The 144,179-nt window shown below is 42.7% G+C and overlaps 1 protein-coding gene across 1 annotated transcript; it reads left to right on the top strand.

Moving 5' to 3' along the window:
- Positions 1-24,732: 24,732 nt before the first annotated feature.
- LOC126348744 (D-beta-hydroxybutyrate dehydrogenase, mitochondrial-like) lies at positions 24,733-100,014 on the top strand. The gene is made up of 5 exons (XM_050002381.1): positions 24,733-25,381; positions 56,704-56,856; positions 87,181-87,333; positions 98,098-98,216; positions 99,595-100,014. The coding sequence occupies exons 1-5, from the start codon at positions 25,003-25,005 to the stop codon at positions 99,862-99,864; spliced, it is 1,074 nt and encodes a 357-aa protein (XP_049858338.1). The 5' UTR covers positions 24,733-25,002; the 3' UTR covers positions 99,865-100,014.
- Positions 100,015-144,179: the final 44,165 nt, after the last annotated feature.

Here is a 144,179-nt window from a genome sequence, read left to right as displayed (position 1 = left end):
TTTTGGTTAACTGTAGCTCCCTATTCAGTGACTGTGCATTGTTTTTATAATTCTGTACTTTGTTCGTGTACAGAATAACAGTGTGCTCGTAACTGTTTATAAGTCATTTGCTTAAAATTTGACCAGTTGATTTTGGCTAACTATGACTGCTTATTCAGTAACTATTAATTGTTTTTTCAATTTCTGTATTTTTCTGTCTACTGAATTACAGAGGGTTCATAATTAATAACAGGTATTTAAAAACCATTTGCTAAAAATGTGATCGGGGAATTTTGGTTAACAACAGCCAATTATTCTATGACTGTTAACTGTTTTTAAAATTCTGTACCTTGCTGTCTACTGAGTGACAGTGGGTTCATAATTAATGGCAGCTGTTTAAAGGTCATTTTGTTAAAAAAACTCCTCCATGAATTTTGCTAACTGTAGTTAATTGTTTTTCAAATTCTATACTTTTGGTGTTTAGTTAATGGCTGACGGCTCGTAATTTGTGGTAGTTGCTTAAAATTCATGTCTCAATCAGTTTTATTGTTGATTGTTTTTAAAACTCGTTTGATTTTAATAAAGGCAAGTTATGTATTAAAGAGGGTGATTCCAGTCCTTCAATTGCAGTGACCCGATCCCTAATCTCCCCCCCCCCCCCCCCCAGAATTCCTAGTTATCAAAATCCTACGTTTGATAGTAGCAGATTTCTATCGATTTCTATGATCCAGGATCGCCCTTTTGCCAATGCTAATCTGCTTTTTATGTCCTCTTTTCTCCGTCAGCCATAGGTTATTTCACTGCCTAGGTAGAAGAATTCTTTAACTTCGTCTACTTCGTGATCAGCAATTATCATGTTAAATTTCTGGGTGTTCTCATTTCTGCTTCTTCTCATTACGTTCGCGCTTTCTCCGGCTTACTATAAATTCATATTCTGTACTGATTAGACTGATCATTTCAATCAAACTATCCTACAATTCTTCTTCTTTTTCACTGAGGACAGCAATGTCATCAGGGCATCTCATCATTGATATCCGTTCACCTTGATTTCAGCCACACTCTTGAACTTATCTTTTATTTCTGTCATTGCTTAATCGATTTACAGACTGAACAGTAGGGACGAAAGGCAACTACCCTGAATTACACCTTTTTTAATCCGAACACTTCGTTCTTCGACTCCCACTCTTATTGTTCCGTCTTGGTTCTTGTATACATTATATATTACCCACCATTCCCTATAGCATACCGCTATTTTTCTCAGAATTTCGAAGATCTTTCACCATTTCATGTTGTCGAACGCTTTTTCCAGATCGACAAATCCCACGAACGTGTCTCGGCTTTTCTTAAGTTTTTCTTCCATTATCAACCGCAACGTCAGAACTACTTCTCTCGTGCGATTACCTTTCCTAAAGCCAACTAAGCGCCATTTTTCTGTATATTATTCTTGTCAGCAACTTGGATGCTCGAGCAGTTAAACTGATTCACACGGTTGTCGGCTCTTGCAATCTTCGGAACTTGAAATGGGCTCTGAGCACTATGAGACTTAACATCTGAGGTCATCAGTCCCCTAGAACTTAGAACTACTTAAACCTAAATAACCTAAGGACATCACACACATCCATGCAAGAGGCATGATTCGAACCTGCGATCGTAGCGGTTGCGCGGTTCCAGACTGAAGCTCCTAGAACCGCTCGGTCACAAAAGCCGCCTCTTCGGAACTGTGTAGATCATTTTTTCCGGAAGTCTGACAGTATATAGTCAGTCTCGTGCACTCTACACACCAACGATAATAGTAGTTCTGTTGCAACTTCCCCTAATGATTTTAGGAATTCCAACAGAATGTTATCTATCCTTCCTTCCTTATTTGATCTTGTCTTCCAGAACTTCTAATACTGGATCCCCTATCTCTTCCCTGTCATATTTCTTCGTCTCTCACGTGATCAGACAACTCCTCCCCCTCATGGAGGCCTTGAATGTACTCTTTGCACCTATTCGCTCACTCCTCTGCATTTAACAGTGAAATTTATATCGCATTCTTAGCGTTACCACCCTTGATTTTAATTTCACTGAAAGTTGTTTAGACATTTTTATACGCTGAGTCTGTCATTCCGAGAACCATTTTTTTTTTTTCGATTGCTCACATTTTTCAGCCATTTAGACTCAGCTTCACTGCACCTTCTATTTATTTTATTCGTAAGTGACATTTGTCTCAGTATTCCTGAATTTCCTGGCATTTTTGTTTACCCTCCTTTCGCCCATCAGCCGAAGTATTCCTTCTGTTACCCATTGATTTTTCGCAGTTCTTTGCAACTTCTGAGATTACCCTTTTAGAGATCTCCATTCCTCTTCAACTGATCGCCTAATGAGCTGTTCTTTATCACAGTATCTATAGCCTCAGAGAACTTCAAGCGGGTCTCTTCATTCCTTAGTATTTCCGTATCCCACTTCTTTGCACATAGAGTCTTCCTGATAAGTCTCTTAAACTTCAGACTACTCTTCATCGTTACTAAATTGTGAACTGCCCCTGGATACGCCTTCTAATCCAATATCTGATTTCGGAAAATCTGCCTGGCCATTGTGTAATCTACAGCTATCATCGTCCGTTATTGGGTGATAACACGTGTTAATTTAAGCGGCACATGCAACTTGCGATACGAGCTTACGGCAACAAGGAGGATGCTAAGCACAGTTTAAGAGTCACTGCACTTTCAGAAGACATACCAGAAAGTGAACAACGGACTGTTTGCTGAAACAATGAAGAAGTCGATAACTACTATTGTATCTAAAGAAGCAAGATGTGAACATACTACTAAGGGGTAAAAAAAAGATGCTTGGAAAAAAATACGCGTCAAATACAACGCAGAATCTCTTTCACAAAGATCAGAAGAGCAGCTTAAAGCATTCTGGAAGGACATGAAAGCGAAAGCAAGAAAATGAAAGCTAAATGTAATCGAGAAAGTTCCAAACTGGTGGTGGAGTAGCTGAGATGAAGACAGAGGGTATAAGCCAAATGGTTGTTAATACGATCCCACAAGTTTTCGAGGGGTAACTTCAGTTATGGCAATGACACAACTGAAGATAACGTAGTCCTTTCAAGCTACGTCGAAGATGATAACTGCTCTAAGGCAATGAAACTACTGAAACTGTATCCCATAGTCATGATCTTCGGCTTTACTGGTGGGAGCTCATCAGAAGATGCGACTAGAGGAATATAATGCAAAAATGTTGTTAGTTGAAAGACGAAGAGAAGCCATGGAAGAAGAGCACAACCTTAAAATGGAAATTATGAATAAGACCAAGAACAAAATGGAGCAAACTTCAGGTTGAGGTCCGTCACCCAATATGCTTGAGAAATTTAGGTTTTTGTAAATGAATATGAATATGTTTTATACGTATATAACATTTTATATGCTTGATATTTTTTCCAATGATTAATATGCTTCAGTATAGTAACCTTTAATTATACTAATCACCACATTCTAATATTTATTTGTATTATCAAAATTATAACAATAGAGGTCTTGTTTTTCTTAGGAGCAATCGAAACATCTTTATTGTACAACTTTGTCTACTGAGGTAAGAAATAAAATGAAAATATTAATCCCCAACTGCAAAAAAAGAAAGAAGCAGAAGAAAGAAAACAAGAGATAGAGGAACGTAACGATAAAACAGGTCACATTTCATTGCAATAGTTACGATCTAGAGCGTTATTTATTCGTTAAGAATTTACACTAACCTGTTATTTTACTAGCAACTTAGGAACAATTTTAATTAACATAATGAAGTATAATAGACCACCTGATAGCTTAGCTCGCAGCTTCTGCTTCTGGCTGAAATGCATATTATTGATGTCATTCATCTCAGCGGCATTAGGATGAAAATCTCCAACTTCTATTCCAAAGTTGTGCAGATCTGCACTAGCCGCAATAAGATCCCCGCATTTGTTTTCTTTATATCACATTGTTTTGTTGAGAATTCGGACACATTTATTGTCAAACACAGAATTTACGCTTTATTACATGTCTGGTAGCAATATGGACTCTGTTGTAGTACCCTTCGGTTCCTGTGTTTGAAACAAGTGACTCATAAGATGTTTGGAGAGAGCATATCCACTATCTCCAACAAGAAATCCATCGTATTGCCTAATTTCAAATTCTGCAGCAACTCTGGTGTTGTCCCAAATGCTTGGAACCTAGCCAACAGCTTCCCACGTTCATAATCCTCATATCCTCAAATTGACATCATAGATGATTTGTGTACTGATAGAAAAGAAATTCTTACGGTTTCTGTAAAGTTCTGTTTGTGCTCTAGAAGACAATGTATGGGTGTATGTACGCAGTCTGTGCCCCTATGACATTCGGAAATCCACCAGTTCGGTAGAATTCCCTTTTCTTCCTTGACATATTTTCTTGATTCTGTGGCGTGGTCACATACAGTGGCTTTAAGGCAATTAAACTGTTTATAACAATGTTAATATTTCTTCCGGCAGTAGGACGACGGACGTTAATGAGATTACCGGCTACGATTTGATAAGTACCTGTGCGAAAGATTCGGAGTCCACAAAGAAGTTGCAGTCCAAGTGACAAACCACGGTTACTGTCACAATTATGGTGCAGCATACCAGGCAGTGACTCAGTAGATTTCTTACCAAATCTGAACGATTTTTTGAAATCGTCGTCGCTATACATCCCAAATGGATCTCTTCTCCCCATTAAAACCCTCATTCTTGGTACGTCTTCTCCATTTCCATATATTATTCGTAGTCCAGTTAATCCATACAATTCAGTATTTAAATGCAGAAAGCAAAAAGCAAAGAATACGCCTTACTCTCTGACTTCACTCCTACTACTCCTTTGGAGTAAGTATTGGTCTTATTTCCTCCTTACGTTACTAACATCATAGCGTACTCTTTGATTATGCTCTCCACCAGTTATGGAGTAAATAAATTTACTTCGAGAGTAAATTAAAAATTTACTGCTGTACTGGTTTCCTCCTTTAGTTCAGTACTCTTGACTGTTAAGTCGCCGACTCCCTTCTCTCCTAGTAAATTACTACTTTAGTTTCAATAATTCTTCGTTGGTACTCGCCAACCTTAAAGAAATTGCAAAATCACGCTAAACAATTAGGGACTGCTTAGTTTACAGAACACTCACGTCTTTACAGTTTTAGAACGTCGCAAAGGTTTCAGATTATCGCAAGCTCCGCTAGCAAGTAGGACGTTGCGTGTAACGTTTCAGCTGTGGACAGCATTCTTTCTCGTTAGCTGGTGTTTCTTGAGATGCATCCAGTTACCAAGCGTACTGCCGACATGCCTTTCTGGTGCTCTTTTTCTCCCTCAGCGGTCATTGTGGTTTGTGGCTTATAACGCCTTCGCCGAGCTGCTTCGTGAGTGCTGGTCTATCGTCACACGTCCACCTAAATCAAGTTATTTATGTTATCGTGCTCTGCGATTTCTGTATATTTTTGCTTCCTTTTCTCTTGTTCTCTGTCTCTTTCCTCCAGTCTTGGTCAGATGTTTGAACGGAGCGAAAACAAGACTCCATACAAATTATGCATTGAGGTTTTGCACGAATTTTCGTAGCCAAGCGAAGAGAGAGAAATCGACAAATAAGGTATCAAATAGACCAGCGTGAGATCTAGTTTCGCAAAAAAGGGCTTTTTTGTTTGAAAGTATTTAAGGGAATTAAGAAAAACGAATTAGTGGTTTGAGGAAAAATTTTATTAGAATTTTCGTAACTACATGTAGAGTGGAAAATTGACAAATATGGTACAAAATTGACCAGCGTGAGGTCTATTTTTGAAAAAAAAATTGCTTCATTGTAATCATGATAATTAAGAGAACTTAATTAGCGATTTAAAGATAAGTTACACATGATTTTATCCGAGTTTTCATAGCCAAAGGGAGATGGACAAATGGTTCTCAAGCTGACGAGCACAAGGTCTACTTTTGCAAAATAGTGTAACTGAGAAAACTTAGTTATTTAACAAAAAATTGAAATATTTCTCAAACAGCTGCTTGTAGTTACTTAACTGAAGTGTCAAAAGGTTCATCCATTCAAGGCCTAGCTATTTTGTGGTGTGATATTTTACTGTCAAAATACTTTCTTTCGAATCAGGTACTAAATTCAGGACATTTCAAAAACAGAAGATGCTCGGAAAGTGGGTGAGGTGTCAATAAGATCATACTTACTGAAGAAAACTTGAAAAAATTAAGAAATGAGTTAAAAGTTTTGTGAAATGATTGTCTTAAAGTAAGAAGTAAAATAGATTATAATAAATTTGACGTAGCTTTGAATGATAGTCGAAATCATGTACAACAAATGAGGTGCGTGAAATGCTTATTTGGTCTGTTTTCTTTCTTACTTTTAGACAAATCACTTCACAAAATATTTTATTTTGTTATATTTTTAGCTGAAATGCATTAACAACTTGTACGTTCCAGACGGCGAGTGCTTGGTGGAATATCTTGGTTGAGCAGTCACATCGCCACCTGTCGATATTCGGGTAGGCGAGGACCTGGTAGAATTCACTCCGCAGTACGGGATAGATTTGCATTATTATGTTACAGAGGGCAGCGAAGATCTCTGTGGCGGCTGAACGCTTTTTTCTTGACTTAAGCAATGAAAGGTGTAGAATGTGGCACGTTTAATACTCTATTAGCTATTAAGCTGTTAAGAACAAGTGACTTTATCATCGGAACTCGAACCTGAGACATTTTCTCTTTCCGGACACGTGTTCTATCAGCTGAAGTTCCTGGCACGGCTCATGAGCCGCCCGCACAGCTACAGAGTGAAAATTGGTGATACAATTCCACATTTTCACTTAAGTTTTGAAACTATTTAACAAGTTTTGTTACAGTACTACATTACTCAAATGACGCATACATAATCTATATTACATTGATGTGAGGGTCTGTTGGATTTACTTCTATTTCCATTTACATAATTGCCAAAATAAAATAAGAAATTTTAAAAAAACTTGAGAAGTGACAGTTAGCAGTTTTAGTTTTTACATGCTTGCATATTCAGCACGTAAACTGACATGCTTATTTACATACAAAGTGACTTAATAATACACATCTAATAAAATAAAGCATGTCCCGCCTCACAGTTGCAACAAACTTGACAAACATGAGCAACCAGGTGTCTACACGACCACATGTCCAAACTGTCCCAATTTTTACGTAGGTAGGACTGGCAGATTGATTACTATACGATGTAATGAACATATGTACATCATAAATCTGCAGTGGCATCTCATCTTTATGACAGCAGACATAGCATTCCAGACTTGAATAAAGATCCCACAACTTTTCAAAGGCAAACTTTAGGCAGATAACACAGTATAATAGAAGCACGTGAAATACGGACAATGGATCTTCCAACCGACTGAAATGCTGAATCAGTTGACAGATAGTGAATGCAACAGATTACTTTGTGTTCAGCAACGACTGTCTCTTACTTCCAGGTCCACAAGCGCTCTCTCTTTCTCTCTCTCCACTCCCCTTCCCCTTTCCTCCGACATAAACCCCAGGGTGTACTCACTGCCATTTTGTAAGTAATTTCAGTTATGGATAACTAAAATAATGTGAAGCAATCGCAAAAAGTATAAATTGCATATCTAGCAATACAACCAATAAAGTGCAATGATTATTAAGTCACTCTCTATGTAAATAAGCACGTCAGATTTTATGTTGAATATCTAAGTATGTATAACTAAAGTGGTTAACTGTCACTCCTTAAGAAATTTTTTTAATTTCTTATTTTATTTCGGGAATTATGTAAATGGAAATAGTAGTAAAGTGCAAATATGGAAGTTTTTCACCAAAACAGATGACGGAAGTCATGTGTCCAGACGCAGGTACTATGTTACTACACATTATTTCTCACATTTCTCTAGCTTCATTTCATTAATATCGTTAAATCTAATTAATGTGTCGTTCTGTCACTGTTAGGTGAAGATCTGACGTTGTTGTAACGGCCAACATATCCCTACAATCCTTGAAAATGGAGTTGTAGCTCCGAAAAACGATGGACAGCAGTTACAAAATAAAATTTGTCGTTGCTGACAAAATAATATTAATTGATAATCCATGACCTAGACGTTACAGTTACAGAGAACGCAGAACTTAATGCGTATTAATAACGTACATCATTTCAGGTTTAAACATGCACATATGTTGTTACTTATGATTGTTACCATACTTAAGATATTTCCTGGTTACTTAAGAGGGACAATGGTTGCTGGGTTGGTGTCCCGAAACTCATTGTGGTAAAAAAATGTTTCGTCATTTCGTAATTTCAAGTTGAACCTTGATTTTTGAAATGTCATTTACTGTAATAAATCTGAGTTTACAAGCGTGGAAGACTTGCCATCTCTAATAACGTGTTTCCTGATATTTGCATTGTTGTGGCATTAATTTGCATCTGGATTAATATTTAATATTTTGTATTCCTCAGGGCCTGCAGCGTAGTAGATATATTGTGAAGACATTTTAAGTATATTTTACCAGGACACAGCTATTTTTTGAAGCTTTATTCAAGAGTAGTACAGTTACTTTTTTTTTAGATTATTTCGAGTGCACCGCCGTTTTCAAACGCTATTAGCATGTACAGTTTTTACGTTATATATCTGAATGTTTTGTAACAATGGGTCAAGTATTTACTTCCATATTTCATGGTTAACACTGAAGCTGTCAAATATTTCTGTGTATTGTATTTGTAGCGCAGACTGAATTGTTTTTGTTTATATGTATTTAACAGGCATACAGGGGAGTGTTCTCTATTGATTTCTTGTAGTAAGTATATTGTATAGTCAGGCTGTAATCTGGCTACCCTCTTCGTTATATTAATGATTTAATTACCTGTGTTCCGTATTTTACAGAAAGGAGAATAATGCTAACAGAGAGGGTGCCAACAAGATTCTAGCTTGATTGTTATCGCACAGATACTTATCGTGTACGACAACTGTCCGAATGAATTTTCGTGATGATTTAAATAATTCACTGCAATTAGCTACAGTTCTGAATAAGTAACTAAAATAGAATGAAATATGACTACAGATAAAAAAATTAGGGTCGTCAGCTCAAAAGTGCGTAAAGTTAATAATTGCAAATTATTAAACAATGATCACTAGTTTGTAGTTAGACAGTAAAAGGACAAAATGCACATGCGCGAGTTTGAATGGAAAAATCACGAATGACAAAACACATTCACGTTAATTAGCAATGCATTAGCATTCTTCGTAATTAATAAAACTCATTAACGTTCACCTAATAGAAACATACGACGTGTGTTGTATTGAGAAATGTCACTCATTGTAATGCTATCCGTCGTCAGGTTTTTTAAAGCAAATACCCACGAATAATCTCTATTTTATAATCTATATTACATCAGAAAAGCTCGTACTAATTTCACTACCTAACAAACGCTTCTACAAAAGGAATTTATGAATGTCGAAATACATGAAATATTTGCAAACACACAACAAAATCTTAAGTCGCTTTAGTCAAAATTGGTTGTTTACTTTACCAACAATTTGAAGTTACCCTTACTTTGGATAGTTTTTGCTTAGTTGCTTCTAGGTCGCAGTATGAGCATTAAATGTACAATGACCTTCAGATAATTGTTACTGCACCTACTTTTATGAACTGATTGGGCTTAAATTAACAGGCTAATGCAATTAAATTTCTCTCAGTGGAATTGACATTATCTGTTTCACTTAAGATACATTCGGCAATAACGGTGAAAGGGTAGAAACCTGCTGATGGTTAGTGACGTGGGATAGTGAATACCAATCAAGACAGTTACAGTTTGAGTAAAAACACTATAAAGTTCAAAACACCTCATCTATGACGCTGGCAAGCCGTATACATTACTAAGCAGCTGAATGGCTCGATCTTAATTTGAGGCGAGTTGTAGATGGTGCGACTTAAGTATTTTGGGGGCAGTAATTAATGGCAACAGGCTCTTCTTCAAGGAAGAGCAACTTTTAATATCTTCTGCCACACAGTAGTCTTTCTCCAATGCTTCACTTATCAATTCGTCTCGCATGCTTTGTATTATGACGAATTATGTACTCTCTCGTCCATTTACAATGCCTTGCCGTATTTAAAACACCATTTCGACAATATACATTACGTTACGTGCTTGAGCGTCGCCATATTGCGTCTATACTTCAACCATCGGTAACTTGCAACTAACTCTTCCTTACGCTTCTTTTTCTGAGTGCGCCCGCGCTCAACTGTATTACTGCCACACTTCAAACGTATTCTTTGGAATTTATACAATACGAATTTCCCTGACTTTCTAGCTCTTCTACCGCAAAGTTTTACAGTATCAGTTTCACTAGCTTTTCACAAATACATTAAGGTTTTTCAAATAACAGACTTTGACAAAATTAACGAAGTAATTTATATTCGAGAAATTACCTTTAAATTACAGAATTAATTACTTGCTAATTATGAGGCAAGTAACACGACTGTACCGAAAACTGATTAGAGGACCTGCAAGATAGTTATGTTACGTGTGTTGCATAAAAATGAGGTGGAACGCCGTTCAGATCGTCCGCATACTTTTCTGTATGATACGGAGGTTTATTTTTTATTTTCAGCCTCCAATCGGTCGCTAAGTGGAAACCACTGTGAACATTAATAATGTTTTATTTGCAACATATAGCTACACCTTCAGGTACTTCTTTGTATAGTCGCCGCTCCAGCTTATTAGATATTTGTCGAAGTGTGTACAAACTTACCAACAGAAGGCAGCTGCCTGCGACTTCCGCCAATTCCCTACGCTGGTTTACAGGTCGTTGTCTGTGCCAAAGCGCTGTCCTCATAGCCAGCGGTTCACGTGAGCGAGAGCTGAAAATCAGAGGGAGTCTAGTCCGAGATATATGGTTGGTGGTGAAACATTTCCCCTAGGAAAAGCAGCAGGAGCTTCTTCGTTGCACCTACAGTATGCGGCCGAGGACTGTCATGAAGAAGGAAATGCATGACAGCATGTGGGTTGCATGAAATCAGGACAAACCCCTCAGTTGGACTTCACACTTGGCGGGAGACACTATTTTCTAGGCATCTTTACGTGCTCACTCCTTGTTCAGAACTGAAAAGTGCAATATGACACGGTGTACGGGCACACTAGAGACACTGCACAGCACATCTCCGCAAAGTTTCACCCGATTATCACTTCGATTTTAATTTCGCGACCAGTCGGAGGTCGAAAAAAGAGTAACCATTGTATGATCCTGAGCACGATGCCTATTCCTGAATATCTGAATACAGTGAACTGTAGTGCAGTATCCTCTAACACAACATATGCGCGATATTTATATCGTTTGTAGGACAAAACTTATTTTACACTCCAATGCTAACATATCGACATCTGTCCCTCTAAGCGGGAAACTGTCCTCACTCCTGGTATTTGAAATACTTACCGCCTCTGAATTAGTGCTCCTTAATTTCTTAATTTACTTATTACATTCTGTCAGATATTTAAAACTTACTGTTGGTAACGAGTTGGCTAAAACTTTGATTAAAAATCCGTAATGCTGTTGTCCTGTTGCTCCTCAATTGCTAGTAATATTATCTTTATGTTTATGATATCACATTTATGTGCAAATGAATAAATGGATTCTATATTTTGCTGTAAAGGACTTACGCATTGGTACGTAGCAGTTTATTCCCAAACTGTCCCGCACCCTGTTGTGTAATGTAATATGCAGATCGCAATAGTCAGTGAAGTCAAAACGCTAACACTGAACGAAAATTTCCAGCAGTATTCACTACTGGCAGTAAGACCATGATAATCCCGCACTCGATAATCTGACAAGTTCGATAGTCCGGCCAGGACCAGGGCATCGTACAAAATCTCAGGTGCTGGTACAGAGGAATGTTTGCTCAAAAGCTGCTACTCCCACAATTCAGCGTAAAAGGACTCGGACGCCATATCAACATCAAAGACGCTATTTTCGTAGCTGCAGTTGCTTGGACCTATATGAAAAATACAACGTTGCACAGCGCCTGGAGAAAACTATGACCTAAATTGGTCGAAGTAGCAAAGATGGAAGTCATTTAAATAATGTCCAGTTGACAGCTGCTCCCTCTTAAATTTTAAGAGTGATAAAACCAGCATCCATTGATCAACCGAGTGCGTTTTCAACAGAAGAAGATGACGAATGGGTCGATATTGACAGAAGATACGCTTACAAAGAAACGCCTTCAACTGACATTTCTTGGGCTGATGCTTCAAAAGTCTTGAAAACTTTTGTGCAATCCGCTAAGAGTAGCTAACAATACAACGCCTCTGAAGCTAAGAATCGGCACAACATACAAAATATTTTTTTTAAATGCTCAATCTGAGAAACAAATTCACATTCCCACAATGCTCCAGAGTGCTCAGAAGAAAATTTCAGGTAAACCACCATTGGTAGATAACCGTCTGACATATTCCACGCCCTAGACACAGTGAGACGTCTGTACTATTCTTAAAGACAGTGATTCAATTTAAAGTGCACCAATTACATGGCAACAATCTTTATTAATTACCTTGTTCTGGATTTTTCAAATCAGTGATGCTTATTTAATTTTATAAACGACGTACAAAAAATTATTAGTGTATATTGAACTTTTCTGAAACTTTGAGCCTTAAACTTGAGTGAAGAACAGTATTCACCTTTTCATTGAATTTTGTTTTTACAAAAAAGTAATATAAGCTTTTAGTTTTTTTATATTATATTCTCTTTGATAAATAACAATTACTTGTTTTTCTACGTTAAAACTATAGGTTTTACTAATACAGCTTTTTTTAAAAAATTAGTTTCCATTTAATGACCTCGATAATCCGGCATATTTGATACTCCGGCATTAACAGGCCCCTGAGCATGCCGGATTATCCAGGCCCTGCTGTATTTCCCTATCCCCTTTCCTCTTGGTACAGTGTTCTACAGTTAGTTTAACAGTCTAATTCTTCCCTCGCCGCGCGGGACTAGCCGAGCGGTCTGGGGCGCTGCAGTCGTGGACTGTGCGGCTGGTCCCGGCGGAGGTTCGAGTCCTCCCTCGGGCATGGGTGAGTGTGTGTTTGTCCTTAGAATAATTTAGGTTAAGTAGTGCGTAAGCTTAGAGACTAATGACCTTAGCAGTTAAGTCCCATAAGATTTCATACACATTTGAACTTTTTTTTTTCTTCCGACAGCCGTGTGTCTTTTACCTGGTTTCGAAAAGCCAAGTTTACATTTAGGGGAACGTTATAGTCGAAAATCTGTTTTCTGGTAAAAGCCATTCTCCGCGCAGGAAAGTCTGCCCTCCCAGCCCAGGAGCCAGGAGCATCGAGGAGGCTGGGCGGTGTGCCACGAAACTGTGAAAAGGAATCGTTTACAGTAAGACAAGACTCTGAAAGGCAGGATAAAACGCAAGCCTACGAACTCTGAGAGCAGACGTTAAGCCCAGGCGCGGCTCGCTGCAATGTTTGTTCAAATTTTAGTGAGAGGTTCTTTGGTTAGCTCTTGGTAATTGTTTCGGTAGGGAGGGAGAGTTCCCGCACGTGCGTATGAGCATGGCTTTTAGTTGGCCGTGACTGAATTTCTGTTATATAGTGGAAGAGATTTTCTGATTTCTTCCCTGCACCATGGGAGAAGCAGACATAATTGGTTACTCACGACATTAGTTACTCTGGCTTAAACCAGAACATTGGTGCCTGTTCATGCTTTTCTGCGACCCTTCTCAAAATCACTAACATTTTCCACCATCATTAGACGTATTCGCGACATACTTTATATTGCTTTTTTATGCACCCACCCAACAGTCTTTCCAATCCCTTGTCCACTATATAACTATCCGTATTCTTAACTCAGTAGGCAAACCATTTTTACGTCTGTTGGCAATAAATCTGGCAGCTTTGTAGCGACGGTTAGTTTCTTTTCATGGTTTGATGGATCCTCTCTTTAATATGCCCACGTGAGGTGTGGTACTCATTCTTTCATGCTTGATTGGGCGACCCGTACTAATTTTCACTTAATAAGAAGTTATCTATCTGTTTATATATATATATATATATATATATATATATATATATATATATATATATATATATATATATATATATATATATGATCTTATCAGGAGCTTCCAATCCCCATAATTCCCAGGGGATAGGATCTACAGGAACTCAGAAGTAGCATTAATTTAATTACCCTTAGGCGCAATCTCGAACTATAAATAGAGTAGTGGAAATTAGTATAAAGGCACGGCTCTACGAAAGCAATAATACAATCTCTGACTCGTACATGTTATCGAGTTTTTTATGAAAGTAAAACACATATAAGACATAAACAATGACGACGCAATTACATAGTTTCCTTTATAGCCCGAGTAACAAAATAAAGCCTTTCTATTTCCTGGATGGAAACTGGTATAAAGGTACTCTCTGTCTTATTAAGTTATTGCATTGTTAGCACTTTGTCCAACCTCCAGTCTTCCTAATTACCTCAAAAATTCTCTTCGGCATTGATTTTGGTAGGGTTAGTAGTTCTTGCAGTGAAATTGTGGCCCACTCGTCTCGTGTCGCCCTTTTCAGCTCATATACGACCTCAAACTGCCTTCCCCTGCGATAAACACGCCTTGCAAATATTCCTCGAAGGTTTACACGGAGATCAAACCAGGCTACGTGCAGGAAAGGGAAAGACATCAATATCGTTATCTGCATAGCATTTTTTTTAACGCACACAGGAGTATTATCTTGTTGAAACATTAATCTTTCGTCCCGTAGGTCCTCATACATTCTGATCAGTTGTGCCTCTAGTATTGCAGTTACATGTTAAGAGTTCATTCTAGTGTTCAGCCAAGCAATGCGTGACTTACTTTTAGCGCAAAAGGAACATAAAAATCCCACCATCAAAATTTCTGTTCATTTTTACTTGCTGCTCTGTTCTCAGATCATGTCTATAATATTGAAATGTTTCCTGACCGTCTAAATTAAACTTTTTCTCGTCGCTGATGAACACTTTGTCTATTCTGAAGTCCATGACATATGTTTCTCAGCAAACTACAATCTATCTGTCTATCCTGAAGTCACGACGTACGTTTTTCAGTAAACTCCAATCTAGCGTGTTTATGTTTGAGTATTCGAGCAGGCTTCTGCAGTCTTTTCTTTAATGCATGATGTTTTCCATGTGAGAAAATTTGTCGCACACGTCTGGCTGTTGCTAGCAACTGTAAATCAGCGACAAGTTGAGAAGAATAACCGTTTGTGGTCCTTGCTTTGCGCAGAAGTAATCCTTTCCAAGCCCATATTTTCCGCTATGTCTATATCGTGGGCCCAATCTTATGAAATTATCTACCACTGTACCTAAACAGTTCAACTTCTTGGCAATTTGACACTTATAGAGCCCCATTTCCTTGCGAGTTGCGATTTTTGCTTTTTCATCACATGGCACCTGTTTTCCGTGTGACCTGCCACAGTCGTCGTTTATGTACACTGTTACTAATGATGTCTGTTTCCTATATGTGGCAAAGGTACGTACCCACAGACTAACACCGCACATAGTCGACTCTCTTTAAACTGAGTTCCACCCGCTACCACCTGAATCGTCGATATCTTGTTAAACAATGTTTTATGTACTGTACTACCGACATCAGACGTGGAACCATTTGACTACAGTTGTTTGTATACTCGATTTCATACTATTCCGTGTACATTGTGCACAACTATTCCAACTGACAACGTTAATTTTCCTGTAAATACCGATGCCTTTATAGTGATTTCCACTGTTGAACAAGGTGAACCCGAACTCCACTGGCAAAATTTCGGAGGTCGTTCAGGCATCTTTTCTGTGTAATTTGGTGCCAGGGGCGTGTCATCCACGATGGCCAGTTACATAGAAATAACGTAATTATAATTTAGTCAGATTCTTACCCCAATTACCTTTCTTTCTGTGAAGATACTTTCACAAAAATAAAAAAGGGCCAATAAAATGCATTCCATAAACCCTAAAACAACAAAACAGAGTAACGCAACAATTCTTAGGGAAACAAGAGTACTGTGACGTGATTGCCGTCACTGCGGGAAAAACCGATGCACGAGGTGCACGTCTGCGAACACTTCAACAGTCACCTAACTAACACTACCAGAAAAACAAAACCGAGCAGTACTGAATGTAGGCTTGAGACAAAGAGTAAAGTGGACAATACTGTTGTCGACAGCAAATACAGCGAGTGAATGGAACAAGCTTGTTTCCAAATGACACAACGCACATGAGGTGTGATAAAAAAGTAGGGGGAATTTTTTGATTTCGCGGGCTTTATATACCCGGTTTTCAAATTTTTTTATCTTGTTGATACACATGTTGTGATATATGTTTGTAGTTTCAGTTGTTTTGAATATTTTGTTTAATGTTGACTGTAGAAAGTGTTATACGTGTTTTCGAGTTCTCGGAGAATTTTTACATTCTACAAAAAATGGGTCAAAGATTTTGCATTAAATTTTGCTTGAAAGATAGAATAAAGTGCAGCGCCGCATTTGAAATGTTGACTGTAGCTTATGGCGTCTCTATGAGTCAGACACAAGAGTTTACGAGTGGTATAAAAGTTTCAAAGAGGGTCGAGAGGAAGTTCAAGACGACGACCGCCCTTGACGCCCTATCATATCAATTACTGACAACACACCTCAATGTCCGTTCCTGATTTTTTGACAAAAAAAACTGTTATGTTGCCTTAGCCACCGTATTCTCACCGAGCGAGGTGGCGCAATGGTTAGCACACTGGACTTGTATTCTGGAGGACGACGGTTCAAACCTGTGTCAGGCCATCCCGATTTAGGTTTTCCGTGATTTCCCTAATTCGCTTCAGACAAATGACGGGATGGTTCCTTTGAAAGGGCACGGCCGGTTACCTTTCCTAATTAGAGCTTGTGTTCGGTCTCTAATGACCTCGCTGTCGACGGGACTAATCTCCTCGTACTACGCAGTATTCACCTGACATGGACCTTTGCGGCTTCTTTCTATTTCAGAGGCTGAAGAGTACCACGAAGAGACGTCATTTTGCTGCCATTGATGAGACAAACCAGAAAGGAGTTGAACACCATAACAAAAAGAGAGTTTCAGAAGTACTTCCAAGATTGGAAAGAGCGCTGGCGCACGTGTATTATATTTGAGGGAAATTACTTTCAAGGATAAAGTTGCTATTGATGTATAAATATAGATTCTTGAAGAAAAGCAAAAATTCCTTACCCTTTTTGATCACACCTCGTATACCGTTAACAAATGCACTATTATGCAGATATTTTCAAGCAATACAAGTACAAAGTTACTTCAGGCCAAGAAATCAGACCTAATGCAATTACTCGATAGTCTTGTTAGAAAGTCTCCCCGAAAACAAAGAGAACTTCACTACTGATTTAAATGTAGTCAAAGACTCACAGATAAACTAAAAAACGAACGAAGCAAAAATCAGCATGTGGAGAGTCAAATGTTAAGCGTTTAACGAATTCAAAAGGAAAATTCTAGAAATCGGTCTGTCAGAAAATCCTCAGAAGATTTGCTCTTACGTTTAATCAGCAACGGATCGAAGCCATCTGTCCAGCCATCCTGCGAGCATCATGACATAGTAAGGGAGGATGAGAGAGGAAAAATAGAAATAGTAACTTGATTAATTTTTTTATGGGATCCGCCTTTGAGCAAAACATAATTTTTCTTTTCTTCTGTTACCAACACGTTTCGATGAAGTTTCAGCATCATCAGTGGGGTTTTATTTTTTTCTTATTACCATGTGTTGCGTTTTGCTTTCCTTTCACAGTCTGACACTTTTTCTGGTTCCCTCATTGTCTTCAAATTCATAAAATGCACTTTTCAAACTTTCGCTATCGTAATTTTGTTTGTGAAGACTAACAGTGAAAGTTTAAATAATTTAGTATTTCACATGGAAGGTATCGGGGAAACCAGAAATATGGCAAGTGTGAAAGGAAAACAACTGTAATCCAGAAGACATACACACAAAAAAGAAACAGAAAAACCGCAGCAAGAAATAAAATAAACGCCCACTGATGATGCTGAAACTTCATCGAAACGTATGTGGGTAACAGAAGAAAAGTTATGTTTTGCTCTTCAGCGAAACACGTCTTAGTAATACAAAAAAAATAAGTGTTTTGCTCAAGACGGATCTCAACAAGAGACAAATTTAGTTTGTAAGCAAACACGGACAGAACAGTTTCAACCTCAAGATGACTAAACTCAATTTTCCGAAAAATGTTTCCCTGACGAAGGCTATATTGTTATTCTTCCTATAAATCGTTGTACTAACATCAGAATGACACATATCAAGATAAATGACTACTGGATAGAAGACGCACAAGATTCTACATAGATATTGCGAAAGAGGATGCTCCTCTTTAAGCAGCTGTTTATCGTATGCCGCTGAAAGAGCGATGAGTTCCCAGTGATTTACAAAAATATGTACGTTCTTCCCGTTTTGAAAATTGGTTGCCGAACAGCCGCACGTAACTATAGGCCTATATCACTGAAGTCATTATGTTGAGAATTTTGGAACACGTTTTATACTCGTGTATTGTGGATTTTATGGAGACCGCAAGTCCGCTGTGTAGAAATCAACTTGAATTCCGTAAACAATGATCGTGTGAAACCCGGTTGTTTCGTTCTTCCAGGAGACTCAGACGTCAGTAGATAACTGCGTCCAGGCTGTTGCCGTGTTCCTTGGCTTTCAGAACGCGAAGGATACGGTTCCGCACTACCGGGCAATGAACAAATTACGAGCGTACTGAATATAAGACCAGCTGTTTAACTGAACTGAAGATGATTCAGTAAACATAACACTGAATGGTTCAAATGGCTCTGAGCACTATGGGCCTTAACATCTGAGGTCATCAGTCTCCTAGACTTAGAACTACTTAAACCTAACTAACCTAAGGCCATCACACACATCCATGCCCGAGGCAGGATTCGGGCCTTCGACCGTAGCGGTCGCGCGGTTCCATAACACTGAAAGTCATTATCAACAGAGAGACTTATTCAGACGTAAAAGTGGCTTTGGCTGTATCCCAGGTTAGTTTTATAGGTCTGTACTTTTCACAATATGCATAAATGACCTAGTGGCCAACGTCGGGTGTTACGAGATTCTTTCACAAAAAATGTTGTCGTAGACAGAGAAGTCGTAAGGCTAGAAAACTGTTCAATAATTCAGGAACACTTACAGAGGATGGTCGCTTGGTAAACAGATTGACACTTGACTCTCAGCATAAACAAATGTAACTTATCACGAACTCATAGACAGAGAGACACGTTATTGCATGATTACACAATTGCAGAACAATCACTTCCATAAAATATCTAGGAATATGCGTGCAGAGCAATGTAAAGCGGAACTACCACATAAAACTAATGACAGACAAGGTAGATGCCAGCCTGAGAGTTGTTAAAATAATCATCAGGAAGGCAGTCTACCGACGAAGGAAGATTAGATTAGATTAGATTAGATTAATACTTGTTCCATAGATCATGAATACGACACTTCGTAATGATGTGGAACGTGTCAGGTTAATAAAAGATGTCTGTACAAGAAATTACATTACACAAAATATTGCATGACACTAATGATTAAGTTTTTTTTTTTTTTTTTTTTACTTACTTTATATCTAAAAATTCAGCCAATGAGTAGAAGGAGTTGTCATCTAGAAATTCTTTTAATTTATTTTTAAATGTTAGTTGGCTATCTGTCAGGCTTTTGATGCTGTTTGGTAGGTGCCCAAAGACTTTTGTGGCAGCATAATTTACCCCTTTCTGTGCCAAAGTCAGATTTAACCCTGCATAGTGAAGATCATCCTTTCTCCTGGTGTTATAGGTATGCACACTGCTATTACTTTTGAATTGGGTTGGATTATTATCAACAAATTTCATAAGGGAATATATATACTGTGAGGTTACTGTGAGGATCCCTAGATCCTTAAATAGATGTCTGCAGGATGACCGTGGGTGGGCTCCAGCAATTATTCTGATTACACGTTTTTGTGCAATGAATACTTTTCTACTCAACGATGAATTACCCCAGAATATGATGCCATACGAAAGCAGTGAATGAAAGTAGGCATAGTAAGCTAATTTACTGAGATTCTTATCACCAAAATTTGCAATAACCCTAATAGCATACGTAGCTGAACTCAGACGTTTCAGCAGACCATCAATGTGTTGCTTCCAGTTTAACCTCTCATCAATGGACACACCTAAAAATTTTGAAAATTCTACCTTAGCTACAGACTTCTGTTCAAATTCTATATTTATTACTGGAGTTTTGCCATTTACTGTACGGAACTGTATATACTGTGTTTTATCAAAATTTAAAGAGAGTCCGTTTGCTGAGAACCACTTAATAATTTTGTGAAAAACATCATTTACAATTACATCACTTAGTTCTTGGTTTTTGGATGTTATTACTATACTTGTATCATCAGCAAAAAGAACTAACTTTGCATCTTCATCAATGTGGAATGGTAAGTCATTAATGTATATCAAGAACAGTAAAGGACCTAAGACCGAACCCTGTGGGACCCCGTGCTTGATAGCACCCCAGTTTGAGGAATCAGCTGTTTTAACATTACACGAACCACTTAATTCAACTTTCTGCATTCTTCCAGTTAAGTATGAATTAAACCATTTGTGCACTGCCCCACTCAAACCATAATGATTTAGCTTATCTAAAAGAATTCCATGATTTACACAATCAAAGGCCTTCTGAGATCACAAAAAATACCAATGGGTGATGTCCGGTTATTCAGAGCATTTAATATTTGATCAGTGAAAGCATATATAGCATTTTCTGTTGAAAAGCCTTTCTGAAAACCAAACTGACATTTTGTTAGTACTTTATTTTTACAAATATGGGAGGCTACTCTTGAATACATTACTTTCTCAAAAATTTTTGATAGAGCTGTCAGAAGAGAGATTGGGCGGTAGTTGTTGACATCCGACATATCCCCCTTTTTATGCAATGGTTTTACAATGGCATATTTCAGTCTATCAGGGAAAACACCCTGCTCCAAAGAGCTATTACATACGTGGCTGAGAATTCTACTTATCTGTGGGGAACAAGCTTTAAGTACTTTGCTGGAAATGCCATCAATTCCGTAAGAGCTTTTACTTTTCAGTGAGTTTATTATTTTACTGATTTCAGAGGGAGAGGTTGGTGGAATTACAGCTGTTTCAAACTGTGCAGGTATGGCCTCTTCTATTAATAGCCTTGCCTCTTCTAGTGAAGATCTAGATCCTATTTTCTCCACAACATTTAGAAAATGATTATTCAAAATATTTTCAATTTCTGATTGTTTGTTAGTGCACTTGTCATTCAATTTTATTGCACTAAAGTCTTCCTGTGCTCTTGGTTGCCCTGTTTCCCTTTCAATAATATTCCAAATTGCTTTAATTTTATTATCAGAGTTACCGATCTCAGACATGATACACATGCTTCTGGACTTTTTAATAACTTTTCTTAGTACCGCACAATAGTTTTTATAATATTGAACAATTTCGGGGTCAGTACTCCATCTTGCTGTTAGATACAGTTCTCTTTTGCGGTTGCAAGATATTCTTATTCCTTTAGTTAGCCAAGGTTTTTTATATGTTTTCTTGGAATTATGTTTAACTATTTTCTTGGGAAAACAATTTTCAAATACCCTTAAAAATGTATTGTGAAATAAGTTATATTTCAAGTTTGCATCGGGTTCCTTATACACTTCATCCCAGTCTAGCTGCTGTAGGCTTTCCCTAAAGTTTGCAATATTTATATTGTTAAATGAACGCACTGCTTTGAAAGTCTGATTTATTATACTGCATGGAGCTATGTCATGTACTGTAACAAGCTGTGCACTATGATCTGAAAGACCATTCTCAACAGGATAAGCATTTATGTCCTTAAACTTATCTTGGTCTATAAAAAAGTTATCTATCAATGTACTGCTGTTCTTTGTTATCCGAGTAGGAAAATCAATGACGGAGCTCAAATTGAAAGAACTGAGTAATACTAAAAGGTCATTCTTCCTATTACACTCTTTCAGGGAATCAACATTGAAATCCCCACAAATGATAATTTGCTTCCCCCTGTCTGACAGATAGCACAACAAAGCATCCAAGTTTTCCAGAAATAGCTGGAAATTCCCTGAGGGGGACCTATACACTGTTACAATTATGAAAGTGCCATCCTTTAGTTTAAGTTCAGTGGCACATGCTCCCATATGTTGCTCTACACAAAATTTTTTAGTTTCTAAATTTTTTGCACTGTGGAAGCTTTTGACATATATGGCAACTCCTCCTCTCATCATATTATCTCTACTTACATGTGCAGCTAATTTGTACCCATTGATGCTAACCTTTTGCATATCAGTGACAATGTGATGCTCAGACAGGCATAGTACATCTATTACATTCACAGTTTCTATATCTTCTAAACAAAGCAGAAGCTCATCAATTTTATTGTTCAATCCCCCAATATTTTGATGAAATATACTAACATTTTTCATTTTACTTTTGCAACTATCTTGAACTTTTTTGACATCTTTAGTACTTGCATGGCTGAGTTTCCCACTGGACACTGATCTTACACTAAAAAAGAGTTTCCACCATGAGATGTAGTTCCACCCCCCTTTAAATTTCCTGCTATCAGCCCAGCCAGTTTACCCTTCCCTTTCCTGTTGAGGTGTAGGCCATGTCTAGTATAGTCCCACCTACAGAGTGAATCAACACGAACCACACCAATGTGTGACCCCGCATCAGATCCAAGTAGCCGTTCCAACTCCAAATTAACTCTCCTGACAGAAGAGGTCAAATGAGGTCGGTCGTGGCGCTCCAGAACCGACACAAACCCAACACTGGTATGATTCGATGCCGATGCAATATTTGCCAGGTCACACTCTATGCTGTACCCCGGATCTCTGTCAATACTGTTGCCCGGCCCACCCACAATAACCACGGTGTCTTCCTTAGTAAAACCTTTACATAGTGAACCTAAATCCTCTGTAACCTGCCCAAGTTCAGCACTAGGTTTGAAAAAGTTTGTGACCTGGTGTTCTGACCCTAATTCATCCTGCAGAAGTTGGCCCACACCCCTAGCATGCGAACTACCTAGCAACAAGACTTTCTTCTCTTTGCAGACTTCCCTACATTCTTAATCAATTTGCTGCTGAAAGCTTGTTGAGCCCTGTGTACATCTACTTCTGTGAGAGGCTCATCAGTTTCTGACTGAGGCAACAGGTCAAACCTATTTTGTACATTAATAACAAAGTGGTCAGAAGAATTTCTTGGCCTGTTCCTCATGCCTGTTGCCACTTCCCACCCCTGTTTACCCTTCTCCCCCCTTAACCTGCCCAGTTCTCGCCTAGCCTCATCTAACTCAGCCTGAAGGGCAGCAATTTTCCCCTCCTGTTCCACAATCTTCCTATCTCTACTGCATAGCCTACAGAACCACTGATGAGTCTCGCTCATTTTCCCAATTCCCACACCACTACAGTCGCCCCAATGAAAAAAGTTACTACATCCATCACACCAGACTCCGGAGCTAACGATCCTACGGCACGTCAGGCACTTTACACTCATGGTACAAATCTATTTTAGTGACAGAAAGACAATTAAGTTACCGGAAAACAATGAAAATACGTGTACGAAAAATTAGGCCTACTCGCGACTATGTAAACAGTGGTTCAGAAGTTTTTTACTGGAAATTACTTAAGAGATGACGATACTCTACAGATATAAAGGGGCAGCAAACGTATTTAGCACACTAAACTATCAGTAAATGCACTTAAGATTGCGGTATGAAGTTTAATCTGAAAACTCAAAAGTTCGGCCTGGCCGCGATATGTAAACAAAATGAACTTTACGTGATTACTGTGAAAATACGCGAGTAAGACAAAAACCTTTAATGGTATGCTTGCAGAGCACTATAATTAACGTAATAAATTAGTTTAAAGTGTTAAAAAACAGTTTATTACTACTTAAATTACTTATCTTGTACAAGAAGCACCTTACAAAACCGTCAGTCGACCAATAATTCAATGTTCTTCGTCACTGTGGGATCCATACTAGACAGGATTGATAGAGGAGATAGAGAAGATCCAAAGAAGAGCAGCACGTTTCGTTACATGTGCATATAGTAAGGATGAAGGCGTTACGGAAATGGTCAGCACTCTCTGGCAGACGCTGCATGATAAACTTTTTGCCTCAGTGTGTGGCTTACTTTTAAAATTTCGGCAGCGTACGTTGCTAGAACCGTCAACCGTTAGATTGCTCCCTCACATGTATGTCTCTCGAAAAGACTGGAAAGATCAAAATAGAGAGATCCGAGTTCGCGCTGTGGCTTACCAGCAGTCGTTCTTATTGGTGACTGGAATAGGACAGGAGTGGTACAGAAAGTATGCTCCACCACACATCGTTAAGATGGCTTGAGGAGCACAGACATAAGTTACATGTAGAACGCAATATTAATAACACTGCGATTTTTACAGTTCGCTTAAATTTAAAATAATATTACGAAGCTCCATCAGTGAATGATACATGGAAAAACTTTAATGTACGGCACAATGAAACATGCTCTCTATTACGCACTTTAAAGCAATATGTAGGAGTATACGTAGGTGTAGTATCGCAATGCTTGGGAAGGGCGCATAGGTAATGGATTCCGCGGTATATACCGTCAGTGAATGTGGGAAGATGAATTCGTATTTAAATAGGGAAAGAGAGAAAGAGAGAGAGAGAGAGACAGAGAGAGAGATCACCAGAGATGAATAATTTATTAAGCGCAGAGTATACAGTTTGTTATCTAGCATAGCGACTCACATTCCTCGGCATTGTATTCGCCCTCCCCCTCATGGTCAAGGCCACAGCCGGAGGTGGTGGGTGCGAGTCAATGCGCTTGCGCGGACGTGCTCGGAATTGTTCGGCTGTGCCCGGCCCGGAACCCGACGGCGAGGCGAGGGCGGGGCGGCAGCGCGCGCGCCGTGCCTAGCGCTCCAGTAGCAGACGAGACAGCCTCCGGCGATGTGGGTCCAGTGGAAGGCGTGGACTGCGGACTGCAGCCACTTGGCGCTGGCTGCATGCTCGGCGGCGGCGGTGGTGGCGGTGGCGGCCTGCCGGCGCCTGTTCCGGGCGCGGGCGCGGGTGCGGCCCGCGGGCGGCGTCGTGGTCATCACGGGCTGCGACTCGGGCCTGGGCTTCTCCCTGGCGCTGCACGCCCAGCGGCAGGGCTTCACGGTGTTCGCGGGCGTGCTGCAGCCGCAGGGGACCGGCGCCGGCCGCCTGGCCGAGCAGCGGGGCGGCCCGCCGGTGCGCCTGCTGCCTCTCGACGTCACCGACCGGGACAGCGTGCGAGCCGCCGTCGCCGCCGTCGAGCGTGCCCTGTCTGAGGAACCCGGCCTCTGTGAGTACCCCGGCCCGAGCACGATACCACACTGTGTGCATAGAGCAGTGGTTGCCAACTTTCCTGAGACCCTTACCCCTCACAAGGGAATGAGCTCGGACACAGCCAGGTCGTTTGTGTGTAAACTAAAACGAAAAACTAATTTTGGCTCATCACCGACTTTATTTTTTTATTTTTATTATTATTATTTTTTTTTTTACCGGGCGTAAAGTTCGTGACGCTCAGTCGACTCAGAATTGACGGGATCGATAGGTAATTGAAAATTTAGCATTTTTCGTCAAATATGCGGTCCACAAACGCGTCGTTTCCTAGAAATCGAAGCTAGAAACTCTTACATACCCAAAAGATAGCCGGCCAAGCGGTTCTAGGCGCTAGTCTGGAACCGCGCGACCGCTACGGTCGCAGGTTCGAATCCTGCTTCGGGCATGGATGTGTATGATGTCCTTAGGTTAGTTAGGTTTAAGTAGTTCTAAATTCTAGGTGATTGATGACCTCAGAAGTTAAGCCCCATTGTGCTCAGAACCATTTGAGGAATATCCAAAAGATAAAAAGTTATTTAACGGGGGTAGGAGATCAAACGGGCCGACTTGGAGCAGGAGAGGCAGCACAGGACATTTTAATTTCCACTGACTATACTTTTACAAATAAATTCATAAAACTTTGTCAGCATGACCAGGAAGGATTCAGAATTCACACTCTTAGCAGTGTAACTTCGAAAATAATAACGAAATATATTTTTTTTACATGTGAAATTTCATTTTTTCACTAACTAATGGCAGCATTTGTTGCTATAGGTACACTTTCCTTCATAAGTAAGAGAGATCCTTCGATGAATTTTGCACAGCATACAAACCATACTTAAAGGTGTATGAAACGCTGGAATTTTCTAAATCTATTAAAAACTGTGTTAAAAATTGAGGTAAATAACTATAAAATTTGCGTTTTTTCTAATCATGAAGTTTAAAATATAACAGCTCATTCGTTTGTTTCATAAATTAAATAAATTCTAGAGTTTCATACACCTGTAAGTATGGTATGTATGCTGTGCATAATTCATCGAAGAATCTCTTGTGAAGAAAAGTGTACCTATAGCAACAAATGCTGCCATTAGTAAGTGAGAAAAATGATGAAATTTCACACGTAAAGAAATTTATTTTGTTATGTTTTCGATCTTCCACTGCAATGAGTGTGAATCCGGGATCCTTCCTGGGGATGCTGACAAAGTTTTATGAATTTATTTGTAAAAGTATAGACACTGGTTATTGAAATGTTCTGTGATGCCTCTCCTGCTCCAAGTCGCCCGTTTGACGTCCTACCCCCCTTTATGACAGCGCCGTTGGCGGACCGAGCAAAGGATCTGGTTGGAGAACAAATATGCGCTTACGGATTCCTTATATGTAATTATGGGAAATACTCAGTTTTCTATTATTTACCGATCCTTCAATTCTAAGTCGATTGCACGTCATGAACAATAAGGGTGGTTTTCTCAGAAACGGTGCGGTGTTGAGCCAAACTGTCTTACAGTGCGCCTTCTTAGGTCCTGCACAAGCGACCTGTCAGATATGATCCGAATGGGTTGCCCGACTCTAAGGCCATCCCCTTGTGAGTGCAGAATACACATTAGCATGTAATAACATTTTAGAATGAAAAATAATGTTCCTTGAAAACTCTCATTTTCAAAATGGCGGAAGATAAATCCTATTAAGTTTTTGTAGGTTAAAGAACGAACTGATAAGTCAGTAAGATAATTATTTCTGTTTATTTCTAGCAATCTTATTTTAGAGAATGATTAACCAGTTCTCAGTGCACAGCGAGTGCTTTCTAAAAGTTCTACTCAGAAATGAAGGCTATCTTCATTAAGCGTAGACGCTTTAAACATGTTTCCTCTGCGCCAAGCGACACTTGCTTCACACACACTCTGCACCCTAATTCAAAATCAACCAAATTAAAATGTGTGCATTATACTTAGGCCTGATGCTTGTAAGACCCTTGATTGCTGGACTCTTACTTCTGAACTGGCAGAAACAGGAAGACTTCAGGTTGCCACTAATAAAATTAATAGTAATGATAGTGTGTAGGTCCTACAGAAATGTAGTAGCCATTATATAGTTACTGTTTTTCGTGCGGTCAGTTCGTTTATCGACACCTACTATATCACTGCCCTGCAGTTCACTATTAAGTGCCTGGCAGAGGGTTATCGAACCACCTTCAAGATATTTCTTTACCGTTCCATTCTCGAAAAGCGTGCGGGAAAACGAACACTTAAACTTTTCTGTGTGAGCTCTGATTTCTCTTATTTCATAATGATTTTTTCTCCCTATATAGATCAGCACCAACAACATTTTCGCAGGAGAAAGCTGGTAATTGAAATTTTGACGAGAATATCTCGCCGCAACGAAAAACGCCTTTGTTTTAATGATTGCCATTCCAACTCGCGTATCATACCCGTGCCATTCTGTCCCCTCTTTCGCGATAGTACAAAACGAGCTGTCCTTCTTTGAACTTTTCGACGTTCTCCGTCAATCCTGTCTGATACTGATCCCATACTGCGCAGCAAAACTCCAGAAGAGGACTGACAAGCGCAGCATAGCAGTCTGTACCCCACAGCGTTATCTACGTAATCCTTACAATTTAAGTTATTGGTAATTGCAATCGCTAAGTATTTACTTGTATTACAGACTTTAGATATCTGTAAATTAGTCTGTAACCGAAATTTAATACATTCTTTTCGGAATTCGTGTGGATGACCTCACATTTTTGTGCAGTGAATAATTAAGGAATTTCTGGTCAATTGCGGGAACTGCCTATAGCTCTGAGAAAGGGTTTTCATAATATATTTAAGCATATGTGATATATGAGCCCCAGTTCTCAATTTTAATGTCATAGTTGCACGGTACAGAGTACAAAGTATGTATGTAGTGGGTGGACTATGTGAGGAAGATGATGTTCGTATTTTCGTTTCAAAAGTTGCAGCCTCCATCATATTGTCACGTGTTAATGGCAGTGGTTCAAATGGCTCTGAGCACTATGCGACTTAACTTCTGAGGTCACCAGTCGCCTAGAACTTAGAACTAATTAAACCTAACTAACCTAAGGACATCACACACATCCATGTCCGAGGCAGGATTCGAACCTGCGACCGTAGCGGCCGCTCGGTTCCAGACTGCAGCGCCTAGAACCGCACGGGCACTCCGGCCGGCCCTAATGGCAGTGCTTAAAAGTAATGTAATTATTGGTAACTTATGTAATCAGTGCTACACTATTTGGAAATTGTGATATTAGAAACGATTTTTCATAAATAATGTTCTTTAGTCATCGAAACAAAATTGAACTCTTTCCTTTTTGCTCGTCAGAAAATTACATTTTACCCTTCAGAGCGTAATTACCCCATGTTTGAAACAACTAGTATAGAGGGACCACCATTGTCTCTGACCTGCCTGTACCGGTGCATTTCAACTCATACTGCGTGTGGTTGTTGTGGATTTCCTTCCGACCGCAGTTCTCGTCCGCAGGCAGAGAAATCTAAGGATTTGTTTGAAATCTTCAGCGGTTGTCGTGATCTTCAGTCCGAAGACTGGGCTCTTGGGGCTTTTTACGCTAACACTATCCTGTGCTAGCCTCTTCATCGCCAAATAACCACTACAACCTGCATTCATTTGAACCTACTTACTTACTTCATTCATGTCTTGGTCTGCCTTTACAATTTTTGCCTCCCCCCCCCCCACTCCACAATCCCATTCCACCACCCCTCCTCCGCTCCCCCTCCCCCCCCCCCCCCCTTGTCCCCAATCCGCACACCTTCCTCCATTACCAAACTGACGAGTCATCCGTGCTTCTGCGTGTGTCCTACCGAATAATCTCTTCTTACAGTCGTCGTGAACCACCCCCCCCCCTCCCCCCCTCCAGTTCGTTTCAGTACTTCCTCACTAGTTACTCTCTCTCTAACCATTGTAAGGTCTATGTAAAACTTTTGGTTTGTCTTTAAGTAATGGTCAATAAGCTCCACATAAAACTGCCATGATTAAAGATGCCCACTTCACTAAATGAATAAACCCCAGATAGGTAACACTATTACGGGATATGACTGCCCTTCCAATATGATTAGGCACAGACACGCACGCTTAGCACCACAGATATTGTTTGACATCAGAAATAGTGTAATATAGTTAACTGAAAAATTTCCCGTCACTGAATCTAACGTTGGATCGCATACACAGCACCTAGATTACATCTAGTAGGAAAGACATATAACATAATCGTAAATTCACTTATGGCTTATGACACTTGGCTGTTTGTATGTAGTAATATATCGATCACTCTAAATGTTGTATAAAAACAGCGGAACACTGTTGGTTTAGAATTCTCGAGGGATACTTATCTTGTACAAAGTGGAAATTGGTCGTTAAAGTAATACAAATCCTTCGGAGTGGTCATCATCGAACTAGTGATTGATGTGAAGAAGCAAGATCATTTCTCTTATCATTCCTGTGCAACGCATTAGTGCTAGACCTCGCTGTTACTACCGCCACCGCCATAAAAAGTGTATTTCATTTACTGAAACTGATGAAATGAAGGACATGTAAATACAGAAATGAGATTTTGTTTTGACTTATGATTATTACATCCCAAAGCATACAAGCCTGAAAATAATAAGATTAATACTACACAAGGCACGTGTTACACACGCTACCATCATACACATGCTGTTAATGATAGGCACGGAAAACGCGAAGTGTGAAAATCCTTTTGTGAATTAAATACTGACTTGCTGAACTCGATTACGGCTAAATACCGCATGTAAACAGAACGAAAACTGGCCCATATTAATCGTAACGACGAATACCACTTCGCTATTCATTTTGATTTTGTAATCGTGGGCTATTATTTCGCCATGTCCTTATTCACAAGGTTACTATTCAAGGACAATGAAGTCTCGTACGTTAATCTGGGGAACTTAGTACTGGAGCCTGGTTATGTGACATTTGTTGGCACTGCAAGGAGTGAGGCATAAGTTGCGTAAGCGTAATAGGGCAGACCTTAGCACTCCTAAATTTTATCTCACACTAGACAAACAACGCCAGATTTCACTGGTTCATCATTTGCACTCTGTACAGCAGAGAGAACTTTCACTGCCTAAAACTGAGCTTAATAAGAAAACTGCCGAACGAACCCTCATTTACTAAAACCCTGCAAAGGTTCTGACTACAGCCTTCTACAATTGGACATATGTAGCAGCAGAATAACAATTTCGACGTAAAATGTCTTGTCAGTTTTTTATGTTCCATATCGCTCCGACAAACTTACTAACTTTCCTGGAAACTGGACAACGTCCGATAACAAATAACAGGGTCACTGCTTCCGTGAACCAAACTGACAGTGTTAGTTGAGAGAAGAACATAATTTAAAGGAGTAACAGGCTAAGAGACTAATTATTTGTTAAACAGAAGAGCGCAATCAACAGTTGACAAAAACATGTGATGGGCAAATTAAAAGTTCTACAAAAAGGATCGAATACTTAACATTACAGCAGTTACCCTTCGCAGTAAAGATGACAAAAGCAACTGCACCATGAAAAGTAATGAAGTCTGGTCGTGAAACAATGTTTGAGATCGCCTTGACGGAAACTGTATAAGCGACAACTCTTCCCTCGCTCTCTCAGTGACGCTCGCGAAGTGAGTCCACTAGTAACGCGATCTCTTGTAGACTGCAGTACAAGGTACCATTATTATAGTGCGATTTAAAGTAGTTGGCGTTTGACGGCTGGAGGTTTGGACTGCACGCCAGTGGGAGCCTGCCACTGTCGGCTCGCACGGTGTTGCGCTTCCGCTATAGAAAGCAGTGCGCAAACGCATTTCTGTGCGTTTCACAGTTTTCGGGGATACAAAACTGTAAGGGGCAATCAAAATGTTTCCATTTGAGGTCTTTGCTGCAGCCCATATGCAACGTAGCGGGACTCCGATGCGGGAATGTAAGCACTGGCCAGTAGGGAAAGGATTAGTATGACGAGGCGCATGCGTTGAACGCCGAACCGTGAACTTGGGCGACATCATTAACAAACGCGTCCAAACAGGACTAACCTGCTGTTGCTCTTTTCTTGACTATTGAAGGAGAAACACCAGTAGATATCCATCGAAAAATGTGTATGAGGCAGCATGCCTGTTGAAAACCACCGTTGTGGAATGGTGTACCGAGGGGTGCAGCTGCTCCGTAATAATCCACGTCCCCATATCGCAAAGTGAAGTGGGATGCACTCGAGCACCCGTGCTATAGCCCTTGTAATGTTATGTGAGCCTCACTGCCCTTTTTTGTAAAACTAATTTGTGCCTGATTTTATTCTGAGAAGCTCAGTAATGTATGTAAATACCGTAAATGTAAATGTGATTCAAAAAGTACTTCAAGTGAAGTAAAGCGCAGCTGGACAGCAATAAACTCTTTAGCGCGCAATCCCCGCAACAATAGCAATTGTGAATCTTTGAGTATGGACTCTAAAAAAAATGATTTATTAAAAAAAGAGGACAATCTGTGTCGTGTGGGAAGAGGACGTGTTGCTAGGCCGTCGCTCAGAACGTATTGTTGCATTTAATGAAAATTGATATTTTAGTGATAAAAGCGAGTAAAGTATGTGTAAGAGTTGCCAAACATTTATGTATACATTTTTTCTGGAAGGGAAGAACAGAAATATCTTGTTTTTGGAAACGGGTGTGAACTTCATTGTCGCCGCCGTCTATCAATCGACAGAGTTGTAAGTGTACAAAGTTCACTAAAATACAGGAAAAGAAATTCATTCTCTATAGTTTTCATTCAATACGTAACAACCTCTCATAATTCCTTAATTACGTTAATTGGGTTATGTTGTTGTACAATAGTATGGTACTGAACTCCACTGACCAATTTTGATGTAGCAGGACGTGTAGTTTGAAGGAAGTTTGTGTGTCAAGCAATCTCCTTTTCTCACGAAAAGCAGATTGCCGTTTGATCTTATTTATTTACAACAGTGGTCCCTTAGGTATGATAAGCTACGAAAACTTGGGCTCAAAGCTATCTGCAATACGGCCAAGTAACCAACAGAGTTGTACTTCAAATCTTAAAGAACAATGACTTCCTCCAAATTATAATACGTTATCAACTGGTGCAGAAGCTGATCATTTAAGGAGGCAGCAACGAAAATTCGGGTACCAGTTACGACTTAAAGTCTCAATCAAAATCAGTCTCTATCTCTCCAAATACATATATAAATACTCACACTATTAAGACAAAAGACATTTTATACCCTGATCTCTCCTCGTGCGATTGTCACGCCTTCGGACCCTTAAAAAAAGGTACTGAAGTGTCGACGATTCCCGTAGGACGAGGAGCTGCAGTCGGTAGTTATGGACTTCTAAATGCAGCAGGACACGGTGTTTTACTAAAAGAGTATCTTCATGCTGCTGCTTTTGTGGAACGAATGTCTCAATGCTCACAGTGATTTTGCCTGATTAGCATAACGATTCTCAATTGTACGGCTTTCGAACGGTAACATTTTCGTCGCTCCTTATATTTTCTGGACGGGAAAATTTCACCCGTTTTATAAAACTTAGCCATGACCCTAATTCGGATTAATAAAGGGATTTTTGATTATGACACTGTAGAGATCTACACTGTACGTGGATTTCAGATTTTTTATGTGATTTTCGTAGTAGATAGACTTGAAAGCAATTTTCCATCGGCGCAGAGAGTGGCTCACTGTTTCGGAGCCTGTACAGCACACGTCACGACAACGCCACAGTTATCGACCTGAAACATCACATGGCAACTGGTTTAAATCATACTATAGATTGTCGCAGCAGATTGGCGAGGACCTCTTTCACACGGGGGGTCACGGGCATGGATGCAGTAGCCGCTTGCTGTAGTCCAGGTCCCTCTCAATGTAGCCCAGAGAACGACTACCACCTGTGCACATATCGCGAAACTGCTCAGTTGCAAAATGCTTCCCACAACGTCCTGACCGCACTCTCCACTGGGTGCGGGGGAACCAAGCACTGCCATCTGAAGCCCAACTCACAGATGGCCAGCAGAGAGTCGAGCTGCGAGGTGAACTAGCAGCGCTCTGAAACCTCCAGATTGAAACAGTGCCGGACCGGGACTCAAGGCCGAAGCTGTGCATTTCGCGGGCAAATGCTCTTCCGACTCGAGAGGGGGACTGGTGAAAGTAAAGCTTTGAGGGAGGATCGTGAGTCATGCTTGAATAGCTCAGTCGGTAGAGCACTTTCTCGTAAAAGACAAAGGTCCCACGTCTGAGAACCGGTCGAGCACGCATCTTCGGCCGGCCGGAGTGGCCGAGCGGTTCTAGGCGCTTCAATCTGGAACCGAGCGAGCGTTACGGTCGCAGGTTCGAATTCTGCCGCGGGCATGGATGTGTGTGATGTCCTTAGATTAGTTAGGTTTAACTAGTTCTAAGTTCTAGGGGACTGATGACCTCAGCAGTTAAGTTCCATAGTGCTCAGAGCCATTTGAACCATTTGAACGTAGCTTCAATCTGCCACGAAATTTCAAATCGGCACACAATCCGTTAAACGGTGAAAATTCAATCTAGGAGCTGCACTTCCCTCACGCAGTGCTGGCACTACACCTGTGCTTACTGCTTCAGCACAGCACACCACGACGATGTCTTCGTAATGGCTCGTGTATCTTATATGCCCATAAGCTGCAAAGCTTGTTTCGAATACAATGCAGGAGTTTCGCTGGGAAGCCCTTACACGTTCTCCACAAAGTCCCGATCTGTCCCCAACCGATTTCCAAATTTTTGGAGCCCTTCAGACAAAAAGTAGACGTCTGAGTACAGTTATGGCTCCGTACGCAACGGCAAGCATTTTCCCATGAAGTCATCGACCGTCTTGTCTCACAATGGAACAGAGTTGACTTTGAAATAATAAAAAGTTTGAAACTTCCTGGCAGATTAAAACTGTGTGCCTGACCGAGACTCGAACTCGGGACCTTTGCCTTTCGCGGGCAAGTGCTCTACCATCTGAGCCACCGAAGCACGACTCACGCCCGCTACTCACAGCTTTACTTCTGCCAGTATCCGTCTCCTATCTTCCAAACTTTACAGAAGTTCTCCTGTGAACCTCCTGCAAGGTTCGCAGGAGAAATTCTGTAAAGTTTGGAAGATAGGAGACGGATACTGGCAGAAGTAAAGCTGTGAGTAGCGGGCGTGAGTCGTGCTTCGGTGGCTCAGATGGTAGAGCACTTGCCCGCGAAAGGCAAAGGTCCCGAGTTCGAGTCTCGGTCGGACACACAGTTTTAATCTGCCAGGAAGTTTCATATCAGCGCACACTCCGCGGCAGAGTGAAAATCTCATTCTGGAATTAAAAGGTTACTTCCATACATCACGATTTCATTTGACTGCCCCTTTCTGTCAGAGCAGCAAAGGACTTAGAGCAGTTGAACGGAATGGACAGTGTCTTGTAATGAGGATATAAGATGAACATCAACAAAAGGAAAACGAGGATAAAGGAATGTAGTCGAATTAAATCGGGTGATGCTGAGGATATTAGATTAGGAAATGAGACACTTAAAGAAGTAAACGAGTTTCGCTATTTGGGGAACAAAATAACTGATGATGGTCGAAGTAGAGAGGAAATAAAATGTAGACTGGCAATGGCACGTGTATAGGTTTAAGTGTCGGAAAGTCGTTTCTGAAAGTATTTGTATGGAGTGCAGCCATGTATGTAAGTTAAAGATGGACGATAAATAGTTTGGACAAGAAGAGAATAGAAGCTTTCAAAAAAATGTGGTGCTACAGAAGAATGTTGAAGATTAGATGGGTAGATCACGTAACTATTGAGGTATTGGATACAATTGGGGAGGCATCGGTTGATAGGACATGTTCTGAGGCATCATGGTATCACCAATTTAGTATTAGAGGGCAGTGTGGAGGGTAAAAATCGTAGAGGGAGACCAAGAGATTAATACACTAAGCAAATTCAGACGCATGTAGGTTGCAGTAGGTACTGGGAGGTGAAGAAGCTTGCACAGGATAGAGTAGCATGGAGAGCTGCATCAAGCCAGTCTCACGACTGAAGACTACAACAACAACGACAACAACAACACCTTATATATATATATATATATATATATCAAAGCTGTGGAGCAGAAGCAACAGAAAATATTTTGGAGCTTCATATTTATTGATCACGAGAGATTTCAGAGCTTAGCTTGATCTTCAGTGACAGCCTTGGATTTTAGCTCGTTAGTATAGATTCACAGAAAGCTACGTCACTGAAACTTCTGCGTTTCAAAATAGGATTTCCACACTATTGAATTCAACGGCTATAGGCTGCAGCAATCTGTTCTGATAATTAAACGTCGTTCGTAAGACACGTTCTTCATGTTCATTCGTTCGCGCTATTAAATATATTTCTGGAAAATTTTCACGCTATTGTGTCTACGAAATTTTGTCTGATGGAACTGCTGTAGAAGCGAGTTCAGCCGAAATATCTCTTAATGAATGTATCTCGAACTGGTGGATAAAATTTTAAAGCATTCACGGATGTCGATCACGCCCCCTTTTTCAGCTTTCTGTGCGCTAGGTTTATTTCTCCCTGTTCTTAACTGTTTTATATGCTACGTACAGACGCACACACATCTTTAACTTACGCTGAAGCGAAAAGTCATAGGAAACCTCGTAATATTGTGTCGCATCTCCTTCTGCCCGATGTGGTGTAGCAACTCGCCCTGACATGGACTTAACAAGTCGGTTGACATCGCCATGCTGCCTCTATAGCCGTCATAACTGCGAAAATCTTGCTGATATCTTCGTAGCCAAAGCATTCGCTCGACTTGTCCAGAATGTTCTTCAAATTAGTCGCGAACAACTGTGGCATGGCGCATTGTCATGGCAAAATGAAGTCAATGAATGACTGAAAATTGTCTCATATTAACCGCACACAACCATTTTTAGTCAATGGTCGGTTCAATTGGACCATAGGGCCCTGGCCATTCCGTGTAAACACAGCCCACACCATTATGGAGCCACGACCGGCATGCACTGTTCCTTGTTGACAACTTGAGTCCATGACTTAGTGGGGCCTGCGCCACGTTCAACCCTTTCCATCGGATCTTACCAACTGCAATCGGGAGTCATCTGACCAGCCTGCGGTTTTCCAGTCATCAGTCATCTAGCGTCCAACCGATGTGATCATGTGTCCAGGAGTGTCGCTGCAGACGATGTCGTGCTGTTAGCAAAGCCACTCGCGTCGCTCGTCTCGTACCGTCAAATTTCGCAGGGCTGTCCTAACGGCACGTTCGTCGTACGTCCCACATTGATTTATCTGTTTATTTCACACAGTGTTGCTTGTCTGTTAGCACTGACAACTCCATACCAACACCGCTGCTCTCGATCGTTAAGTGAAGTCCGTCGGCCCCTGCGTAGGTAATGCCTGAAATTTGATGTTCTCGGCACACTATTGACACTGTGGATCACGAATCTCGGAATACTGCATTCCCTAACGATTTCCGAAATGGAATGTCCCATGCGTCTAGCTCTAATTAACATTTCGCCTTGAAAAGTCTGTTAATTCTCGTTCTGCAGCCATAATCACGTCACAAACCGCGTCACGTGAATCACGTGAGTGCAAATATAAATGACAGGTGCGCCAGTACACTGTCCTTTTATACCCTGCGTATGCGATACCACCGCCATCTGTGTATGTGCGTATTGCTGTCTCGAGAGTTTTGTCACCGCAGTGTACTGCTTCGTCACATTTATTCTCTTTCGGTAACGCTCTTGACCTAGTTTAGCTCGCTGAGAACATAAATTCTAAAGCAGCTGTATAGATCTTACTTTCATATGATTTGGAAACACGCTTCAATAATTCGGTAGCTCACCCCCAACTCCCCGTGGTGTTTCACTTAAGCGTTTCATAAGCGCTTTATCTGAGAGACCTTTAAATTTTAATTGCTCACTTGTAGTAAGTTTTGAAGTAAAACATTTTCATCATAGATTCGTACGTTTATTGTGCAAAATTAGTCGAGAGGTGTTACCTGCACGACAGTGATGTAACACCAGGCTTTCTCCAAGTTAGTATGTACCCCTCCCCCCTCCTCTCTCTCTCTCTCTCTCTCTCTCTCTCTCTCTCTCTCTGTGTGTGTGTGTGTGTGTGTGTGTGTGTGTGTGTGTATTTGTTCACAAGCGTAATATAGTAATACAGAACAATAGTACACATACACTATGTGATCAAAACTATCCGGACAGCCCCTAAAACCTACGTTTTTCATATTAGGTGCATTGTGCTGCCACCTACTGCCAGGCACTCCATATCAGCGATCTCGGTAGTCATTAGACATCGTGAGAGAGCAGAATGGGCCGCTCCGCGAAACTCACGGACTTCGAACGGGGTCAGGTGATTGGGTGGGACTTGTGTCATACGTCTGTACGCGAGATTTCCACACTCCCAAACATCCCTAGGTCCACTTTTGCCGACGTGATAGTGAAGTGGAAACGTTAAGGGCCACGTACAGCACAAAAGCATACACGCCGACCTCGTCTATTGACTGAAAAAGACCGCCGATAGTTGAAGAGGGTCGTAATTTGTAACAGGTAGACATCTATCCAGACTATCACACAGGAATTCCAAACTGCAGTTGGATGCACTGCAAGATAGGCTGGAGGTGACAGAACTTGGATTTCATGGTCGAGCGGCTGCTCATAAGCCACACATCACGCAGGTAAATGCCAAACGACGCCTCGCTTGGTATAAGAAGCGTACACATTGGACGATTGAACAGTGGAAAAACGTTGTGTGGAGTGGCGAATCACGGTACACAATGCGGCGATCCGATGGCAGGGCGTGGGTATGGCGAATGCCCAGTGAACGTCATCTGCCAGCATGTGTATTGGCAACAGTGAAATTCGAAGGCGGTGGTGTTATGGTGTGGTCGTGTTTTTCATGGATGGGTCTTGCATCTCTCGTTGTTTTGCGTGGAACTATTACAGCACACTCCTACATTGATGTTTTAAGCACCTTCTTGCTACCCAGTATTGAAGAGTAATTTGGGGATGGTGATTGCAACTTGTAAGACGATCTAGCACCTGTTCATAATGCACGGCCTGTGGTTACACGACAAAAATATCCTTGTAATGGATTGGCCTGCACAGAGTCCTGAACTGAATCGTATAGAACACCTTTGGGATGTTTTGGAACGCCGACTTCGCGCCAGGCCTCGCCGACCGACATCAATACCTCTCCTCAGTGCAGCACTCGGTGAAGAACGGGCTGCCATTCCCCAAGAAACCTTCCAGCATCTGAGTGAACGTATACTTCCTACAGTGGAAGCTGTGATCAAGGCTAGGGGTGGGCCTATACCATACTGAATTCCAGCATTACCGATGAAGCGCGCCACGAACTTGTAAGTCATTTTCAGCCAGGTCCGGATACTTTTGATCACATAGTGCATTTAATGTTGCTGAATGTAAGAATGTTCTCACTATTATGTTTCCATATGTGTACATGGACAACATGCGTTAATGTCTAAAACTGAATTACTTTATTAGTCCTAAAATTAGCTCGTTCCGCATACTTACGGCATGTAATTCAAATAGACCATTAAGTTAGGAACTAGAGCTGCAAACCAGTCATCGAAATCTGTAACTGCATTCCGAAAGCCACGCAACGGTGTTGCAAAGACTGGCAACTTGCTTCAAACCTTAGAAGTGTGAAACTGTGCGCTTCGCAAAACGAAAGGAAACATGGTATCGTATGCTTACTACTGCTTCACAGATGTGATCAATCATCTGATACAAATACATGGGTGGAAAAGTGGAGGGATATGAAATGGAATGATCACATAGTCTCAGTCGTAGGTTAGGGAGGCGCCGGACTGCGGTTCATTGGTAGGATACTACGGAAATGCAATCAGTCTACAAAGATCATCATATGCAAAACACTCGTGGAACCCATCCTAGAATATTGCCGAAGTGTGTACCAAAGAAGACTAACACGTGATATTGAGCAGATACAAAGAAGGGTAGCACGAATGATGACAGGTCTCTTTGGCTGATAGAAGAGTGTCATGAAGATGCTGAAAGAATTGAACTGGCAGAGGTTTAAGGGCAGGCGCAGGCTATCCCTTGAAAGCCTACTTAGAAAGGTTCTAGAACTAGCTTTAAATGATGAATCTAGGAACACACTACAAACACCAACATACTACTCCCATAGCGATCGCGAAGACACTGTTAGACTAATTACAGCTCTCACAGAGGCGTGTAAGCAGTCATTCTTCTCACACTCCATACGTGAATGGAACGAGAGAAAAACCAATAACCGGTACAATGGTCTGCAGAGCGTAGGTGTAGATGCAAACGTAGATGTTCTTCTGTCGTTTTGTCCCTTTTCCGTTCCGTTGGTGGTTGATGAGTGGAAAGAATGGCTGTCGGAAAACCTCCGTATGCACTCTAGTGAATGCCATCTGATGGCACTATTCGCACTTGACACGGTAAGGAAAGTATATAAGAAGGGAAGAGACGGCAAGAGCCCCAAAAGGGGAAACCCGGGTAGACTGGCGTGGTCCACGAAGCTCTTCCGTTCGTAACGTTTCGTCCAGAACTGCGCTGTACATCGTCAGTGACGTTGCTCCTCCGTTGAGTCTTGCCGACTGACGGGTCGGACGTCTGACAGCAACATATAAGTGTTAGAGTGAGGTACAGAATTAATGAATTGTTTCGAATTTATATGAAATTAAGATCTGTACAGAAGACCTTACATTCCGAAAGGTTCACAGCAGCAACGTCATCCAGTCGTGAAAGCCTTCATTCTACCATCAAAGGGTAGAATGGTGTGGTCTGGAACCCGGGAAAGAGCATCACTAAAAGGCGGGAATCTATGGAAAATGGGCGAAGAACTGCGAAACTAAGAGTAGGTGGCAAGGTGTTGGACGTCCAGGGGCCGCACCGTGGTTTTCGGAGACCTTCCCTCTCTGTAAAAAGGGATAGGCGGCGACCTGTGCCAGATCTGGCGACAGAGTACAGCGCCTCTACCGGCACAGTTCAGAGCACAACGTTCAGCGCTTACTGTTGAACTTCGGGCTCCGCAGCAGACGACATTTATGTGCTCCAGCGTTGAACCAAGACGTTTTAGTCAAGATTCCTGTGGGTATGGGATCATCGAGAGTATAGGCTGTGGATCCAAGGAAACTTGTCACTTGGTCGGATGAATCGTGGTTTTTGAAAACCAATGTACACTCCGTATGCCTACCGGGTGGAGTCATTCCAGACGTGGAACAGGTCCTCCCGGATGCTATGAAGAGCACAGGGTGCAGTCAACTGCAGGTGGTTGCTCACATCGGTACCAATGACGTGTGTCACTTTGGATCAGAAGAGATTCTCTCTGGTTTCGAGCGGCTAACAGAAGTGATAAAGGCTCCTAGTCTTGTTTGCAAGATGAAAGCAGAGCTGACCATTTGCAGCATAGGCGACAGGACCGATTGCGGACCTCTGCTACAGAGCCGAGTGGAGGGTCTGAATCAGAGGCTCAGACGGATCTACGTCCGTGTAGGCTGCAGATTATTCGACATGCGCCAAAGGATGGTTGGGTTTCGGGTTCCGCTGAATAGGTGTCCACTATACGCAGGAGGCACCTACACGGGTAGCAGGGCTGTGTGGCGTGGACTGGGCGGCTTTTTAGGTTAGAGGGTCTCGGGAAAACACAAGAAAGGCTTCTGTCAGAAAGGGTGCAGGCTGAACACAGGATGAAAGTAGCTACAGGAACCATTGGTATAACAGTTGTAAATTGTAACTATGTTGGAAAGTACCAGAGCTCCAAGCGCTAATAGAAAGAACTGATGCTCAAATCCTTATAGGCACTGAAAGCTGTTTAAAGCCAGGTATAAACTCAGCCGAAATTTTTGCGAAGAACCTAACGGTGTTCCGAAAGGATATGCTAAACACGGTTGGAGGTGGTATGTTTATTGCTGTTAGAAGTGCTTATCTTGTCGCGAAATCGAAGTACTGGGTGATCAAAAAGCCAGTATAAATTTGAAAACTGAGTATATCACGGAATAATGTAGATAGAGAGGTACAAATTGACACACATGCTTGGAATGACATGGGGTTTTATTAGAACCAAAAAAATACAAACGTTCAAAAACTGTCAGACAGATGGCGTTTCATCTGATCAGAATAGCAATAATTAGCATAACAAAGTAAGACAAAGCAAATATGATTTTCTTTACAGGAAATGCTCAATATGTCCACCATCATTCCTCAACAATAACTGTACTCGAGGAGTAATGTTGTGAACAGCACAGTAAAGCATGTCCGGAGTTATGGTGAGGCATTGGCGTCAGATGTTGTCTTTCAGCATCCCTAGAGATGTCGGTCGATCACGATTCACTTGCGACTTCAGGCAACCCCAAAGCCAATAATCGCACGGACTGAGGTCTGGGGACCTGGGAGGCCAAGCGTGACGTAAGTGGCGGCTGAGCACACGATCATCACCAAGCGACGCGCGCAAGAGATCTTTCATGCGTCTAGCAATACTTTGTTTTTTTTTTTGTTCTAATAAAACCCCCTATAATTCCAGGCATGTGTGTCAATTTTTACCGCTCTATCTACATTATTACGTGGTTTATTAAGTTTTCAAATTTATACTGACTTTTTGATCACCCGTTAGATAGCTACTGTGAGTTAGTATGGGCAGAGGTCATTGTTGGCAACCGGAATAAAATAATAATTGCATCCTTTTACCGACCTCCCAAACCAGATGATACAGTTGCTGAAAGGTTCAAAGGAAACTTGTTTGATTTCAAACACGTACCCGACTCATACGATTATAATTGGTGGTGACTTCAATTTACCCTCGATATGTTGGGGAAAATACAGGTTTAATTCCGGAAGTACGCATGAAACATCATCCGAAATTGTGCTAAACGCATTCTCTGAAAAGTATTTTGAGCAGTTAGTTCATGAACCCACGCGAATAGCAAACGGTTATGAAAACACATTTGACCTCATAGGAACAAATAATCTTTAGCTAATAACGAGCATCAAAACGGATACAGGGATTAGTCAACAGTGGGTTTTCTCCAAAAATAAACGAAAAATGTACCTATTCAGAAAAACAGAAAAAAAATCACTTGTCGCCTTCCTGAGGGGCAATCTCCACTCCTTCCAAAATAATGATATAAATGTAGACCAGATGTCGCTTGAATTCAGAGAAATAGTATCAGCAGTAATTGAGAGATGTATACCAAATAAATTAACAAACGACGGAGCTGATCCTCCCTGGTACACAAAAGGGGTCAGAACAACGAAACTAACATGTCAAATATAAACAGACAAAAAAACCCAAGATTGGCGATCTTTTACAGAAGCTCGAAATTTAGCGCAAACTTCAATGCGAGATGCTTATAACAACAGTTTCCACAACGAAACATTATCTCGAAACCTGGCAGAAAATCCAAAGAGATTCTGGTCGTGTGTGAAGTATGTTAGCAACAAGAAACAAGCTTTCCTGCGCGATAGCAATGCAGATACTATCGAAGAAAGTGCTGCCAAAACAGAGTTACTAAACACAGCCTTCAGAAATGCCTACACAAAAGAAGAGGAAGTAAATAATCCAGAATTCGAATCGAGAACAGCTGCCAACATGTGTAACGTAGAAATAAATATCCTCGGAGTAGTGAAGCAACTTAAATAACTAAATAAAAGCAAGTCTTCTGGTCCAGACTGTATACCAATTAGGTTCCTTTCGGAGTATGCTGATACATTAGCTCCATACTTAAGAACCATATTCAACCGTTCGCTAGATTAAAGATCCGTACCCAAAGGCTGGAAAGTTACACAGGTTACATGCTGTTCATTTTTGGAACACAACCTACGATCATCTTAGAGACAGAGGTGATGACTCTTTCTGCAGGACCTGACCATCATTTTGCAGGGCAATGCTCAAGCGCGTAGAGTGCAAGCTGTTAGTGATTTGTTTGACTGATGGGGCTGCTAAGTGGTACAACACCTGCTGCACTCCCCTGACTTAAGCCCTCGTGAGTTCAACTCGATTTCTAACCTGAAGGAAAGACTTCACGGCATTCGCTTCAGATCTCCTACAAATTCGTCGGGCAATAGACCTCGCTGCTCGAACTGTCAACACAAATGGCACTGGTAAGAGTATCCTACGAATCCACATCGCTGTCAAAGGGTTACACACAATGCTGGTGACTGCCTTTAAGGTCAGTAAAACTTTGAAACACGTAACTATTTTGTACGAGCTGTAAATAAATAGTTGCCACTATTGAAGTTCCAACGCTCGTATTTTCTTGTTTTTTTGAATCGACGAGTACCCTACGTTGCTTCAGTTCCCTTCATTACGATAACTGCGGCAAGAACTGTAGCAATTTAGCACGCACAATCTCTGTAGAATCAAAAACGGTTCAAATGGCTCTGAGCACGATGAGACTTAACATCGGAGGTCATCAGTCCCCTAGAACTTAGAACTACACATCTGGCCATTAAAATTGCTACACCAAGAAGAAATTCAGATGGTAAATGGGTATTCATTGGATAAATATATTATACAAGAACTAACATGTGATTACATTTACATGCAATTTGGGTGCATAGATCCTGAGAAATCAGTACCCAGAACAACCACCTCTGGCCGTAATAACGGCCTTGATACGCATGGGCATTGAGTCAAACAGAGCTTGGATGGCGTCTACAGGTACAGCTGTCCATGCAACTTCAACAGGATACCACAGTCCATCAAAAGTAGTGACTGGCGTATTGTGACAAGCCAGTTGCTCGGTCACCATTGACCAGACGTTTTCAGTTGGTGAGAGATCTGGAGAATGTGCTGGCCAGGGCAGCAGTCGAACATTTTCTGTATCCAGAAAGGCCCGTACAGGACCTGCAACATGCGGTCGTGCATTATCCTACTGAAATGTAGGGTTTCGCAGGGATCGAATGAAGGGTAGAGCCACGGGTCGTAACACATCTGAAATGTAATTTCCACTGTTCAAAGTGCCTTCAATGCTAACAAGAGGTGACCGAGACGTGTAACCAATGGTACCCCATACCATCACTCCGGCTGATACGCCAGTACGGCGATGATGAATACACGCTTCCAATGTGCGTTCACTGCGATGTTGCCAAGACGGATGCGACCATCATGATGCTATAAACAGAACCTGGATTCATCCGAAAAAATGACGTTTTGCCTTCGTGCACCTAGGTTCGTCGTTGAGTACACCATCGCAGGCGCTCCAGTCTGTGATGCAGCGTCAAGTGTAACAGCAGCCATGGTCTCCGAGCTGATAGTCCATGCTGCTGCAAACGTCGTAAAACTGTTAGTGCAAATGGTTGTTGTCTTGCAAACGTTCCCATCTGTTGACTCAGAGATCAAGACGTGGCTGCACGATCCGTTACAGCCATGCGGATAAGATGCCTGTCATCTCGACTGCTAGTGGTACGAGGCCGTTGGGATGCAGCACGGCGTTCCGTATTACCCTCCTGAACCCACCGATACCATATTCTGCTAACAGTCATTGGATCTCGACCAACGGAAGTAGCAATGTCGCGATACGATAAACCGCAATCGCGATAGGCCACAATCCGACCTTTACCAAAGTCGGAAACGTGATGGTACGCATTTCTCCTCCTTACACGAGGCATCACAACAACGTTTCAACAGGCAACGCCGGTCAACTGCTGTTTGTGTATGAGAAATCGGTTGGAAACTTTCCTCATGTCAGCACGTTGTAGGTGTCGCCACCGAACCAACCTTGTGTGAATGCTCTGAAAAGCTAATCATTTGCATATCACAGCATCTTCTTCCTGTCGGTTAAATTTCGCGTCAGTAGCACGTCATCTTCGCGGTGTAGCAGTTTTAATGGCGAGTAGTGTACTTAAACGTACCTAACCTAAGGACTTCACAAACATCCATGCCCGAGGCAGGATTCAAACCTGCGAACGTAGCGGTTGCGCTGTTCCAGGCTGAAGCGCCTAGAAGCTCTCGGCCACAGCGGCCGGCTCTGTAGAATCATAGTGGTACAGTATCTCACCCGCTCTTGATACCTTTCCACTGTTCAGAAATTTCAGTTTAAACTAGTTAACTGTAGAGAATCACTGCATTTTCCGTTGAAACACCTTTCTAGTCTATCGGTCGCCTTTCAGGTATCCGCAGCGGCGTTCGTGTTAGCGAAAACTGAGTCCCCTCGCTGACACAGGACTGGCACGTTGCTCTCTGCAGGCGATGGTGACTGCGGCGCCAGCGTCTGGCCGCAGTGTCAGCTGCACTCGGCTGCAGGCGCCAGCCTCGCGCTCGTTTACCATTCTCCTCATACAGGTTCAAGGAGGGAACAGACGGTTCGGATGACTGGCCACTTGTGGCGGGCTATCATTGTCGACAAAGTCTCTATCGTGTTGAGCACTTGCGTTCTACACTTGGAGGAACCGTTCTACACTTGGAGGAACGCTGAAAATTCTGTTCACATTCCTATCGTCCTTCAAGTTGTAGTTATAAATACATTACGTAACGAGAACATCAGAACTGAAATTGCACTAGTAACTTAAGCAGTCAGTTACGGATCAGATTTCTGAATCGCGGTAGATGCAGATGCAGGCAGCCTTCATCATTTAATCGAGAAATCATGCGAAAAATTTATGGTCCTATATGAGAGGCGAAGGATTGCATAATACTAGGTAGTTATGAATTACAGGAACTGTTATTAGATAAAGATACAGTTAGCACATATTGAGAGGATGATGGCAGACATGATGCCAAAGAAGCCAAGGGGAAAAAAATTATTTCGACGCGGAAAAGGATGGTGAAGAGCGACATAGGTGAACTACGTGGTAGCTGTTCTTGCCGACATGTAGGTTCAAAGATATAGCAGACTCAAAAAACAGATGTTTGGAAGACAATGTACATCAACTTAATCAGTGTCAAAGCCGAAGAGGAAGATATAACTACATTATTCAAAATAACCCGTTTTACGGCTTAGCTGGTTTGTAAGTCCAGTCGAATGTGTGAACTTCTTTATTTTCGGATAATTGTGTGGTTCCTCACGTTTACTTGCCATGAAAGCGTCACAGGAGTCTTAAAAAGTTAGACTGGAAGATGCTACAAGAAAGGTTTTGAATGTTATGGAAGAGCTTACATTAATAAATGTTATATGAAGGAGGCAAAGGAGAGACGTAACATTCATTAATGAATACTGGCTAGTGGAGATAAGATGTACGAAGCGGTTACAAATAATAGTTAAATGAATCATATGCCTGCATTTTCATCATATGCCTGCATTTTCACCAGTACTCAACATAATTATCACGTGAAAATACTATTCAAAGAACAAAGTCGGAAATTTTACTTTATACTTAGATGCACTCCATGTACGCTGTAATACCATGAACGTCGAAAGTTTGTTTGATTCTTGACGAGCCCCTCCGCCCCCGAGCTGACATGGTGTAATGTGAAAAAAATGTGTGTGAAATCTTATGGGACTTAACTGCTAAGGTCATCAGTCCCTAAGCTTACACACAACTAACCTAAATTATCCTGAGGACAAACACACATACACACCCACGCCCGAGGGAGGACTCGAACCTCCGCCGGGATCAGCTGCACAGTCCATGACAGCAGCGCCTTACACCGCTCGGTTAATCCCGTGCGGCATGGTGTAATGTTCTCGACTGCAAGTGGGATATACGAAATGTTTTCTCGAAGAAGCTTCTCGAGAATGAACCATATAAAAAGACCAAATTTCATGTGCAAAAAGAACAGTACATTGATTTGGCAAGTCATGGTTGAGATACTCCCAGCCATTCGTATTCCATTTTGGCGACGTCCCTTTCTGTTTGAAAATAAGCTGTTCCTTCCCCTCCTCGCATCAAACAATGAATGTCCGACTACACGCGTTCCATGATAGTACTTTCAGCCAAGAGTAATAGGCCACACTCTTGTTCTTTAGAAATAGCGCAAACAAGATTTTTTTCGAGTCATCTCACCACACATGCGCACGGTTCACAGATAAATGAAATGGCGTTTAATCACTCATGAGGGTTCGTTCTGGCAAACCTTGTAAAATTCCGACAAATGAACACTCTTTTGCGGAACCATCAGGCTGCAGTTTGCATGCTGGGTCCACCGTTTCCCTCCCCTACAACTTCAGTCGCTGTTGACACTGGATTCTGCATCAGCTGACTGGTTTTCCGCGCCGATTTATGCTGGCTTCCTAGAGAACTTCCACGAACTTTGTCGACTGTATCTCAATCATCATTTGGCCTCGAAATTATACATACTACGCTGGGCGTTAGACATCAAAATTCGCTTAAAATTGTCAGTCGGATCAGAGGAACACAGCTCTTTTTCACAAGCTGACTGCGATTTGTCAGAAACGTCGCCATGTTATCCGACACACTATGTGATCAAAAGTATCCGGACCCAAGTCATTGTGGTACTGAACCACCCTTAGGGTTGAAGGCAGCTTCCACTCTCGCAGGGATGCGTTCAATCAGTTGCAGGAAGGTTTCTTGGGGAATGGCAGCCCATTCTTCACGGAGTACTGCACTGAAGAGAGGTATCGATGTCGGTCGGTGAGGACTGGCAGGAAGTCGACGTTCCAAAAGATCCCAACGGTGTTCTATAGGATTCAGGTCAGGACTCTGTGCAGGCCAGTCCGTTAAAGGGATGTTATTACCGTGTAACCACTCCGTCACAGGCCGTGCATTATGAACAGGTGCCCGACCGTGTTTGAAAGATGCAATCGCCATGCCCGAATTGCTCTTCAACAGTGGGACGCAAGAAGGTGCTTGAAACCTCAATGTATGCCTGTCCTGTGATAGTGCCACGCAAAACAACATGGGGTGCAAGACCCCTCCATGAAAAACACGACCACACCATAACACCACCGCCTCCGAAATTTTTATGTTGGCACTACACACGCTGGCAGATAACGTTCACCGGGCATTCGCCATAGCCACACCCTGCCATCGGATCGCCGCATTGTGTACCGTGATTCGCCACTCCACACAACGTTTTTCCACTGTTCAGTCGTTCAATGTTTACGCTCCTTACACCAAGGGAGGCGTCGTTTGGCATTTACCGGCGTGATGTGTGGCTTATTAGCAGCCGTTCGTCCATGAAACCCAAGTTTTCTCACCTCCCGCCTAACTTTCATAGTACTTGCAGCGGATCCTGATGCAGTTGGTAATTCCTGTGTGATGGTCTGGAGATATGTCTGCCTATTACACATTACAACTCTCCTCAACTGTAGGCGGTCTCCGTCAGTCAACAGACGAAGTCGGCCTGTAAGCTTTCGTGCTGTACGTGTGCCTTCACATTTCCACTTCACTATCACATCGGAAACCGTGGAGTGTGGAAATCTCGCGTACAGACGTATGGCACAAGTGACGTCCAATCACCTGACCAGGTTCGAAGTCCGCGGGTTCTGCAGCGCATCTCATTGTACTGCCTCACGATAATGATTACGGAGGTCGCTGATATGGAATACCTGGCAGTAGGTGGCAGCGAATGCACCTAATATGAAAAAAAAAATGTATGTTTTTGGAGGTGTCGGGATACTTTTGATCAAATAATGTATGTTAGTAAAATAGTCTCGTGTTTCTAGTCGCATCAAGTGATTAACTGCCGACGAGCTTTCGGCAGAGATCTCTTCAGCCATTGTTAAGTGATTGACTGTCGTCTGAAAGCCGCTGCTGTGCTTATACAGTCGCACCGCCGTCAGTGACGTCACTGGTGCCTAGTCCCGCGCCATAATGGCAATGTTTTGGTTGCGCGACCGTCGCGCCCACTTAAACTTCCCGGTCACGGAATAAGCCGCAGTCCGCCGTTTTTACTGAGCGTGTTGTCCGATATTTTGATCTCTATTGCTTCATGTATTACGCTGTCCCAGAAGCCGTTGGCCCGTTTAGCAATAGAAGTATCGTTCAATGCAATTCGGTGTCCGCTTTCCAATGCATACTCCGCTGCAGTAGATTTTTCGGGATAGCGTAGGCCGAAACACCTTTCATATTCTACGCGACGCTGTTTAATAGTACGGACAGTCTGACAGACATAAAACTGCCTACTCCTTCACGGTATTTCGTATATTCCCGGTGTTCCGAGGCCGACATCGTCTTTCACAGGCTTCATTAGTTGCCGGATCTTTTCTGGGGACCTGAAGACTGTACCAATTTTATGTTTCTTCCCTGTTATTAAGCCACAAACTGGGAAAAAACCAGTTTTCTTTGTGTCTCCTTCGGAGATCTCCTGTTTTCGAAGCCTAGCACAAACTTCTTGCGAAATTTCGCGGGCGCGGCAGTCGTGCAACCAAAACATTGCATGTATGCCACGAGACGAAGCACTCACTGACGGCGCTCCTATATAAACGCGGTAGCGGCATTCGGACGACAGTCAGTCACTTGACAATGACTGACGAGATCTCTGCCGAAAGATTGTGGGCAGTTAACTACTCGAAGCGGCTTGAAACCCGAGAGTATTTTATTAATGGATATAGCCGCGAAAGCCTGCATTCGTAAACAACGTACTTGTTTCCTGGTGGATGACATCTGTAAATAGTAACATCGAAATGTCAAAGTTCTCTCTTTTAGATGGATGTGAGATTATATGTTTATGTTCACTGGCGATGTGTCATTTGCAATCACCTTTATATATGTCAATGCTAATATTCTAAGTTTTCGATTTCTTCATGTTGGTTTATGGATGGATAGTGCGGTATTCAACAAAGGCCTTTGTCACTATGCCAAGTAATTGCGCTAGCTAAATCTCCAGTGCTCTCAGGTTTATGTTTTTAGATCTTATTATCTGTTTGTAAGCTATTTTGGCGCACTTAATTAGTATTAGTAACCTCATCTATCTGGCGTGTGAAATCCCCCAACAAGTCTCGCTTCTGGCACTGGTGATAGCAAGCGAGTTTGGTCCATCGTCAACCACAGAAGCGATATTTGGACAGAGGCAGAGCTACGAGACACGAAGGCTGTCCATAGGTATTCATTTTTTGTGGTCTGCAAATCCCGATACGAAAGGGAACATCCAGGGATGTAGAACGAGTCTAGATACACAGCAACAAAGAACAAGCGACTCGTAGAAACTTAATTTGTACACGTATTAATAATAAACTGTCATTGTACTGCTTAATGTTATTTGTGCTTATTCGAGCTAGTCTTAACCTAGTGAGTTACAAAGAAAGCAAATACTTCGAACAAAAACCTGTTGCTTTCTCAGTTATGTTAAATAGTTGCTATTTCTCCTGTTAGTAGTTTCGTGTTAGTTCGATTACATTGGTATTTTTCAAAGAAAGTATTATCTATAACTGTAAATACAGAAGTTCTGTTATAAGAGTACACCACAACTTATCATGTAGATCAATAAGGAATATTTCAGGCTGTTATGTAGCTAACATAAACTTTCCATTCTTGATTCTGGATAATCGGATAATTTGTAGAAAGAGTTGCTAATGACGAACATTTTTATATTTCTTTTGAACTGCTTGTGATTCCCAGTTTCTTGATAAATACGAGGCGTGTTTTTTAAGTAAGTACCGTTTTGAAATTAAAAAAAAAGACGTGCTAAGATATCTCAATAATTTTATTTTTACATGAAAGCCTGTACCTTAATGTACTTTTCTACATAATTTCCGTCGATATTGAGGCACTAGTCATAGCGTTGTACCAGTTTTTGAACACCAACCTCATAGAAGTCTGCCGCCTGACTTTTAACCACTGCATCACCACTGTTTTGACTTCGTCATAAAAACGCTGGCCGCCCAGGCGTTTCTTCAAGTGCAGGAACAGATGGTAGTCACTGGGCGCAAGATCGGGGAAGTACGGAGGATGATCTAGAGTTTCTCATAGAAAAGATGTGATGAGATCTTTGGTCTGATTCGCCACATGCGGACGGACATTGTCTTGCAGCAAAACGATGCCCTTGCTCAAGTTGCCACGTCTTTTGTTCTGAATTGAACGGCGCAGATTGTGCAATGTCGTACAGTAAGCTGGTGCATTGATTGTCTCATCACGAGGCAGAAATTCCACAAGCAATACTCCTTTTCTGTCCCAAAAACCTCACTTTTCTGGGTGAGTGTGAATGCCGCCATTCCATAGACTGTTGCTTTGATTCTGGTATGACGTAGGCCACCCATGTTTCATCTTGAAGAAACATTTGGGCGGTGAGCGTCTTCAAGATGATGACGAAGTCAAAACAGTGATGATGCAGTGGTTAACAAGTCAAGCGGCAGACTTCTATGAGGAGGGTATTCAAAAACTGGTACAACGCTGTGACAAGTGTCTCAGTATTGACGGAAATTATGTAGAAAAGTAGATTAAGGTACAGGCTTTCACATAAAAATAAAATTATTAAGATACCTTAGCACGTCTTTTTTTAATTTCAAAACGGTGCTTACTTAAAAAACACGCACCAATTAGAGCTGCAGTTGGCACCGCTGTGAAAAACGAACAGTTACAAATTGGTTATTTCAGGAACAGCTACGAGCTGCATGCCCTGTAGCGCGCATTGCGTCAACAGAAAACTACCGCCGTTTGTGACTTCAAGCGAAAGCTCACACGACGGCGGAGTGGAGGTCTGTTGCATTTCCTGATAAAAGCAGTTCTGCCTCGGTGCCAGTGATGACCGTGTGTTTTACACTTAGGTGTTAAAAGACATGGGATATCTCCTAATATCGTGTCGGGCCTCTTTTCGCCTGCCGTAGTGCAGCAACTCGGCGTGGCATCGACTCAACAATTCATTAGAAGACCCCTGCAGAAATATTGAGCCATGCTGCCTCTACAGCCGTCCACAATTGCGAGTGTGGCCAGTGCAGGATTTTGTGCAACAACTGACCTCTCGATTATTCCCGTAAATGTTCTTTGGGATTAATATCGGGCGATCTGGGTGGCCGAATCATTCGCTCGAATTGTCCCGAATGTTCTTCAAAACATCCCGAACAATTGTGGCCCAGTGACACGGAGCAGTCATGGCAACATGAAGTCAGTGAATGACTGCAAATTGTCTCCACGTAACCGCACGTAAACACTTCCAATAACTGATCAGTTCAATTGGACCAGAGGACCTAACCCATTCTGGGTCAGGGATTTTCTCTGCCTCGTGATGACTGGGTGTTGTGTGATGTCCTTAGGTCAGTTAGGTTTAAGTAGTCCTAAGTTCTAGGGGACTGATGACCATAGATGTTAAGTCCCATAGTGCTCAGAGACATTTGAACCATTTTGAACCCATTCTATGTAAAAAACAGCCCACATCATTATGGAGCCACTACCATCTTACGCAGTGTCTTGTTAACAACTTGAGTCCATGACTTCGTCGGGTCTGCCCAACAGTAGAACCCTACCATCAGTTCTTACCAACTGAAGGCGGAACTCATTCTCAGTTCACCGCTTTAGAGTCGTCTAGGATCCAGCCGGTACGGTCAAGAGTGCAGGAGTGACGCTGTAGTCATGTCGTTGCGGTTGCAAAGGCATTCGTTTCGGTCGTTTGCTGCAGTAGCCCATTAAAGCCAAATTTTCCCAACACTTTCGTAATGGATACGTTCGTCGTACGTAACACATTGATTGCTGGGGTTATTTCACGCGTTGTTGCCATCTGGCCCTGAACAACGAAAAACTTAGTGTAGATAAGAAATTTAGCGCCGGTTTAGTTTTGCTTCATCGGCGACATTATAAAGACGTATCTTTTTCTGCACTAAAGAAATTTCGTCTTTGATTAGCTGTATGCAGACGCTGGGAACAGCGATAAATCTCCTTTCTTTCTCGGAACTACTGGAAGCAAAACCAGATACTATTTATGTAACTTTGTGTTTTGTAACCAAACATCGGTTTTGTAATTAATGTTACAGAAAGATTTATAAGAAACAGAAGTAACACTGTAACTTAAAAAGTGAAAATCTATTACGATTTGTGCTACAAATTTGTCCTTTACTCAAATACAGAGTATGTTGCTGGAATGATGGCTACATTGAAAGATTTCATATACATCTTTTTCTATGATAGTGTTTATGGAAAGACTATAAAATAGGCGCAACTCCTGATGAATCTGAGTAACTGTAGATCATTTTGCGAATAAAAGATTGAGTGCAACTGGTGGTAGCAACGGTTTTCGAAGCCATCGTTGTTTGCTCTCATCCGCGGCCAAACGACTACTTACCCAAAGCAGTTATTCCTGTGGCTTGGTAAACAAACAACAGATGCCACTGTTTTCCTACTACTTTGTTCTGTCTGCCAACGTTAAAATACAAGCATACAACACTTTTACTGTATGTCTTGTAGATAAACTAATCAAGTTGCTCATAACAACATGTTTTGCTTTCAGAAATATCTCTCATATTATTGACCTTAAGACAAAAGTGTTAACTTATTCTACATATTTGCACTTTGTTATCTTACGGAATTATCTTGTAGTGGACTGCACCGGAAGTAAATAATTATTCAGCACAAACGAGCAGTAAGGCTACTGTGTTCAGTAGATAAATGCATGCATTCAAGACGCCTCCTTGAGGAACTTTGAATTCTTGCACTCACTTCCAAATGAATTTACTCGTTAGTGGTTATGGTTATTGACACTAAAAATCATTTTCAGTTGATCTGTCATCTACACAATCAAAACACAAGACACAAAAATAATTTCTATGTAGACTTGTCTAGGGACGTAAAGCGGTGTTACATACGCTGACGGAAATAAAAATCCCAACAAAAAGAAATAATTTAGTTGGAGTAATGAAGTTCTGGGAATAAATTTTTCTAGGCAACACTTTTAAGTGATTAACAACTTCACAGGTTAGTGTAAGCGCTAGAAATGCCGTTGCAAATGTGAAATGCTGGTACATTAATAACCTGTGTAGGCACCAGAAAGTTGAATGCAAGCAAACAAACATGCTCGATGTTTGTTCGTGTGATGGCGTCCATGGCTGTTGCACTTGCTTCGCCAAAACAGAGACGGTTAATACTGTTTGTGGAGACGCTGGAACTATCCCACGTGTGCTCGATTGGAGACAAATCTCGTGATCGAATTGGCCAAAGCAACATGTCGACGCACTGCAGACCATGTTGGGTTACAAAAACGGTATATGGGCGAGCGTTATCCTTTTGGAAAACTACCACTGGAATGCTGTTCATCAACGTCTTTGCAACAGGTCGAATCACCAGACTGATGCCGAAATCGCACCCCGGACCACAACTCCACGTGTAGGTCCAGTGTCTCTAGGCTGGTTGCAAGCGCGCACCCGACCACAGAGTCGTGTTGACTCTATTGTAATTTGTTATCCAACAGGACTCTAAGAAATTTTACACACATTGTTTCATTTAGTTTACGACCATTAATGCGTACTTGTGCCCGTAACAGATCACTTTTGCTTGTGAGGTGAAGACAAACTGCCTTCTGCGAAGCAGTAGTGCGCTTATTCAGCAACATATGTGCTGAAACTTTGTAGCAGATTAAAACTCGTCGGCCTCTAACACAGGTCCTTTGCCTTTCGTGGGAAAGTGCTCTACGAGGGGATTTGCCAACGCAGAAAAAACCAACATGGTCGTGGTGTATGGCAAGTGTAAAAAGATTGCAGTTCATTTTCGTACGGTGTATACGCGAAGATATCCCAAAAGACGTTCACCACCTCGGCACTTATTTCTCAACCTCATCAACCAGTTATGTGAAAGTGGTAGGGAATACCTAGGAAACAATTGTCGACAGATTAGCGGTCTATTAACGTTCTTGCTGCTGTTGCAGTTCATTGGTGGTTCATTGAACCCTCTACCAGGCACTTTAGTGTGAATAGCAGAGTAATCGCGTAGATGTAGATGTGAGTGCACTTGAGCCGTACGCTAGTTCCGCACCAACACAAGACGGAGTGGAATAAGTCAGACAAGTGTCCTGTGCCTTCTCCATCGCCATAGGCTCCATCCCTATTATAATTCTTGCCTGGGAGAGCGTTTTCCCGAGAAAGGCAAAGGTACTGCGTTGGAGTCCTGTCCTGCACACTGGATTCCGTAGAAATATTGCAACACTTGAGGCAATACTGACTCTACGACTTATCTTAGAAGAAAGATTAAGGAAAGGCAAACCTACGTTTCTAGCATTTGTAGACTTAGAGAAAGCTTTTGAAAATGTTGACTGGAATACTCTCTTTCAAATTCTGAGGATGACAGGGGTAAAATACAGGGAGCTAAAGGCTATTTGCAATTTGTACAGAAACCAGATGGCAGTTATAAGAGTTGAGGGGCATGAAAGGGAAGCAGTGTTTGGGAAGGGAGTAAGAAGGGTTGTAGCCTATCTTCGATGTTATTCAATCTGTATATTGAGCAACCAGTAAAGGAAACAAAAGAAAAATTCAGAGTAGGAATTAAAATCCATGGAGAAGAATTAAAAACTTTGAGGTTCACCGGCGACATTGTAAATCTGTCAGAGACAGCAAACAGCAAAGGACTTGGAAGAGCAGTTGAACGGAATGGACAGTGTTTTGAAAGGAGGATATAAGATGAACATCAACAAAAGCAAAACGAGAATAATGGAATGTAGTTGAATTAAGTCCTGTGATGTGGGAATTGGAATAGGAAATGAGACACTTCAATTAGTAGATTAGTTTTGCTATTTGGGGAGCAAAATAACTCATGATGGTCGAAGTAGAGAAGATATAAAGAGTAGACTGGCAATGGCAAGGAAAGCGTTACTGAAGAAGAGGAATTTGTTAACATCGAATAGAGATTTAAGTGTGAGGAAGTCGTCTCTGGAAGTATTTGTATGGAGTGCAGCCATGTATGGAAGTGAAACATGGACGATAAATAGTTTGGAGAAGAAGACGATAGAAGCTTTCCAAATGTGATGCTACAGAGGAATGCTGAAGATTAGATCGGCAGATCACATAACTAATGAGGAGGTATTGAATAGAATTGGGGAGAACAGAGATTTGTGGCACAACTTGACTAGAAGAAGGGATCGACTGGTAGAGCATATTCCGAGGCATCAAGGGATCAACAATTTAGTATTGGAGAGCAGCGTGGAGAGTAAAAATCGTAGAGGGAGACCAAGAGATGAATACACTAAGCAGATTCAGAAAGATGTAGGTTGCAGTAGGTACTGGGAGATGAAGAAGCTTGCACAGGATAGAGCAGCATGGAGAGCTGCATCAAACCAGTCTCTGGACTGAAGACCACAACAACAACAACAAATTTTATATCATCTTGGAAGTCATACGAAGCTGCATGGTAAGTTTCAGTTTGAACTCTTGGTTCGTACGCTTGTCATCAGCAAACTTTAAAGTCATTGGAATATGAAGTATTTATGTTGAAGAGCGGACTGATTGTGGGTGGTTGGTGGGCGGCTTGGTTGCAGGGTTCCACGCGCTGGTGAACAACGCGGGCGTGATGGTGTTCGGCGAGTTCGAGTGGCAGACCGAGGCCCAGGTGCGCCACCAGCTGGAAGTCAACCTGCTGGGCGCGATGCGTGTCACGCACGCCTTCTGCCCGCTGCTCCGCAAGTACGCAGGTACGCCACGGCCGCTCGCGCGTCGGCGCCCGCCGCGATGCACCAACGTCCCGGGTCAAAACTGTCTGCCAGTCCGCAGCACGCGCCAGAGCTATTGGTGTCGTTAACGTTAAGTGCCTACTACACATTCGTCCACGCCTTTTTTTCGGACTTGTCGAATCACGTAATTCTCCGAAGCTACAAGTCTGAAAACATCGGATAGATTGTGTTCATTTTTCAGTTATCTCCCAACTCTTGCAGTTAAGAAATACTGCAACAAATACTGGTTCTTTCTTGGTTGGTTTGAACTGTGGAGCTCAGCTTCTAGATTATTTAGCACTCATCCATTTATTTTATTTTATTTTTATTTTTTGTTTGTTAAAGCATGTAAGAGGTTTCTTTGTGATATGTTAAAATACACTACTGGGCAGTAAAATTGCTACACCAAGAGGAAATGCAGATGATAAACGGGTATTCATTGGACAGTTATATTATACTAGAACTCACATGGGATTACATTTTCACGCAATTTGGGTGCATAGATCCTGAGTAATCAGTATCTACAACAACCACCTGCGGCCGTAATAACGGAGTCAAACAGAGCTTGGGTGGCGTGTACAGGTACAGCTGCCCATGCAGCTTCAACACGATACCACAGTTCAAGAGTAGTGACTGGCGTACTGTGACGAGCCAGTTGCTCGGCCACCATTGACCACACGTTTGACGGCCGGAGTGGCCTAGCGGTTCTAGGCGCCTCAGTCTGCAACCACACGATCGATACGGTCGCAGTTCCGAATCCTGCCTCGGGCATGGGTGTCTTTGACGTCCTTAGGTTAGTTAGGTTTAAGTAGTTCTAAGTCCTAAGGGACTGATCACCTCAGAAGTTAAGTCCCATAGTGCTCAGAGCCATTTTTGAACCAGACGTTTTAATTTGGTGAGAGATCTGGAGAATGTGCTGGCCAGGGCAGCAGTCGAACACTTTCTGTGTCGAGAAAGCCCCGTATAGGACCTGCAACATGCGATCCTGCATTATCCTGCTGAAATGTAGAGTTTCGCAGGGATCGAATGAAGGGTAGAGCCACGGGTCGTAACACATTTGAAATGTAACGTCCACTGTTCAAACTGCCGTCAATGCGAACAAGAGGTGACCGAGACGTGTAACCAATGGCACGCCATACCATCACGCCGGGTGATACGCCAATATGGCGAGGACAGATACACGCTTCCAATGTGCTTTCACCGCGAAATCGCCAAACACGGATGCGACCATCATGATGCTGTAAACAGAACCTGGATTCATCCGAAAAAATGACGTTTTGCCATTCGTGCACTCAGGTCCGTCCTTGAGTACACCATCTCAGGCGCTCCTGTCTGTGATCCAGAGTCAAGGGTAACCGCAGCCATGGTGTCAGAGCTGGTAGTCCATGCTGCTGCAAACGTCGTCGAACTGTTCGTGCAGATGGTTGTTGTCTTGCATACGTCCCCATCTGTTGACTAGGGATCGAGACGTAGCTGCATGATCCGTTACAGCAATGCGGATAAGATGCCTGTCATCTCGACTGCTAGTGATACGAGGCCGTTGGAATCCAGCACGGCGTTCCGTATTACCCTCCTGAACCCACCGATTCCATATTCTGCTAACAGTCATTGGATCTCGACCAACGCGAGCAGCAATGTCGCGATACGATAAACCACAATCGCGATAGGCTACAATCCGACCTTCATCAAAGTCGGATACGTGATGGTACGCATTTCTCCTCCTTACACGAGGCATCACAACAACGTTTCACGAGGCAACGCCGGTCAACTACTGTTTGTGTATGAGAAATCGGTTGGGAACTTTCCTCATGGCTGCACGTTGTAGGTGTCGCCACCGGCTCCAACCTTGTGTGAATGCTATGAAAAGCTAATCATTTGCATATCACAGCATCTTCTTCCGTCGGTTAAATTTCGCATCTGTAGCACGTCATCTTCGTGGTGTAGCAATTTTAATGGCCAGTAGTGTAATAGCTGCTCTTATAAGATCAAGTAACTCTCGATTAAATGTCCAATAATAGATAAATGTAGCTAACTGATCCCTGACAAAAAGAAAGGTAAAACAGAACAGGAAAGAGTGAGCTACTCTGAAATATTATAAATCTTTCGATTTTTCTTCTTCACATGCCAGCAAGCCTACTGACTCCAACATACATGCACACACACACACACGAGCCCCACATATTTTTACGTTTCATAAATTCATAATGATGACATAAAATAACCTTTCACAGTGAATACTGAAATAAGAGTATTTAAAACTGTTTTCAGGCATACGTGACTGGCTTACCACTGTACGGGCCTCCGTGCACTGGGCAGCAGGCTGCGGCAACCAAAACTTTGAGCCCCCAGATCCAAACAACCAGCCCACGACCATCACGACCGCGAGTCAGAAGCGAGAGGGTCCAGTTGAAGGGCGGACATGTTGTGATTGTTTAACTTTTGTTTCATAAGAAACGCAGATACTGGATCGTCCCTAAATTCTGAAGCGACAGTCAAAGGACATATTTCAAAATCATTTCAAGAATGTTCGAAACTACTCGTAGCGTTGTTTTTTTTTTCAGTTGTATAGAAGTTACAGCTGTCATTTGACAACCTACTGAAAAACGCAACACAATCAATTATGTGTGAAAGTACTCATATTTTTGCATATATAACCCCAGAGCGCGACGGACTCAGTGAAGTGTGGCAACAAGTGCAGGCACTGGTCCTTCCTCTAGCGCTGCATCCACTCAATCAGGTGGATTAGTGCTTAGCAGTTTGGATTCACATTAGGGAGGACGGCGGTTCAGAGCCACGTCCGTCCATCCAGATTTAGGTTTCCTGTGACTTCCCTACATCGCCCCAGGCAAATGCCGGACTGGCTCCTTTCAAAGTGCGTGGCGATTTTCTTCCCCATCTTTGACCAAACCGAGTGTCGACGGGACGTTACACTCAGTCTTCCTTCCGTCCTCCCTTCAGAGCTGCACCACAAGCAAATCGTAGGATTCTTCGGCTGGCTGTGTTGAATCGACGACTGACAACAGCTGACGTCCGCGCGGAAGTTACAGGTAGAGTGTCATTACGAACTATTGGAAAAAGCTTACTTAAAACAAAACTTGGATCTCAAGTTGCGCGAATGCACTCAGAACACAAAATCTAAAAGTTAAATTCTTTTGGTGTCGGAGGGGGCCAACACATAAACCCTTGAAATGGAGGAAGAAGACGACGTTGAACGTTGTTGGGCGTCGTTTGCCGATGCTTCCGTACCATAACAGACACTTGCATAGTGTATAACCAGAGTCGACTGGGATATTGAGTGCGTCTGTGGTGGTCAGCGACGACTATCAGCTTTTCTATAGACAGCGTAGTGAAACGCCATAGATATTAGCGATTTTCAAGATTGTAGCCCACCATCTACGGAAAGCGTGGTGTGCGGAGCTATTATATATTTACCAGCTGTTGAATGTAACCTCAGAGCTAACCAGTATCTGGAAAGAACGGTAGATCTTGCTGTCAGACGGTTCACGACCAGGGCAAAAAATGGCGTATTCCAGCAGGATAACGCAAGATCCCATGTTGCGATACACAGCGCAGACACTTCGAGGAACGTCCGCATCCTCGAGTGGCCTGCCTCATCCGCTGATTTGTGACCCGCGGAACATGCCTGGGATGCGATGGGAAGGCGTTTACTTTAATACCAACCTACAACTTATAGTACTCATGAAATGACACAGCATGTGTCTTAAGCAACAGCAATAAATTCCCCAATGTAACATTCAAATGTTGTTTGCTTCCATGTAACATTGAAAACGTGAGTACGTTTGTGGCTATGGGGGAAACATCACATCCCATACTGATGTTAATGATGGACATCAGCTCTGAATAAAATGAGAGTTTAATCATTAAATACCCATTTGTGACCAATGTATCTACAAGGTTAGTTAAATGCAGGATTGGTGCTTCTTGCTGTATGACTTTCCATTTCCATCGATGTATCGCTACTTTTCGGCTTTTTATTTCGTATATGAATTTCTTCGTGTCGAGAGTCATCGCGATTTCCCTAAATAAGCATGTTGTGCACGAACCGATAGATGCAGTCGAGGCGGCGTAATCGCACGTGCCGGTGGCCATTCAGGCAGACGACGTAAACCAACACTTCGTTATATCTTCAAGTTTACTTTGGTTTTTCTAACTTCATAAATGAGAACCTGCGAACTCCATTGTCGACACTAACAAGAGTTTTATGTCAAGAAATAGGGTGCTGCGCTAGTGAAATACTGTGTGCGGATGTTAAAACTGACGATGCCTGCCAAGTTCAGTGGCACACTCTAGAAATACTGTATTGCTATCCCAAAGGTCTGATCTTCAGATTCACATTAATATTATGTGTTTCATGTATCCCTTTTTTAACCTATGGTAGTCATTTGTACAAATGAAAAATTCCACGTTGCACGAGGGCACGGAATCCAAGTTAGACGGGATAAGAAAGTTAAAGTTAGTTTTGTATCACCTACTAATTTCAGTTGCACTGGACCTCAGTGGTAGAGAAACATCCGTGGACGCATGGGTGTTTTGTAAGCAGTCTCCTTTGTGGACGTCGTCTTTGTTATTGCAGTTCGCCGCTTTGCAAACGTGGAATCAGTTTCTTTTTCAGTTTGGGTCTTTATTTCGTCGACGGTTGCACTTTCTTCCTCCATACTAATCGCATATTATTGGGAATGTTATGGAGTGTTTACTTAGCTATCCGCAAACAGAGCACACCAGTTCTTTCAGAGGCGTTCTTTCAAAAAAACATAACGCTTCAAATCAAGCTTTTGTGGACAAACAATGTACCGGGGTCAACGATAAATTTCGTGGGTCCATTTAATATGCGATGCACGTGTTTGAAAACTTGCAAATCTCTTAAACTCTTTGCTACGAAATCGATTTTGAATGTAACCGCCAGGAAGAGACACAGTACCGTTAGCTGACTGCAGACACATTTTTCGGTTCTTAACAAATGACGCCGGCCCCTGTGGCCGAACGGTTCTAGGCACTTCAATCTGGAACCGCGCGACCGCTACGGTCGCAGGTTCGAATCCTGCCTCGGGCATGGACGTGTGTGATGTCCTTAGATTAGTTAGGTTTAAGTAGTTCTAAGTTCTAGGGGACTGATGACCTCAGATGTTAAGTCTCATAGTGCTCAGAGCCATTTGCACCATTTAATAAATGACAAAGATGCATTTCTTACGACAGCAACGGCAGAACCGATGTCGGTCGGCTACGAAGGACAAGTACTCCAGATTTCCTAGAGGGCTAACTGCTATGAGCTTTTGATGTCGGACTGGCTGCCGCACCGGAGTTGTCTACGGTGCGGATTCTCTAAAGAGCCAACCCCTCTGACATGCGTAAGTACTAAGTACCTATGACCAAACAATTTAGAGAGGAGTCATGGCACTAAACAACATTTTAAAACTCTCGTCACCATCACTTAAAATGGTGGGCTAATTATGGTGACTCCCTCTCAGCAGTAAATTAAAGTGCAATGAATTAAATGTGGAGTACGGAGAGTGATACATAACAAGTATCGTATCCTGGAGGGGCTTGTCGCTAGAAAGGGAACATGTGTGAATGGGAAGTGCCCTATTCGAAGTCTGTTGATATAGTTTTTCATTATTCTGGTTTCGGATCGTGTGCTTAAAATGAGTGATGCAGCAGTTCCTGGTCCATGGTGTACAAGACCTATAACTCACCAGAAAAAGCTAACAGCAGTGCAAAGTGTTAACACAAAAAGGGTAGGGGAATCTTATGGCTACACTGCTTGGAGGAGGTGGAGCGTGTTCCCAGCGACATTCTTAGTACCAGAAGGAGCTTCCACTTCTCTCACTCTCTCTGACAGAGCTCAAGAAAAGGAGTCCGCAGAGTAGGACTACATACTGTGAGGCACTTGCCAGCTGAGGAACTCAGCCGGTCCCCCCAGTATGCTGGTCTCTAGGGAAGTATCCATGCAGTTAGATACGGTGTGAAATACCGAGGTCCTCTCGAGAGTAGTCGTGAATGGCAAGGATTCGGGTTCGAGCCTCATTCGGCGCACATTTATCGTCTATCAGGAAATTTGTCACTGCATTCATGGAGCATTTGAATGCTAGCCGGAAAGAGAATCAATATCACCCGAACTCTCGTTCCCGTCTTCGGTGTACTGTATAGCGTTGAATAATAGAAACTGCAAGTCTCGTTGTTTTGCAGTTTTCATGTAAGTTTCTCAGCAGAGAGACTGTGCGGTCTCTCATTTCAAGATTGAAATGCCTGTCTGAAGATTGTATAAATTGTTATATTTTATAGGTTTTAATAACGTCGGCTAAAAATCTTAGTATTGTGTACACAGTACTGACTTTATTTGTGCTGAGCGTGCAGTCCGTGTAAGTGTCGCCGTTGTATATTGTTGTGTAGGAAGAGATCGCAGATTTGCTTAAATTGTATCGACGTGGAGCCTTCACTCGAAGTAGTTTGTCTCGGGCGAAGCGCCGGAACTCTAATAGTCACTGTCATCTAAAATGGGCTGCTGTTATACGTCACCCAGAAAATCAAGCTTAATCACGTTTAAGTAACGCAGCCGAAATTTTACAAGGACTGCGACTTACTTTTACACGACATTGGTGTTGATCAGAAAATACTGTCAGAAAAAATTAGTTCACCCTTGTAGAGGTTTCTAATTGACTGAAGATTTATTGTTGCAACAGTGCATATGGAGTTCAAGAAATTATAGCATGTACAAATCAATAGCACAAACGGTTCTGACGTACCAGGTATCGACCCATGCCGCAACACCCGGTTTAGTACGTAGTGTAGCCTCCACGGGTAGCAATGCAGGCACTGATCCTGCATCCACTCCATCGTACAGATGCTGATTACTGACCTGGGATACGTTATTCCACGCCCGCCCGACATGTTCACGTAGTTCTGTGAAGGCGCGTTTCCATTGAGCTAAGAACATGTTTTTGTTCGGAACAATGTGTGCAACTTGTTCCCTCAACATGTTGGCAACATTGTTCGCATTCCCGTCTACACTAGCGACCAACATTTCTACGTATTCGCGTAATCTGCTGCGATGAACGGATAGGTTGCTTTCTGTATTCCCATCAAGAGATACGTCATGTCAAGTGAAGAGGAACAATTAATGACATTTGGTGCTGCATTTTATTTATTTTTTTTTTTTTTTTTTAATCATTCTACTGACTGGTTTGATGCGCCCTCCACGAATTCCTTTCCTGTGCTAACCTCTTCATCTCAGAGTAGCACTTGCAACCTACGTCCTCAATTATTTGCTTGACGTATTCCAATATCTGTCTTCCTCTACAGTTTTTGCCGTCTACAGCTCCCTTTTGTACCATGGAAGTCTTTCCCTCATGTCTTAGCAGATGTCCTATCATCCTGTCCCTTCCCCTTATCAGTGTTTTCCACATATTCCTTTCCTCTCCGATTTTGCGTAGAACCTCCTCATTCCTTACCTTATCAGTCCACCTAATTTTCAACATTCGTCTATAGCACCACATCTCAAATGCTTCGATTCTCTTCTGTTCCCGTTTTCCCACAGTCCATGTTTCACTACCATACAATGCTGTACTCCAGACGTACATCCTCAGAAATTTCTTCCTCAAATTAAGGCCGGTATTTGATATTAGTAGACTTCTCTTGGCCAGAAATGCCTTTTTTGCCATAGCGAGTCTGCTTTTGATGCCCTCCTTGCTCCGTCCATCATTCGTTATTTTACTGCCTAGGTAGCAGAATTCCTTAACTTCACTGACTTCGTGACCATCAATCCTGATGTTAAGTTTCTCGCTGTTCTCATTTCTACTACTTCTCATTACCTTCGTCTTTCTCCGATTTACTCTCAAACCATACTGTGTACTCATTAGACTGTTCATTCCGTTCTGCAGATCATTTAATTCTTCTTCACTTTCACTCAGGATAGCAATGTCATCAGCGAATCGTATCATTGATATCCTTTCACCTTGTATTTTAATTCCACTCCTGAACCTTTCTTTTATTTCCATCATTGCTTCCTCGATGTACAGATTGAAGAGTAGGGACGAAAGGCTACAGCCTTGTCTTACTCCCTTCTTAATACGAGCACTTCGTTCTTGATCGTCCACCCTTATTATTCCCTCTTGGTTGTTGTACATATTGTATATGACCCGTCTCTCCCTATAGCTTACCCCTACTTTTTTCAGAATCTTGAACAGCTTGCACCATTTTATATTGTCGAACGCTTTTTCCAGGTCGACAAATCCTATGAACGTGTCTTGATTATTCTTTAGCCTTGCTTCCATTATTAGCCGTAACGTCAGAATTGCCTCTCTCGTGCCTTTACTTTTCCTAAAGCCAAACTGATCGTCACCTAGCGCATTCTCAATTTTCTTTTTCATTCTTCTGTATATTATTCTTGTAAGCAGCTTCGATGCATGAGCTGTCAATCTGATTGTGCGATAATTCTCGCACTTGTCAGCTCTTGCCGTCTTCGGAATTGTGTGGATGATGCTTTTCCGAAAGTCAGATGGTATGTCGCCAGACTCATATATTCTACACACCAACGTGAATAGTCGTTTTTTTGCCACTTCCCCTAATGATTTTAGAAATTCTGATGGAATGTTATCTATCCCTTCTGCCTTATTTGACCGTAAGTCCTCCAAAGCTCTTTTAAATTCCGATTCTAATACTGGATCCCCTATCTCTTCTAAATCGACTCCTGTTTCTTCTTCTATCACACCAGACAAATCTTCACCCTCATAGAGGCTTTCAATGTATTCTTTCCACCTATCTGCTCTCTCCTCTGCATTTAACAGTGGAATTCCCGTTGCACTATTAATGTTACCACCGTTGCTTTTAATGTCACCAAAGGTTGTTTTGACTTTCCTGTATGATGAGTCTGTCCTTCCAAGAATCATATCTTTTACGATGTCTTCACATTTTTCCTGCAGCCATTTCGTCGTAGTTTCCCTGCACTTCCTATTTATTTCATTCCTCAGCGACTTGTATTTCTGTATTCCTGATTTTCCCGGAACATGTTTGTGCTTCCTCCTTTCATCAATCAACTGAAGTATTTCTTCTGTTACCCATGGTTTCTTCGCAGCTACCTTCTTTGTACCTATGTTTTCCTTCTCAACTTTTGTGATTTCCCTTTTCAGAGACGTCCATTCCTCTTCAACTGTGTTGCCCTCTGCGCTATTCCTTATTGCTGTATCTATAGAGTTAGAGAACTTCAAACGTATCTCGTCATTCCTTAGAACTTCTGTATCCCACTTCTTAGCGTATTGATTCTTCCTGACTAATGGCTTGAACTTCAGCTTACTTTTCATCACTACTATATTGTGATCTGAGTCTGCTCCTGGGTACGCCTTACAATCCAGTATCTGATTTCGGAATCTCTGTCTGACCATGATGTAATCTAATTGAAATCTTCCCGCATCTCCCGGCCTTTTCCAAGTATACCTCCTCCTCTTGTGATTCTTGAACAGGGTATTCGCTATTACTAGCTGAAACTTGTTACAGAACTCAATTAGTCTTTCTCCTCTTTCATTCCTTGTCCCGAGCCCATATTCTCCTGTAACCTTTTCTTCCACTCCTTCCCCTACAACTGCATTCCAGTCGCCCATGACTATTAGATTTTCGTCCCCCTTTACATACTGCATTAGCCTTTCAATATCCTCATACCCTTTCTCTATCTGTTCATCTTCAGCTTGCGACGTCGGCATGTATACCTGAACTATCGTTGTCGGTGTTGGTCTGCTGTCGATTCTGATTAGAACAACCCGGTCACTGAATTGTTCACAGTAACACACCCTCTGCCCTACCTTCCTATTCATAACGAATCCTACACCTGTTATACAATTTTCTGCTGCTGTTGATATTACCCGATACTCATCTGACCAGAAATCCTTGTCTTCCTTCCACTTCACTTCACTGACCCCTACTACATCTAGATTGAGCCTTTGCATTTCCCTTTTCAGATTTTCTAGTTTAACTACCACGTTCAAGCTTCTGACATTCCACGCCCCGACTCGTAGAACATTATCCTTTCGTTGATTGTTCAATCTTTTTCTCATGGTAACCTCCCCTTTGGCAGTCCCCTCCCGGAGATCCGAATGGGGACTATACCGGAATCTTTTGCCAATGGAGAGATCATCATTACACTTCTTCAACTACAGGCCATATGCCCTGTGGATATACGTTACGTGTCTTTAATGCAGTGGTTTCCATTGCCTTCTGCATCCTCATGCCGTTGATCATTGCTGATTCTTCCGCCTTTGGGGGCAATTTCCCACCCCTAGGACAAGAGAGTGCCCTGAACCTCTATCCGCTCCTCCGCCCTCTTCGACAAGGCCGTTGGCAGAATGAGGCTGACTTCTTATGCCGGATGTCTTCGGCCGCCAATGCTGAGATAAGAGAGATTTAATTTTTTTTGTCCACTTCACTGCTGCTAATGCCAAGCGCCGCAGCAACTTTTTGGAATGAATCATGTTTGATTTTAGTATTTTTGTAACTTGCGCAACGTACATTCCACAGGCACTCCACTGTCTTATAGAGCGATATCAGTTGGAAAATTTTGTCTCGTGACCACTCCATTTCGAATAAAAACGAAGGGTCATAAAATGAACGCACCACTACACTCCAGCAAAACAAACACCAAAACACTCACTCAGAGCAAATGAACACAATCGCTGCGTGGCGGAATTTAGTGGTGGCAGGCCACGAACAATATTTCTTTGATCTCTACCCACGCAACCACGGAACATTGATTTTGTGTTGCGAACATGTTGCGAACGTCGGTAGTCCATTAGTAGCCACGAACAATGTTGTGAACAATGTTGCGAAGTCAGTGTAAACGCGCCTTAAGAGTTGGTTGACGAGTCGCACGAGTCTGTTCTCGGCCCATCATATTCCACAGGTGCTCGATTAGGGACAATTCTGGAGAAGTTGCTACACGTCGTGCAAGGCACGTTATCACGGACAGCATTATAGTGTTGGTACACCACGTCACATTTCTGTTGGAAGAACGACAAAAGAACAGGTCTAACAACATTCTGCATGTACGGAGAGCTGCTTACCGTCTGCTCCAGAAACACCAACGGTGAACGAGAATCTTCTGGAGGCATCAGTAGAGCCGTGCACGTCGATGATGTGGCGTGAGCGGAAGACAAAATAGAGGTTTGCGTGCCCGAAGTGCCACTGCTAATAACCAATTGGTAACAGTTCGTGTTCACACCTCTGGGTTCACGAGCCCTCTTACCTGTGCCTTGGTAGCTGCACGACCTGTCAACTGCTGCCCTTACAATACGACTGTACTGGCGGTCGTCTGTGCTACGCGGACGTCCGGAACATCGTACATGATTGTGAGAATGTTCGCGTGACCACTGATACCACCATCATTGCATTACTGACGTAGCACTTTGAACTTGTATGGCAATTCTCAGAAGGACCCGTTCTGCTTTTACTGCATTTCTACTCGAAACAAAACACTCCCCTCCTCTTTTTTAGAGACATCTCTTGATGTCTAGTGGCCAATTCCTCGTTACAAAGCGCTATCCGAATAGTCTATTACCTGTCGGAGTCTATCTCGGGATCTTCGGCCAATGTTTAACATTCTTCTTGGTATTTTGCCAGCACAAGTAGCAGGCATTGTGGAAGGTTCCTCTCCATTGTCGGTGGATCCACCACCAGCAATAAAAAATGAATCTCTGAGAATGCCAGTCACCCCTGCTGGCGAAACTTTGGAAAAATTGTTAAACAGAGCTTCTGAGACAGAAGTCACAGCCAAGATGTTGCATTTTTTGTGGCGTGCCAGTGAATGTGCTTTCAGTAACCTTCCTCACTCTGAGGCAAAGGTACTTGAACGATAAGCAGAGGTTATGTCTTATGTCTTATTTGCGTGTAGTGCTTTGTTCTCTTTATCTCTTTAATGCCATCAACCACGCTGAGCGAGCATTGTTACTGGTTTGTGGAAAGAATAAAACTTGCGAGTGAAGATTCATTTCCTTTCCTAGAATGCTGAAACACTTTTCAACTTGGTACCCCAAATCTAATAATCAATTTAGAAAAACTTAATTAGAAGGGAGGAGGGAGGGTTGGGGAATAATACAGCAACCACGTCGAGGTCATGTGAGGCGAATCTCAGTCTTAGGTTGAAAAAGGCTGGAACAAACGGGTTATGGTATTGTCCCCCACACCAGATTCGTCTCAAGCCATCTACGACAACCGAGGAAAAATCCAAATGACGCTGTCGAACAGAGTTTTGAATCCCACTCCACCTGAATACTAGATCAGTGTGTTAACACCTCACCCGATGAAATGTAGGCGAGGAAGATTTCTTACATATGTACAAGTGTCGTCTGTGTGCTCCAGATGTTACAGTCAATTATATCTTAAGAACAAGCTTCACCAACTGCAACATGGTCGCGTATACAAACAGTGATACAATACTGTCACATGTTTTTTATTCCAGTCTTTGATCACAATATCAATTCTTTAGACGATGACCGGTCTCAGTCCGTAATGATCGTCCTCAGATCTTTTTTACACCATCTCACTAGGACTTAGTGTAAATGTCACTTTAGGACTTCGTGTAAAAAAGATCTGAGGATGGTCATTACGGACTGAAACCGGTCATCGTCTAAAGAATTGATATTGTGATCAAAGAATGGAATAAAAAACATTTTAAGAACAAGTGCTCATAATGTAAGCTTAATGTTTAGAGACTGTCTTGAAGAGCCATTGCCACTTGAGCCTGAGAGCCGTATGATGAGGAAATGGAACTAGAGTGATACGATTTTTAGAACATTGGTTACAGCTTGCGGTTAAATAGTTAGGCATCCCGTATTAAAGACACACCACACCGAAAAATCAAGTAGCAAAAACAGTTTTGAAGCAGATGATTATCTAAGTCAGAAACATGCTGTAAGAGTTATCTGTCGACAGAGCTCCAATTTACAAATCATACAGGGTGAATCACCAAAAATTTGCGGCACAAATATTTCGGAAACGGAAAGTGCTATAGATGTGCGGTTTTCACAGGCTGGATTAGTAGACACGGGCTAGCCAATAAACGGATTATGACAATGCTTAGAAAGTGTACCTTTGTGTAAATAAACACTTTTCAAATGGAATAATGCCTACTGACATGAACAGCCTAAAAATAGGGTAAATTAAAATGGCAGTGGTGTTAGTTGAAAGGTTTAGTGCGAGCCGTTTACGAGGTACCGTATTTTGGAAAGTTCACGCACCGACGCTTGTGCAGTTCCTGTGGTAGCACAAACTAAACAACAACACAAGTGCATACACTAGTTATGTGGGTTCTGACCAGTAACGAGACAACTTATCATCACAGGTTGTTTTCATACTGACCACGGCAGCGGCAATACACGCTTCCAGTCTGGTATGGAACGACTGCTGCGCAAGTGCTGGCATTTCAGTGGATATGTCAGAGCAGACTGCTATAGTAAGTCTTTGCATATCATCTGGTGTAGTTGATATGGCCCTGTAGACAGCATCTTTCAGCTTTCCACATAGAAAAGAAGTGTACACGGAGGCACGGGCTTGCCAGTGTACAGGTCCTCTGTGTCCAATCCAACGATTTGTAAATAATTCGTGGAGACAGCTATAGTACTTTCTGCACTATGGGCTGGACAAAACAGATTCCTCCTAGTCTACAGGGGAAAGTCTTCTAGCATCCGTAGAAGATGATCTGTTGGGAGGCTGCAACACTTGTGTCCGCTCTATATCCCGCCTATGAAAAACGAGCGGGCCTATGAGCTAATGGTTCACTATCCCACACCACACTTTACACTCCATGGACGCTGACGTTCCACCTGACAAAGTCAACAAACCAGTAGCGCATGCTTCCGCGGTTTACCTATCAGTGATTGCCAAATGTGACTTCATCACTAAACAGCATACAAAATACATCTGGAGTATGACCATGCACAGAAGTCAATACGATTCTCATAGTCGTTTCCATGCAGCTTTTGATGGAGAGAAACATGATAGGGGTGGAGCCTACGTCGATGGACAAGGCATAGAGCACTTGTCTGACTCATTGCACTTCCTCTTGTGATTGTGTGGAGCTAGGCGGATCAATTGCAACAGCAGCAAGAACTTTAATAGCCCCCTAATCTGTTGACACTTGTTTCCTTCCGTTATGTTTTCTAAGTGGTACATTAACACTTTCACATAACTGGTTGAAGAGGTTGAGAAATAATTGCCGAGATGGTGGACGTAACTGAGATACTCGCACTAGAATCCCACAACAAACATTCTAATTTGCCCTGCTTTTAGTTTAATGTCAACAGACAATGTGATAATTAAAAAAGTGTATGTTTGCGCAAAAAATACATTTTACAAGTATTTCTACACTCTGTTTATTGCTTAACAATACGAACCCCTGACTATTAACCAGGTCTACGAAAACCGCACGTCAATAGCACTTTCCTTTTGTGCAATATTTGCAAAGTACGTTTTACTTGATCTTGGCCTTCTACAGCTATTCTGCGGAGTACGTCGTAGTGTCTCGGCATATGTGTAATAGTCAAAAGAAGGAAGTGGCTTTCCTGTATCTTCGAAGACTTAACATTACCTGTAGTCTTATTTCCTCGAAGGATACTGCAGTGCCTAAAAGTGTTGGCATCAAACGCTTCCGTTCTGGGCAGGTCCCCATACTCTCAGTTCTGATTTGAAGTTTTCAGGGAGAAGAGAAATTACAAAATAGGACATGTTTAACATAACTTTAAAAAGTGAGAGATGTATTTCTGTATGCATGAGGGATGTTCAAAATTGCGAACTTGGAAGCTCATTCTTCGGGACATGAGTGCCGTTTTCAAACCCTACAGGCTGAGAGAGCACAGCGGAAGTTATAAATATGAATAAACATGTATACAGAGCGTTCCAGGTACACAGTATTCCGGGATATGACAGGAATAACCATTAGAAGCAAAAATTCTAGTAAACATTGGCTCTAAAATGCATATCTTAAGAGATATGAGCAGTTGTTCATCTTCGCTACTATGAAATACGCCTCTTCTACTGCACAAGCGCTCATAGCTCTTAAAGTTGGTCATGCATTTTAGAGCTCATATTTGCTTGACTTTTTTTTTTTCTTTTGTTCATACTGCCTTCTCCCAAAATATGGAATCAAAGAGCTTGCAGCAGAAGACGAAGAAGTGCTCGTAGCTGCTAGGGTATGTACACTCCTGGAAATTGAAATAAGAACACCGTGAATTCATTGTCCCAGGAAGGGGAAACTTTATTGACACATTCCTGGGGTCAGATACATCGCATGATCACACTGACAGAACCACAGGCCCATAGACACAGGCAACAGAGCATGCACAATGTCGCCACTAGTACAGTGTATATCCACCTTTCGCAGCAATGCAGGCTGCTATTCTCCCATGGAGACGATCGTAGAGATGCTGGATGTAGTCCTGTGGAACGGCTTGCCATGCCATTTCCACCTGGCGCCTCAGTTGGACCAGCGTTCGTGCTGGACGTGCAGACCGCGTGAGACGACGCTTCATCCAGTCCCAAACATGCTCAATGGGGGACAGATCCGGAGATCTTGCTGACCAGGGTAGTTGACTTACACCTTCTAGAGCACGTTGGGTGGCACGGGATACATGCGGACGTGCATTGTCCTGTTGGAACAGCAAGTTCCCTTGCCGGTCTAGGAATGGTAGAACGATGGGTTCGATGTCGGTTTGGATGTACCGTGTACTATTCAGTGTCCCCTCGACGATCACCAGATGCGTACGGCCAGTGTAGGAGATCGCTCCCCACACCATGATGCCGGGTGTTGGCCCTGTGTGCCTTGGTCGTATGCAGTCCTGATTGTGGCGCTCACCTGCACGACGCCAAACACGCATACGACCATCATTGGCACCAAGGCAGAAGCGACTCTCATCGCTGAAGATGACACGTCTCCATTCGTCCCTCCATTCACGCCTGTCGCGACACTACTGGAGGCGGGCTGCACGATGTTGGTGTCGTGAGCGGAAGACGGCCTAACGGTGTGCGGGACCGTAGCCCAGCTTCATGGAGACGGTTGCGAATGGTCCTCGCCGATACCCCAGGAGCAACGGTGTCCCTAATTTGCGGGGAAGTGGCGGTGCGGTCCCCTACGGCACTGCGTAGGATCCTACGGTCTTGGCGTGCATCCGTGCGTCGCTGCGGTCCGGTCCCAGGTCGACGGGTACGTGCACCTTCCGCCGACCACTGGCGACAACATCGATGTACTGTGGAGACCTCACGCCCCACGTGTTGAGCAATTCGGCGGTACTTCCACCCGGCCTCCCGCATGCCCACTATACGCCCTCGCTCAAAGTCCGTCAACTGCACATACGGTTCACGTCCACGCTGTCGCGGCATGCTACCAGTGTTAAAGACTGCGATGGAGCTCCGTATGCCACGGCAAACTGGCTGACACTGACGGAGACGGTGCACAAATGCTGCGCAGCTAGCGCCATTCGACGGCCAACACCGCGGTTCCTGGTGTGTCCGCTGTGCCGTGCGTGTGATCATTGCTTGTACAGCCCTCTCGCAGTGTCCGGAGCAAGTATGGTGGGTCTGACACACCGGTGTCAATGTGTTCTTTTTTCCATTTCCAGGAGTGTATTTGAAGCTCATGTTTACCAGACTTTTTTTGCTTCCAATGATCGTTCTGGTCATATCCCCGAATATTGACCTTTCCTCGTAGGACACCCTGGAGATATGCGAACATCTCGTAAACACCTGTCCATAAGTTGCGAGGAATGTTAATCTTTGTAACACATCACAAACTGTTTGCAATGCGGACTCTAAGATGGACATCGCCCTTCGTGGGCGACCTGAACAGTTCACAATCGCCATCTCAACCCTTCAGTTAGTTTGGCCCTTTCTCTCTCTCTCTCTCTCTCTCTCCCTCCCTCCTTCTCCCCCCCCCCCCCTCTCTCACTCTGTCTCTCTCATGAAGTTTCATGCAAGAATGCTTTATACTCTTTATGTTTATTAATAACTATTCAAAATAGAGAAATTAACCATTTAAAGTGTAGAGATCATGTATTAGTTTGAAGTCAGTGAGTCCATTTTGGATCATAAGAAGGAAGGTAATTCGGGTGTAACGTCCAGTCGACGATGTTGTGGGAGTGTGACGAGCAGTGCGGCAATATCATTCGCGTCATGAGCTGTTTTATCCCATTCTATCTTGTGATATTCTAAGTTAGCACTGTGCATTTCTAACATGTATTATTAGCCGGAAAGACAAATCTCTGAACGATTCCTTTGCCACCTCATGAACTACATATAACGTCTATTGAAGCCTTCTGACAGTACTGACCCAATCCATATACACTGAAGAACCAAAGAAATTGGTACGCCTGCCTAAAATCGTGTAGGGCCCCCATGAGCACGCAGAAGTTCCGCAGCACGACGCGGCGTGTACTCGAGTAATGTCTGAAGTGTGCTGGAGACAACTGACACCATGAATCCTGCACGGCTGTCCATAAATTGGTAAAGATACGAGGGGGTGGGGAACTGTTCTGAACAGCACGTTACAAGGCATCCGAGATAGGCTCAAGAATGTTCACGTCTGGGAAGTTTGGAGACCAGAGGAAGTGTTTACAGTCAGAAGAGTGTTCCTGGAGCCACTCTATAGCTGGATGTGTCCTCCTGGAATTTCCCAAGTCCGTCGGAATGCACGATGGACGTGAACGGATGCAGTTGATCAGACAGGATGCTTGCGTACGTGTCAACTGTGAGTCGTATCTATGCAGGGGTGCCATATCACTCCAACTGCACACGCCCCACATCGTTACAGAGCCTCCACCATCTGACATGCAGGATCCATGAGTTCATGCAGTTGTCTCCATGCCCGTACACGTCCATCCGCTCGATACAATATGAAGCGACACTCGTCCGACCAGGCAAAAGCTTTCCAGCTATCAACAGTCCAATGTCGGTGTTGACGGACCCAGCGAGGCGTATTTAAGCTGTGTGTCGTGCAGTGATCAAGGGTACACGAGTGGGCCTTCGGCTCCGAAAGCCCATATCGATTATGTTTCGTTGAATGGTTCGCTCGCTACTACTTGTTGATGGCCCAGCATAGAACTCTGCACCAGTTTGCGGAAGGGTTGTACATGTCTCACGTTGAACGATTCTCTCCAGTCGTCGCTGACCCCGTTCTTGCAGGATCTTTTTCCGGCCGCAGCGATGTCGAAGATTTGATGTTCTACAGGATTCCTGATGTTCACGGCACACTCATGAAACGGTCGTACAGGAAAATTCCCACTTCGTGGCTACCTCGGAGATGCTGTGTCCTATCGCTCGTGCGCCTTCTGTAACACCACGTTCATAACCACTTAAATCATGATGACCTGCCATTGTGGCAGCAGTAACCGATCTAACGACTGCGCCAGACACTTGTTGTCTTTTATAGGCGTTGACGACCGCAGTGCCGTATTCTGCCTGTTTATATATTTCTGTATTTGAATACGCCTGCCTATTCCCGTTTCTTTCGCGCTTCAGTGTATAAGACTGTCTCGTTCACGGAACCGAAATTATGGAAAAACAGTTTGCATTTCGATATATCTTATTTAACTACTGCGGAGAAAGGCGCGGACTGTAGTCCTAATTATCTTTTCATTGAGTCTGAACAGAAATGAAAACACTTGAGCGATAAAACAAAGATTTTTAAATCTAGAATGAAAGACACCCTTGCGCTATACTGATTTTATGTTGTACTGCTCTTTGCACTACTTTCGAGACTTGCTATTTAATGTTTCACGTACACATATATACTTTGATATAGTTCTTTTCTTGTACTATTTCTTCTTTCATTTCAGGTTTCCTAAAATCATCCTGAGGACCACCATAATTTATCAGATCACACAAATTATCTCGAATGAAACTTTCTAAAAATATTTAATGAGTTTCACAGATACTAATTTTTTCTAACCCTGTGAGGAATAAGCAAGGAATAAGGAGCTATATGAGCGAAGAAAAAACCACGCGAAAAAGGTGAAAAATATTGCAAATGTGATATGCCAAAGAAAGGACAGAAATTAAAGTATGTTTGTAGTTGTTCAAAACGAAGCTATAAAAGTTGGCCAGATGCGGGCAGGATTCGCGCACTGAGGGTTCCGTACAAACTTAACTGTGTATTTAGGCAGTTCATCGACCCTGGGAATCTGGGATCTCGACGGTTTTTGTCTGCTATCGGCATTGATATTGGCAAGATATCGGTACCAAGGATTCCCAGACTTTCGAGAATGTTTTCATTTCTAGTTTAAGTCGGATAGCAAATAACAAAACAAATTGGTATAACTACAAATTAACTATTTTCCTGATTTTTTCCTTTACATGAAACTTTTCTTCTTGCATATTTCATGATTCTACGTTGTGGGTTTTAATACCTATAAAATCTACACGTTTTAATGAGTGAATTTACTATGTCAAAATAGGTGACAATGTCCCTACTCATTTAAAGAGTGCATTGACTTAGATGCTTAACATTTTTACACCACCAAATGACTATAGACCTCAGTATGTGATATAAATTTCAAGTTGATACGTTTACTCGTTCCTGAGCAAACCGGATTTCAACAGTCGGGCAAACACAGGTGGACAACAAAGTTATCCTCTAAGGCTACATTTTTTGAACGAAGTGTCATACGGAACCCTAAAATAGTCAGTTCAGTTACATGCAACATTTCTTCTCTCCATTTTTTTATATTTCATTAATAAAGTATCCTTATAACTACTTACGCCGGCCTTGCAGCTCATGTATATCTGAGACATTCGATAAATTTACATTGTACAGCTGAAGTCATCACCTTATACGACCGACAAAACAGTCTGTTGCGAAGCTCAGAACGAAATCCGAGTGAGATGTCTTCTTCCTTTCGACAATAGCATACAGCTAGCTTTACGAAATGCAAGCATATCGGGAAAAAATATCGGCAACCACCAGGAGATATCACGCTAACACCGCCTGTAGCCTCGACAACGGCCACTATTCGGGCAGGAAGACAATTTATTCTTAAATAAGCTATAGCATCGAGCTGAAGTCATTCGTTTCGTTAGATATCGTAGAGCTGCCAAATTGTGGAATGTTAACTGCCGTGTTTCACAAGCTGTTCCGAAAAGTCTCACAAAGAGAGCACACGGCAATTTGATTATTGTATTATTGTTGTTTTTTTGTATGTATTTTTGGTACGTGAGATTTAGAACTAAAATATCTATTTCCCAAATCATTTCAATGCAACTTTCAAAAATTCTCAAGAAAGTCGAATTTGAAATTTTCCGAGTGCTCTGAACACACATAAGTCAGGTTCCTGTTTTGACAGGCAGCGCCGCACTTCGGCAGAGTTCTCAGCTGCCGCTCGGGGGGGGGGGGGGGTGATGTTTCACGAGAATCTCCTTGAAGCGTAAAATACATAAATATGGGGAAGAAATCAACAGCCTCAAGACTGTAAATCTCTGGTTAGAGTAATGTTTTTGCCATTTTTTTCGTTTTTTCCGCACAGTTCCTATACCTACTCATTCAAACATAAATTACATGAAATTCATGCTAATCAACACAAATTTAATTGTTATTTTTAAGAAAAATTAACGGCTCCTTGTTTCTAATTGTACATGTCAATAAATATCCAGTTGTCATTGTAAATACACTCCTGGAAATTGAAATAAGAACACCGTGAATTCATTGTCCCAGGAAGGGGAAACTTTATTGACACATTCCTGGGGTCAGATACATCGCATGATCACACTGACAGAACCACAGGCACATAGACACAGGCAACAGAGCATGCACAATGTCGGCACTAGTACAGTGTATATCCACCTTTCGCAGCAATGCAGGCTGCTATTCTCCCATGGAGACGATCGTAGAGATGCTGGATGTAGTACTGTGGAACGGCTTGCCATGCCATTTCCACCTGGCGCCGCAGTTGGACCAGCGTTCGTGCTGGACGTGCAGACGGCGTGAGACGACGCTTCATCCAGTCCCAAACATGCTCAACGGGGGACAGATCCGGAGATCTTGCTGGCCAGGGTAGTTGACTTACACCTTCTAGAGCACGTTGGGTGGCACGGGATACATGCGGACGTGCATTGTCCTGTTGGAACAGCAAGTTCCCTTGCCGGTCTAGGAATGGTAGAACGATGGGTTCGATGACGGTTTGGATGTACCGTGCACTATTCAGTGTCCCCTCGACAATCACCAGAGGTGTACGGCCAGTGTAGGAGACCGCTCCCCACACCATGATGCCGGGTGTTGGCCCTGTGTGCCTTGGTCGTATGCAGTCCTGATTGTGGCGCTCACCTGCACGGCGCCAAACACGCATACGACCATCATTGACACCAAGGCAGAAGCGACTCTCATCGCTGAAGACGACACGTCTCCATTCGTCCCTCCATTCACGCCTGTTGCGACACCACTGGAGGCGGGCTGCGCGATGTTGGGGCGTGAGCGGAAGACGGCCTAACGGTGTGCGGGACCGTAGCCAAGCTTCGTGGAGACGGTTGCGAATGGTCCTCGCCGATACCCCAGGAGCAACAGTGTCCCTAATTTGCTGGGAAGTGGCGGTGCGGTCCCCTACGGCACTGCGTAGGATCCTACGGTCTTGGCGTGCATCCGTGCGTCGCTGCGGTCCGGTTCCAGGTCGACGGGCACGTGAACCTTCCGCCGACCACTGGCGACAACATCGATGTACTGTGGAGACCTCACGCCCCACGTGTTGAGCAATTCGGCGGTTCGTCCACCCGGCCTCCCGCATGCCCACTATACGCCCTCGCTCAAAGTCCGTCAACTGCACATACGGTTCACGTCCACGCTGTCGCGGCATGCTACCAGTGTTAAAGACTGCGATGGAGCTCCGTATGCCACGGCAAACTGGCTGACACTGACGGCGGCAGTGCACAAATGCTGCGCAGCTAGCGCCATTCGACGGCCAACACCGCGGTTCCTGGTGTGTCCGCTGTGCCGTGCGTGTGATCATTGCTTGTACAGCCCTCTCGCAGTGTCCGGAGCAAGTATGGTGGGTCTGACACACCGGTGTCAATGTGTTCTTTTTTCCATTTCCAGGAGTGTATAAATTCTTTGTTACCCGTCTTTTATTAAAGATTGTTTATTGTAGATATTTAAATTAAAACAAACATTACCGATTAAACTTTTTTCATCTTTACTTATTTTACGCTTCATGGAAATGTTCGCGGAGCACACACCATTGTTTAAAAATTTATTGCAGCCAGGATTCGAACCGATACTACCTAGGTGGTAGGCGAACATTGAGTCGCAGTACTACGCTTTCTGTCGGAAAGTCAACCTTACATTAGAATATTAATGAACCTGAGAAAACTTCATTCAATTTTCCCGAGAATTTTTGACAAATGCATAGATCTGCTTTGGGTGTCTGATGTTTGAGTGCTGAGCTTCATGTAAAATAAAAATGACAGACCCCAGATTGCCTTGTGGTCCCCTTGTCAGACACTCTCTACGGAATGAACATTCCATCATTTAACGGACCAGTCCAGGTGCGATGGGGCGTCTCAGTGTTCGAGAAACGAGAAAGCATTCGTGCAAGTAAGTAGGGTGATTAGGTTTTTATGTTGGTAACGCCACGTAGCGCTCTGTATGAAAATCACTGGCTGTGCTGTGTGCAGTCTGTGGCTGGTTTGCGTTGTTGTTTGCTGTTGTAGTGTTGGGCAGTTGGCTGTTAACAGCGCGTAGCGTTGCGTAGTTGGAGATGAGCCGCCAGCAGTGGTGGATGTGGGGAGAGAAATGGCGGAGTTTTGAGAGCGGATGATCTGGACGTGTGTCCATCAGAAACAGTACATTTGTAATATTGGATATCATAGACTGAAATATATACTATGACTTTTGGACACTATTAAGTTAAATACATTGCTTGTTCTTCATCAAAATCTTTCATTTCCTAACTATGCCTATCAGTAATTAGTGCCTTCAGTAATTTGAATCTTTTATTTAGCTGGCAGTAGTGGCGCTCGCTGTATTGCAGTAGTTCGAGTAACGAAGGTTTTTGTGAGGTAAGTGATTAGTGAAAGGTATAGGTTAATGTTAGTCAGGGTCATTTTTTTGTAGGGATTATTGAAAGGCAGATTGCGTTGCGCTAAAAATATTGTGTGTCAGTTTAGTGTTGATCAGAATAGGTAAAGAGCGAAATGTCTGAGTACGTTATGTTCTGCTCAGCTGTTCCAAAATCAAATAATGTAAGAGGTTTATCAGCACAGTAATTCATTAATTTTTTTAAGTGGACTTTTCACTGTGAACGCAGCTGTCGTCATCTGGAACAGACTAAATAGTCGATATGGGTAACACTGTACAGACACTTTTGAGGAATTTGACTCTATGATTCCAGAGACCCCTTCAAGTCTGAAACATCTATGAGGAATATATGCACGCCGGCCGGAACCACGCGATCCTACGGTCCTGCCTCGGGCATGGATGTGCGTGATGTCCTTAGGTTAGTTAGGTTCTAGGGGACTGATGACCTCCCATAGTGCTCATAGCCCTTTGAACCATTTGGAATATATGCAGGCTGATACGACGAATGAAAATTTGTACCAAGGGCAGGATTCGAAGCCAGCTGACTAGGCCGATGTGCTAACCGCTAGGCCCCGGTGGCACAGTGGCTGCGCGCAGCTGCACAGGTTACTCTAGCACGCCTCCGTTCTCAGCCCAAACTCCCTGTCACGCCTCAACCCAGTCGGTACTCCCCCTAAACTCCAACAGCACTGCAGAGGCGCTCCAACTTTGTTGGAATAGCATCTCGCCAACACAACAACGAAAAAACCTTGCGCCGGCCGCGGTGGTCTCGCGGTTCTAGGCGCGCAGTCCGGAGCCGTGCGACTGCTACGGTCGCAGGTTCGAATCCTGCCTCGGGCATGGATGTGTGTGATGTCCTTAGGTTAGTTAGGTTTAAGTAGTTCTAAGTTCTAGGGGACTAATGACCACAGCAGTTGAGTCCCATAGTGCTGAGAGCCATTTTTGAAAAGACCTTGCGAATCGGACTAGTACACCACGTCAACCTACAAAAATGACCATTATGTTTTGAACACACCTTGTGTATCCACTCGTGAATTTTACAGCTCACCTTTGGAGAATAAAGTAGCATGGAAACTAAGTCTCGAAACAGAGTGCACTCTTAGAATCGGCTAATTGAGTGAGGCAAGACCGAAAAAAAATGAATTCTTTAATAGCGGAAAACTAGTGAAAGAAATAGTATTCCCTCATTTACATGCGTGCATAAACGTAGACTACTGGCGAGTGCATGCTTCTATTTTATAATAAGTAAGTTATGACACTACCGAAATTGTGATAATATGTTGCTGGTCTAGAGGGGATAGACAAAAATATGGAAAGAGGACAGACTCAACCCATTAGCAGGCCCAATACGGTGCAGAAAAACCGTTGGCAAGCAAAACCGCTCCCAGGCGTCTCTGAATGAATAAATACATATGCTGCACATGGTATTCAGGTGAAAGTTACTTTTCTCTCCGTAAAATAGTGGCAAGTTCAGGTAACGATGAAGGAGATGGTCAGCTGTCACGTGCCTTTTTCTGAAAGTGACCACAAACGCTAGATAATATTAAGGTCTGGTGATTACGGCCGCCAGGGAAGGTGTGACAGTTCATCCTGGTGCTCACAAAACCATTCCTGGACGACGCAGGCTGAGTGAACGGCGGCCTTGTCGTCTTGGAACACGGCGTCGCCAGTGGGGAACAAATGTTGTACCGTGGGATGGACCTGATTAGCCAAATTGGTCACGTAATCCTTGGCAGCAATGCGACCTGGCAGAATAACCGTGGAGTCCATGGACTAGCACGGTATGGCTGCCTAAATCAACAGGGAACACTCGCCACCTTTCACTCTTGGAATGTAACTTGACCAGAAGTTGGAAACAGAGTGAAACAACAATCATTTCTATTGGCCCATAGGCCAGGATTTATCTCGTCAGCACCACTTTTTCCTCGTTGGTGCATTTGCGTCATTGACGAAGGGTTTTGAATTCCATCTCACCCTGCAATTCCCTGCTTCAGAAGCTTCCTTTGTGTTTGTGATATTGGTACTGACAGAGTGTAAGTAGGCTGTTTAGGTTTTTATGTTGGTAACGCCACGTAGAGCTCTGTAGGAAAATCACTGACTGTGCTGTGTGCAGTCTGTGGCTGGTAGGCATTGTTGGAATATTCGCTTGTGTAGTGTTCAGTTGGATGTGAACAGCACGTAGCGTTGCGCAGTTGAAGGTGAGCCGCCAGCAGTGGTGGATGTGGAGATACGCCAGAGTTTTGAGAGGTCACTATAAGCGGACGACCTGGACGTGTGTCCGCCAGAAAAAGGAAATTTGCAAAGATGGATGTCATGAATGGATGTATATGATGACTTTTGAAGATTATTAAGGTAAATACATTGTTTGTTCTCTATCAAAATCTTTCATTTGCTAACTATGCGTATCAGTAGTTGATGCATTCAGTAGTTTATTTAGCTGGCAGTATTGGCGCTCGCTGTATTGCAGTAGTTCGAGTAACGTAGATTTTTGTGAGGTAAGTGATTCATGAAAGGTATAGATTACTGTTAGTCAGGGCCAATCTTTTTCTTGTGGGGATTATTGAAAGTCAGATTGCGTTGCGCTAAAAATATTGTGAGTCAGTTTAGTGATGATCAGAATAAGTAAAGAGAACACTGTTTGAGTACGTTCAGTTTTGCTCAGCTGTTTGAAAATCAAATAACATAAGAGTTCTACTACTGTCATTCTTTACATACAAAAGGGAACTTTCAAGGGTTCGCGAGTGCGACATGCGACATGCAATTCGGCAGTGACTTTTATACCTAGCGTCCTCTTATTTTTCTTCACAGTCCTCTTCAATGATCGTCCGTCACGATCACCCAACACACGCTTTGCCCGCGTTGTGACTTAGCGAGTGATGTTTTCAGCTTTCTCTGTATGCGGTATAAATCTTAAATACGGTCACTTTTCAAACACCAAAGACTTCAGGTACGTCGGTTACAGAAGCAGCCACCATACCAACACCAACAGTTTGCCTACGTTCGAAGTCACTTGGTTCTGATATAACGCTCTCACAACTCCACAGAACACTATTCTGACCAGGACGCGCGGTTTGAGGCGACATGTCACGGATTGCGGGGCCCCTCCCGCCGGAGGTTCGAGCCCTCCCTCGGGCATAGGTGTGTGTGTTTGTCCATAGGATAATTTAGGTTAAATAGTGTGTAAACTTAGGGGCTGATGACTTTAGCAGTTAAGTCCCATAAGATTTCACGCACATTTGAATATATTCTTCTCAAAGGCACTAATTTTCTGTAATTGCAATTTCTTGGAAGTTATGCTGAAGCAGTGTACTTTTCAATAACGTAAAGAGATTATTATTATTATTCCTTTTCTCTCTCAGACATTATGTCTGGTTAGAAATGGAAAGTGACGCGGACCTTGATCAAGCGTGACTTCCTTATAACTGTACGGTATATGTTACATTGCATTTAGGAACTTTTGGGTAATTGAACAAGTATCAATAATTACAGATTTCTGTAGCTGTATATATAAGTTTGGATGTAGCTGTATTGCGTTGATGTACTGGTGGATATTGTGTGGTATGAGTCCTGTAGTCGATAGTATAATCGGTATAATGTCAACTTTATCCTGATGCCACATGTCCTTGACTTCCTCAGTCAGTTGGATGTATTTTTCAATTTTTTCTCCTGTTTTCTTCTGTGTATTTGTTGTATTGGGTATGGATATTTCGATTATTTGTGTTGATTTCTTCTTTTTATTGGTGAGTATGATGTCAGGTATGTTATGTGGTGTTGGTTTATCTGTTATAATGGTTCTGTTCCAGTATAATTTGTATTCATCATTCTCCACTACATTTTGTGGTGCATACTTGTACGTGGGACAGTATTGTTTTATTAGTTTATGTTCTACGGCAAGTTGTTAATGTATTATTTTTGCTACCTTGTCATGTCTTCTGGGGTATTCTGTATTTGCTAGTATTGTATATCCGCTTGTGATGTGATCTACTGTTTCTATTTGTTGTTTGCAAAGTCTGCATTTATCTGTTGTGGTATTGGGATCTTTAATAATATGCTTGCTGTAATATCTGGTGTTTATTGTTTGATCCTTTATTGCAATCATGAATCCTTCCGCCTCACTGTATATATTGCCTTTTATTATTATTATTATTATTATTATTACTTTAAAATCCACACATATTGTAAAAATGTGTATGTGTGAGTGTGTGCGCGAGCGTATGTGTACGTATTATGTTTTATATTTTCTGCTACACCACTGGATCCATTTCGGCCAATCTTGGTACATATGTACCCTATTGTCAAGCGACGCTCTCCTTGGGGGTAAGAACCATGTACCTATCGAACGGGTGGGGGTAAAAAAGAAGCGTAGCTCACGACGCGTGGTTTCCCAGACTTCATCCATCCAGTACTGGAGAACCAGAGTACTTAGCGACTTGTAACGAACTTAACACATAATATCAAACGTTAACGATTTTTTTTCTTGCTGATAATCCCACGAAAATGACGGAAGAAAAAATGTGTATCGCTTATAATTTTTTCGTTGGTTGTGCAATAAAAGTATCACATGAGGCTTGACGTTATAATATATTACCTCTTTAATGAAAAATGATATGTCGTGGGCTAGGGCCTACCGTCGGGCGGACCGATCGCTGGGTGCATGCCTTTTGAGTTGACGCCACTTCGGCGACTTACTTGTCGATGAGGATGAGATGGTAACACAACACCCAGTCCCTGAGCGGAGAAAATCTGCGGCCCCGCTGGGAATCGAACTCGGGCCCCTATGCACAGCATTCGGCAGCTCTGACCACTTTCTTTTTTTAAATCTCATTTTGTTCGTTTTCGTTCGTTGTATCTGCTCAGGACGGACGTCGAAAGACACCCGTTATTTTAGTTCGCTGTTGATCGTTGAACTCAGTTTTTTGACCACTCAGATACCGAGGCGGACGCTTCTTTAATACTAACTGTACTGGTGACGCATTTTCAGACAGTATGCTTATATATCACTCAATGTAAGTGCAAAATTATATCACTGTACGGCACGTAGTTCAGGGAATATGACATCATAAACAGTGAGATACGTGAGAAATTGTTGCATAATGCTTCAAGTTTAAATTTTTTACTTCTTTGCTATTAAGTACATTCGCGATAAATGTCGCAGACAGTACGCGCACATGCCGCTGAATGCACCAACAATATTATATCATTTTACAACATATAGTTCAGGACGGAGTCAACGAGATATGCGGGCCCTGCAACGAACTTGTGACGTCACACTAGTCGTCCTCTCCGCCGCAGTTCGCGAAGGCTGGGCTCCGTGCTGGCTTCACGGGAAATCAAAATATAATTGATAAAGGTCCCCATTAAAGGTCTTACCCTTCTCGTTTGTTGTCGAGAGTTTGTACGCATTTAAACGAGCAGAATTATTAAACTTCTCTGAAATAGTTACTCGCTCCCTGCCGGAGACAGCTGCTGGCATTTGTAAGGCCTGTAGTGTCACGTGCTATGACGTACGCGTGGGCCTCGGTGCATGAGATATGACTTCATAAACACTGAGATACGTGAAACACTGCCGGATCGCGCACGACATTTAATTTTATTACTTCATTGCTACTAACTGCACTTGCAGCACATTTTGCCGCTGAACGTACCTACAAAATTATATCATAGTACAACATGTAGTAGGAGATATGACGTCGTAAACATCAAGCACAAATCCAGATGCTGTGTGGTAACGGCGTGGAAGCACAGCTATGTATAAACACCTGGGTAATGCCGGAGTTCTACATCTACATCTACGTTTATACTCAGCAAGCCACCCAACCGTGTGTGGCGGAGGACACTTTACGTGCCACTGTCATTACCTCCCTTTCCTGTTCCAGTCGCGTATGGTTCGCGGGAAGAACGACTGCCGGAAAGCCTCCCTGCGCGCTCGAATCTCTCTAATTTTACATTCGTGATCTCCTCGGGAGGTGTAAGTAGGGGGAAGTAATATATTACATACCTCATCCAGAAACGCACCCTCTCGAAACCTGGACAGCAAGCTACACCCCGATGCAGAACGCCTCTCTTGCAGAGTCTGCCAACTGCGTTTGCTAAACATCTCCGTAACGCTATCACGCTTACCAAATAACCCTGTGACGAAACGCGGCGCTCTTCTATGGATCTCCTCCGTCAACCCGACCCGGTACGGATTCCACATTGATGAGCAATACTCAAATATAGGTCGAACGAGTGTTTTTTAAGACACCTCCTTTGTCGATGGACTACATTTTCTAAGGACTCTCCCAATAAATCTCGACCTGGCACCCGCCTCAATAATAATTAATTTTATATGATCATTCCACTTGAATCGTTCCGTACGCATACTCCCAGATATTTTACAGAAGTAACTGCTACCAGTGTTTGTTGCGCTGTCATATAATCATACAATAAAGAATCTCTCTTTTTATGTATTCGCAATACATTACGTTTGTCTATGTTAAAAAATGGTTCAAATGGCTCCGAGCACTCTGGGACTTAACTGCTGTGGTCATCAGTCCCCTAGAACTTAGAACTACTTAAACCTCATCACCTCATCACACACATCCATGCCCGAGGCAGGATTCGAACCTGCGACCGCAGCAGTCGCGCGGTTCCGGACTGAGCGCCTTAACCGCTAGACCACCGCGGCCGGCCTTGTCTATGTTAAGAGTCAGTTGCCACTCCCTGTAACAAGTGCCTATCCGCTGCAGATCTTCCTGCATTTCACTGAAATTTTCTAATGCTGTAACTTGTCTGTGTACTACAGAATCATCGGCTAGTATTTTACATATTTTACGGTAGCTAAGCAATTTAGTATTTCAGTATTAAAATTTTTGTATATTTTAGTCTTGTTATTATTAAAATCGTACCCATCTCTGGCATGTTAAAAAAAAAGGGGGTGACCCTTGCCCTGAACTGAATGGATCCACCACTGAGAAACTTCGGCTCCCCATCAAAATCCAACCATTTCACTTAGAACGTCCAGTGATTGCCCAGTCTTTGCTGTAATACGCTGATATTGTGTGTGTGTGTGTGTGTGTGTGTGTGTGTGTGTGTGTGGGCCTTATGTCGTTCTGGTGTGTATGTTAAGACCCAGCCGCCTGGCTGAGCTTTACAGAGGAACGGTCTACGGTCCAAATCGGACTGCTGTGTTCTTCCACCGGCTTATTTTAACAAGTTTACAGCGAGCGCAGTCGACGCAGCTACGACGGCAGTGAGGTGACGTGGAGTGTGGGTGTTGGCAGGCCGCGTGGTGACGGTGAGCAGCCACTGCACACAGGTGTCGCTGCCCGGCGTGGCGGTGTACGGCGCCACCAAGGCGGGAGTCGCCGCCTGGAGCGACGCGCTGCGCATAGAGCTCGCCAAGTTCGGCGTCCGCGTCGTCCAGGTGCTGCCAGGTAACTGCCGACCAGCAGCGCTGCCACCTGTAAAGCAACACCCCTGAATATGGCCCCCTTTTTTTTCTTTATGGTTATTTTAAAACCTGTACAACAGGCAGGCTGTCAGCAGCATTCTACGCTGTTCTTCAGCCATAGAGTAGACAATGAGAAAAAACATAAAGAATACACATAAGTTACATAACGGCGGGTAATAAAACAGTAGACACATAATTACAAACACGGAGCCGTTCACACTCGATGATAATCCACACTACAAACTGTTGACACGACGCACAAACACGGAAGATGTCGATGGCACAGGTGAACGATGGAGTCTGACGGTGAACACTGAACACAATACATGACAGCACACACGAGACACTAACGGCGATGATCTCCGGCGCGTGTGCGAGTCCGGGGACCTGCCAAGAGGAGAAGAAGGGTGAGGGGTGGAGAGGGGAGAACAAAAATGAAAATGGCAGAGGAGATGGGAGGAGGAGTAGAGGGATGGGGGGGGGGGGAAGCCCGGGGGAGGAGTGGGGAGAAAGGGAGGAGGAAGGTAAGGGGGAGAGAAGGGAGGGAGGGCATCATCAGGGAGGGGGAGCTGGCGGAAGCCACCTCGGGAGAGGGTAAGGAGGGTGGAGAGATGAAGAGCAGGTGGGACGTGGAAATACAGGCGCGGCAGCGGGTGGGGGTGGGAGAGGATGGGGGAGACAAGTGGGTGAGGAGGATCGAGTTTACGGGAGGTGTAGAGGATCCGTATCCTTTCAAGGAAAAGGAGGAGGTGGGGGAACGGTATGAGGTCGTACAGGTTCCGCGTGGGGGAGGGGAGACGGATGCGACTATTACAGCGCCATCTATCACAAAGCAAAAAACGTGGTCCAACTAAAACATTCATATTTCTTTACGTACTACACAAATGTGTAATAAAAAATGTGGTTTCCTATTAAAAAAAGCATCTGTTATCCGTTTGACCTATTGCAACTCCATCTAGCGGGCCAACCATAGCGCCATCTGGTTTCCCCCTTCAAGCTAGACGAGTTTAGTTCTTTGTAGTTTTTTCGTTTGATGATTATTTTGTGAGATATTTGGCCCGGTCACTATCAATGGACCACCCTGTATAGTCTCCATAAACGTGTTACAGAAGTGGTTCTTAACAAAAATAGTAAACGTACTTGAGTGCGTAATATAGCTTGTACTCTTCTTTATTCCAGCAATTTTATGGATATGCTCCGCCTCAGAGAGCATGGCGTTCAAGGATCTGAAGGGATTTGTAGAAGAAAGGGAGGGGGGGCGGAGATCCAGGCAGGATGGGCGTAACAGAGGATAGGGCGGATGATGGATTTGTAGGTGTGGAGGATGGTGGAGGGGTCCAGACCCCAGAAAGGAGCTTGAGGAGACGGAGCCGGGAGCGTCCCTTAGCTTGGATTATACGGATATGGGGGGTCCAGGAGAGGCGACGGTCGAGGGTGACGCCAAGGTACTTAAGGGTGGGGGTGAGGGCAATAGGACAGCCATAGATGGTTAGATAGAAATCGAGGAGGCGGAAGGAGGGGGTGGGTTTGCCTACAATGATCGCCTGTATGGCCCCCCCTTTTTTTTTATAATACCTTGTATATCCATAAAATTGCTGGAATAAAGAAGAGTACAAGCTACATTACGCACTCAAGTACGTTTACTATTTTTGTTAAGAACCACTTCTGTAACACGTTTATGGAGACTATACAGGGTGGTCCATTGATAGTGACCGGGCCAAATATCTCACAAAATAAACATCAAACGAAAAAAGTACAAAGAACTAAACTCGTCTAGCTTGAAGGGGGAAACCAGGTGGCGCTATGGTTGGCCCGCTAGATGGAGCTGCAATAGGTCAAACGGATAACAGATGCGTTTTTTTAAATAGGAAACCACATTTTTTATTACACATTCGTGTAGTACGTAAAGAAATATGAATGTTTTAGTTGGACCACGTTTTTCGCTTTGTGATAGATGGCGCTGTAATAGTCGCAAACGTATAAGTACCTGGTATCACGCAACATTCCGCCAGTGCGGGCGGTATTTGCTTTGTGATACATTACCCGTGTTAGAATGGACCGTTTACCAATTGCGTAAAAGGTCGATGTGAAACGTCAACCACGACCTGCAACAAATGATGATGCCGAAGTAGGTGTTTTAGCTGCTGTAGCGGCTAATCCGCACATCAGTAGCAGACAAATTGCACGAGAATCGGGAATCTCAAAAACGTTGGTGTTGAGAACGCTACATCATCATCGATTGCACCCGTACCATATTTCTATGCACCAGGAATTGCATGGCGACGACTTTGAACGTCGTGTACAGTTCTGCCACTGGGCACTAGAGAAATTACGGGACAATGACAAATTTTTTGCACACGTTCTATTTAGCGACGAAGCGTCATTCACCAACAGCGGTAAGATAAACCGGCATAATATGCGTTTTTGGGCAACAGAAAATCCACGATGGTTGCGACAAGTGGAACATCAGCACTCTTGGCGGGTTTATGTATGGTGCGGCATTAGGGGAGGAAGGATAATTGGCCGCCATTTTATCAATGGGAATCTAAATCGTGCAACGTATGCTGATTTCCTACGTAATGTTCTACCGATGTTACTACAAGATGTTTCACTGCATGACAGAATGGCGATGTAATTCCAACATGATGGATGTCCGGCACATAGCTCGCGTGCGGTTGAAGCGGTATTGAATAGCATATTTCATGACAGGTGGATTGGTCATCGAAGCGGCGTAGCATGGCCTGCAAGTTCACCGGATCTGACGTCCCCGGATTTCTTTCTGTGGCGAAAGTTGAAGGATATTTGCTATCGCGATCCACCGACAACGCCTTACAACTTGCGTCAGCGCATTGCCAATGCATGTGCGAACATTACGGAAGGCGAACTACTCGCTGTTGAGAGGAATGTCGTTACACGTATGCATTGAGTTTGACGGACATAATTTTGAGCATTTATTGCATTAATGTGGTGATACAGGTTATCACGCTGTAACAGCATGCGTTATCAGACATGGTAAGTTGACAAAGGTACATGTATCACGTTGGAACAACCGAAATAAAATGTTCAGACGTACCTAAGTTCTGTATTTTAATTTGGAAAACCTACCTGTTACCAACTGTTTGTCTAAAATTGGGAGCCATATGTGTGTGCCTATTACAGCGCCATCTATCACAAAGCGAAAAAAGTGTTCCAACTAAAACATTTATATTTCTTTACGTACTACACGAATGTGTAATAAAAATGGGGGTTACTATTTTAAAAAAACGCAGTTGATATCCGTTTGACCTATGGCAGCGCCATGTAGCGGGCCAACCATAGCCATCTGTTTTCCCCCTTCAAGCTAGACAAGATTCGTTCTTTGTAGTTTTTTCGTTTGACGCTTTTCGTGAGATATTTCGCCCAGTCACGATCAATGGACCACCCTGTAGTGTTACACTTCAGGATAGTATCCCCAGCGGGCACTAAAAATTCGTCAAAGTTGCCAAACCAGCCGTGTCAGTGACGAGCAGACTGCCAGCTACAGGGAAATGCTGAGCGAGTTGCGGCAAACACGAAAGCTATCGCAGCGCGGGGGAGCGACCCAGCGCGCAAGTCTGCAAGCGAAGTATGATCACGTGACCAAAGCAGAGATACCGCCGTACTAGTAAGAAAGGAGAGTGTCGAGCCAGCAGAAAAAAGCCTGTGGAAGGTGAAGCGGCGAAAGTCTGATGTCACTGGGAGAACTTAAAGCGAAGAAAAACCAGGACACACCATGTCATTGCCATCCCCACAGCCACAGAGCGCACTGCAAGCGCCAACGTAAGTATCCCATCGCTCTTAACAGATGTCATTGCTGATTGTAAGTTGTCGACTGCCAAGTGCGTAGTCTTAGCCGTTGTCGGTTGCAGCTATCCGGCGAGAAGGAAGGCTATACTGGTCGACCCTCGGCACGGCTAGCTGTCCTCGTTCGTATATGAAACCACGACTGTAGTAATCTGGGACCGGACCCCTACAGTAGAAAGTATTGTCAATGCATTAGCGTTGCTGAAAAATTAAATGTCGTGTTGCTAGGGCCGCCCGTCGGGTAGACCGGTCGCCTGGTGCAAAACTTTTTTGAGTTGACGCCACTTCGGCGACTTGCGACTTACGACAGTCGGGAATCGTACCCGAGACACTTCGCATGGCATTCCGTTGCGCTGATCACTCAGCTATCGAGGCGGACATTAACGTTGCTGTCTTTTATTTATAAGAAAGGTGATCCAAATGTATTAAAAGAAAGCAAAATTTTGAGAAATGATAATAAAATCACTAAAAACATAATAACTTGCAAAAATTAGTTACTAGAAAACACCCATGTATTAATGTCCACTTCTCCAACAATGAGTGCAAATTGTAATTTTACGTAAAATTTGCCCACTACATTTTTCATAGCTCCCCCGAATAAATTTTTGTCTTTTCCCTGTGAATACAATTTATTGCGTAATGGGCATTTGAATCTTCACCGCCGTTACTTAAATCACCAACATTTATTATGGGCGCCATATTAAGAGAATGGTCTGCACTGCAGATGATGTTTGACTGTCAAAAGTACAGTTGAGGTAAAATATGTTCAACGAATCTAAGATGAAGCGAAGAAAGCTGAGTTCCTGTGACTAAAAGACTGGTTTCTTATATATTTCACAGTGAAACACATTCTGTAACGAAACAATACCAAAAACTCGCCTTAGCACCGAAAACAAAACACGAGATTCAGGACGGTCACAGAGAATACTTCTTGCTTGACGCATTCGACTTGACTCAACCATACCCCTCTGAAAAAGTTTGTGTTAATACCGCTTGAGCGCACCACATGCTAGAGAGTTTACATAGGGCGGCCACATTTGGATAAGGGGCCTATTTGGCTACTTCACATTTCTCAGCATGTAGAGGGCTCTTCCAAAGATACAAAATTTAAAAAAATCTATATCTTCTTGTTTATTGGTATTAGTCTGCTGAACGTTAGAAAATGATTTAAACGTCGTTTTACAAAAACCGCTCGAATTACAGGCTCGTCCTATCGTAGGACAATGAACTGCTTGTAGTACATCACGCAGACGCTGGATGGCAATTTCAGACTGTCAGTTTCTGCTTACATCAGAGTAGCAGAAGCAATTCGCACTATTAATTCATTACAAAATTCTTCGAACAGCCGGCAGTGAACGCTGAAGTGATAAATATGACCAATAATGTAAAGATAACCGCTTCGTCAGGCTGTTATGAGAGATTTGCAATTTGAAATAACCAAATATTTTAACCACTAGTTTCCTACGATCGTTTGAGAAGAATTGCATAGCGGAAAAACATGGGAATCCAAAATATGTGAGGTTTTATTTTTATTAAACTTTCTCCGAAAAGTTACTTCAGCAGCTTTTGTTGGATTTACATCCAGTACGTTCTTTCAGCAGTGTAGCAGATGAATCAACTTCCCGCTTTCCGCCTTCTTTGAATCAGACCTAGGTGTGGACATAATTATTTTCGTGGCGTGGTGAAGAAATCGTCCATAAAAAGTCCGCGACAAAGAATTACGGCAGTGAGTCTAAGTGCTGTAATATGGGATAAACATGTACATAACGCGTGTTTTTTCTTATTTTTTCTTTCGCTTGTGCCACCCCTGCCAACTCCGACACATGCTGAATCATTCACACCAACATAGCTCAACGATTCTCATGTAATAGGTACACTGGTTGTAAACGTATTACATCGCAGTGTGCTCCCATTATTGCCGTGAGGAACAACCAGTTCAATATGGAATATTTTAGGTAACTGTCCTGCCGTGCGTTGCTTACATCGCGTAAGTTATGTGAAAGTGATGCTATTCAGTTGCTTAAAGTTGTTCCCTGGAATTTATTCATACCCCGACCCACACACACACACACACACACACACACACACACACACACACACACACAAAAGCTACGCTAAGCTGGTACAATGGGGTCTGGCCGCAGACACTTCTTGCTAGTTGGGTTGTGACGATAGTTAATCAAAAAAGTAAAAAAAAAGTAAGTAATAATAACACATTTTATTTTCTCCTTAGAAATTAATATAAAATTAATTATAAAGGAAAGAAAAAGTAGTATAATGAAGATTTGTGAAAATATCCCTGTCCGGAAATTGTGTATTTACTACAATTGTACAATGTTTCCTTGCTTGTTCATAGAAGTTGAATTGTATGAACAAAGTATAGCTCTAAATTACATTTTCTCTCTACAGCAGCTAGCTGTGTAGGCAACTACTGTGTCAACCACTGTTGCCACATAAGCGACAGCGGCAGTAGTTGTCTGTGGAACTATTTTGGACAGAATGACGCCGTAGAAGTGGGATTGTGACAACAGCCTGCGTTTACTAGCACAGCTCGAGGGAAAGGTTTCTTATTATAGGCGGAACGAAACGAGCGGTAGGAGAAATCACGTACGCCTCCTGTCTAATTCTTAAATCGTCCGTCCTCCTCGATTTATATGTCCCTATCACAATAGGGACATATCTCGCAACCCCCTCCGAACGGCACTGACGGTAAATGGTGATAAGAGAAACAAATTGAGAATAGGTACCAGAGGCCTTTTCCATGCGGGCGCAATTTCATGACTTGGGAAATAAATGAGAAAAAAAAGGGGGGGGGGGAGATGAAAAGCGCAGTTGGAGGAGAAGGAAGTAGCATATGTAAAAGGAGAAGAAATAGAACAACAGGATTTAGGTTGGAGCTACTGAAATGTAAAGAAAATCATGAGGAGATTCGGATTGAACAGTGGTGGGCAATAGTTCCATAAGCCTTACCTGTACGTGGTACAGAGACTCTTGCTTTATGCTTTTGCTTACTAATTATGGTTGCCATCTGTCTCAATATATCGAAACCGTCACCATTATGGACTTTATGTCTCGACAACCCGACGAGACCCAATGTTTCTACGGTTTTACAGAATACTGTTACAAGTTTGGCTCAAGTACTGAAGTAACGCCATCTATTAGCACATTTGGCTGCAGCCTCATTTAGATTTATTTATGATAACAAATTTGTTGACAAGGTTGTTTCACAGATGGCGTTGCAGTTGCTCATCCTGTATCGATGGTGCATGCGCCATCTAGATATAGCGCCACCATTCGAGAAAATTGAGACTTCTCCAGCAGAAACGGGGCTGGAACTATTTGTTTGTGGGAAGAATCGGGTGAATAACGATTCTTTCTAAATGTAATACGAACGACAAGTGCAAGTCAGTAATGTTTGAAGTCGTTACTGCAGTTATACAAAGCATAAAGTGTATAGTGACGTGTACTTCGATGGCTAAAGTGTTATTGTGGACTGTTTACAGTCTAACAAACATATCTAATCATATGTTGTATTCATATTGGGTCTCTTTCCGGAACATCTCGTTATCTGGACACAATACTTTGGCGGATCACCTATCCACCATCTTCAGGTGACTAGGCCGTCACACTATCTCGCCGGAACTGAAATCAAACATTTTTCTTTATTGTGATTTCATTCCCCTGCTCCATATGGGCAGGAGGAAGATGGGATTAGAGTTGGTAGGAAGGGTAGATGTGAGCGAAGCTCATCATCCGGGAGGGGTAGATGGTGGAAGTTGCGTTGGTAAAGGAGGAGGAGGAGGAGGAGGAGGAGGAGGGTGTGGAGATGGAGAGAGGGTGAGGCACAACAGTAAAGGTGTGGCAACAGGCTGGGAGTGGAGAGGAAGGAAGACACGAGGGGTTGAGGGGGATCAAGGCGGCAGCCAATATACAGGGTGAGTCACCTAACATTACCACTGGATTGTTGTTGTGGTCTTCAGTCCTGGGACTGGTTTGATGCAGCTCTCCATGCTACTCTATCTTGTGCAAGCTTCTTCATCTCCCAGTACCTACCGCAACCTACATCCTTCTGAATCCGCTTAGTGTAGTCATCTCGTGGTCTCCCTCTACGATTTTTACCCTCCACGCAGCCCTCTAATACTAAATTGGTGATCCCTTGATGTCTCAGAACATGTCCTACCAACCGATCCCTTCTTCTGGTCAAGTTGTGCCACAAACTTCTCTTCTCTCCAATCCTATTCAATACATCCTCATTAGTTATGTGATCTACCCATCTAATCTTCAGCGTTCTTCTGTAGCACCACATTTCGAAAGCTTCTATTCTCTTCTTGTCCAAACTAGTTATCGTCCATGTTTCACTTCCATACATGGCTACACTCCATACAAATACTTTCAGAAAAGACTTCCTGACACTTAAATCTATACTCGATGTTAATAAATTTCTCTTCTTCAGAAACGCATTCCTTGCCATTGGCAGTCTACATTTTATATCCTCTCTACTTCGACCATCATCAGTTATTTTGTTCCCCAAATAGCAAAACTCCTTTACTACTTTAATTGTCTCATTTCCTAATCCAATTCCCTCAGCATCACCCGACTTAATTCGACTACATTCCATTATCCTAGTTTTGCTTTTGTTGATGTTCATCTTATATACTCCTTTCAAGACACTGTCCATTCCGTTTAACTGCTCTTCCAAGTCCTTTGCTGTCTCTGACAGAATTACGATGTCATCGGCGAACCTCAACATTTTTATTTCTTCTCCATGGATTTTAATACCTACTCCGAAATTTTCTTTTGTTTCCTTCACTGCCTGCTCAATATACAGATTGAATAACATCGGGGAGAGACTGCAACCCTGTCTCACTCCCTTCTCAACCACTGCTTCCCTTTCATGTCCCTCGACTCTTATAACTGCCATCTGGTTTCTGTACAAATTGTAAATAGCTTTTCGCTCCCTGTATTTTACCCCTGCTACCTTCAGAATTTGAAAGAGAGTATTCTAATCAACATTGTCAAAAGCTTTCTCTAAGTCTACAAATGCTAGAAACGTAGATTTGCCTTTCCTTAATCTAGCGTCTAAGATAAGTCGTAGGGACAGTATTGCCTCACGTGTTCCAGTATTTCTACGGAATCGAAACTGATCTTCCCTGAGGTCGGCTTCTACTAGTTTTTCCACTCGTCTGTAAAGAATTCGCGTTAGTATTTTGCAGCTGTGACTTATTAAACGGATAGTTCGGTAATTTTCGCATCTGTCAACACCTGCTTTCTTTGGGATTGGAATTATTATATTCTTCTCGAAATCTGAGGGTATTTCGCCTGTCTCATACATCTTGCTCACCAGATGGTAGAGTTTTGTCAGGACTGGCTCTCCCAAGGCCGTCAGTAGTTCCAATTGAATGTTGTCAACTCCGGGGGCCTTGTTTCGACTCAGGTCTTTCAGTGCTCTGTCAAACTCTTCACGCAGTATCGTATCTCCCATTTCATCTTCATCTACATCCTCTTCCATTTCCATAATATTGTCCTCAAGTACATCGCCCTTGTATAGGCCCTCTATATACTCCTTCCACCTTTCTGCTTTCCCTTCTTTGCTTAGAACTGGGTTTCCATCTGAGCTCTTGATGTTTCTTACAAGTGGTTCTCTTATCTTCAAAGGTCTCTTTAATTTTCCTGTAGGCAGTATCTATCTTAGCCCTTGTGAGATAAGCCTGTATATCCTTACATTTGTCCTCTAGCCATCCCTGCTTAGCTATTTTGCACTTCCTGTCGATCTCATTTTTGAGACGTCTGTATTCCTTTTTGCCTTTTTGCCGCTGGATATATTTCGTAAACCACATCAAATACTGACGAATCGATTCCACAGACCGAACGTAATTAACATTTTACAATGCAACAAACGACACTGATTACGTATTTGTTTATATGTTCAGTTGTGCTAACAAAACTAACGGGGTTCCATTTAAAAAACGTAGGTTTGTGTTAAAAATCATACTTCCGTGCATTTTTGTATGTTTTGTATTAAACAATTACACTAGCCCCTCTCCTCACGTTCAGTCTGTGGAATCGGTTCGTCAGTATTTGATGTGGTTTACGAAATATATCCAGCGGTAACGTTAGGTGACTCACCCTGTATAGTGTGTGGAGGTGTTCGAGGAAAAGGAGAAGGTGGGGGAAGGGGATGAGGTCGTAGACGATGCGAGTGGGGGACGGAAGATGGATGTGGAAGGCGAGGCGGAGCGCATGGCGTTCAAGGATTTGGAGGGATTTATAGAACCTGTGAGGGGCGGAAATCCGAGGAACGCTGACGTAAGAGGGGATGGGGCAGATCAAGGATTTGTAGGTGTGAGGGATGGTGAAGGATCAGACCCCATGTCCGGCCGGACAGGAGTTTCAGGAGGCGGAGTCTGTTGTGAGCTTTGTGTTGGATGGCAAGGAGATGGGGAGTCCAGGTGAGGTGGCGGTTGAGGGTGAGGCCAAACACGCTGCAGCGGCTCCTTTATACACCGACCGTGGGACTACCGCGCTTGTGCGAAAATAACTGCCCTCTAGCCACAGGCACAACAGCGCGTCTTCATTACCGCCATCGACGCGTTAAGAAGCTCATTTTGGAACTTCCGTGTACTCGACCATTTTATAAGTGAATACGTATTATGTTACTGTTAACAGTGTCCAAAATTCGTTTCGTTTGGCGTCCAGCATAAGGCTTTCGAGGGACGGTTTGTGACGCCCCTAAACATCGGGACTCCTACGAAAATCGGGACACTAGGCACAACAGGTGGACCTACAAAACGATTACCTGGGGGTCTCTACCCCTCACACAAATATGTACGATTAATTTTGTGATAGCCGGTAACAATAGTATAGTTGATGCACGTGAGAGGCGGGTTGTGATGAGAGTGACCTAGTGGTGCGTGTTGTGTTGCAGGCTCTTTCTTCGCACACAGCGGCCTCTTGGCCCGCCAGCAGCAGCACGCGGCCGAGATGGAGGAGGCCATGACGGACGAGCAGCGCCAGTTTTACGGCGAGTACTTCAAACGCTATCAGGTCAGTTGCCAGCAAACGTTCCAAGCCGTGTCTTAGTTTTATTTATATCTGGACAGACTGCCAAAACAGTAATGTTGATAACGTAAGGGTCCTATAGCGTTTTTGGAGTCTATATATTATGACGAACATGTTAAAATTTTATGTTTGTGGGGATCCACAGCCACCAGATGCTTAATAAACATAAACACGGTGCGTAGTCGGCTGTAATGTGATTTTTATTGATCTTAAAATTAGCTAATCACACAATTAAGTAAAAATGAAATTACAGCCTATTACAGACCATGTTTACGGTTATTAAACATCACTAAGTTGATTTGTCATAGCATTCGTCATTCTTCATTGAAGACTAACACTTTCTTGTGGTTCATAGATATGACATTCATACTCGAACTTCTTATTTGTTAATCTCACCACTGATGAAACTAACTTTGTTGACTTCGTGATTCACTCTGTTTCATCCCACTGCCTTGAATTTATTTTCTTATTCTTTGTTTCTCTTCAACTCTGTTTGTAGCTCCCTCTTATCTTGTTGTTTATTTGCTCTCTCTCTCTCTCTCTCTCTCTCTCTCTCTCTCTCTCTCTCACACACACACACACACACACACACACACACACACACACACACACACACACACACACACACTGCCTCTTCTTCATTCTCTTTGTCTTTTTCCACATTGTTCTCTCTCTCTCTCTCTCTCTCTCTCTCTCTTTCTTTTTTGTTTCTGTTTCTCTCCCTGTTCTTCATTCTGTGTCGCTCCAAACTGTTTTCTCTGTTTCCCTCTTCTTCATTCTTTCTGTTTCCATTGTTTTCTCACTCTTTCTTCTTCTACTTCATCATCATTCTCTATCCCTCTTGTTAACTGTTTCTCTTTCTTCCATGTTATTTTTCTCTTCTTCCCCATTGTTTGTCCCTCTCTTATTTTCACGGGACTCACATTCTAAAGAATGATTGTGCTAATCTGTGTCCAACCACCCTCATTTAGATTTTCCATGATTTCCCTAAATCGTTCAAGACAAATGCTCCCTTAAAGGGTACAGTGGATGTCATTCCCCAGCATTGAAACATTCAGAGTTTGTGATCTGTCTCTAATGACGTTAATGCTGATGGGATGTAAAACTCTAATCTTCCTTGTATTATTTTGTTTACTTCTATCTCTTCTCTTTCTCTTCATATTTTCTTTCTCTTAATTTTTCCCCATTTTTCTTTACCCTTTCGTATTTTTTTCTTTGTATCTCTTTGTCATCCTTTTTTCCTTGCTTCGATTTATCTTCACATTTTTCACCCTCGTTAGTGTTTTCCCCTTTCTACCACTTTGTCTCTGCAGTTGGTATAAGACCCAGACAGATGTAAGCAACTGTGTCGACTGTCTGTCAGGCGTACCTGCGGCCGCTGGGCGATGCGTGCGCGTGCAGCGCGGAGTCGCCCTCGGCGGTGCCGGACGCGGGCATCAATGATGCGCTGGACTGTGCGCTGGCGTTGGTCTCCCCGCAAGCGGTGTACGAGCGCGCACCGCTGCGCTACCGCGTCTACCACACGCTGTGCCGCATCTCACCCTCCACCGCCCTGCGCGACGCCCTCGTGCGTCGCTTCGTGGGGATGCCGTCCTGGAAACTCCGTACACCCTCTGCAAACTACACCACCTGACTTCCAAGATGTCACGTTCCACTGCCAGTGCCTTCACGAATTTGTGCAGTCAGGGTTGTCACACATTATGATGTCAGAGATAATTATTTTTTGTGATATGTAAAAACAGCTGAAAATAAAGTGTCACTGACCTTACAGTAATCACAACAAGCAACAATTTTTGTTTTATATTTCGGCTTCTTCCTCTTCTATACTCTGACTTAAGTTAGATGGCCTCTGACGTTATAGATTCAAAGATGACCACCACTGTTCCGCTCCCCGTGGCGATAGATAATCGCTTTTGATCTTCGTCTCCTACCAAAATAGTAAAAAACCCGATATTCACGTCTGATGGAGACCTCTGTTATGTCTGTAAGCATTTCAAAACTCTGTTCTTTACTTTAATTGGGCCACAGCTGTGCTAATTATTTTGAAACTGGAGAAATTTTCCCGATTGTGACACAGCTTCAAACCAATCACGACTTATGAGATCTGTTCAGAAAATAAAGCTAAGTTTTTTATCAGATTTCTTTTACAGACTACCAGTATTTATCCCCTTCAAAGGACTCCCCCCCCCCCCTTTCCACTGCAGTCACACACTTTTCCCGACGGCGTTTCCTTTCGTGATGCACTGGTGGATAGCTTCATTGCAGAACAGTTAGTGATTTTTGGCACAAAACCAACGAATTGACAAAGCTGAGTGTGCAGGAGCATTTTTGTGGTGCGAGGGCTATGAGTCGCCTCGCCACAAAAAGAAAAAATATGTTCAAATGTGTGTGAAATCTTATGGGACTTAACTGCTAAGGTCATCAGTCCCTAAGCTTACACACTACTTAACCTAAATTATCCTAAGGACAAACACGCACACCCATGCCTGAGGGAGGATTCGAAACTCCTCCGGGACCAACCGCACAGTCCATGACTGCAGCGCCTCGCCACAGCTCTGGTCTCTTTTTACGGATTTTTTCACATAACGGTTGGAAAAAGCCGGAGTCATCAGTTGAAAAAAAAGACCTTCTTTGTAGAACATCATCTTCAATCGACTGACGACCACTTTTAGATCGTGGAAATCATTTTTTAAATTGCGTGAGACCCAAAGCCATGACCTCATTAGCTTGCTTCAACAGTTGAAATGTTTCTGCAAACGTTTTCCCCAGTTTCACGCAAACTTTTATGAATCGTTGCTCCAGGAAATCGCACAGTTCAAAAATCACTACTAACACTTTAAACATGTTGCACTCAGATTAAACGTGTTGCACTCAGATGACGATATCGCGAGAAGTAAACGAACTATCAACACTCCAAAAACACGTGGTTACAAAGAAGGTAATGGGCAAAACAGTGCTGCCAACCGGATGTCACTAAATATCTATGTTGGCGCCTAATTCAAAATGTTCGGCAATTTTCTGAACAAATCTCGTAATTTGAAAACTGCTAAAGTCAATGATATACTTACTTCGTTTTCAAAATTTCTCATTCGGCAATGGATCTTGCTTTTGACAAAAAAACTTTTGGGAAAGGTCGTTTGTTTACAGTTTTGTCAACATTTAACTCGGTGTAAGTTGTTGTTGTTGTTGTGGTCTTCAGTCCTGAGACTGGTTTGATGCAGCTCTCCATGCTACTCTATCCTGTGCAAGCTTCTTCATCTCCCAGTACCCACTGCAACCTACATCCTTCTGTATCTGTTTGGTCTCCCTCTACGGTTTTTACCCTCCACGCAGACCTCCAATACTAAATTGATGATCCCTTGATGCCTCAGAAAATGTCCTACCAACCGATCACTTCTTCTGGTCAAGTTGTGCTACAAACTTCTCTTCTCCCCAATCCTATTCAATACTTCCTCATTAGTTATGCGATATACCCATCTAATCTTCAGCATTCTTCTCTAGCACCACATTTCGAAAGCTTCTATTCTCCTCTTGTCCAAACTAATTATCGTCCATGCTTCACTTCCATACATGGCTACACTCCATACAAATACTTTCAGAAAAGACTTCCTGACACTTAAATCTATATTCGATGTTAACAAATTTCTCTTCTTCAGAAACGCTTTCCTTGCCATTGGCAGTCTACATTTTATATCCTCTCTACTTCGACCATCATCAGTTATTTTGCTCCCCAAATAGCAAAACTCCTTTACTACTTTAATTGTCTCATTTCCTAATCTAATTCCCTCAGCATCACCCGACTTCATTCGACTACATTCCATTATCCTAGTTTTGCTTTTGTTGATGTTCATCTTATATACTCCTCTCAAGACATTGTCCATTCCATTCAACTGCTCTTCCAAGTCCTTTGCTGTCTCTGACAGAATTACAATGTCATAGGCGAACCTCAAAGTTTTTATTTCTTCTCCATGGATTTTAATACCTACTCCGAATTTTTCTTTTGTTTCCTTTACTGCTTGCTCAATATACAGATTGAATAACATCGGGGAGAGACTACAACCCTGTCTCACTCCCTTCCCAACCACTGCTTCTCTTTCATGTCCCTCGACTCTTATAACTGCCAACTGGTTTCTGTACAAATTGTAAATAGCCTTTCGCTCCCTGTATTTTAGCGCTGCTACCTTTAGAATTTGAAAGAGAGTATTCCAATCAACATTGTCAAATGCTTTCTCTAAGTCTACAAATACTAGAAACGTAAGTTTGCCTTTCCTTAATCTTTCTTCTAAGATAAGTCGTAGGGTCAGTATTGCCTCATGTGTTCCAGTATTTCTACGGAATCCAAACTGATCATCCCCGAGGTCGGCTTCTACTAGTTTTTCCACTCGTCTGTAAAGAATACGTGTTAGTATTTTGCAGCTGTGGTTTATTAAACTGAGAGTTGGGTAATTTTCACATCTGTCAACACCTGCTTTCTTTGGGATTGGAATTATTATATTCTTCTCGAAGTCTGAGGGTATTTCGCTTGTTTCATACTTCTTGCTCACCAGATGGTAGAGTTTTGTCAGGACTGGCTCTTCCAAGGCCGTCAGTAGTTCTAATGGAATGTTGTCTACTCCGGGGGCCTTGTTTCGACTCAGGTCTTTCAGTGTCCTGTCAAACTCTTCACGCAGTATCGAATCTCCCATTTCATCTTCATCTACATCCTCTTCCATTTCCATAATATTGTCCTCAAGTACATCGCCCTTGTATAGACCCTGTATATACTCCTTCCACCCTTCTGCTTTCCCTTCTTTGCTTAGAACTGGGTTTCCATCTGAGCTCTTGATGTTCATACAAGTGGTTCTCTTATCTCCAAAGGTCTCTTTAATTTTCCTGTAGGCAGTATCTATCTTACCCCTAGAGAGATAAGCCTCTACATCCTTACATTTGTCCTCTAGCCATCCCTGCTTAGCCATTTTGCACTTCCTGTCGATCTCATTTTTGAGACGTTTGTATTCCTTTTTGCCTGCTTCAGTTATTGCATTTTTATATTTTCTCCTTTCATCAATTAAATTCAATATTTCTTCTGTTACCCAAGGATTTCTACTAGCCCTCGTCTTCTTACGTACATTGATCCTCTGCTGCCTTCACTACTTCATCCCTCAAAGCTACCCATTCTTCTCCTACTGTATTTCTCTCCCCCATTCCTGTCAATTGTTCCCTTAGTTCCCTTATGCTCTCTGAAACTCTGTACAACCTCTGGTTCTTTCAGTTTAGCCAGGTCCCATCTCCTTAATTTCCCACCTTTTTGCAGTTTCTTCAGTATTAATCTACAGGTCATAAGCAATAGATTGTGGTCAGAGTCCGCATCTGCCCCTGGAAATGTCTTACAATTTAAAACCTGTTTCCTAAATCTCTGTCTTACCATTATATAATCTATCTGATACCTTTTAGTATCTCCAGGGTTCTTCCATGTATACAACCTTCTTTCACGATTCTTAAACCAAGTGTTACCTATGATTAAGTTGTGCTCTGTGCAAAATTCTACCAAGCGGCTTCCTCTTTCATTTCTTAGCCCCAATCCATATTTACCTACTACGTTTCCTTCTCTCCCTTTTCCTACACTCGAATTCCAGTCACCCATGACTATTAAATTTTCACCTCTCTTCACTATCTGAATTATTTCTTTTATTTCATCATACATTTCTTCAATTTCTTCGTCATCTGCAGAGCTAGTTGGCATATAAACTTGTACTACTGTAGTAGGTGTGGGCTTCATATCTATCTTGGCCACAATAATGCGTTCACTATGCTGTTTGTAGTAGCTTACCCGCATTCCTATTTTCCTACTCATTATTAAACCTACTGCTGCATTACCCCTATTTGATTTTGTGTTTATAACCCTGTAGTCACCTGACCAGAAGTCTTGTACCTCCTGCCACCGAACTTCACTAATTCCCACTATATCTAACTTTAACCTATCCATTTCCCGTTTTAAATTTTCTAACCTAGCTGCCCGATTAAGGGGTCTGACATTCCACGCTCCGATCCGTAGAACACCAGTTTTCTTTCTCCTGATAACGACATCCTCTTGAGTAGTCCCCGCCCGGAGATCCGAATGGGGGACTATTTTACCTCCGGAATATTTTACCCAAGAGGACACCATCATCATTTAATCATACAGTAAAGCTGCATGGCCTCTGGAAACATTACGGCCGTAGTTTCCCTTTGTTTTCAGCCGTTCGCAGTAACAGCACAGCAAGGCCGTTTTGGTTAGTGTTACAAGGCCAGATCAGTCAATCATCCAGACTGTTGCCCTTGCAACTACTGAAAAGGCTGCTGCCCCTCTTCAGGAACCACACGTTTGTCTGGCCTCTCAACAGATACCCCTCCGTTGTGAAATTCACGTATGGTATAAATCTCTACAGGGCCTTTCTCATGTCCCTTTTTCGACTACCTCCAGCGCACAACTAAACGTTACACCAGTCTCGCTACAGCAGCTCACTGAGAACTGACAGCCACAACGCTTCGCGCAGAGCAAGTGGCAACACAGTGGGAGCCCACAGTGACAGCCTCCCAATGGTGTACTGCTGGTGGCAACAGCCCAGTCCACTATCAAATGGCATCTACTTTAAGGCGGAATGTACGGGTAGTAGCTGAAGCTAAGGTAATGAAACTGCCAAAAAAATTACTTCTATAATTTGCTTTTTGTTTTTCTTTCAAGTGGAAATCTCTTTCTCAGCACTCTTTCGATACAGCCCCTGTGTAATACAGGTTCTTAGTGCAGCTGAACAGAGCGCGTTGCAGCTCCAGTCAACAGGACAGGGTAACACAGTCTGAGTGTACTTATTTGTTTAGTTTATCAGTGTGCCTCGAAGGGTCATGTCAAATGAATACTGCCCCAGTACTGAATTTTACTGCAAGAAGTGCTGTCTGCACTGGAAGTAGCCTGGCAAATCAGCGCATACCACAGAGATATTATCAGTCACCCACTATCAAACAATTTAAGATCTGTCTTGTTGTAATCCTTCACGGTTGTTAATATCAGCTGACCACTGTTACCAGCAAACTGTAACTCACAGGTGCCCAAGAAGAATGAAACAAAAGCTGCTTCTTGGGAGGACTGTGTCGCTCCAGAATATATGTAACTGGTTCAACATTATAAACTCCCTAGGGCCATGGCTGCAGTGGAACGTTTTTATTTTTCGTAGCTGTGTCACTTCTATCTTTAGATTTTCGAGATAGCACAAATGATTTCAGTAGTTGGCGGTGGCCTGTTTCAAAGTGAAATCCATTTAGGTCTTTACATTGGCGTATCTACAATCGTTTCTTTCACTACGCGAAACATTTCCGCGCGGCACTTTCCGTGAAGCTAAGGAAATGTCCTGCAGCCCGCAGAATAAATATCTCATTCTGCAGCGCAGTGTGCGCTGCTATAACAGCGGAGCAGTATTGTCTTTACCTGTTACACTATCGCAAAATGAATCTTTTTTAAAGGAGAGCAGATTTCAGGAAACAGAAAAAAATGGTTCAAATGGCTCTGAGCACTATGGGACTTAACTTCTGAGGTCATCAGCCCCCTAGACCTTAGAACTACTTAAACCTAACTAACCTAAGGACATCACACACATCCATGCCCGGATTCGAACCTGCGACCATAGCGCTCGCGCGGTTCCAGACTGAAGCGCCTAGAACCGCTCGGCCACTCCGGCCGGCTGGAAACAGAAAAAAGCAATACGAGTGCATATCGGAAGAATGAGATGGACGTTCAAAGGATCGTGTTTTTGTTAGACAATGGTTACTTAAAGTATTGTGGGCGCCGTTGTCCTGAGGCAAAATTGGTCTGCAGCTGATGGCGTTTCTGACACTTCATGTAGTCCATCCCAGAATTTCTTTGTAATATTTTGGGTTACTTCTTTACTGAGCCACTTCCATCCAATTTCCATCCAATTTCTGGATATCACAGAAATTAATAAATATTCCTTTGAACATTGAACATTGAACGACTTACAGAGAATGGACAAAAAATATGGAAGCACCAAAAACGCAAAATATTATGAAGCAAGATACGAGGTAGGAAATCACGTAGATATTCAAAACAGCTTCCATTCATAGCGGAATGCATAAATAAAAGTTCTTTATGGTTTTCAATGGAATCTTATACCATGAAAAATTCAGGCAACCTCAAAGACTCAATAATTTTGAGATCGAGTTAATGTGGTGGCCAGGAGAGACGCTATAATTCATCGTCGTGCTCACAAAACCAGTCCTGGACGACTCGAGCCGTGTGAACAGCTGCCCTGTCGTCTTAGAACACATCGCCATTGTGGAAAAAACATTGTGCCACGGGATGACCCTGATCAGTAAAAGTTTGCAGCAGTGGAACCTTGCACAGACCTTATGGAGTCTACGGAATACCATGATATCGCTGCCGAAATCGTCACCGAACCCATGCCGTGTTTCATTTTTGTGACGTAAACTCAGCTAGAATTTGGGAACAAGTGTGAAACAAGACACAGCCGACCGAATGAAATGTACACAGACATACAGAAAACAGAGCAAGCGCTCTCCGAATGTGGAGGTGACTGGACACGCCTGTGTTACATTTACAGTTAATTTTAGAACACAGAACGATAGGTTATGTCGCGGTCGCATGGATGGACCTGACATAAATTGGAAAGAAATGCTAAAACTGATTATCACATAGGTATAAACTAACGTAATATACACCGAAATGCGGTGAAAATGAGGAAGTACTTGCTTATCTTCTGGTTCGCACAGAGTAATTTGTACATGAAGTCAAGTATACGGCAAGAAGAGGAATGTGGGAAAACGATGACATCGAAGCGAGCGGTTCAGGAAAGTAGTCAATTTTTTCCCATTGAGTTAGTATTATAGTGTAAGTCTATTGAGGCAGCAGTGATACAAGCGAGTTGACTACTGTACTGGATGCTTTTCAGGAGGACAGAGAATCATTCACGTCTAAACTTACTCACATCTGTGTTAAAGGATAACAGTGAGTGTACGGCGTGATCGACTGAGACAGAGCTGTAACTAGGTACAATTTAAACGTTGACTGATTTGTTCTAGAGAAGGACAAGTTGCTGAAGGCAGTTTTTTTCCCCAGTGCTCTATCTGGATCCATTAGTCACGTGAAATAGCCTGCGCTCTAGTCGTATAGAGCTACGTGTTCCTTATGTTGTTTAAAGCACTATCTACTTGCGACCATTAACGATGAACCCGTCGGTCATCAGAGGACTTACATCTCATCTGTGATGAAACTTGACACATTCTTCTAAACGCATTTTGATTTACGCGATCCGCACCCTGTCGCATCCTTGTTGTAAAATCGAGACTTCAGGGTCATAACTAAGTTACCTGTGGGTGCTTATGAGGCGCTACAATCCTTGTGTACACATTTACACGACAGATGGGCTGTTTACGGAGTTGGTGACTGAATTCCCTGGATTTTTCACATGTTGGACGCTGCTGTTATGCGCATCTGGTTTCTCGTAGGATGTACAGCCCGCTACTAATTATCATTTTTATATAGACCTGATGGAGTAATCGTATAATTTCTGACTCGTAATCGGATGTGATCAGTGGGCACTACACGTGTCGGCAGGGCTATATTGCGCTTGTATCATACAAAGCAAATGTTTTACGATTGGGGAAAGATAGCTCAGCGTAGGGGAACCATGAAGAAGGACGTATGTCTGACAGGATGTAAAAGTAGGCGAGCTAAGATTATCGCCCGTTTTTACGTGCGGAACGTTCTAGTCTTAGGAGTACGTTTGTTTGTGCTCTCTCTCTCTCTCTCTCTCTCTCTCTCTCTCTCTCTCTCTACCAGAACTTTCGAGGCACCGATCCTAGACTCTAGAACAATACTTTACACATGATAGTTTGGATGATTTACGTAAAAAGACGGCGAGATTGCTCTGTGACCGCCATACGCAGAGAGATTAATCGAGTACTATGCGCGAGATCTTAGAAATATGTATGAAGCTGTCTCGTATATTTTGATCGTTTGTATGTGTTAGAGATTTAAGTGTGAATGGACGTACTGAGCAGTCATCTATCAATGTTCGCAATGATACTTGCAAAGTAGAGGAGGTATGTTTTAGCTATTATACTGAAATTAGGTAAACATGCTGTCACATGATTTGCCAGTGTTGGACTTACTGTAAAATTTTTCTCAATATCAGCTATGAGTGATAATATTACAGTAGATCGGTGGTGCCTTCTCCATCCCATCCGTGCACTGGGTACCACATAATGATTGAGTGACAACGCTTGTTTGAGTTGGGTATCAACTTTTGGTTGATGGACCTCAACTTCTGGGGTTGTTAGCACCGAAAACGGTGATCCGGTACTTGTGTGCAAAAAGGGGAATCACTAGAAATGCGCCCGCATCTCGTGGTCGTGCGGTAGCGTTCTCGCTTCCCACGCCCGGGTTCCCGGGTTCGATTCCCGGCGGGGTCAGGGATTTTCTCTGCCTCGTGATGGCTGGGTGTTGTGTGATGTCCTTAGATTAGTTAGGTTTAAGTAATTCTAAGTTCTAGGGGACTGATGACCATAGATGTTAAGTCCCATAGTGCTCAGAGCCACTTGAACCATTTGAGCCACTAGAAATGGAACGCAGAGTATCAACTATTCGGTCACTGCGACATATGAGTTTCAATGTAGAGGCCGTCAATCAGGAAAGTCGCCACAACGCCGCCAGGCTCTTCTAGTTTCCCTGTCTTTTATCTGTCCTTTATTTAAAATCATTCAGTGTTATGATATCGACCATAAGAAAAAGATTTACAAGGTGCAAGGTATAGTTTCCTGTGAGAGGCCGTGCATCAGTCCGTGTTAATGTCTGTTTAGAATCAGACACAGACTTCGAAGTCGTGGCAGATAGACGAAATGTTCGGCAGTGTGCAAAAGTGTGTTAGAAAACAGTGTCTCAACAAGGGTCAGAGGTAGCTTCCCATTCGCTTAGAGTATGGGTGAGCAAACTTTAAAGTAGTCTCTGCAGCGTCCGTATATTTAATATGATCTTGTCCACATAGGCAGCTGCAGTTTGAGGTGTCGGACTTCGTGAGCTGTTAGGAATTCTTGGATGGCCGCACTCTGAGTTATTCGGGGAGAGTATTGTGAATTCCGTTTGTCTGCGCTGGAGGTGAACCACACTGGTGCCATCATAGGATGAGCTTTTATGTTTGGTGAATTCGGTAGGGAGAGAAGGAAACGTAGTAGGTGAATATGGACTGGGGCTAAGAAATGAAAGAGGAAGCCGCTTGGTAGAATTTTGCACAGAGCACAACTTAATCATAGCTAACACTTGGTTCAAGAATCATAAAAGAAGGCTTTATACATGGAAGAAGCCTGGAGATACTAAAAGGTATCAGATAGATTATATAATGGTAAGACAGAGATTTAGGAACCAGGTTTTAAATTGTAAGACATTTCCAGGGGCAGATGTGGACTCTGACCACAATCTATTGCTTATGACCTGTAGATTAAAACTGAAGAAACTGCAAAAAGGTGGGAATTTAAGGAGATGGGACATGGATAAACTGAAAGAACCAGAGGTTGTACAGAGTTACAGGGAGAGCATAAGGGAGCAATTGACAGGAATGGGGGAAAGAAATACAGTAGAAGAAGAATGGGTAGCTTTGAGGGATGAAGTAGTGAAGGCAGCAGAGGATAAAGTAGGTAAAAAGACGAGGGCTAGTAGAAATCCTTGGGTAACAGAAGAAATATTGAATTTAATTGAAGAAAGAAGAAAATATAAAAATGCAGTAAATGAAGCAGGCAAAAAGGAATACAAACGTCTCAAAAATGAGATCGACAGGAAGTGCAAAATGGCTAAGCAGGGACGGCTAGAGGACAAATGTAAGGATGTAGAGGCTTATCTCTCTAGGGGTAAGATAGATGCTGCCTACAGGAAAATTAGAGACCTTTGGAGAGAAGAGAACCACTTGTAAGAAACATCAAGAGCTCAGATGGAAACTCAGTTCTAAGCAAAGAAGGGAAAGCAGAAAGGTGGAAGGAGTATATAGACGGTCTATACAAGGGCGATGTACTTGAGGACAACATTATGGAAATGGAAGAGGATGTAGATGAAGATGAAATGGGAGATTCGATACTGCGTGTAGAGTTTGACAGAGCACTGAAAGACCTAAGTCGAAACAAGGCCCCCGGAGTAGACAACATTCCATTGGAACTACTGACGGCCTTGGAAGAGTCAGTCCTGACGAAACTGTACCATCTGGTGAGCAAGAGGTATGAGACAGGCGAAATACCCTCAGACTTCAAGAAGAATATAATAATTCCAATCCCAAAGAAAGCAGGTGTTGACAGATGTGAAAATTACCGAACTATCAGTTTAATAAGTCACAGCTGCAAAATACTAACGCGAATTCTTTACAGACGAGTGGAAAAACTAGTAGAAGCCGACCTCGGGGAAGATCAGTTTCGATTCCGTAGAAATGTTGGAACACGTGAGGCAATATTGACCCTACGACTTATCTTAGAAGCTAGATTAAGGAAGGGCAAACCTACGTTTCTAGCATTTGTAGACTTAGAGAAAGCTTTTGACAATGTTAATTGGAATACTCTCTTTCAAATTCTGAAGGTAGCAGGGGTAAAATACAGGGAGCGAAAGGCTATTTACAATTTGTACAGAAACCAGATGGCAGTTATAAGAGTCGAGGGACATGAAAGGGAAGCAGTGGTTGAGAAGGGAGTGAGACAGGGTTGCAGTCTCTCCCCGATGTTATTCAATCTGTATATTGAGCAAGCAGTAAAGGAAGCAAAAGAAAAATTCGGAGTAGGTATTAAAATCCATGGAGAATAAATAAAAACTTTGAGGTTCGCCGATGACATCGTAATTCTGTCAGAGACAGCAAAGGACTTGGAAGAGCAGTTGAATGGAATGGACAGTGTCTTGAAAGGAGGATATAAGATGAACATCAACAAAAGCCAAATGAGGATAATTGAATGTAATCGAATTAAGTCGGGTGATGCTGAGGGAATTAGATTAGGAAATGAGACACTTATAGTAAAGGAGTTTTGCTATTTGAGGAGAAAAAGAACTGATGATGGTCGAAGTAGAGAGGATATAAAATGTAGACTGGCAATGACAAGAAAGCGTTTCTGAAGAAGAGAAGTTTCTTTACATCGAGTATAGATTTAAGTGTCAGGAAGTCATTTCTGAAAGTATTTGTATGGAGTGTAGCCATGTATGGAAGTGAAACATAGACGATAAATAGTTTGCACAAGAAGAGAATAGAAGCTTTCGAAATGTTGTGCTACAGAATAATGCTGAAGATTAGATGGGTAGATCACATAACTAATGAGGCGTTCCAAGGCGTGGCAGGCAGCGAAAGGCGTCCCCGGAAGCTGACCAGAAAGCCTCCCCGGTGCGTCTGACAAACCGGTTTCAGGCACTGTCTCTGGCTGAGCCAGATGCAGCTGCCTGCCCTGTTTCAGAGGATCATTCTCAGCCTTCAAGGTCCGGGCAATCGCAGAGGTTGGGCTTACTGGTAGTTGGGAGCTCCAATGTTAGGCGCGTAATGGGGCCCCTTAGGGATATGGCGGCTAAGGAGGGGAAGAAATCCAGTGTGCACTCCGTGTGCATTCCGGGAGGAGTCATTCCTGATGTGGAAAGGGTCCTTCCGGATGCCATGAAGAGCACAGGGTGCAGCCAGCTGCAGGTGGTGGCACATGTCGGCACTAATGACGTGTGTCGCTTTGGATCTGAGGAAATTCTCTCTGGATTCCAGCGGCTATCTGATTTGGTGAAGGCTGCCGGTCTTGCTTATGAGATGAAGGCAGAGCTCACCATCTGCAGCATCGTTGACAGAACCGACTGCGGACCTTTGGTGCAGAGCCGGGTGGAGGGTCTGAATCAGAGGCTCAGACGGTTTTGCGACCGTATTGGCTGCAGATTCCTTGACTTGCGCCATAGGGTGGTGGGGTTTCGGGTTCCGCTGAATAGGTCAGGAGTTCACTACACTCAGCTGGCGGCTACACGGGTAGCGGAGGCTGTGTGGCGTGGACTGGGCGGTTTTTTAGGTTAGAAGGCCTCGGGAAAGTGCGGGATGGGCTGCAATGTCAAAGGGTGCTTGGCAATTACAGGACGTGCTTGGATCAAGGAACAGTCGGAATTATAGTTGTAAACTGTTGTAGTTGCGCTGGAAAAGTCCCTGAGCTTCAAGCGCTAATAGAAAGCACAGAAGCGGATATCGTTATAGGTACAGAAAGCTGGCTAAAGCCTGAAATAAGTTCTGCAGAAATTTTTACGAAGTCTCAGACGGTGTTCAGGAAAGATAGATTAGGCAGAATTGGTGGTGGAGTGTTGGTGTCTGTCAGTAGTGGTTTATCTTGTAGTGAAGTCGAAGTAGATACTCTGTGCGAATTGGTGTGGGTGGAGGTTATACTTAACAGCCGAATTAAGTTAATAATTGGCTCCTTCTACCGACCCCCAGACTCCGATGATACAGTTGCGGAACAGTTCAGAGAAAGTTTGAGTCTCGTAACAAATAAATACCCCACTCATACGGTTATAGTTGGTGGGGACTTCAACCTACCCTCGGTATGTTGGCAAAAATACTTGTTCAAAACCGGTGGTAGGCACAAAACGTCTTCCGAGATTGTCCTAAATGCATTCTCCGAAAATTATTTAGAGCAGTTAGTCCACGAACCCACGCGAATTGTAAATGGTTGCGAAAACACACTTGACCTCTTGGCCACAAACAATCCAGAGCTGATAGAGAGCATCATGACTGATACAGGGATTAGTGATCACAAGGTCATTGTAGCTAGGCTCAATACCATTTCTTCCAAATCCATCAGAAACAAACGCAAAATAATTTTATTTAAAAAAGCGGATAAAGTACCACTAGAAGCCTTCCTAAAAGACAATTTCCATTCCTTCCGAACTGACTATGCGAATGTAGACGAGATGTGGCTCAAATTCAAAGATATAGTAGCAACAGCAATTGAGATATTCATACCTCATAAATTGGTAAGAGATGGAACGGATCCCCCGTGGTACACAAAAAAGGTCCGAACGCTGTTGCAGAGGCAACGGAAAAAGCATGCGAAGTTCAGAAGAACGCGAAATCCTGAAGATGGGCTAAAATTTACAGACGCGCGAAATTTGGCACGTACTTCGATGCGAGATGCCTTTAATAGGTTCCACAACGAAACATTGTCTCGAAATTTGGTAGAAAATCCGAAGACATTCTGGTCGTATGTAAAGTACACAAGCGGCAAGACGCAGTCAATACCTTCGCTGCGCAGTGCCGATGGTACTGTTATCGACGACTGTGCCGCTAAAGCGGAGTTATTGAACGCAGTTTTCCGAAATTCCTTCACCAGGGAAGACGAATGGAATATTCCAGAATTTGAAACACGAACATCTGCTAGCATGAGTTTCTTAGAAGTAGATACCTTAGGGGTTGCGAAGCAACTCAAATCGCTTGATACGGGCAAGTCTTCAGGTCCAGATTGTATACCGATTAGGTTCCTTTCAGATTACGCTGATACTATAGCTCCCTACTTAGCACTCATATACAACCGCTCGCTCACCGATAGATCTGTACCTACAGATTGGAAAATTGCGCAGGTCGCACCAGTGTTCAAGAAGGGTAGTAGGAGTAATCCATTTAACTACAGACCTATATCATTGACGTCGGTTTGCAGTAGGGTTTTGGAGCATATACTGTATTCAAACATTATGAATCACCTCGAAGGGAACGATCTATTGACACGTAATCAGCATGGCTTCAGAAAACATCGCTCTTGTGCAACGCAGCTAGCTCTTTATTCGCACGAAGTAATGGCCGCAATCGACAGGGGATCTCAAGTTGATTCCGTATTTCTAGATTTCCGGAAAGCTTTTGACACCGTTCCTCACAAGCGACTTCTAATCAAGCTGCGGAGCTATGGGGTATCGTCTCAGTTGTGCGACTGGATTCGTGATTTCCTGTCAGGAAGGTCGCAGTTCGTAGTAATAGACGGCAAATCATCGAGTAAAACTGAAGTGATATCAGGTGTTCCCCAGGGAAGCGTCCTGGGACCTCTACTGTTCCTGATCTATATAAATGACCTGGGTGACAATCTGAGCAGTTCTCTTAGGTTGTTCGCAGATGATGCTGTAATTTACCGTCTAGTAAGGTCATCCGAAGACCAGTATCAGCTGCAAAGCGATTTAGAAAAGATTGCTGTATGGTGTGTCAGGTGGCAGTTGACGCTAAATAACGAAAAGTGTGAGATGATCCACATGAGTTCCAAAAGAAATCCGTTGGAATTCGATTACTCGATAAATAGTACAATTCTCAAGGCTGTCAATTCAACTAAGTACCTGGGTGTTAAAATTACAAACAACTTCAGTTGGAAGGACCACATAGATAATATTGTCGGGAAGGCGAGCCAAAGGTTGCGTTTCATTGGCAGGACACTTAGAAGATGCAACAAGTCCACTAAAGAGACAGCTTACACTACACTCGTTCGTCCTCTGTTAGAATATTGCTGCGCGGTGTGGGATCCTTACCAGGTGGGATTGACGGAGGACATCGAGAGGGTGCAAAGAAGGGCAGCTCGTTTTGTATTATCGCGTTATAGGGGAGAGAGTGTGGCAGATATGATACACGAGTTGGGATGGAAGTCATTACAGCATAGACGTTTTTCGTCGCGGCGAGACCTTTTTACGAAATTTCAGTCACCAACTTTCTCTTCCGAATGCGAAAATATTTTGTTGAGCCCAACCTACATAGGTAGGAATGATCATCAAAATAAAATAAGAGAAATCAGAGCTCGAACAGAAAGGTTTAGGTGTTCGTTTTTCCCGCTCGCTGTTCGGGAGTGGAATAGTAGAGAGATAGTATGATTGTGGTTCGATGAACCCTCTGCCAAGCACTTAAATGTGAATTGCAGAGTAGTCATGTAGATGTCATGTAGATGTCAGGAAGTATTGAATAGGATTGGGGAGAAGAGGAGCTTGTGGCACAACTTGACCGGAAGAAGTGATCGGTTGGTAGGACATTTTCTGAGGCATCAAGGAATCACCAATTTAGTATTGGAGGGCAGCGTAGAGGGAAAATATCGTAGAGGGAGACCAAGAGATGAATACACTAAGCAGATTCAGAAGGATGTGGGTTGCAGTGGGTACTGGGAGATGAAGAAGCTTGCACAGGATAGAGTAGCATGGAGAGCTGCATCAAACCAGTCTCAGGACCGAAGACCACAACAACAACAACAACCATTTTTTTTTCACTGTTTGATGGTAGGGAATAAAGATGATAGGATGTTAAGGATCTGTTGTAGTTGTATCTAGTTTTGGACATGTTCAAAACAAGGACCTGCTGCAGTAACTGTGGTCGTTATATTTCTAGACAGGCTGCAGAAGGTAATGGATATGTCTTTCTCCGACTTAAATTGCACAGATCAGATGCGCAAAGATCTGGTGTAGGGTGTGACTAAAGGCAAGTTGGAATTTTACTGTAGCAGGCAGGTTCGAGAAAGCTGACACGTTTCACACTGAGTGCAGCCATCTTGAATAACGGTAATTGCGTAATCAACTGACGTGATGACAGAGCGCTCTGGTAATTGTAGTAGGCGCTAAACACAATTGAACTTGGAGCTATTTTTGTTAGGTAAACGAATTGTATGATCTTCCGCCAAAATTCAAACTCCCCACCAAAATCGGAGATCTTGAATGACGCCCTCTGCTGGTGGCGATGTGTACTAACCCAGTTGGAGTCCGGACCTCACATGTGCATGAGATAAATAATAATAAATAATAAATGATAATAAATAATAATAAATGAATATGAATGATAATAAATGATAATAAATAACTGGAGCAACTGTCCGATCGCAGAGACCTGCTGGAGTGTAGCGATCTGTAAGAGTTAACTCTGCTGTCCTCTAGACGACGGAATAGCGAAGCAATAGTATGTGTTGGACGGCTTTGGTGGTCAAGTCAGAATTTGAGAAGATGATCGATTTGGGTTGGAATGTTATTCGATGGGATGTAGATTGTTCGGTGACTACTTCTGCTCATTTGCTGCCTTTATTTAGTTGAGTGAAGATCGATTGTGATGTGTTGGATACATGCTTGTCCGTTCTCTAGGCCTGGGACAGACCTTAGTTGACGTGTAAATTGTAGCGAAGATCTCGAATATGTTACATGATTGAGAACGGTATTCGAGAGTGGAAATATCATTTTCCGTATGTTTGTTTCTAGTTAGTGGTTTACAACATGCTGCACATAGGTAAAGTTCGGCGTTTGTAGAGAATTAATTTGAAGTCTATATCTTGGGAATTATGATGATTGGTGATTGGTAGGGTGTAGCCTAGTGCAGTACATCTAAAATGGTGTAATATTATGGAAAAAGTACATGTGTTCTTGCAGTCTATGAGTCTGAGAATGTTTGTAGAAAAGCGGGCAGACTAGGAAGGAGAGACAGTAAGGCATTTGTGCTGAGAGGGGACGATACCGAATTTGTAAAAAGAGTTCTGAGTGTGACTTAGGTCCGCTGATGTAGGAGGGTAGATTAGCCCAGAGTGTCGGGTCTGTAGAGAGAAAGAGCAGGTTGATGGTGCTTTCCTAGGATTGGAGAGCATTTCGGTATAAAGTCGCTGCAGGGATAGGATTTTTTTTTCGCATGCTGTAGATATATACTGGATAAGTGCACTGTTTTGTGTCAAATGTGTGTATACTGTATTGTAAAGTTAGTGTGGTTTACATTGCGTAGCGTTTGTATATATTGCATTGTAAAGTTACGATTGTTTATGTTATGTGATGAGTAGAGAGAAAGGCGTAAGGACGGTAGAGGTATTTCCAGAGTAACAGCGGTCAAGAGAGTGTATTTTAGAAATTTAGCTCATTGTCGAATGCCAATCAATTGAGACCGCGCTCATAACATTTAACTGTAGGTATAATGACATCAACGACTTTGGCATTCGAGGGTGTGAATATGATTTTTTGGTCTGTTTGTTTCTAGTTAATCAGTGGTATACAGGATGCTGTACTTCGAAAAATTTTGGTGTGTTCTTGTAGTCTATGAGTCTGGAGATGTTTGTAGAAAAAGCGAGCAGGCGATGAAGAAGAGACAGTAACGTATTTGTGTTGAGGGGGAGCGAGCGCCGAATTTGTGGAACAGTTCTGAGAGGAGCTTCTGTCCGTTGATGTAGAAGGGCTGATTGGTTCAAATGGCTCTGAGCACTATGGGACTTAACATCTATGGTCATCAGTCCCCTAGAACTTAGAACTACTTAAACCTAACTAACCTAAGAACATCACACAACACCCAGCCATCACGAGGCAGAGAAAATCCCTGACCCCGCCGGGAATCGAACCCGGGAACCCGGGCGTGGAAAGCGAGAACGCTACCGCACGACCACGAGATGCGGGCTAAGGGCTGATTGCCGCTGAGTATCGCGTGTGTAGAAAGAAAGAGCAGGTTCACAGCGTTTCCTTAGGAATGGAAGGCATAGAGGCATATATTCGGTATTGAAAAGTCACTGTGGCTTACATTGTGTAGGGTTTGTATATAATGGATTGTAAAGTTACTATTGGTTATGTTATGGGCTGAGTAGAGAGGATGACCGTGTGTGTGTGTGTGTGTGTGTGTGTGTGTGTGTGTGTGTGTGTGTGTGTGTGTAGACTGAGGGGCTGTGGAGGTAATTTAGCGATCCCTGTAAAAGTAAGCATAGAAAGCCTCAGAAAGAAAAGCAGGATCGTATTTCGATAACGGGGCCTTAGGAAATTAGGCCGGTACATTCGATAAGAAGCAATAAGAATGATTAATCGGTTGTGCTGGGATATAGGAGGGTTGAGAACATTTGCGTATGTTGACAGCTGGAAGGGTAGGAGGTTAGGAGCGTATTCAGTATTATTTTCGTGAACAAGTTCATATAGGGTAAGAATTGGAATTTATACATAAGCTGAGAATACACGAAAGCGAGCGTTAACTACTTCTGGGGGCAGTATACAATTTCGGAGAGGTTGACTGGGCTATTATTTTTTTTAGATAATCAGATGATCATTTAGATAGTGAGGGGAGGGCAGCGCTGGGATGTGTGCGGACGGTGTGTGTGAACTCGCTCTCGGCTATTCTGGCAACAGACGTGAAGGTGGAGATGTGTCGCAAATAGGCCGGCAAGCAATGGAATGCGGTCTTAACATTTGTGTTGGACCGCACTGAGTTAAGAGGGCGAAAAAGGGCGCACGCGGCCTGACTTGGATAGCCATGTTCGGCGTCTAGGTGATATGAATTTATCCGGTGTTAGGTGTGACTGCGGCTGCCATCAGGTCACGTTTGAGGGGTCGAACAGAGAGCTTTGAGTGAATTGAGAGCTGTCAGACGTGTGACTTAGTGTGGGACAGGTTGATTGCGCGTGTCTGTTGAGTTATTTTGCTATGCATTATTTCAACAGATTATGAGTACTGAGGGTGTTTACAGTTATGTGTACTGCATTATTTAGGAGCAGTTGATATTGTGCACTGAAATTGTGAGCTGTTTGCGTGTCTGCTGACAGTGCAACATGACACCAGGTACATGAGGGCAAGTGTTTTTTGTATGAGAGTGAAAGATATACTCGATGCCTAAATAAAATGTACGTTAAGTATTTGTGGAACGATACAGAATATGAGAGAGTTTGATTTGGTTCTTATTTTTCCTACTTGGAGGTTTTGTTAGATCGAATTGCGGAGGCAAGTAGCTTACAAGCGCGCGAGGGATGGGATTGCAGCCTATCTCCGTCTCTCAGCGGTTAACTACAGGTGGGGTGAGCGATGTTGTAGGCTTAGGCACTGGGGGCGTGCTCTGGCCATTTCCTAGACCGTGTGGATTGAACAACAGTATTCGGGTCGTAGTTTAGTTAAAATATTTACAGAGGAGTGTGTCCGACGCGAGTATAAAGGTCCAGGCTGTGATGTGGGTGGACCCGCGCTCGTGGTGCGTGAGAGAGGCAAAGCGGGCGATTTCGAGTGATAAGAGGTGACTTAGGTTAGTGGCTTTGTTCGTCACAATTTTCTTGTGTTGGTAGCGAAACTAGAACTGACCGTGAGAATTCAAACTGCGCTTATTGGTATAGACAAAATGTGATATACACTCCTGGAAATTGAAATAAGAACACCGTGAATTTATTGTCCCAGGAAGGGGAAACTTTATTGACACATTCCTGGGGTCAGATACATCACAAGATCACACTGACAGAACCACAGGCACATAGACACAGGCAACAGAGCATGCACAATGTCGGCACTAGTACAGTGTATATCCACCTTTCGCAGCAATGCAGGCTGCTATTCTCCCATGGAGACGATCGTAGAGATGCTGGATGTAGTCCTGTGGAACAGCTTGCCATGCCATTTCCACCTGGCGCCTCAGTTGGACCAGCGTTCGTGCTGGACGTGCAGACCGCGTGAGACGACGCTTCATCCAGTCCCAAACATGATCAATGGGGGCAGATCCGTAGATCTTGCTGGCCAGGGTAGTTGACTTACACCTTCTAGAGCACGTTGGGTGGCACGGGATACATGCGGACGTGCATTGTCCTGTTGGAACAGCAAGTTCCCTTGCCGGTCTAGGAATGGTAGAAGGATGGGTTCGATGACGGTTTGGATGTACCGTGCACTATTCAGTGTCCCCTCGACGATCACCAGAGGTGTACGGCCAGTGTAGCAGATCGCTCCCCACACCATGATGCCGGGTGTTGGCCCTGTGTGCCTCGGTCGTATGCAGTCCTGATTGTGGCGCTCACCTGCACGGCGCCAAACACGCATACGACCATCATTGGCACCAAGGCAGAAGCGACACACATCGCTGAAGACGACACGTCTCCATTCGTCCCTCCATTCACGCCTGTCGCGACACCACTGGAGGCGGGCTGCACGATGTTGGGGCGTGAGCGGAAGACGGCCTAACGGTGTGCGGGACCGTAGCCCAGCTTCATGGAGACGGTTGCGAATGGTCCTCGCCGATACCCCAGGAGCAACAGTGTCCCTAATTTGCTGGGAAGTGGCGGTGCGGTCCCCTACGGCACTGCGTAGGATCCTACGGTCTTGGCGTGCATCCGTGCGTCGCTGCGGTCCGGTCCCAGGTCGACGGGCACGTGCACCTTCCGCCGACCACTGGCGACAACATCGATGTACTGTGGAGACCTCACGCCCCACGTGTTGAGCAATTCGGCGGTACGTCCACCCGGCCTCCCGCATGCCCACTATACGCCCTCGCTCAAAGTCCGTCAACTGCACATACGGTTCACGTCCACGCTGTCGCGGCATGCTACCAGTGTTAAAGACTGCGATGGAGCTCCGTAAGCCACGGCAAACTGGCTGACACTGACGGCGGCGGTGCACAAATGCTGTGCAGCTAGCGCCATTCGACGGCCAACACCGCGGTTCCTGGTGTGTCCGCTGTGCCGTGCGTGTGATCATTGCTTGTACAGCCCTCTCGCAGTGTCCGGAGCAAGTATGGTGGGTCTGAGACACCGGTGTCAATGTGTTCTTTTTTCCATTTCCAGGAGTGTAGTTTAATGTAGGTTAGTACACGTTAGTGCACGTTAGTAAACGGCTGTACACATTAGTACATGTTAGCCAATGAACATGGGTAGGAAGGGACTTAAACTATTTCATTCCAAGTCCAGGTGGGCGTGGCACTGGCTAAAACTGATTCCAAGTGTGGGTGGGCGTGTCACCTTTTCGCATCAGAGAGGTTAATTAATTGATCAGTTTAATTAAGTAGCCATGCGAACTTTGTTACATTCACTTGCGGAGGTACTAAGCTAGGCGCGCGCGATGGCTCACTTGTACGGGCTTGTGTTTTCGCGACGATCTTGGATTAGGTAAGCGCAGAATGTGGACTGAATAATGAGAGTGGGTTGATCAATTAACGTAGCGAGGGGCGTCGTGGCGAGCACATGTGCTGGACCACCTGTTGTGACGTCATGGCGGATTCCACTCTCGATCAAACTTTGGCGCCAAACGTGCGGCAGGGCATTCTTTGTCAACCAGGTGCTGGATCAACAGACCGACCGTTATGAAGTCGGCATCACCAGGTTCCAACCTGTCCAGCGAACAGCTTTGCAGCCAACCGGCCGGTGGGGGCGGACTCCACTGTCCACGAAAACATGTTTACATCGCTGGACAAGCGCGGGCCTGTGAATTGAGTCGGCGCCAGTACGCTGGACCGGCAGCGCGCACGGATCGCAACCAAAGGCCGTCATGTGAGGCGACCGCTCGCTTGCCGGTGGCGCGCAGACCGGCGCGGGTCGGCGGCCACCATATGAACCAACTCAGTTGGACTGGGGACCTCGTGGCGACTCGACTGCGATCTCTAAGATGTGTACTAAGTCTGTTGGAGAACAAGTGATGGCGGTACTCTTTGAAATAAAGACTCCAGTCCTTTTCCCACGAATTCACAGGAGGTGGCTTACGTTAGTAAAAGTGCACTTTGTTATTATTTGACGCGATTTTCATAGCTTAGGAGTGAAACAACAAGTGACCGCGAAACAAATTCAAACTTAGAAGGATGAGGTGGACTTAGGTTAGTGCACATGGCCCAACTGGTCTTTTTTCTTAAGTGTGACAGATTATCGTGTTTGAATTTGAATTTGTGACAGATTTTTTTGTTATGGATGTAAGGGAATTGGCTTTCTTACCGTAAAAATCGACCGTCTTGAATGAATAATAATAATAATAATAATAATAATAATAATAATAATAATAAATAATAATAAATGCTAGTAAATAATAGTAATTGATAATAATAATAATAAATAGAAGTACAGTTTTCCAGACATTATGGCGTGTGAATTTGAACATGGCGCGATTTTCTATGTTAGTGGAGGTATACCAGTAATAATAAATAAAAATAAATGATAAAGAATGATAATAAATGATAATGAATAATAATAAAGACAAGTACGGTTTTGCAGCCATTATTGTGTTGGAATTTGGGGCGAATTTGCTAGTGGAGGTAGGCCAATAATAATAATAAATAATAATGAATGATAATAAATGATGATAAATGATAATCAATAATAATAAAGAAAAGTATGGTTTTGCAGGCATTATCCTGTTGCAATTTGAATTTCGCATCAATTTCTTCTGGAGGGTTAGGTTAGTGGACATAGCCCAATTGGCCTATTTTCCCGACAAAATTCAAGTTTTCCGCCATTTCTCTGGGGGTTAGGTTAGTGAACGTAGCACAATGCCTATTTTCCCGCCAAAAGCCGCCATCTTGGATGACGTCATGCACTGTTGCCAAGTCTACATGCCACCATCTTGGATGACATCATCGCCGCCATCTTGAATAAATTTGGTAACAATGGAGAGTGTGGAATCTGCACAACGTGATCCGGCAGCAAACCCGTGAGGACGATTTACAACATATCCGCTGGGAAAGCTTGAAGAGTCACATCTGTATTTATGTACAAACATACATCACTCGCAGTGCTTCCATGCTTTTGTCCAACACCTGTATGTGTGCTTTCTTCAGCAAATGATAATTTATAATGGGCACACTGCCTGCCGCCTGCTCTCTGGATCGTACGTAAAGTAGAACTATGTACTATGCTGACTAATAATATTGTTTAAAAATGTTATCAATAACAAATCGAAAATTTGAGATACATGACTATCTTAACTTTCGTTTGATTACGAATGTTATTTTTGAGGTTAAATATTTCTTACCGGATTTGACGTTGTAGTAGTAACTAATTGAGCAGAGCGTAGTCGTTGTCGACATAATGATTGTTATGCATAGGGACGGTGTGCTGGCAGTTTCCACGGTTGAGTATGATGGTGTATAATCAAAACTGGTAGCGAAAAATGGATTCATCTTACATTCTGTCGGTATTTTCAGCATTTCTCCTTTTTCTTTTTCTTTGTCTTTTTCCATTTCTCTGCTGGGTCAACATTGTTATTGGTCTGTGGCAATGCTAGTGGTAGTGGTCCGACGCCCTCTCTGACACCACCACTCTCCCCAGGACGTAATCCGTGTACCCCTCCTGTCTGCATCTTGAGTAAATCTTCTGTGCAAGCGGGAAATCGTTTTCTAAATGTTTGCGAAGTGTGTAACTGGGGCAGAACGCAGGAACCAGTCCGGCATTTACATAGTGGGATGCCAGAAACCTCCCAAAAGCCACATAGGGGCTGGCCGACTCAGCAGCCCCCGTAGTTCATCAGCTGGGCGGTTTCGGTCCGGGCTGGCGCGTCTCCGCGTTTCTCTGAAACGGCCGCTTTAATGCGCTCGTCTATCCAGGCGGGTAGTTTTCGATGCGATTTTCTTTAAATCTCTTACAGCTGTGGAGCACCGCTTATCGAAAACGTTATGTAAATGAACTCACATATGTGACGGGATGGGGAGTGTGTATAACCACTAATGCGGTAAAAGCGTGACGAAGGACGAGGAGACATTTACTTGAATATATACCCTATATACTGGAATGTTCTATATCCTTTATGATCTCATCTCTGTGTATCTATGACAGCAAAAGTATATCTATCTGTCTATCTATATCTCTATGTGAAGTGGCTGAAACATTCCCATGTGACGTTGGTTACTTCTGTTACTATTTTCGCAACTGTAAGAACTCCAGCACAAAAAGAAAGTGCTAGACTTGTAGATGACAAACTAATAGACAGATAACTGAAAAGGAATCTAAATTCTATAAAGTACATCCATCTTTAATTGTGTGTTTATAGTCTTGCAGTGTTATTTCCAAGAGTTAAGTATTGACATTCGCACATCGTTTTGCTTTCAGCAACTGCAATGCAAAATAATTCGAGTAGCTCACGTTATAAATCCAGGACTATTTTGGCTTCCATTCCATTAGCTACACTACTTAGCTGCAATCTCTTATCAAAGCTCTTTCATCAACACCTCATGAGTTGAGATCCACGCCCTTGTTTTTACTTATTTGTTTTATTTATCTATCTGGAATTCAAAATAGTCTTCGATCGCATGTGGTCTTCGTCAGATGCGTTTGTCTTAATAAACTAATAAACGAAAGATTGTAATAAATCCTATTAGACAAATACCAACAGAAGAGTTGACAAAGGATATTTTTCAAAGAATTATTAAGAGGCTCTATGAAAATAGACTCTCCCTAAATTTTGAAAAAAAAACAGCAATTGATACAGCACATGATCAGGAGTCAGTTGGTGGGGTAGAATGCTCCAAATTTCCTGGTGCTAATACTGATGAAAACGTGAAATGAAAGAATCATGTTACTGAGCTTCTCAGACAGTTAAGTTCAGCTACTTTTTCTCTTCATACAATTGCTAATCGTGGTGACAAACGTATCAACGTCCTGTTATGCCTGGAATGTTTCCAACCAATAATGTTTTAAGGAATTTTTTTGTGGTGTTACTCGTCACTCAGAAAGAAAGTACTGACTGCACAAAACCGAGCTGCAAGAATAATATTTGGTGTTTACCCGCGAACGTCATGTAGATACCTCTTCAAGGTGCTAGGCATTCTAACCGCGCCATCACAATACGTCTATCCGCTAATGAAATTCGTCATAAATAATCCATCACAGTTTGAGAAAAAGAGTGATGTCCATACCCACAACACTAGAGGGAAAAATAACATTTATTATCCATTGCTAAAGCTGTCAGTGCCTCAGAAAGTAGTTCATTATGCAGCTACAAAGATTTTTGATCACTTGCCCAATAACATAAAATGTCTGTCAAGTAGCGAAGCAAGCTTTAAATATAATTTAGAATCATTTCTCCTGGACAACTCATTCTATTGCATTGAGGAACTTCTACTTAAAAACTGATAGCCAGTAAATAATTTAAAAAATGAAGTGTTGTCACGTCAAAAGGACTAAAAATAACAATAGTGTGTTCATTAATGTTAACACTAGTCACGTATATGTATCCTGTGAACTGACTCGTACCATATCATTTGGATAAAAGAACCGTTCAAATGATTTATGGCACAAAAAAACTGACTTGTAGCCAAGATAGTACCTCCGAAAGATGCCCTGATGTAGTCGCTCCAACATCAATGTACAAAACTGTTCCAAGCGCCAGGAATTCTCTGACCCGTAAGCCGTAAGACACTTATGGCTGAGGCGGTGCAATGGTGGGGGCACTGAACTTACATTCGGCAGGCAGGAGTTCAAAACACGTCCAGCCATTCTGGTTTGGGTTTCCTGTTGCTTTCCTAAATCACTTAAGTTAAATACCTGGACAGTACTTTTGGAAAGCACTCGAACGATTCCCTCCGTAAGCTTCTCTAACTCCAACATATGCACTGCTTCTAATGACCTCATCGTCAACGGAACGGTAAACCTTATCTTGGTGCTATCATAAAATATTTGCCTAAATGGTGTCTCATGGCGTACCTGCCTAAAGATGTACCCAACTTTTCTTTTCTATGTAACTTACAAAAAACACCGCAGCGTGAAACGTAAGACTCGTTTGGGAATCTCGCATACCTCAACGTCCCAAAAGCCCAACATAAACGAGTGTCTGTTATGAAGAGCTCTGTGAAAACTCTTGTCGAGTAAAGCCATAGGTAAGACGTGGAATCAAAGAAAAAGATGGCCCTGATAATGCTAGGTACCTGTCCAAAGGTAGTAAAAGTGAACTGGAGAAAGACGCCTTCCTGATCGTCAGTTATAGCCACTGTGTAACTGAATGAGAACATAGTCTAATCAATTTTGAATTCATGTCTTACTGATCATGTAAGAAAGACAGCGTCAGGATCTCTCATCTTGCAGGAAAAAAATACACTGGTAGTTTGTGGACCGTTGCTCTGTTATTGCTGTTGAAAATTATGCAATTTTCTTCGTTCGGAATTTAAAAGCTGTACAAGAACACGGGAGAACAGATGAAATGCCATTGAAAGTCTTGCTGGTTCAGGGATCAAGAGCTGTGCAATAACCATACCACCTCATGAATGAAACTTGTGTAACTGGAGAAATTCGATGGGATTTTGAGTACTACGCCTCCGATGAAAGCAAGATCTGGAACCGAGAAAATTACCACACAGTCTAATATCACATACAACAAAATTAGTTATAAGATAACTTTATCAAAGACTGGAAGGGAAAGTTGATTTGGTGAGTACCAGTTTAGTTCTAGCAGAATCAGGGGCACTGACATGGAATTTTAGCACTACAGTTAATAGTAGAGGAAAGTTTTGCGAAAAAACAAGGAAACGTGCATTGTATTTTTAAATTCTAAGACTTTTGGCGAGTGGAATGGAATAAGACGTTTCTTTAGGCAATGTGGTGTTAATTAAGGGGGTGAAAGAGTAATATATTCTTTTCAAGCGAAGGACTGCTGGAAAGGTACAAGAGACCAAAATAAAGAGAGGTGTGAGGCAGGGTTGTTCAGTGTCACCACTGGCATTTAAATTTTAAGTTGAGAAGGCAGTGAGGAATGTAAACGACATGTGACAGTGGCTTGTCTCGAACGGAAAATCAGGACGGCGCAATTTGCTGACAACAAAGTGAACGGGATCCGAGTCGGGTGTCCCATGAAATTGCTGATTGGCTGTGATGTCCACAAGAAAACTTCTTTAGGGGGTGCTCGAATTTAGCTATCTAGGGAGCAGAACAGATAATCGAGGGAGGTGCAAGAAAGACTTAATAGCAAGAACTGCATCAAGACAAAAGTGCTTAGTATGGTAAGAACCAGATGCTTACATTCGAAAACATTAATCATGAGATCAGAAAAAAGTATGATGCAAAGCTATCTTTGTATAACCGACCTGTTTGGTTGAGAACCGGGGACAATGGGGAAGACAGAAACAAAATCTTTGAAAACTGTTGATCGTATGGACGTGTCGAGTAAGAAATGAAGGCGTCTTGCAACAAGTTAGCGAGAAGTAATCTAATAAAGATCATAATGAAACGAAGAGAGGGATTGGTTGTGCACATATTATAATTCGAGTTGTTACTAAAACTGTAGCTAAAGGAATGTTGAAGATAAGGGAATATATATAGGTCGGACGGTGAATGATGAGGGATGAAATGAAGACAAGCGACAGGATTAGAGAAGTGCATGAAACCGAGAGCATGAGCGAAACGAGTTCCTTTCTGCCGTGCTGACATCACTGAACGTTGACTCGAAATTTTTGCTGACAGCCGCAGGCAAGACAATAGAGACTAACTGCTGATCAGTGAAATACCGCGAGTCCGGAAGTGTAGCGGTACAAAAAATTCACGTAACTCGAATGCCAGTAAAAATTTAGCTTCCGTCAAAATCCCTCAGTTAGGGTATTCGACGTGTCGAGTAAGAGCCGTTACAGTAGCGTGGCAGTAGTTCATTGCATGTAACTGACAGCATGCTTCACCCATTTCTGCTCTCGAAAGCCAGTGCACACAGGTTTGGATGTGAGAGACGCACGCTTTCGCCACTGATCATTATTGTGAAACGCACTAGAATAGCAAGATTCTCTCTAAAAATGGTTTGCTGACGAGAGCGAAACTGCTATTGAAAACATGAAAACCGATTGTTGTTACATTAGCTGTTTCGAAGGAAAATATTTGTTTGTGTATTTATCTGCTTTTAGCGAGAAAAACATTCTAAGATATAAAAACTAACACTTGTTTCGAAACTTGTAGGTATTAATTTTTGTTTTTAGCGCCACAGAGGCCAGCCTGAAAGTTGAATTCCTGTCAAATCATTAATGACAAGCGTCTCGAGAGCCACAACAACTGGCACCAGGGAGAATTGTGAAAACTTCCAATGTGAGGCAAATAATGCCGGATACAAAGTAGGGGATGTAACGCAGCTGCATGTATCGGAAGCGAAGTCTCAGTTGGCTGTGCAGTTGTTCCGTGAAGTCGGGGCTGTCAGTGGTATCTGTTTAATTACCGTTTCAAATTAACGACAACACTATGAAAAATTGTCAGTTCATTTATTCAGATTAAAAAATTAGTATTAATGTCAATTACTTTGTAATCACTGATTACAAGGACTATTGGAAATAAAAATACGCGGTATCCTCTTAACTCATAACATAGCAGAAAAATTACAATGAGCGTTGAAACTCGCGATTAAATGGACGGACTTCAAAAACAATCATTTCACGAATTAACTTGTCAATTTCTCCTATTTTAGATATAGAATAGCCGTTTTCGACTTGTCGTCAAAGAATATTTCAAACTTACCTGTTTCTCCGTTTATTGTAGCGCCTCAGAATGACTAAAAGTGACCCTTCTGTCATGTTTTATTTCCTGCCCCCTTCATATTCAGAAGTGTAAGGATTTTTAATATCCTTCTAAAGATGTAGTTATGTAATTTTTTTAAAATGATTTTTCTCACAATTTTTGCACTGCGCAGTATTTTCGTCGACTTCACTGAGACTTCGATTTCGATACATGCAGTTCCGTTACATCCCTGCTTTGTATCCAGGGCTACATCCCTGACATGGAAAGCCGGCTGGTGTGGCCGTGCGGTTCTAGACGCTTCAGTCTGGAACCGCGTGACCGCTACGGTCGCAGGTTCGAATCCTGCCACGGGCATGGACGTGTGTGATGTCCTTAGATTAGTTAGGTTTAAGTAGTTCTGAGTTCTAGGGGACTGATGACCACAGATATTAAGTCCCATACTGCTCAGAGCCATTTGAACCATTTGAACCTGACATGGAAAGTTTTACAATGCCCACTGGCGGCCAGGTATTGAGGCACTTTTCATAAATGATTTGAATGGAATTCAACTTTCAGGCTAGTCGTTGGGGTGCTACAAAGAAAGACTAATACCGACAAGTTTAGAAACAGGTGTTAGTTTTTATATCTTAGAATGCTTTTCTCATTAATATGGTCAGTTTTCAAGCTCCGCATACTGCCTCACACAGGGCTGTAGCTGTATATGCTGGCCCACTGGTGAGGCTAAAGCGGACTAAGTGCCACAAAGCATTGCAATTATTTGCAGCGTGCGACAAATTTTGCCCAGATTGAGAAACGTAAGAGGCTGGAAGAATGTCAAAGTGTCAACTACCTAAGGACCTTGTGAAACTTACGGAGAATGCGGTACCTAACAGTCCATTTGTGGTTGCTATTCTCCAGCCTGAGGACTTTTTTATTTTAAAAAAGCAACCGATACACATATTAACACAATGAAAATTTGGATTCAAGCGAAAAGAGTGGAGCACCTATAATATTTTCAAGAAAGCAGTTACCATTTATATAGTAAGCAACTTCGTTTTACCGTCACACCATGTAAAAACTAATTGTCAGCTGAAAAGGATCTGCATCAGATGCTTCCCTACTTAAAAATAGTTAATACAACATTTTTCGAACAGTTAATCAATAAACAATGCTTTGCGCTACATAAAAATAAAAGAAGGTTTAAAAATAGTTCAAAATGTAATTGTAAAGTGATTATTACTAAGAAAACTGATAAATACTTGAAATTTCTTTCATTGGCCGATACATGTGGCAGTTATCATGTTCTGCGTTTGTCGGAATAAAATACTTACTTTCACTGAAAAAAAAAGAAGAGAACTCAAAAAAATATTTTGCGACAGTTGTGTGACTTCTACTGCAGACAGTAAATAGAATATAGTGTTGAGATTTTTTCATTAAAATATTTTTGTCAAAAGAAAAAAAACTAACTAACTCCGAATCAGTCTTTTGGCACTTAGCCCTTTATTGATTTCCACTCTACAAGTGAACCGTAGAGGGATAACTGCGCTGAGAAACTAAATTTAAAGTGCTATCGACAACGGACTGCAAATTAATTCCATATCTCTAATTTCCAGGAGCCTCTTGCCAACGATCCTCACAAATAGCTTCTAATCACACAGGGTGCCTCTGGAGTATCGTCCAGGTTGTGCGTCTAGATTCGTCATTTTCTGCCGGAAAGGTCACAGTTCGTAGTAACTAACGGAAAGTCATCGAGTAAAACAGAAGTGATATATGGCGTTCTCCCGAGAACTGTCATAGGCCTTCTGCTGTTCATGTTCTATATAACCGATTTAGGAGACACCTGGTCAACCCTCCTCAATTGTTTGCAGATGATGTTGTCACTTACTGTCTAGTAAAGTCATAGATGTGTAAGGTCCTTCACATGAGTACTTCAAAATTCCGTTAAATTATGGTTATACAATAAATAATTCAAATTTTAATGTTGTGGCTTCACTAAATACCTAGGAATTACAGTTTCAAACAACTGAAATTACAACCATCACATGGAATGTGTTATAAGGAACGAGAACCAGTTTTATTGTCGGAACACTTAGAAGTTGCAACAAACCTACTAAAGAGAGTGCTTACTCTACGCTTGTCTGTCCCATCTGTTCTGTAGTATTATTGAGCAGCTGGGATCCATACCAAAAGGAACTGACGGACGATATCTAAAAAGTTCAAGGAAGGGCAATTCTTTTTGTACTATCGCGAGGCAGGGGTATTATGTCACGGATATGATTAACTAGTTGGGGTGCCGGTATTTAAACAAAAGCGTTTCTTTTTTCTTTTTCTTTTCTCGGCACGATCTCTTCACGAAATTTCAATCACCAACTCTTTCCTCAGAATACCAAATTATTTTGTTGGCTTCAACCTACACAGAGAGACATGACCACCGTCATAAAATAAGAGTAATCAGATTTTGTACCATAGCTTTAAGTGGTCATTTTTCCTATGTGCTATTTGAGAATGGAAAGGTCGAGGAATACGCTGAGGTACTGGGTGACAATTATTGAACTATATGGAAAAAAACGTAAATTAGTTACAAACTACGCGTAGGCACATTTTATTCAACCTGTAAACATCACTAAAAATATTCGGATTTACGTTATGACACGTTCGATATGTCTGCAATCATCGGCGGTGGTGTGGTGCATACGAATAGCGAAACTCTGCATGACCCTCTGAAGTGTCGGAATATCGATGCTGTCGATGACCTCATGAATGGCTGTTTTCAGCTCACAAATAGTTTTGAGGTTATTGCTGGACACCTTGTCTTTAATATAGCCCCACAAAAAGAAGTCTTCAGTTCCGGAGAAAATGGCGGCTAATTGAGACCCATGGCAGTGGCCTCTTAATACCCCAGAGCCAGGCGGACCCCAAAGTGTTCCTCCAGGACGTCAAACACACTCTTGATTCGATGGGGTCAAGCTCTATCTTGCATGAACCACACCCTGTCGAAATCAGGTGATTTTGGATAATGGGTATGAAATCATCTTCCAAAATCTTCACTTACCGTTCGGTAGTCAGCGTTCATCAAGGTATATCGCACCCATTATTCCGTGACTGGACATTGCACATCACACAATCACCCGTTAAGGTTGAATGGACTCGATCGCGGAATGCAGATTGTCAGTCCCCAAATGCGCCAATTTCGCTTATTCACGAACCCATCCAAATGAAAGTGGGTTAAACCAAATCATGCGCTTGTTGATTTCCATCATACCCTGCGGACAACTGTGCAGTTTGAACGTTCTAACGCAAACCCTTCAATAATTGTCATCCTGTAACAGATGTCACGGGATAGCGATACGCACATATACGAGGGTTGGAATTTTAATAGTGGGAACTATTTATTTACAGCTCGTACAAAATAGATACGTGTTTCATAGTCTTACTGACCTTCAAAGTATTCACCAGCATTGTGTATAACCCGTTGCTAGCGATGTGGAAGTCGTAGAATACTCTTAGCAGTGCCAGTTGTGTTGACAGTTCGAGCAGCGCGGTCTATTGCCCGACGAATTTGTAGCAGTTCTGAAGCGAATGCCGTGAAGTTTCCTTCAGTTTAGAAATCGAGTAGAATTCACGAGGGCTTAAGTTAGGGAAGTGCAGCAGGTGGTATAGCACTTAGCAGCCCCATCAGTCAAAGAACTCAGTAATCCTGCAGAAAGTGTCATCACTTCTGTCTCTAAGGTGGTCGTAGGTTGTGTTCCAAAAACGAACAGCATAGAGATAGAAGTGATGACACTTTCTGCAGGACCTGACCATCATTTTCAGGACAATGCTCAAGCACGCACAGTGCAGCTGTTACTGATTTGTTTTAACTGATGGGACTGCTAAGTGCTATACCACCTACTGCACTCCCCTGACTTAAGCCCTCGTAAGTTCAACTTGATTTCTAAACTGAAGAAAACACTTCACGGCATTTGCTTCAGAACTGCTACAAATTCGTCAGACAATAGACCGCGCTGCCCGAACCGTCAACACAATTGGCATTGCTAAGAATATCCTACGACATCCACATCGCTGGCAACGGGTGACTACTTTGAAGGTCAGTAAAACTTTGAAACACGTATCTATTTTGTACGAGCTGTAAATAAATAGTTGCCACTATTAAAAGCTCCAACCCTCGTATAAATGGAGGTAGTATCGCGTACACAAGGTATAAAAGAGCGGTAATTTGGCGGAACTGTTATTTGTACTTACGCGATTCATGTGATAGAGGTTCCGACGTGGTTATAGCCGCACGACGGGAATTAATAGACTCTGAACGCGGAGTAGTAGATAGAGCTAGAAACATGAGACATTCCATTCCGTAAATCGTTAGGAAATTCAAAGATCCGAGGTCCACAATGTCAAAAGCGTGCCGAGAACTCCAAGTTTCAGGCATGGCCTCTCACCACGGACAACGCGGTAGCCGACGGCCTTGACTTACCGACAGACAGCAGCGGTGTTTGCGAAAAGTTTTCAGTCATAACAGACGAGCAGCACAGGGTGACATAACTGCAAAAATCAATGTGGGACGTACGAGGAACGTATCCGTTAGGGCAGGGCGGCAAAATTGGGCGTTATTGTCCATGGCAGCAGACGACTGATGCGACTGCTGCCTTTGCTGACAGGACGACATCGCCTGCACCGCCTCTCCTGGACTCGTGACCATATGGGTTGGGTCCTAGACGACTGGAAAACCGCGGTCTGGTCAGATGGGTCCCGATATCAGTTGGTGAGAGCTGATGTGGGATTCGAGTGTGGCGCAGGTCCCACGAAGTCATGGACCAAAGTTGTCATTAAGCACTGTGCAAGTGATTGTGACTCTGTAATGGTGTAGCCGGCTGCTGTGGCCGAGCGGCTCTAGGCGCTTCAGTCCGGAACCGCGCTGCTGATATGGTCGCAGGTTCGAATCCTGCCTCGGGCGTGGATGTGTATGATGTCCTTAGGTTAGTTAGGTTTAAGTAGTTCTAATCTAGGAGACTGATGACCTCAGATGTTAACTCCCATAGTGCTTGGAGCCATTTGAACCATTTTTATAATGGTGTGATCTGTGTTTACATGGAATGGACTGGGTCCTCTGGTCCAACTGAACCGATCGCTGAATGTTAAATGGTTATGTTCCGCTACTTGGAGACCGTTTGCAGCCATCAGGAGCTTCATGTTCCTAAATATTGATGGAATTTTTATGGGGACAACGCACCATGTCAGAACAGTCTAGACAATTCGTGTGAATGATTTGGCCATCCGAATCACCCGACATGAATCCCATTGAACATTTATGGAAAATAATCGAGAGGTCAGTTCCTCCACAAAATCCTGTATCAGCAACACTTTCGCAATTACGGACAATAGTAGAGACAGCATAGCTCAATATTTCCGTAGAGGACTTCCAACGACTTGCTAATCCATGCCACGTTCAGTTGCAGCACTTTTCCCTGTAAAAGCTGGACCGACACAATATTATGAGATATCCCATGTCTTTTGTCTGTAGTCTGAGGGTAGTTGTAAGAAACCTTTGCCAAACACTCAAGAGAGCACTGCAGCGTAATCATGTAGATGTAGAAAGACTCTTCTTACGTTTTCTGTCACCAGATAGCCGTTCTTGGGGGTTTCCAGTTTCCTAATCTCAGATACGACACCATCGCTCGTTATTAACACAAATTTGTGCTGTGGGCGTTGGGACAACACGCAGTCTGCAACGAAATCTTCGGACCACTCTCTGTGTTAGAGTCGACCAGACAAACACACAATATTTTGTCGTAGAATTCAAAGTATTTACATTTGCAGTGGTTGAAACAATAAAGTCCTCTCATGCAAGTGATATGTCTAGAGTATCTCATAGAAATGATCATAAACTGACCAGGCACAAAAACGTTATTAAATGTTCAGCATAATTTAAACAACTCAGTGCCAACCGCTGAAGAACATAATTACAGGCTTGAAACTAGCGACCTTGGACCTTGGATCTGCCGATAGGATTCCTCTTAACTTAGGAGGAGTAGAGCACAATAACTATGCCACTCCCATACTCCAAAACAGCTGGGAATAAAGATGACTCGTAGTCCCACATTCAATGATCATTGCCAAGAAATAAAGCTAAAAGTATTTGCCCGGAACATCATCGTCTGTAATCTTATTGATACCACCGGAGCTCACAGCCAAACGTGTACTGTTAATCTGCCCTGGCATTACGCTTCTCTGCACCAGAGTACGCAGCACCTGTTCGGTGAAATTCCGTACATGTCAAACAGTGGACACGTGTTGCGCGAGGCTGGACGCATTGTGAGTGACTGCCTACTACCATCTCCTGTCAACATAATTTATCAAATTATGAGTATAGTGCCACGTGATATCCGCAGAAGAACAGTCGTAGAAGTGAAGAAAAAAAGCAGGTAGTCGATCCCAGACACCCACTATTTGGATATGAACCATAAAAACCTAGACTGAGGTCAAGGAGGAGTTACATGTGCACACCATCAGCGATTAGCAATTCTACCAAGTTGCCGAACAGAGCCATGGCGAAATTCGTCAATCAAAAGGGCTGGGGAGAGCATCATAGAGGAAGCTACTGTGGTGATCCACCTGCCATATGTGACGCGGAATGCGTGGAGAAAACTGTTCTCAAACATCTACTTGACGTAGCCTTTGACAGTGAATTTCGATTATTGAAATTCAAAAGAAACCTGTTTTACTTCCCAGACTTCGAAAGTAACCAAGTCAAAGTTCGGCAACAAACACCAAAAGAACATATAACACGAAAACTCCAGGAAATAAATTCGTGAATAATCAACGAAGCGGCTATAATTTCGTTTATTTACAATTGTAAAGCCAAATAAACTCGCATTTGGTGATTAGAAAGCCGTAATATGACTTCCAGTACCTAGCTGACAGCTGTCAGATTCAAAGGTCCCATCTACAGCGTGCCTTGTAGCAACAGCCAGCGAGCAGCTTTGCTATTTATTTATTTACGTCCTGAATCTTTGAGGTACATATACTGTAACCTAGATGTTGGACGAAATGACATTATATTAATATACTGTTACATTGATTGTATACATTACATTTATAAATTGTTATATTGTTACATTACATTTTTATATTGTTACAACAGAAATTAACTTATTTTTCAAGATACTGTGTTAATGAGTAAAAACAGTTTTCCAAGAGATATGAAGTTACAGATTTTTTAAAGCTATGGATTTTGTTTATGGCCTTTAAGTTGATTGGTCGGCGATCAGAATTTAATGGCGGACGCCACAAAATACGCGGGATTACGCGTACCACAGCAGACACGTAAATGCGCCCGATAAAAACGCTGTCCACATATATGAAAATACACTCTCCAAAAGATTACCTAAAATCACATGCAATAACAGCGACAACAAAACAAATGAATGAGACAGAGACAGAAAAGAGTAATAACTACTGTTAAGGGTGTGTTCAACGATGTCAACACTGTTTTACAAACACGCTTTACAGAAACCACCTATGTTTTTGAGGAAAGTAAATATTGAGAAAAGTTAGTTACAAAAGAAAAAGAAGTTACAACTGAAACTGTTTGAAATGCTTTGAGTCTTTATTGACGGAGAGCGTTTGGCATTGCATGTTTTCTTGTTTGTAGACGATGCGTCGTGGCATCAAAGAGAGTTTGTTGGTGCTGACTGCGTAATTAATGTATATAGCTTCATCAGTCACCGAATTGCCATGGAAACATCATCTTGCATAGCAAATGATTCTGACAGTGATAATATTAACCTCAGTATAATTCCTTTCGTCAGAGGCCGGTTAGACGTAGATGCTATTGTGTACATCCAAGTTTGTATGTGTTCGTGAAAGACATCTCTACCTCACACACGCTCTTAAACCCACAGAGTCTAACATTTTGTTCCATAACGTCCACGTTGAAGTTTAGTTTAAGTTCTGACCTAAAAATAAGACAAGACCATGAATTTTCGTGTGATTCTGTCTAGCACGATTACACAACATAAACGCGCGTACGCCACGACACCCCCACACTTTGTGATTGTTTTCATTGTTCGAATGCAGCTATCGATATCGCTCTTGCATCTCAGTTCATACAACAGTGCTGCATATTACATTTAGTTTTATACAGCTCATTACACATAAGCATTACAAAGAAAATGAAACGTGTATTGAAACTTTTGTATAATCATTCATGTAGTAATGTAAAGAAAGCAAAACATAGTCACGTTTCCTGTTACAGAGGAAAACAAAATAATTATTCCAGACCATCAAGGTATACGTTGTTCGAGACCATCAAAGATATACATACAGAATAAATGAAGCAGAAGAAAAGAAAAAGAAAAAAAATCTCTCACAATTAGCAACATCTTCACAAAGGGACAGAACCGAATAAGGACTGATGTCATGATACAAGGCGAACCTCAGGAATTGGAGCTTCATGACTTAAAATTAGTTCTATGAGTGTGATGACCTGCGGGACGCCGGCCGATGTGGCCGTGCGGTTCTAGGCGCTTCAGTTTGGAACCGCATGACCGCTAAGGTCGCAAGTTCGAATCCTGCCTCGGGCACGGGTGTGTGTGATGTCCTTAGGTTAGTTACGTTTAAGAAGTTCTAGGGGACTGATGACCACAGATGTTAAGTCCCATAGTGCTCAGAGCCATTTGAACCTGCGGAACCCACAACGTATCCTGGTCTGCAGAAATCTGCTCGATCTATACACCACAGAAAATATGTATTCAGCAAGTGATCAAGACAGAGGACTTCTGGACTATATGGTTCATCTAACTGAAAATCAGCAGTGCCTGGTAGAACTTGGTTATGATTCTTATTATTTCCTTTTGTCCAAGTCTTGAACACACAAAATAATAAAGGAAATATCTGTAAGCCTTTTCGCCGCTCATACAATACCTAGTACATCGTCTCACACCGTGGCCCAGCTCTCCCTGGAATGCCTTTGCTAATAATGTCACCTCATAGGTCGTTTGCAGCGTTCCCCCAGAATTTCATGTGCTAATGGACCCGTTCACTGAATGTCAGTACAAAATTATTATTTAATTAAACTGATATGTTGTAGATGCTGTGGTCTTTAGTTTAATGCAATTTGTTGCTTCTCCTCGCTAGTCTGCAGCGTGCAAGCCTCGTCATCTTGCATAGCTACTGCAAGCTACATCCATTTGAACGTACTCAGTGTATTCAAGTCTTGGCCCCCATCTGTAATTTTCCCACTTTCCCCATTCCATCCCCCGTCTTGCACGTCACTCGGTTACCAAACTAACGGTTTCTTCATTCCTTTAGTGATGTCCTGTCAACAGATCTCATCTTTTAGCTCATTTATGCCATGAATTTCTCTTCTTCCCTTCAAATCTTCAGCATTCCTTTGCAGCACCGTATGTCAAAAGAGTATATTTTCTAATTGCCTGAACTGTTTATCGTCCGTGTTTCACTTCCGTAGAAGACGATATCTTTTGCGAAGACTTCCTCACATTGAAATTTACATTAGGTGTTAACAAATCCCTGTTTTTCAGGAGGCTTTTCTTTTTTTGCCAGCTGTATCCGCTCTACTTCAGACACAGTCAGCTATTTTGCTGCCCAAAGAAGCAAAAGTCATTTTAGTGTCACATTTTTTAATCTAATTCCCTCAGCATAGCCTGATTTAATTCCACCAAATTCCAGTACTCTTATATTCTTTTTTTATATTCATGATATAATCTCTTTATAAGAGACTACTCAATCAGTTCAAATGGTCTGCCAAATCTTTTGCCGTCCATGACAGAACTATAACGTCATCGATAAACCTCAGAGTTTATGTTTCTTCTCCATCTTTAATGCCCTTTCCATATTTATATATTTCTCCTTGGCTTCTTTACTGCTTGCTTAATGTACAGATTGAAGCGGGGGATAGGCTACAGCTGTGTCTCAATCCTTTCTCAATCACTGCTTCCCTTTCATGTCCTTCGACTCTTATAACTGCAGGGTGGTTGCTGTATGACTTTTTCGCTCCCTGCAGAATTTCAAACAGTGTATTCCAATTAAGAATGTCAAAATCTGTCTCTAGTTCTACATGTGCAATAAACCTAAGCTTACCCTTCTTCAATCTATCTTCTAAGATATGCCGTAGCGTCAGCTCGTGCTCCTACATTTCTTTTGAACTAAAACTGGTCTTTCCAGAGGTCTGCTTCTATCAATCTTGCCAATCTTCTGTAAATAATTTTTGCCAGTATTTTTCAACCATGACATTTTTAACTGATAGTTTGTTAATATTCACACCTACTGCACCTGCCTTCACCCCCCCCCCTCCCCTAGAATTATTAAATTCCTGTTAAAGCCTGTGGCTATTTCACCTGTCTCATATACCTTGCATACCTGGTGGAACAGTTTAGTCCTGGCATGTTCTCTCAGGGATATCAATAATGTTTAGAAAATTTCGTCTACACCAGATGCTGTTTCCACTTCAGTTCTTTCAGTGTTCTGTCGAATTCTTCTTGCAGTATCATACCTACCGTTTCACCTTCACCTTCATCGTATTCCTGTTTCGTTTGCATAACATTATGTTCGTTTCCTTTGTATAGGCTTTAAACCATGTAAACACGTGAGTTTTTCACTCTCAGAGAGTCTTTGCGAGTAACACGTGACGTGTGAACCGCGCGAGAGTCAGCTTTTAGCTTAACCAATCCAACGCAGAAAGGAAAATACGAAAATATCAAACAGACATAACAATAATAATAAACAAAAAAATTGTCACTGAGGTGACTAGGTTCTGTCTTATGTAAATGAGAAGCTAAAAAATTATCCACTGTGTCTCAGAGACACAACAATTTTCACTCTATAAACGTGTGCTGGCATTGTCGGGACACTGCTGCCGTTATGGATACGCACTGTGAAGAAAATGTCAGCGATATGTAAGCAAGGAAAGGGATTAAGAAAGCTGCCAGGAAGTGGACGCTGGACGGAGTTGTCCATTTAATTAGTTTCTACGAGGAAAGGCCAGCATTATCGAATGTACAATTACTGGCTACAAGAACCGAGATAAGAAGCAAAGTTTGTTGGCTGAATGGCAACCGTTTCAACACTTTCACAGACTACATTTACCAAAACATTCACAATTTAAGAAGTCAGACAAAGTAGTTTTATAACATAGATTGATTAACATAGAGAAGCAAGTTAAGTTATGTTTGAAAGTAATCGTTTTTGAACTCGGAGAATTGCCATTTAACTTCAAATAATACAGCTGTATCTACATTTTTTTGTAAAATGGAATTTGTTGATTGTATTATTATATTGGGTTTTAAAGAACAGACCTTCAGGAATTTACGAGTGGTTCCTTAAGTAAAAAATAAATAAAAACATACAAATAAATATGTGTCCTTAAACGCTTCATTCATCAAATATCTGCTCTATTTGGTTTTTGAACGAGTATAGGTATCAAAATTAAATCTGCTGTAATGTTATTTGATCGTATTTGTTACTTTGTTATTTATTAAAGATAATAAACGTATCTTAGTGTCACAAGTAGTCTGCATTTACTCATAATAGAGTCCTGGTTGGCAATGTATGCTCTAAAATCATCCCACCGCCTAATCCAGTCTCTTAACGAACGCAAACACGGTCATTTACTTTTTTTCTTTGCCACCAAAGCTCGAAACTCTTCCATCGCAGCCTCTCCTTTCATGCACAGAACTACGACTGAAAAGTCTCGGGGAGAGTAATCTCTCAGATCTCACATACTCTCTCTCACCCTGCTTTGTGTAAACGCTTCCGATATCCGCTCTCGCAAGACTCTCAGAGAGTTGCAAAAAGTACTCGCAAGTAAGTATCAGACAGTAACGATCGTCGAAAATTCGTCTCTAGTTTAAACAATTCTGCAAGTAGTAACTAAGATAACCAAACTGTCTGCGAGAAAAAAAAACTCTCACATGTATCCCTGCCCCATGTACACTCATTTCACCTTTAAGCATTCTCACCTCTGTTGATAGTGACTTCTCATCTGAGCTCTTAACATCTATTCGGGCACTTCTTTTTTCTTAAAAAGTCTAATTTTCTATACGTGGCATATGTCTTTCTCCTAATTATGCACGCTTCTACGGCTTTTTATTTATCCACTAGCCATTCATGCTTAGCCATTTTGCATTTTCTCTCGAGCTCACATTAGATGTCGATATTCCTCTGCGCCTCCTTCATTTGTTAGTTTTATATTTTCTTCTATACTGAATTAAATTCAATGTATCGTATGTAATCCAAGTATTTCTGCTGGGTCTTATCGTTTTGTCTATTGATCCCCTGTTTCCTTCCTAACTGATCCTTCACAGCTACCCATTCATCCCCTATTTCTTAATTCCTGTCCTGCAGCACAATCAAATATTTGTCTATATTAACGGCGTGAAACGTTTAATTTATCTCATCATGCAAGTGTGAACTCGTACTATGGTGGTGAGTGGTTCCTTTGTGTCTTGGCTATGATAAAGCGTCCACTAAGCTGTTCGTACGTTCCTATTTCTTTATTCATTATTGGACTTACACCTTTATTTCCTCTGTTTGATTTTAACTCTGTAGTCATCTGACCAGAAGTCCTGTTCTTCCTGCTGCCACACTTCATTAATTCAGCTATAGCTTTAACCTATCATTTCTCTTTTGAAATTCTCTAACCTTCTTAAATGATTAAGGAATCTAACATTCCACCCGCTGACCCGTTGAACGCCGGTTTTGCTTTTCCCAGTGGCGGAGCCGTTCTAGGCGCTTCAGTCCGGAACCGCGCGACTACTACAGTCGCAGGTTGGAATCCTGCCTCGGGCACGAATGTGTGTGATGTCCTTAGGTTAGCTAGGTTTAAGTAGTTCTGAGTTCTAGGGGACTGATGACCTCCAATGTTAACTCCCATAGTGCTCAGAGCCATTTGAACCATTTGATTTTCCCAGCGATTGCATCCTCCTATGTAGCTCCTGCCCGGAGCTCCAGATGGGGGCTATTTTACTTCCGGTATATTTTACCATAGAGGATGCTACCATTATCAGTCCGTAGAACAGAGCTCCCTACCCTCGACAAAAATAACCGCTGTAGTTTCGGATTCAGCTTTCGCAGTACCAACATAGCAAGACCATCTTGCTAAATATTACAAGGCCAGATCAGTCAATCATCCATTCTATTGTCCCTGCAGCAACTAGAAATGCAGCTGCTCCACTTCAGGAACCATGTTAGTGCGGTGTCTCCACAGATATTACTCTTACGCGCTTGCGCGTACAGTATGACACTGCCCTGTGGATCAGTCCACGACTCATGGAGAGAGGCCTCCTATGTATTGTTCAAGAGCAATCGCCACATGAAGTAGATTCGGTAGCTGGAAAGTTTACCCTCTTTTTCAGGCAACTGTACATTCTAGATATCCTGAGAACGTCCATCCACATGTGGTGAGGAATGTGCTACGTACTTTCAAAGAACGATGGTAACACTGTTTCTGCACGTCCGCCAGACATCTGACGTACAGAATATGTGTGGGAGATGTTTGGTCGTCAGCTTTATTGTCCGGAAACCAGGAGGAACAGCTCTCGATGTTTTGCTAACTCACATGGACGTTTCAGCAAGCCCAGTTGTAGGGCCAGCCATTATAGGATCGCAATTCGTTCTCGAGCGCCACGTTGTCGCAGTGTTGCCTGTTTTGTAGGTGCGAGCCGAGCCTTGCTAGGCTTATGAGCGCAGACTGGCAACACTGCTGCCAACCTTTGCAATCTGTCAGTCTCAAACTTATTTGGTTCAAACTGCAGTAGGTCTATTTTTACCGCCACTTATTTAGCTGACAATGATCTGTTTATGTGATAAACGCAATGTTCTACTATGGTTCAGAGTTTGCATTGAATTGTAGGTCCCCCTAATTCTGTCACCTCAGTAGCCATAGAAATGAAAATCATACCACAATCAATGTAACAATGCCGAATAAAACAGAATGGTGTTCAAAACAAACTTCGGGTTGAGGACACCGTTTTATCTCTAACTTTTACGTGACAAATCTTTGAAAAATTTTCATTTCAGTCACAAAAATAACTTTTCCGTAATGTAGTTTTCACATAGGTAGATCTAAATAAAGCGTCTTATACAGGTTGTAACGGGGGTAATTGCAGCTATTTCTATTGGAGATTGAGGTGATGCAGTGAACAACATTACATAGCTTACGTACAGCTATTACAAGTCATTTAGGTTGGATATATCTCCAAGTACATGTTATAAGAGCATGCCATTAACGCTTGTTTTCCCACGGGCTGCAGGTGTAATACATATATTGATGCAGCTACGAATGTGCAGAAAACATCAGGCCGTAAAGTTTGTAACGTGTTCGTAGGAAGACTGTTAGATGCAGAAACATTTGCATTTGGAAATAGCTGTTCTTGTACCCTTCACACCCAGTATCTGGTAATGTGACGAATGAAAGATTTTGAAGTCTCTCACGCGCAATTTCTTTTCGATGAACTGATATTCTTCCAGAATGTACTGACATTCATCTGCTGTAACAAAAACAGAGATTTTTATTTATCACAAAACATAGTATTTTCTGAAAACATTTTTTGTGATGATGGGAGTACACGTAGGAGAATGTAGATAAGAAGATTAAAAATAAGGTGTTTAACAGCCATTACTGCAGAGATCATTAGAGCACTCATGCTCTGTATGTGGAAGGAAATATGTGGTCTTCTTTAAAGAAATATTCCAAAATTCACTTCAAGCGACTTAGGAAAATACGGGATGAAAACTGGCATTTGAAGTCTCGTTGACGAAGAGCGCAGCTGGAGCACAACCTCGGATGGTTTATTTTCTCGAGGGCAGGGAGCTGTACTGTATGGCCTGATAATGGAAGCATCTTCTGTGATAAAATACACTGTAAGTAAAATAGTGACCCATTTGGATCTCCTGGCAGGAGATACACAGGAGGTTGTAATCATTGGGAACAACAAAACTGGCGTTCGACGGGTCAGAACGTGGATTTTTAGATTTCTTAACCACTTAAGAAGGTTAGAGAATTTAAAAAGAGAAATCATAGGTTATAGCTGTCGTTGAATTAATGAAGTGAAGATGAATCCAGTGCCTCAACCATTGTTACTTCAAATCATTTGGAAGAGTCCATATTTTCGTAAACAAGTTTACAAATGCTGCAAAGGTGGATATAAAGATTTCCCCTGATTAAAAAAAAATATTTCTAAGGAACTATTCTAGATACCGCTACGTGGTTAGTTGCAAATGGTAGCTTCACTCAAACTTATGCAGATGGTAGCTAAACTAATCAAGCTCTTATGCATACACTTTTGCAAGTGCTCTGACACCTCAGCTTTCAATTACAGTAATATTAGCTGTAGGTTGTTGGGGTTGTTTGTTCGCCAGTTCTTGGGTGAAAACACTCCGGAAAGATGGGTCGATAGAGAGGGTCCAACATCAGGGCCACCCCGTTCACCAGACATAAGCCCTCTTGACTTTCTTCTAGCCTTACGTTAAAGATAAAGTGTTCAGATCATCAGTTCCTGATGTGCAGACTTTTAGGACACGAATACGAGATGCTGTAGACGCGGAGGCGGAAGAAATCTTGGCAAAGAGACGTAGAGTAATTGAATATCGCCGGGAAACAAACAGATCACAGGTGAAAACATATCCACAAAAAACTTCTGAGTGGAGCTATCATGTGCAACAAGCCGCTTAATTGTGTCTTGCATAGTTACTAAGGAATAAATTTTTGGAATCAGAGAAAGACTTTATGCTCGTACTGTCTACTTATACCGTACGTCTTGTCTTTCCACTAACTCCTGAGAGCTACTTTTTTTCAACGTCTGATTGGTTGCGAAATGGAAACCACAGTGAAAATCA

The sequence above is a fragment of the Schistocerca gregaria genome, chromosome 1 (assembly GCF_023897955.1).
Source record: "Schistocerca gregaria isolate iqSchGreg1 chromosome 1, iqSchGreg1.2, whole genome shotgun sequence".
NCBI classification, from domain to species: Eukaryota; Metazoa; Arthropoda; class Insecta; order Orthoptera; family Acrididae; genus Schistocerca; species Schistocerca gregaria.
Note: the sequence above shows the minus strand (reverse complement) of the source record. Positions and strands in the feature narration are given on the sequence as shown.

Bases quoted from the DNA above. Each gene is read 5' to 3' on its own strand.
- LOC126348744 (XM_050002381.1), top strand. From the start codon at position 25,003: ATGTGGGTCCAGTGGAAGGCGTGGACTGCGGACTGCAGCCACTTGGCG. The intron at 25,382-56,703 runs GTGAGTACCCCG...GCTTGGTTGCAG, and splicing joins GTCTGAGGAACCCGGCCTCT to GGTTCCACGCGCTGGTGAAC. The intron at 98,217-99,594 runs GTCAGTTGCCAG...ACTGTCTGTCAG, and splicing joins AGTACTTCAAACGCTATCAG to GCGTACCTGCGGCCGCTGGG.